Source organism: Cyclopterus lumpus, chromosome 21, assembly GCF_009769545.1.
Source record: "Cyclopterus lumpus isolate fCycLum1 chromosome 21, fCycLum1.pri, whole genome shotgun sequence".
Taxonomy (NCBI): Eukaryota; Metazoa; Chordata; class Actinopteri; order Perciformes; family Cyclopteridae; genus Cyclopterus; species Cyclopterus lumpus.
In genome coordinates, this window is record NC_046986.1 from 20,163,684 (window position 1) to 20,285,579 (window position 121,896).

Below are 121,896 nucleotides of genomic sequence, written 5' to 3' on the forward strand. Positions count from 1 at the left end.
GAGGTGAGACTAAAGACTCTAAGACTTTTAGCCATGAACAATTTCTTGAGCGCGCGGTTGGAAGTTGCAGTCCAGATTAGTGGTGTTCCAGTGAAGTGCCTGTTGGATACAGGGAGTCAGGTCAGCACTATTTCAGAGTCTTTCTTCAGGCAGCACCTACTAAGGAAAGAAGTAAACGTGCTCCCTGCAGCCAAGTGGCTTTGCCGATTCCTTACATGGGTTATGTTGAATTGGATATGGGAGCTATGGGGTTAAACATACAAGAGTGTGGTTTTCAAGTTGTCAAAGATCCAGTCCCAGAAAAGTCAGTTACAGAGAACAAAGAGTTCCACAGACTAAGAGGTTTCAGGATTCAGTGCCAGGTCTCATTGGTATGAACATAATTTAGAGATGCAAGCAGTTGGTTATTGCTGAGTTTGACGCTAGCCTTAAGGGAGAGCTTGATGCAGACTGGAGGGAAGTATTTCAGCACGTACAGGCGTGTGTGGTAACAGGGAACATATCTGCAGCTAGGATAGCAGGCAGAGATACAGTATGCATACCAGCTTGTTCTGTTGCCACGGTCTATGCAAAAGGACTGAAAACATAATCTGATGATAGCACCTGCATGGTGTTGGAACCAGCTAAGACACCCTTGCCAGGTGGTCTTGTGGTAGTGCCCATTTTGATAGATGCTACTAGTCGGGCGTTCCCAGTGTGGTTAGTGAACTTCTCACAGGAGTATGTATGGTTGCAGCCCAGGACCAGGTTGGGCACAGTGTTTCCGGGGGAGTGTGTTGAAAATCCAGCGCATCTCAGTTGAGCAGGAAGAGGTGACTGTTGATCAGAAAAAACAAACAAAAGCAGACAATGACTTTCAGTCGATACTGGACCGGCTGCACATAGGTGGTACGGAGGAGCAGGCTAAGCTTGCTGTGCTTCTAACTCAATATGCAGATGTGTTTGCTTCTCAGGATGAGGACCTATACACAGACCGGGTTAAACATGAGATCCATCTGGTAGATGGCACAACCGAGGTCAAGGAGCACATCACTCAGCTTCTAAAGAAGGGTGTTATCTATGAAAGCACAAGGGCATATGCTTCACCGGTGGTCCTAGTTAGAAAATCAGACGGTAGTCTACGGCTATGTGTAGTCTACAGGAAATTAAACAAAAAAAACAGGTGAGATGCTTAACCTTTGCCTCGCATTGAGTGTTTTGATGCCCTGCATGGTGCAAAGTTCTTTTCGACCATTGACCTTGCTAGCGGGTACCATCAGGTTGTAATACATGAGGATGACAGGCATAAAACGGCCTTTACAACACCATTTGGGTTGTACAAGTATTATCTGTTGCCTTTCAGAGTGTGTAATGGACCAGCAACTCTGGACATCACTCTCATGTCCGCGGGTCAAGTTTGGGGAAAGTATGTCGACCAGTGTGGGAGCTCAAAGGGGAAAGATTAGCTTATTTTTTGAGTTAATCAGGAAAGCTGATGATTTTCCAGAGCTGAGCAATGCAGATTGGCTTTGTGATTTTGCTTTGGACATACTGACACACATGAATGATCTGAACATGAAGCTACATGGGAAAGATCAATTTGTGCATGAAATGTACACAAATGTGAGAGCCTTCAAAGCCAAGTTGAATTTATTCTGAAGACAAATTTCTAATAAATCATTGGCTCATTTCCCCACACTAGCGACACTGAAAGAGGCCCCTCAACATGTGAAGAAATACGGCAAATCACTGGACGACCTGCATGGAGAATTCTGCCGTTGGTTCTCTGATTTTGAAAATATTGACAACTGACTTCTATCACGTCTGTCACAAGGTGTGGAAAGGCAAAAGCTCAGGTGCAGAGGAAGTAGGCAGGAGTCCAGGTAACGTGAAACAAAAAACTTTTTTTACTAAGAAAAAGGTAAAGCACCCCTAAAACAGACTGGGATCCAAACCCATGCCCCTCTTGCTTTGAGGTGACACTGCTAGCCACTACACCACCACTACACCACCGTCATATATCAGATGATTATATATGTTTTGTAAAGTAGACAATTAAATCAGCTACTACTTTTAATTGTGCTGAGATTAAGTAATGCAAATGAAAACATTAATTTCAACATGGAAAAATGACCAACATAAGTGGGTCAAAAGCTTAACATTTCACAAAAAAAAGCAGCTTAGATTTGAAAGGTAGAAATGCTTTTTCCTCTGTTCCTTTATTGTTCCACTCATTAGGACATGAGTTTTAGTGAAGACATTATATATTTAAGATCTGTCAAACAGCTAAGTAACCATCCAAAATGCATTTAATGTAAAGTGCAAATATATTAAATACAAACAGATATCTGATTTTACAAGGATCATCAGATATGCACACAAATAATAGAAAACTATACATTTAACCACTAGCTATCAGCAGATAATGTACTGTGTGTTATCATGCAGCCCAAGTAAGGTACAGGTTACTCCTCTGCCTTTGGCCTTCATGTCATGTACATCTTTTTTTGTTCAAGATAGCAAGTTCACCTGTGTCTTGTTTGAAAGGCTGAATATTATAATCTGTCTACTTTAATATATCTGTCTTTTGACATTTATATCTATACAGTCTCAAAAGCAAAACCACTGTGTGCTTAAAATATTATGAAAAGTTTCAGGTTATATGTTTATATTAATTTCACTCACTGCAATGACACTTGAAGGCAAGTGAACATCCCAAAAGCTTTCAATGCAAAGCAAAATATATTTAAGGCAAACAAATTTCATTTACAAGCATCATCTCAGACAAATCTGTAAATATAACTAGACCATTTTCTAAAGGCAGAACATATAAATATGCACAAATAAGTAAGTTCATTAATACATGCTTTTGAGTTATCTCATCATTTCATTTAAAAAATAATACCACCTAGAATTCTGTTGCGAATTAAGGTCAATTTGAAACCATAAACGAGAGGATTCATAATGGGAGGTATGATGAGAAGTTCTATTGCAATAACATTTTGAATAGTTGGAGGGAGCTTTGAACCAAACCGCGTATTAAAGACATTAAAAAGTACAGTCACAAGAAAAATGAACAAAGAGGTTAAATGTGGCACACATGTCTGCATGAACTTTGCTCTGTTTTCTAAAGAATTGACACAAGTTTTGAGGACATAGACATAGGACCAAACTATGAATAAACCATGAAGCAAGTAAATAATTATTGTAATGTGTGAAACTATGTTGTTAACAATGGTGTCTGCTGGGAAACAAGCAAGTTTCACAATAACCCAATTAACACAAAAAAGTCTTTCAATATATGGGCTGCATAGCTCTAATCTGGATGTAAGAATAATATTTATGGAGGAAATGCAAAAAGGTGTTAACCAGAAAAAAACGACTAACAGTAACACTCTCTGCTTTGACATAATAGAGTGATACTCCAGGGGTCGACATATAGCCACATATCTGTCATATGACATGACTGAAAGAATAGACAGATCACTGCAGATAAATGATAGCATCACAAAAGCCTGAACAAGGCATCCAGAATAAGAGATTACATGAACCGGAGACAGCAGATCCCAGAGAATCTTGGGGTAGAAACCTGTTGTCCCATAAAGTCCATTCATGCAGAAAGTGCACAATAGAATATACATTGGTTCATGCATGTTCTTATCCAAGATGATGGTCACAACGAGAATAACATTTACCAGCACAATGAAACAGTAAGATATAAAAGTTAGAGAGAAAAGAGCAACTTGGTGGTTATTTGTTACATTTAAACCTGTAAGAACAAATGATGTTACTAGAGAGACATTCACCATCGTGTTAACACGTTGTAATTTTCCCTCTGTTGTGTGCCTCCATCCTTACCACAGGGCTTGTTTCTTCATTGCACTGATATTAATATCTTCTGAGTATAGCAACGCATGGACTGGGAATTCAAACCGACCAATCAACATTCAGAAACATTGAACTCTTTTTATTGCGTGCTGCGATGCACTGTATGAGTTTTTTTGGGGGGTAAACTTTGAATAATTATTAAAGTATAAGTTCCTTAGGTTCACGATAAAAAAAGTCCTTTTTCAAGTGGTAGTCAAGAGATAAAATAAACTCACATTTAATAAAAGGAATGATGAAACAACACAAAGTATATTGAGTTTTTGGCAACATATTACTAAGTGAGGATTTCAGAACTATAGAAATGCTTTTCCTTATTTTAAATGAATTGTCAAAAACAACAGCAAGGCCATCCTCTCGACCTATAAATATTTAGGTAAAGATAATCTTTGTTGTTAAGGTCGGATCAGGTCCACAAACAGTCAAAGTGGCTAATAAAATGATGCCCATGCAATGCAATAATTTAGAAGGCAATTTTAGAAAGCATAGTGTGATGAATGGGAGAGAGAAGATAGTGCCCACTAGTCTCAAGGTTTGTCTTCTTCTCTCCTGAAACATGTAGTTAACTTTAAAACAATTTAGAAAACGTATGTACATTGTATACCTCATTTTATCATGCAGCCCAAAAAAGGTTACTACGCTGCCTTTAGCCTTCTTGCCATTCCATTTGTTTGGGGGGCCATAAAGCAAGTTCACCTGTATTGTGTTTGAAAGGCTGAATATTCTAATCTATTTTTACACCCTCTCTACTTCAGCATATCTGTCTTTTGCCCTTTGTACATTCAGTCTCAAAAGCAAGGCAACTGACAAGTCCGCTAAAATTGAAAGTGATATGTTTCAGATTTTATATTCACATTTATCTTCTTCCTAAATGCAATAAGGCAGACACGCACAAACTAAAATGCATTTAAATCAAAGTGCATGGATATTTAGTGCAAACAATTACATGGATTATTGGAGATGTAGACACAAATAATTACAAAAACAGTTTGTTTACAAAGAACCAATAAAGAAAAGCAGATCATGTAAAAATGCCAAAGTATGCCAGATGCAAAGTGCATATTTCAAAGTAGAAGAATTCATATATTAAAATTATTACATAAAGGACAATATAGGCCTTTGCGTCACCTTGTTGTGTAAGACAAATGTCATCTATTTATAATTAATGCATTATTATAGGCCTTTAGAGTTTCCTTATCATCTAAGTAGTTGAATTTTAAAAGAAATACCACCTAGAATTCTGTTCCGAATTTTAGTAAATTTAAAACCATAAATTAAAGGATTTATAATGGGAGTTAGGGCCAGAAATTCTTTATTTCAATCATTTTATTTTAGGTGTTTACAAGTTACACATTACCTCACATTACTAGACAACAAAAAACAACAACAACTAAACATTACATAACAGCATAACAACCAACTATACGAACAATTAAACAAGGACAGAAAAACACAGACATAAATCATCACCCTCCATATTGAACCTACTATAACAATTGTATTTATATGATTATTACCACCATTTTATTTTCAATTCATCCTGGCTACTTGTCGAATGTCCCCCCCAAAGAAGATTATCGCTACAGAGGAAGCCAGACACATCGACAACCAATGCTAAAAAGAAAAAGGGGGTACAACAGAATTGCAGATCAGGAAACCCCCTATTATGTCCGTCAAAACCAGTAAATCATAATAAACAAAATATTGCTGACCCATTCCTTCACAGAGTCACATGGGTCCCAAGGTGGCAAAGCCTCTTCGTATGGTTTCGGCATAGTCCTCGCCAATAAAATTCATAAAAGGGTTCCAGACGGAAAAAAAACTCTTCATGTCTCCTTGGAAAACATGTGTAAGTCTTTCCAATGGCAGTAGTTGTAGGACATTGTGAAGCCAACTGGAGACAGATGGTGTGGTACTGTCTGGCCAATGCTGTAGGATGGATAATTGAGGGCAGTACCATAACAAGACTGAGGATTCTCCTGTCTGTTTAGTTTACGCAGAGGCTCACTTTGATTTTGGCTTAGCACCAGTTTGGTATCTGAGCCTGCAACATCCCAGGTCACAAAAATTGATTGCCAACTCACTATCCCGTTCCTCATACAAGAAATTCAGACTGTGGCCACCAGCATCAGACCCTGTCGACTGTGGTCCCACAGCTTTCAGTAACCATCTTCAACCTGCTTCCTGCCTCCTGTTCCTTAGCCCGGCCTAGGCCTGGCCCCTGCCTCATTGGCTCTGCCTCCTTTGCTGTGTCTCCTGCCCCATGGGCCGGCCTCCTGCCTCCTTGGACCTGCCTCGTACCGTGGCCCTGCTGATGCCCCCTCTCTACCTTCTTCTGTTTACATGGATTGTGGTTATCTGGATCGTGGTCCATGCCTACTACTCATTATTCATTGCATGTGTTGTAACTCTGTAACGTTTTCACTCTGCACACATGACATCTATTGCTTCTGTACATCCGGGGAGAGGGATCCTCCTCTGTTGCTCTCCTGAAGGTTCCTTCCCTTTTTTTCCTGTGAAAGTTTTGTTTCTGTTTAATGGGGCATTTTTCCTGATCAGATGTGAGGTCCTGGGACAGGGATATATGTGTACGGATTGTAAAGCCCTCTGAGGCAAATTTGTAATTTGTGATTCTGGGCTATACAAAATAAACTGAATTGAATTGAACCAACCTCAACCATATCATTAAGCTTCTCGACCGCTGGTCTTACCCCTGCATACCTCAAATGCATCCATTACAACCCAAATAATATCGACAACTTGTTCTTGAAGGCTGACGCTAAGTGAATTCAGATGCTTTCTTATGTTAACCAAAAAAATAAAGTATGCCACCCATTCAGCATCTGACAGTTCCTGCATCAGTTGTCCCTTCAAAGAGAGAAGATTTGCTGCAGTGCGGATCCCCGACTGAGCCACCTCACATTTTTGTGATATATTACATCTCCATATTCAGCCTGGATGTTAAGCAGGAACTGCTGAAACTGGCGGTGGTATAGGGATTTTGAATTCAATTTATTTCAATTCAGTTCATTTTGTATAGCCCAAAATCACAAATTACAAATTTGAGTTAATGGTGATTCAAAAGGCCATGCTAGGGACAGACTTCAGACTTCCACCTGACATCATAGCAACAGTAGTTGCACAAGTTAAAAAACTGGGCTGAATTTCTGATGATATTGTTGTTTACCAACATTGCCGGTCATTACTAAGAGGAGGGATCATTCCCCTCCTCTTACAATTTAATATATTGCTGCAAATAAGAGAGGAAACTACAAATACTATTATGCAATGTTGGGTGGTTAGCAAAGGAAAGATGTATCACTCTTTGAAAGAAATAAAGAGAAATATGTCAGTATCAAGGTTGTGACAACATTATCAAGTTGTACATGTGCCACAAATATGTCACACAAACCTTCTGAGATCGCTGAAAGTTGGAATTTAACAATGTCATACGAACACAAGGAAGGCGTGTACCAGAACCAATTTTGAAAATGTATATATATGTATATGGATATATATTTGAGAGTTATGGTTAATATTCAAGATAAAAGATATAATATAAATATATGCTCATATATGTGTTTTGTAAAGTAGACAAATAAGTTGCCACTTTTACTGAAATTAAGTAATGCAAATTTAAAACATCAACATAAAATTCATCATAAAAAAATATCCAACTTTAGTGAGTCAACAAAGCTTAAAATTTCACAAATAAAAATGCTGCTTGGATTTGAAAGGTAGAAATGCTTTATTGTCCCACTTATTAGGACATAAGTTTCACCGATGAAATGATACATTTCAAACAGGCAAGTAAATATAAAAAATGCAAAGTGCAAAGATATTTAGTGCAAACCAATATCTGATTGTCAAAGGATCATCATATATGCACACATATAATAGAAAACTATACATTTATCCATTAGCTATCAGCAGATAATGTACTGTGCATGTAATCATGCAGCCCAAGTAAGGTACAGGTTACTCCTCTGCCTTTGGCCTTCATGTCATGTACATCTTTTTTTGTTCAAGACAGGAAGTTCACCTGTGTCATGTTTGAAAGGCTGAATATTATAATCTGTATACACATTCTTTCCAATTTGGTATATCTGTCTTTTGACCTTTGTACACTGACAAGTGTCCTTAAAATATAATAAAAAGTCTCAGGTTATATATTTACATACATTTAACTCCTCACTGCAATGACACTTGAAGGCAAGTGAACAATCGAAAAGCGTTCAATCCAAAGCAAAAGATATTTTTGGCAAACAAATTTCATTTACAAGGATCATCCCAGACAAATGTAAATGTGAGGCAGAACATGTAAATATCCAAAAAGAAGTATGCCATATTCAAAGTTCATATTTTAAAGGATACAAAAAAATATATGAGAGCATTATTAAATGCCTTTGAGTTTCCTCATTTCATTTGAAAAGTAATAGCCCCTAGAATTCGGTTGCGAATTAAGGTCAATTTGAAACCATAAACGAGAGGATTCATAATGGGAGATATGATGAGAAGTTCTATTGCAATAACATTTTGAATGGTTGGAGGGAGATTTGAACCAAACCGCGTATTAAAGACACCAAAAAGTGCAGTCACAAGAAAAATGAGCAAGGAGGCTAAATGTGGCACACATGTCTGCATGAACTTTGCTCTGTTTTCTAAAGAATTGACACAAGTTTTGAGGACATAGACGTAGGACCAAACTATGAATAAACCATGAAATAAGTAAATGATTATTGTAATGAATGAAACTATGTTGTTGACGATAGTTTCAGCTGGGAAACAAGCAAGTTTCACAATAACCCAATTCATACAAAAAAGTCTGTCAATATATGGGCTGCATAGCTCTAATCTGGATGTAAGAATAATATTTATGGCAGAAATGCAAAAAGGTGTTAACCAGGAGAAACAGACTAACAGTAACACTCTCTGCTTTGACATAATAGAGTGATACTCCAGGGGTCGACATATAGCCACGTATCTGTCATGCGCCATGACTGAAAGAATAGACAGATCACAGCAAGCAAATGAGTACATCACAAGAGCCTGAACAAGGCATCCAGAATAAGAGATTACATGAACCGGAGACAGCAGATTCCAGAGAATCTTGGGGTAGAAACCTGTTGTCCCATAAAGTCCATTCATGCAGAAAGTGCACAATAGAATATACATTGGTTCATGCATGTTCTTATCAAAGATGATGGTCACAATGAGAATAACATTTACCAGCACAATGAAACAGTAACACAGTAAAGTGAGAGAGAAGAGAGCAACTCTGTAATCCATTGTTTCATTTAAACCTGAAAGAAAAAACAACCTTACATGAGAAACATTTTGCATCATGATTAGAAAATATCTTTTAGCCCTGTGTTATGCACGTCCATCCGAACCCAGTGTTTGCTCCCTCATCTTACCGTTATTAATATCTTGTCTTACTACAGCCACACATGAGCTTTGGGAATTCAAACCAGCCAATCAATGTTCGGAAATAGGTTTCCTCCTGGTTTCAGCGTGCTGCAATCTACTGTGTGAGCAATGCATAAAACCTAAAGGAACATTGCAATTGTAATTCATTTTTGTCGTTGAAATATTCATAATTAATAAAGTTAATCTGGAGTTTGGATGGTGGGTTCCTCAGGTTTTAGCATTCACAATAAAAACAAGACGTCGAGTGAGGCACTTAAGTGTCCACTTGTTTTGTTGCTTGATGTTGCTGGGTCCAAACTAGGGTATTGCAAAAGCCTAAAAACAAGACCAGAATTTGACTGGACTTTCATACCCGACTAAATCTGCTTGAGTTTTAGACCTGAACCTTGAGATTAAGGTTGTATTTTTGTGACCTTTCACAATCAAAATACAGTCTCAAAATGTCATTGAAATTTAGTGGAGAGTGATGATAGCATGGAAATTAGCCACGGTATTGGGAGAAAGGGGGAGAAAAGAGATGTTAAATTTGGCTCGACAAGCACAAAGAAAATCAGAAGTAGTGGGGAAAGTGGTGGAGGACTGGAGCGTCCAGACGGTTTGTAGTTTAAAATTATTCTGAGGTTTGGAGAAGAGAGAGAGGTTTCTGCCACGAGCCCAGTGAAACTAACCACGGTATTGAAAAATCAGATTGGAGATATTCTCATGGCGAAGGTTTTGAGGGATGGAAATTTCTTGATTTTATATAGAAATGAAGAGCAAAAAGAACGAGCGACCAGGATTAAAGAAATAGGGAGGTTTAAAGTAGTGAGCACAAGCAGTATCCAAAAAGGAAATAAGCGGAGTAAGGAAGTGATTTGGGAGGTGCACATTTGAGTCACGATGGAAGAAATTAAAGCAAACCTGCCAAAGCTTTGCTTTAATTTTGGTGTCTGACTACCCGAGATGCCTTAGAGGGAGTGCATGGACAGTTGTCTGCCACCTCTCTAATGACTTATCATTTAATGACCTTTATTTCAAATAACACAGCCCCAGATGGATCTTTCACGTAGGCCTTAGACGGTCTGAGAGCAATGTCCCATGAATTGGCAGACACCCCCCTGAACAATTGGCTAGGAACAGGAGCTCTGTGTGCAAACTGGAAACAATGCCGGCAAACCCATACATTCCATACTAAAAAAAAAAAAACAGCATTGCCAGTTCCTTGTGGTGACTCTATGTCCGGGTGGTGATTTTGCACAATTAAGTGCAAAATCAAACGAAAAGAGCTTACTCCGGGCAGTAGCGCAGAAAGATGGTCTTATGCATGGGGATTCAAGTTTAAAACAATCTGGTTTACTAAAAAGAGTAGATACTCAGATGTATGTACTAACGATTGAACAAGTTTCTAGGTGTGTGGTTCGATGATCATTTTACATAGAATGAGCAGATTCAGAGGATAGTTATGAAATATAAAAATATTTTAAATGTCTTACAGTGTCAGAATGGGGAGCCAGCAAGCCTGCAATGAAAAATATTTATATCGCTCTGATGACATCAGTGTTTAACTGGTTGTGTATTTGGATCAGTCCTGTGTTTGCTCTTCAGGTGGAGGTGGGTGAGATGCCGCTGCATTTGAGGCGTAAGGAATTAACATTGAGCTATTGGGCCAATCTGCAAAGACATTCTGGAGACAAGCATCCAACCACAATGGTACTTCTGCCATGTTGGGAAAGTGAAAGGGCCAAACAGGACTGCTTTGCATGGAGCAGTGGAAAACTCGCAAGAGATATAATGCATTTGAATCAAATAACATTCACTTCTACAGTACCGATATCGGTACCACCAGGTTCAGATCAGAAAGGTCATCATTTGTTCAGATTCCAGTTCAGCATTATTATCATTACAATCATTCGCATCTCATAGCAGGCAGGATTTAATCAATGAAATATACAAAACACTACTCCAACTTAATCATTTTGGTGCGGGCACATAGAGGGGTAAGGGGAAATGAAGCGCCAGACAAATTAGCAAAGCAAGCATTGGAATGTCAGAACAAGACTGACATTGTATTCAGCAAAGCAGAAACTAAATCATTAAGAAATGGGTAAGTAGGAGGCGCAGGAAGACATCTTAATGCTATTCAGAAGGAAGTTGGCAAAGGGGAGGAAGCACGACAGAAGAAACTATATTAACCAGACTGACACAAGGCTGAACAAAACCATGCAACTTAATAAATAAACACCCAACAGGATTATGTGAGCACTGCAATATAGTAGAAACTGTAGAACATATCATTTGCCATTGCCAGAAATTCACAATTGAGAGAGACAGAATGAAGAGGAAGCTAGCAGTAGAGGAAATACAATTAAAAGATGCATTAACCTTGAGGGCAGGAAAGGTACTGCAATATTTGAAAGAAACAGGATTGAGTGGAAGGATATAGGTTAGTTTTTTTAAAGGGAACTAGGTAACTCATGTGGTGGCGGTAATGCACCTTTTGTTGGACGCCATCCGCCATAAAGCATAAAAAGAAGATTATTTTGCCATTTCAGTGTTAGTGTGACTCCCGACCACTCTTAGTCTTTTACGACAGAAAGTATCTTTTGTGATTTGCTTCATCTTGCCGTTGTACTAATTTCTGTTCCTCGTGCCCAGGATTCCGGTACTGACCCTGCAGCCCAGCCACCGCCGCTCACACCACCACATCTCCCTACCTGCATTCGATTCCTGCCCTACAAATCACTAGCAGTCTTCCAAATAAAACCATTCCTACACGTACCCTTCCGCCTCATTGTCCGCTCTTGGGCCTTGCCGAAACCAAACCGTAACAGATTTAAGCTTAAACATTAATGCTCTAGCTTCAGCCTTAAAGAACCATGCAGACGGACAGTTTATTAGCTTCTTCATACAGGTTCCACATACAGCTTTCACTCAGGTTTGCAGGTTATGCCATAATCCTCCGACTCACATACAAATTATCAATCAGTCATCAAGGGGTGAGATTAGCTCATTTTTTGAGTTAATCAGGAAAGCTGATAATTTTCCAGAGCTGAGCAATGCAGATTGGCTTTGTGATTTTGCTTTGGACATACTGACACACATGAATGATCTGAACATGAAGCTACATGGGAAAGATCAATTTGTGCATGAAATGTACACAAATGTGAGAGCCTTCAAAGCCAAGTTGAATTTATTCTGAAGACAAATTTCTAATAAATCATTGGCTCATTTCCCCACACTAGCGACACTGAAAGAGGCCCCTCAACATGTGAAGAAATACGGCAAATCACTGGACGACCTACACGGAGAATTCTGCCGTTGGTTCTCTGATTTTGAAAATATTGACAACTGACTTCTATCACGTCTGTCACAAGGTGTGGAAAGGCAAAAGCTCAGGTGCAGAGGAAGTAGGCAGGAGTCCAGGTAACGTGAAACAAAAAACTTTTTTTACTAAGAAAAAGGTAAAGCACCCCTAAAACAGACTGGGATCCAAACCCATGCCCCTCTTGCTTTGAGGTGACACTGCTAGCCACTACACCACCACTACACCACCGTCATATATCAGATGATTATATATGTTTTGTAAAGTAGACAATTAAATCAGCTGCTACTTTTAATTGTGCTGAGATTAAGTAATGCAAATGAAAACATTAATTTCAACATGGAAAAATGACCAACATAAGTGGGTCAAAAGCTTAACATTTCACACAAAAAAGCAGCTTAGATTTGAAAGGTTCCTTTATTGTTCCACTCATTAGGACATGAGTTTTAGTGAAGACATTATATATTTAAGAACTATCAAACAGCTAAGTAACCATCCAAAATGCATTTAATGTAAAGTGCAAATATATTAAATACAAACAGATATCTGATTTTACAAGGATCATCAGATATGCACACAAATAATAGAAAACTATACATTTAACCACTAGCTATCAGCAGATAATGTACTGTGTGTTATCATGCAGCCCAAGTAAGGTACAGGTTACTCCTCTGCCTTTGGCCTTCATGTCATGTACATCTTTTTTTTGTTCAAGATAGCAAGTTCACCTGTGTCTTGTTTGAAAGGCTGAATATTATAATCTGTCTACTTTAATATATCTGTCTTTTGACATTTATATCTATACAGTCTCAAAAGCAAAACCACTGTGTGCTTAAAATATGATAAGTTTCAGGTTATATGTTTATATTAATTTCACTCACTGCAATGACACTTGAAGGCAAGTGAACATCCCAAAAGCTTCCAATGCAAAGCAAAATATATTTAAGGCAAACAAATTTCATTTACAAGCATCATCTCAGACAAATCTGTAAATATAACTAGACCATTTTCTAAAGGCAGAACATATACAAATGCAAAAATAAGTAAGTTCATTATTACATGCTTTTGAGTTATCTCATCATTTCATTTTAAAAGTAATACCACCTAGAATTCTGTTGCGAATTAAGGTCAATTTGAAACCATAAACGAGAGGATTCATAATGGGAGGTATGATGAGAAGTTCTATTGAAATAACATTTTGAATGGTTGGAGGGAGCTTTGAACCAAACCGCATATTAAAGACATCAAAATGTACAGTCACAAGAAAAATGAGCAAGGAGGCTAAATGTGGCACACATGTCTGCATGAACTTTGCTCTGTTTTCTAAAGAATTGACACAAGTTTTGAGGACATAGACATAGGACCAAACTATGAATAAACCATGAAAAAAGTAAATAATTATTGTAATGTGTGAAACTATGTTGTTGACAATAGTGTCCGCTGGGAAACAAGCAAGTTTCACAATAACCCAATTCATACAAAAAAGTTTGTCAATATATGGGCTGCATAGCTCTAATCTGGATGTAACAATACTATTTATGGAGGAAATGCAAAAAGGTGTTAACCAGAAAAAAACGAGTAAGAGTAACACTCTCTGCTTTGACATAATAGAGTGATACTCCAGGGGTCGACATATAGCCACATATCTGTCATATGACATGACTGAAAGAATAGACAGATCACTGCAGATAAATGATAGCATCACAAAAGCCTGAACAAGGCATCCAGAATAAGAGATTACATGAACCGGAGACAGCAGATCCCAGAGAATCTTGGGGTAGAAACCTGTTGTCCCATAAAGTCCATTCATGCAGAAAGTGCACAATAGAATATACATTGGTTCATGCATGTTCTTATCAAAGATAATGGTCACAACGAGAATAACATTTACCAGCACAATGAAACAGTAACACAGTAAAGTGAGAGAGAAGAGAACAACTCTGTAATCCATTGTTTCATTTAAACCTGAAAGAAAAAACAACCTTACATGAGAAACATTTTGCATCATGATTAGAAAATATCTTTTAGCCCTGTGTTATGCACATCCATCCGAACCCAGTGTTTGCTCCCTCATCTTACCGTTATTAATATCTTGTCTTACTACAGCCACACACGCTTTGGGAATTCAAACCAGCCAATCAATGTTCGGAAATAGGTTTCCTCCTTGTTTTAGCGTTCTGCAATCTACTGTGTGAGCAATGCATAAAACCTAAAGGAACATTGCAGTTTTAATTATTTTTTGTCGTTGAAATATTCATAATTAATAAAGTTAATCTGGAGTTCGGATGGTGGGTTCCTCAGGTTTTAGCATTCACAATAAAAACAAGACATCGAGTGAGGCACTTAAGTGTCCACTTGTTTTGTTGCTTGATGTTGCTGGGTCCAAACTAGAGTATTGCAAAGGCCTAAAAACAAGACCAGAATTTGACTGGACTTTCATACCCGACTAAATCTGCTTGAGTTTTAGACCTGAACCTTGAGATTAAGGTTGTATTTTTGTGACCTTTCACAATCAAAATACAGTCTCAAAATGTCATTGAAATTTAGTGGACAGTGATGATAGCATGGAAATTAGCCACGGTATTGGGAGAAAGGGGGAGAAAAGAGATGTTAAATTTCGCTCGACAAGCACAAAGAAAATCAGGAGTAGTAGGGAAAGTGGTGGAGGACTGGAGCGTCCAGACGGTTTGGAGTTTAAAATTATTCTGAGGTTTGGAGAAGAGAGAGAGGTTTCTGCCACGAGCCCAGTGAAACTAACCACGGTATTGAAAAATCAGATTGGAGATATTCTCATGGCGAAGGTTTTGAGGGATGGAAATTTCTTGATTTTATATAGAAATGAAGAGCAAAAATAACGAGCGGCCAGGATTAAAGAAATAGGGAGGTTTAAAGTAGTGAGCACAAGCAGTATCCAAAAAGGAAATAAGCGGAGTAAGGAAGTGATTTGGGAGGTGCAAATTTGAGTCACGATGGAAGAAATTAAAGCAAACCTGCCAAAGCTTTGCTTTAATTTTGGTGTCTGACTACCCGAGATGCCTTAGAGGGAGTGCATGGACAGTTGTCTGCCACCTCTCTAATGACTTATCATTTAATGACCTTTATTTCAAATAACACAGCCCCAGATGGATCTTTCACGTAGGCCTTAGACGGTCTGAGAGCAATGTCCCATGAATTGGCAGACACCCCCCTGAACAATTGGCTAGGAACAGGAGCTCTGTGTGCAAACTGGAAACAATGCTGGCAAACCCATACATTCCATACTAAAAAAAACAAAACAGCATTGCCAGTTCCTTGTGGTGACTCTATGTCCGGGTGGTGATTTTGCACAATTAAGTGCAAAATCAAACGAAAAGAGCTTACTCCGGTCAGTAGCGCAGAAAGATGGTCTTATGCATGGGGATTCAAGTTTAAAACAATCTGGTTTACTAAAAATAGTAGATACTCAGATGTATGTACTAACGATTGAACAAGTTTCTAGGTGTGTGGTTCGATGATCATTTTACATGGAATGAGCAGATTCAGAGGATAGTTATGAAATATAAAAATATTTTAAATGTCTTACAGTGTCAGAATGGGGAGCCAGCAAGCCTGCAATGAAAAATATTTATATCGCTCTGATGACATCAGTGTTTAACTGGTTGTGTATTTGGATCAGTCCTGTGTTTGCTCTTCAGGTGGAGGTGGGTGAGATGCCGCTGCATTTGAGGCGTAAGGAATTAACATTGAGCTATTGGGCCAATCTGCAAAGACATTCTGGAGACAAGCATCCAACCACAATGGTACTTCTGCCATGTTGGGAAAGTGAAAGGGCCAAACAGGACTGCTTTGCATGGAGCAGTGGAAAACTCGCAAGAGATATAATGCATTTGAATCAAATAACATTCACTTCTACAGTACCGATATCGGTACCACCAGGTTCAGATCAGAAAGGTCATCATTTGTTCAGATTCCAGTTCAGCATTATTATCATTACAATCATTCGCATCTCATAGCAGGCAGGATTTAATCAATGAAATATACAAAACACTACTCCAACTTAATCATTTTGGTGCGGGCACATAGAGGGTTAAGGGGAAATGAAGCGCCAGACAAATTAGCAAAGCAAGCATTGGAATGTCAGAACAAGACTGACATTGTATTCAGCAAAGCAGAAACTAAATCATTAAGAAATGGGTAAGTAGGATGCACAGGAAGACATCTTAATGCTATTCAGAAGGAAGTTGGCAAAGGGGAGGAAGCACGACAGAAGAAACTATATTAACCAGACTGACACAAGGCTGAACAAAACCATGCAACTTAATAAATAAACACCCAACAGGATTATGTGAGCACTGCAATATAGTAGAAACTGTAGAACATATCATTTGCCATTGCCAGAAATTCACAATTGAGAGAGACAGAATGAAGAGGAAGCTAGCAGTAGAGGAAATACAATTAAAAGATGCATTAACCTTGAGGGCAGGAAAGGTACTGCAATATTTGAAAGAAACAGGATTGAGTGGAAGGATATAGGTTAGTTTTTTTAAAGGGATAGATAACTAGGTAACTCATGTGGTGGCGGTAATGCACCTTTTGTTGGACGCCATCCGCCATAAAGCATAAAAAGAAGATTATTTCGCCATTTCAGTGTTAGTGTGACTCCCGACCACTCTTAGTCTTTTACGACAGAAAGTATCTTTTGTGATTTGCTTCATCTTGCCGTTGTACTAATTTCTGTTCCTCGTGCCCAGGATTCCGGTACTGACCCTGCAGCCCAGCCACCGCCGCTCACACCACCACATCTCCCTACCTGCATTCGATTCCTGCCCTACAAATCACTAGCAGTCTTCCAAATAAAACCATTCCTACACGTACCCTTCCGCCTCATTGTCCGCTCTTGGGCCTTGCCGAAACCAAACCGTAACAGATTTAAGCTTAAACATTAATGCTCTAGCTTCAGCCTTAAAGAACCATGCAGACGGACAGTTTATTAGCTTCTTCATATAGGTTCCACATACAGCTTTCACTCAGGTTTGCAGGTTATGCCATAATCCTCCGACACACGTACAAATTATCAATCAGTCATCTCAGAGCCTGACAGAGTCGATAAACTACTGGCCCAGTTAGTCCACGATGCATTCATGATCGGTCCACCCATTAACCCACCTTTCACCTATTCTTAATCAGTTCATTCGGCGTAGGTTCTAGGAAATATTCAGGGGAAAAGAGACTTTCATCCCCCCAGGGTCCACCATCACAAGTATCAATAGCATAAGTCCCAGCCCATACTACTCCATGCCGTACATAACAATCGATCCCACCACATCCAACCCTTCAAAGTCCTTCTCACCCAACCCGACTACCAGTACCTTTTTGGTCTCCTTTGGAAGGGTGCATATTATTCTGTTGTGTGTCTTTCAGGTGCCAGAGCTGCCCAGGTAAGTCTGATTGCTTATTCTAAGCACTCTGCCTGATCCTGACAAACGTCCAAAAACCTGTATATCATCCATTTCTTAGAAGGCTTCCTCACTGTTACGCTACCTTCCTCAACCCCAGCACACGGTCTACACACTCTAACTTCAGCATGACAGAAACTGCTGCTGGGCCACTTAAACTATGCCACCCACACCTCCTTCATTACAAATATCCACAACCACATCACACTTGACAAAGCATGCAAAAGGAGCTAAAACTGTGGCACAAGTTATTTTCCTTTTGGAATGGCATCATCTTCTATTATGACGGCAATATCACCAAGCCAGAAGACATCCAGCTAATCATAGATGGAAAGTGGTTCTCAGCCGAAAGTTTGCTCGAATACTCATGACTTACCCCATCTTCCTCGATTTCCAAAATGTATCCTGTAGTCGTAGCAGCCGTCTTTGGGGGCAATAATGGTCCAAAGACCATCGCAATCTATTCAGGCAACAGCGCCGTCGTAGACATCCTTAACAAAGGACGGTCTCATCGGCTCGCTATAATGCAGTTCACGCAGAGGCTCACTTTGGATTTGGCTTAGCACCAGTTGGGTATCTGAGCCTCCCACATCCCAAAACTTGACTGCCAACTCACTATCCCGTTCCTCATACAAGAAATTCAGACTGTGGCCACTAGCCTCCGACCCTGTCGACTGCTGTCCCATGGCTTTCAGTACCCATCTTCAACCAACCCTGACCATATTATTAAGATTCTGGGTCACTGGTTTCCCCCCTGCATACCTTAAATGCATTTGTTCCAATTCTTGGACTATAAGCATCCTGTCCTTGAAGGCTGACGCTGAGCGCATTCAGATGTATTGTTATGGCAACCATAAAAGCCAAGTCTGCCACCATTCCAGCATCTGACAGTTCCTGCGTCAGTTGTCCCTTTTCTGACGGATATTGTCAAATTTCCCTTCTAAGAGAGAAGTATCTCTGCAGTCACCTCCCATTTTTGTGATGTATTACATCTCCATATTCAGCCTGGATGTCAAGCAGGAACTGCTGAAACTTGCAGTGGTATAGGGTTTTAGAGCAAATTAAATAAATTGCCTTGACCACACGTTTTTCTTAACATGATCAAATCTGAGATGTTTAGCACAGAGAACCTGCTGATGAATGATGCAATGAAGTTTATTAGCAATGCTTTCTTCTCTGCTGACAGTGTTACAGATCAGTGTGGATAACCCACTTCATTCACCAGTCATGGCAGGCGCACCATGGGTAATAATCCCACTAACTTTACTCCACGGTAGCTTCATATCATCAACAGATGAGCAAACAGTAAGGATTAAATCTGTTCTTCTCGTTTGGGCTTCAAGGCTTTTAAGGTCAAGCATCTCTTCTGTTATGTTGATGCCAGCGTTAACACCTCTCCCAGTTGTCTCTAATATCTGATGACAGATCTTTGACTCTTCGTTCCACAATGTTATGAGCCAGTCAAACATTTGCAAACTCTGTCTTCTCGAGGCAAATGTATTCTTCTATTTTTATAACAGTCTTTGATAAACGTACCTTCTGTAAAACGTTTGCCATCGTTAGCAATTAATATGGTCGCTTTGTAGCTTGCTTTGGTGAAGTTTTCATTTGATACATTAAAAGACCGTTGCTATGTGGCAAAGTTATCTTGGAGTTGCTTCACTTTTCGAACACGGTTGCTCTCTGATAGCTTGTTGTATACATTCACATTTTATTTCTCATAGTGTCTCTTTACATTTTTTATTCCTTAAACAAGGCAAAATCTCATGACAAATTTGGCAGACAGTTGTTTTGTTTTTCGGTAAAACATCTTTTAATCATCCACCTCTCCTGGAAGCGGTGGCCCTCCTCATCAACTTTCCTCTTTTAACTTGCTGTATTCATGACAGTTGAAGGGTCAGAGCAAATTTCAAAAACCAGACGGTTAAAGAGTGGTACTGCCATAGGGTTATAAGAATTGCATTTGGAATTTGTATGATTTATTCATGTTGTTTGACTGTGGCGGTCCATAAATAATGCATTAATGTATTAATTTTAGAAATAAATAAAGAGAAATATGTCACTATCAATGTTGTGACAACATTATCAAGTTGTACATGTGCCACAATTATGTCACACAAACCTGGGATCTCTGAAAGTTGGAATTTAACAATGTCTTACGAACACAAGGAAGGCGTGTACCTGAAACAATTTTGAAAATGTATACGTGAAAAGATATTTGGGAGTTATGGTTAATATTCAAGATAACATATATAATATAAATATATGCTCATATATGTATTTTGTAAAGTAGACAAATAAGTTGCTACTTTTACTGAAATTAAGTAATGCGAATTTAAAACATCAACATAAATTTCATCATTACTAAATTACCTTTAGTCAGTCGACAAAGCTTAAAATTTAACAAAGAAAAGGCTGCTTAGATTTGAAAGGTAGAAATGCTCTCCTCCTTTCCTTTATTGTCCCACTTATTAGGACATGAGTTCCACCGATGAAATAATACATTTCAAACAGGCAAGTAAATATAAAGAATGCAAAGTGCAAAGATATTTAGTGCAAACCAATATCTGATTGTCAAAGGATCATCATATATGCACACATAATAGAAAACTATACATTTGGCTATCAGCAGATAATGTACTGTGCATGTTATCATGCAGCCCAAGTAAGGTACAGGTTACTCCTCTGCCTTTGGCCTTCATGTCATGTACATCTTTTTTTGTTCAAGACAGGAAGTTCACCTGTGTCATGTTTGAAAGGCTGAATATTATAATCTATATACACATTCTTTCCAATTTGGTATATCTGTCTTTTGACCTTTGTACACTGACACGTTTCCTTAAAATATAATGAAAAGTTACAGGTTATGTATTTACATACATTTAATGACACTTGAAGGCAAGTGAATATTTGAAAAGCTTTCAATGCAAAGGAAAATATATTTAAGGCAAACAATTTCATTTACAAGGATCATCTCAGACACATCTGTAAATTTAACTAGACCATTAGCTAAAGGCAGAACATGTAAATATCCAAAAAGAAGTATGCCATATTCAAAGATCATATTTCAAAGGATACAAAAATTATATGAGAGCATTATTAAATGCCTTTGAGTTTCCTCATTTCATTTTAAAAGTAATAGCCCCTAGAATTCGGTTGCGAATTAAGGTCAATTTGAAACCATAAACGAGAGGATTCATAATGGGAGATATGATGAGAAGTTCTATTGAAATAACATTTTGAATGGTTGGAGGGAGATTTGAACCAAACCGCGTATTAAAGACACCAAAAAGTCTGGTCACAAGAAAAATGAGCAAGGAGGCTAAATGTGGCACACATGTCTGCATGAACTTTGCTCTGTTTTCTAAAGAATTGACACAAGTTTTGAGGACATAGACATAGGACCAAACTATGAATAAACCATGAAATAAGTAAATGATTATTGTAATGAATGAAACTATGTTGTTGACGATAGTCTCAGCTGGGAAACAAGCAAGTTTCACAATAACCCAATTCATACAAAAAAGTCTGTCAATATATGGGCTGCATAGCTCTAATCTAGATGTAAGAATAACATTCATGGCAGTAATGCAAAAAGGTGTTAACCAGGAGAAACAGACTAACAGTAACACTCTCTGCTTTGACATAATAGAGTGATACTCCAGGGGTCGACATATAGCCACATATCTGTCATATGACATGACTGAAAGAATAGACACATCACAGCAAGCAAATGAGTACATCACTAGAGCCTGAACAAGGCATCCAGAATAAGAGATTACATGAACCGGAGACAGCAGATTCCAGAGAATATTGGGGTAGAAACCTGTTGTCCCATAAAGTCCATTCATGCAGAAAGTGCACAATAGAATATACATTGGTTCATGCATGTTCTTATCCAAGATGATGGTCACAACGAGAGCAACATTTACCAGCACAATGAAACAGTAACACAGTAAAGTGAGAGAGAAGAGAGCAACTCTGTAGTTGATTGTTTCATTTAAACCTGAAAGAAAAAACAACCTTACATGAGAAACATTTTGCATCATGATTAGAAAATATCTTTCAGCCCTGTGTTATGCACGTCCATCCGAACCCAGTGTTTGCTCCCTCATCTTACCGTTATTAATATCTTGTCTTACTACAGCCACACATGAGCTTTGGGAATTCAAACCAGCCAATCAATGTTCGGAAATAGGTTTCCTCCTTGTTTCAGCGTGCTGCAATCTACTGTGTGAGCAATGCATAAAACCTAAAGGAACATTGCAAATGGAATTCATTTTTGTCGTTGAAATATTCATAATTAATAAAGTTAATCTGGAGTTCGGATGGGCTGCACGGTGGTGTAGTGGCTAGCACTGTCGCCGCACAGCAAGAGGGCTGCGGGTTCGATTCCCGGTTGGAGCGGTCCTTCTGTGTGGAGTTTGCATGTTCTCCCCGTGGCAGCGTGGATTCTCTCCGGGCTCTCCGGCTTCCTCCCACAGTCCAAAGACATGCTGCAGGTTAATTGATCTCTAAATTGCCCATAGGTGTGAATGTGAGAGTGAATGGTTGTATGTCCCTACATGTGCCCTCGATGGACTGGCGGCCTGTCCAGGGTGTCCCCTGCCTTCGCCCTATGTCAGCTGGGATAGGCTCCAGTGCCCCCGTGACCCTAATGAAGATAAGCGGTATTGAAAATGGATGGATGGATGGAGTTCGGATGATGGGTTCCTCAGGTTTTAGCATTCACAATAAAAACACTATTTCGATTGGCAGTCAGGAGATAGAACACGTGCTTATAAATAATAGCTTCGACCATGTATGCATATGCATCTGGAAGACGTCGAGCGAGGCACTTAAGTGTCCACTTGTTTTGTTGCTTGATGTTGCTGTGTCCAAACTAGGGTATTGCAAAGGCCTAAAAACAAGACCAGAATTTGACTGGACTTTCATACCCGACTAAATCTGCTTGAGTTTTAGACCTGAACCTTGAGATTAAGGTTGTATTTTTGTGACCTTTCACAATCAAATTACAGTCTCAAAATGTCATTGAAATTTAGTGGACAGTGATGATAGCATGGAAATTAGCCACGGTATTGGGAGAAAAGGGGAGAAAAGAGATGTTAAATTTGGCTCGACAAGCACAAAGAAAATCAGGAGTAGTGGAGAAAGTGGTGGAGGACTGGAGCGTCCAGACGGTTTGGAGTTTAAAATTATTCTGAGGTTTGGAGAAGAGAGAGAGGTTTCTGCCACGAGCCCAGTGAAACTAACCACGGTATTGAAAAATCAGATTGGAGATATTCTCATGGCGAAGGTTTTGAGGGATGGAAATTTCTTGATTTTATATAGAAATGAAGAGCAAAAAGAACGAGCGGCCAGGATTAAAGAAATAGGGAGGTTTAAAGTAGTGAGCACAAGCAGTATCCAAAAAGGAAATAAGTGGAGTAAGGGAGTGATTTGGGGGGTGCCAATTAGGAGTCACGATGGAAGAAATTAAAGCAAACCTGCCAAAGGTTTGCTTTAATAGCAGACCACAGGAGACAGAATCAGGGTAAGGAGTTTTATTCTGTAAGGCAAGGCAAGGCAAGGCAAGTTTATTTATATAGCACAATTCAGACACAAGGCCACTCAAAGTGCTTTACAGGGGCAAGATTAGAATACATAAAACACATTATAAAACATTTAAAAGCGAATAAAAGAAGCGAATAACAAAAAATGAAAACTCGATTTAAGCAAATAAAAGAAGCGAATAAAATGCAAATTGCAGGTTAAAATGGAAACAAAAAAGTCTTCAGACTCGATTTAAAAGAACTGAGAGTTGTAGCAGATCTCAAGTTCTCTGGGAGTTTGTTCCAGATTGTTGGTGCATAATAACTAAAAGCTGCTTCTCCTTGTTTAGTCCTAACTCTAGGGACTGTAAGTAGACCTGTCCCAGACGACCTAAGGGCTCTGGACGGTTCATAACTTATCAGCATATCAGTAATGTATTTTGGCCCTAAACCATTTAGTGCTTTATAAACCAACATCAGTATTTTGAAATCAATTCTTTGAGTGACTGGAAGCCAGTGTAAAGACCTCAGAACTGGGGTAATGTGATCTACTTTTTTGGTCCTAGTGAGGACTCGAGCAGCAGCGTTCTGAATTAGCTGAAGCTGTCTGATAGATTTTTTTGGAAGGCCAGCAAGGACACTGTTACAGTAGTCAGGTCTACTAAAGATAAATGCATGGACAAGTTGTTTTAAATCTTGCTGAGACATAAGCCCTTTAATTCTTGATATGTTTTTTAGGTGGTAGAAGGCTGATTTATTAATTGATTTTATGTGTTTCTTGAAATTCAAGTCGGAGTCTACAACAACACCAATATTTCTGGCTTGGGGTGTAGTCTCTAACATAATGGATGTAAGCTGTGCGCTGACTTTTAATTGTTCATCTTTGTCACCAAAGACAATTACTTCAGTTTTGTCTTTGTTTAATTGAAGGAAATTTTGGCACATCCAATCATTGATTTGTTCAATGCACTTACTCAGTGCCTGTATCGGACTGTAGTCTCCTGGTGATATGGTTATGTACATTTGTGTGTCGTCTGCATAATTACGGTAGCATAATTTATTCTTATTCATAATCTGAGCTAGTGGGAGCATGTAGATGTTAAATAGAAGAGGGCCAAGAATGGAACCTTGGGGGACCCCGCATTCAATATTTGTCCGCTCAGATGTGAAATTGCCTATTGACACATAGTAGTCTCTATCCTTTAAGTAGGATTCAAACCAGCTTAGTACAGTTCCAGAAAGTCCAACCCAGTTTGCTAGTCGATCTAGTAATATGCGGTGGTCAACTGTGTCAAAGGCGGCACTGAGATCCAGTAAAACTAAGACAGAACTTTTGCCACTGTCTGTGTTTAAATGGATGTCATTGAGGACCTTAACCAGAGCAGTCTCAGTACTGTGGTGTTGTCGAAATCCTGACTGGAAGATATCAAAGCAGTTATTCATTGCTAAGTAGTTATTTAGCTGTTGATAAACAGCTTTTTCAATGATTTTACTTAAAAATGGTAGGTTAGATATGGGCCTATAATTTTTCATGAGTGATGTATCTAGATTGTTCTTTTTTAGGAGTGGCTTGATGACTGCTGTTTTCAGGGCCTGTGGGAATACACCTGTCTGAAGGGACATGTTGACAATTTGTAGAACATCTGAGGCCATACAGCTAAAAACAGTTTTAAAGAAGCCTGTGGGCAGAATGTCAAGGCAACAGGATGAGGAGTTCAGGTGTTGTATAATGTCCTCCAGGTTTTTGTGGTTTATAAGATAAAATTCTATCATTGTATTTGAATTGATTTTAAGAGAGAACACATATGTTGAATTTGTTACTGATGCATTGACAGCTTGTCTAATTTTGTGAATTTTCTCAGTAAAGAAGGAGGCAAATTCATTGCAGGCCCTCGTGGAAAGATGCTCAGACGCTACTGGCACAGGAGGGTTTGTTAACCTGTCGACAGTAGCAAACAGGGCACGTGCATTGTTGTTGTTTTTGGTGATGATGTCAGAAAAGAAAGAATGCCTTGCATTTCTCAGTTCTGAGTTAAACGTGCACAGTTTCTCTTTGAAGATGTCATAATGGACCTGGAGATTTGTTTTTCGCCACCTGCGTTCTGCTTTACGGCACTCTCTTCTTTCTATTCTGACCTGCGGGGCATTTCTCCAAGGAGATCTTTTCTTACCAGAGACAACCTTCATCTTAGTGGGCGCAATAGCATCTATAACACTTGTAAGTTTGCCGTTAAAGTTGTCTAAGAGCTCCTTAACTGAGTTACAGGGGAGGGGTGGTATCGAAGAAAATGCTTGAATGAATGTTTCACTGGTATTTTCTGTAATATACCGCTTTTTGATTACTTTTGATTGATCAATTGTGTGCACAGACATTGTACTCTCAAAATATAAACAGGAATGGTCCGTGAGGGGACCCATATCTGCCACTGTTATGTCTGAAATGTTCATTCCTCTGGAAATGATAAGGTCCAGCGTGTGCCCTTTGTTATGAGTTGGTTTGTCAACATGCTGATTTAGTCCAAAGTTGTCAAGGACACAGCACAGTTCTTTCGCACATCTGTCCTCTGGTTTGTCAGTATGAATATTGAAATCTCCGACGATTAATACACAGTCAAACTCAGTACATATTACAGACAGCAGTTCAGTAAGTTCATCAAAAAAGCTTAAGACATCTTTTTGCATTGTAGAGATTCTTTAAACAGAATAGCAACCCCCCCTCCTTTTTTATGCACTCTGGATTCATTCACAAAATTGTAATTTGCGGGGGCGGACTCTATGAGAACAGCTGAGCTGTTATCTTGGTCTAACCAAGTTTCAGTTAAAAACATAAAATTAAGATTGTGCCTAGTAATAAGATCATTAATTAAAAATGTTTTACCTGCCAAGGATCTGATGACAGACACATGAGGTAAGGAGACTTGGGAGAACAGAGGTAAACACACTGGGTCAGACAGGGATCCTGACAAGACAAAGTATTCAGGGTTTGAGAAAAAGGTTTATTAACAACAAGCGTTTGCACCAGGAGTATGCAGGGTGCAGGAACAAACTCATCATACAAAGAGGCATATGAACAGCAAGTACCCTTAGCAGCAACAACTGCATTGTGGGAAAGGGAGGGTGTGGTACATTCCCCACCATGGTGTTTACCATCCGAGGAAGGAATCCCTTCGAGTGGTGTTCGACTGTGGAGCCACATTTCGAGAAGCATCATTGAATAATGAACTCTTGCAGGGTCCTAACCTCACAAGCTCACACACATAGGACATTATGGGGTGGAGTAAGAACAGATGTAAACGGGGAGTTAATGGAAGAGTTACTAGAGGGAAATAATTTGGTTTTCTTAAATGATGGTAGAGGCACAAGGTTAGATGTGCACACGGGGAAGATATCGGCACCAGACTTAACTATTGTATCTAGGAATTTAGCAGGGATATGTGAGTGGGAGGTAGAAGATAAAACATCAGTGGGCAGTGATCATTTTCCAAGAAATTGTAAAATATCAATACAAAGGAGTAAGGAACAAGGAGAGATGGTAGGTAAGTGGGTGTTTAGTGGGGCAAAACCTTTCAAATATATGGATAAAATAGACTTAAATAAAGATATTGACGAGATTTATGTTAAAATGACATTTACAATACTGAAAGCAGCAAATCAAACAATTGCCAAAAGTAAAAGAAGGAGGGAAAGAAAGGTGGTCCCTCGGTGGACAGATGAGTGTGGGAGAGTAGTGAAAGAATGAAACAAAGCTCTTAAAAAGATCACATAACTTCCAGAATGTAATACAATACAAACAAGAGTTCAGGAAAACATTTAGAGAGCAAAAAGGGAAAGCTGGCGGATTTACTGTAGCAGAATTGGGAGATCAACACCTGTGGGAGAGATGTGGGGTATGATTGAAGCATGAGAGGAATTCGAAGAGTATGGCAGTATCCACTATTGAAGAAAAGGGAGATAACAGCAGTGACAGATGGGGAGAGAGCAGAGATGATGGCAAAAGCATTAACAGAAATCCACAGCTCGGACAACCTTACAGCAGAAGGTAAGATAGAAAGGGAAAAGACACGGTCAGCTCATCCTGGTATTCTGGAAAGAAGAGACAATACGAACAGTCCAATGGATACGTTTACCTTGGAAGAGGTTAAAAGAGCGATAGAAAGAGCCAGATTGACATCGCCAGGGAAGGATGAAATATGTTATATAATGCTGAAGCATTTAGGTATGTTAGCAATGACAAAATTGTTATCATTTTATAATAAAGTTTGGGAAGTGGAAAGACTTTCATGGTCCCCAGTTTGTCCTGTGTGTGTGTATATGTGTGTCTGCCTGGGCGTGGCCTTCCTTTCCCCCTCCTGCTGCCAATCAACCCACACACATGAAACCCATTCCCTCATCAAGCCCCACAGCATATATACCTCAGTTCTCCCTCAACTCCTTGCCAGATTGTCAGTTCACATTCCCGGAATGACTACATGACCGCTTGGATTTTCAGTGTGTTCTTGTCTGTAAACTTGTGCTTCCCAGCCACAGCCTCTCTGCTCCCCCGGAAACTCTCCTGGAGAACTGCCTAGCCACCCCAACCGGCTACAAGTCCGCAGAGGACGTCATCACGGGTCCCACACCTCTTCCATTTCTGGCCTTGTAATAAATATAATTGCGTGTTACTCCTATTCCATGTCCTTGCTTTTGGGTCCAGCCCGACACCACCATGACGGAAACTGCCTAGTTCATGGAAAGAGGCTGTGATTATTCCAATTGGGCAACCAGGTAAATATTATTCAAACCCAACAAATTATAGACCCATAGCACTAACATATAATGTGAGTAAAATTATGGAGAGAATGATAACAGATTAACCTTTTATATGGAGACCAGGGGATTGATAACACCTCATCAAAATCGATTTCGGAAAGATAGAGGAACTATGGACCCAGTTATTTGTTTGGAGACAGAAATGAAAAAAGCCCAGGTAAATAAGTCGGTGATGGCTGTGTTTTTTGATGTGGAGAAGGTATAGGATATGGTTTGGAAGGAGGGGTTGTTGATTGCATTAAATATGATGGGAATAGGGGGCAGAGTATACAATTGGATTAAATACTTTTTAGAGTTATCAAGTCAGAATTGGGAAAGAATTATCGAGAAGATACCCGGTGGAGAATGGTACACCTCAGGGTAGTGTAATTAGTCTAATACTCCATCACGAAACATTATGTGTTCCTTGTTTTTTTTTTATTAGGGTCGGAGCGACTGACAAAGTCAGTCCGAGAGGACCCTATTGAAATTGCTAGGATTCTTATTATTATTCCGCTTTTTATTTTTGGAAATTGAGAGCATTTTTGGGGTACTTATCAGGCTGGAAAAGTAATTGATTGAGTTGATTTTTGCTTCACTTTTTTTTTTTTACCTTTTAATTTACATGATGTGGTTTAGACTTCAGTAGAGACACATGAGTCATGTATATGTTCACATTCTCAAAGTGCCACCTACTGGCCAAAACAAATAAGCCTAAAATGCATCAGATTCACATCTAATTTACACAACGTGGTCTACACTTCACGTAGAGACACATGATGCATGTATATGTTCACATTCTCATTGCGCCACCTACTGGCTCAACTGGACTTGCTCAAATCTGCCCCAAACTTGCCGTGTTTGTAACAAGTCACGGCTTGAGGATATCGACAAGCTTATTTTCACTCAGTCGAAGCGCCACCGACTGGCGGAAGAAAATCAGCGTTACGTGACAAACAGTAAAACGTCCGACTGGCGGCCCTGCGTCCTCGGCCGAGCGCCGGTGCCCCCGACAGGCGCATATGAACGAGGACCCGTTCATCGCTGCTCGCAGCTTTCATTTTTTTTAATCTTTATTATCAAATTCACATAATATACATTCTTATGTCATACAAATAAATACATACACACATACACTTAGCTGCTTCCCTCTTCCTAGTCAGCCAAAACATGGAAACAGTATTTACTAAACAAAAACAAACTTACAAAGTTTTACAGTTTCCAGAAAGGGGGCTCCTTTACCCTGAAGGCACCCCCTTCCCAGAGGTATATTCTTCCTCCCTTATCCATTTCCAAATACACAGTCCCCTGGCAAAACACACATCACCCACAGACACCTCTTTTGACCATTCTCCGCCTCTCGACACCAGTCAAACATACAAACGAAAACCAATTAAACAAAAACAGACTTACAAAAATATACATTTCATTCCCATCTGTTTTTCTCTCCAACTCATCAACATGACCCCAACCCCTCACACATACCTCTGCAAGCATCCAGAACTCCATATACTTGTTCACATTATTCAAACCCATCATATACCCTCATCACCATTCCACCAAACCCATACATTCCATACTAAAAAAAAAAAAACAGCATTGCCAGTTCCTTGTGGTGACTCTATGTCCGGGTGGTGATTTTGCACAATTAAGTGCAAAATCAAACGAAAAGAGCTTACTCCGGGCTGTAGCGCAGAAAGATGGTCTTATGCATGGGGATTCAAGTTTAAAACAATCTGGTTTACTAAAAAGAGTAGATACTCAGATGTATGTACTAACGATTGAACAAGTTTCTAGGTGTGTGGTTCGATGAACATTTTACATGGAATGAGCAGATTCAGAGGATAGTTATGAAATATAAAAATATTTTAAATGTCTTACAGTGTCAGAATGGGGAGCCAGCAAGCCTGCAATGAAAAATATTTATATCGCTCTGATGACATCAGTGTTTAACTGGTTGTGTCCTGTGTTTGCTCTTCAGGTGGAGGTGGGTGAGATGCCGCTGCATTTGAGGCGTAAGGAATTAACATTGAGCTATTGGGCCAATCTGCAAAGACATTCTGGAGACAAGCATCCAACCACAATGGTACTTCTGCCATGTTGGGAAAGTGAAAGGACCAAACAGGACTGCTTTGCATGGAGCAGTGGAAAACTCGCAAGAGATATAATGCATTTGAATCAAATAACATTCACTTCTACAGTACCGATATCGGTACCACCAGGTTCAGATCAGAAAGGTCATCATTTGTTCAGATTCCAGTTCAGCATTATTATCAATACAATCATTCGCATCTCATAGCAGGCAGGATTTAATCAATGAAATATACAAAACACTACTCCAACTTAATCATTTTGGTGCGGGCACATAGAGGGGTAAGGGGAAATGAAGCGCCAGACAAATTAGCAAAGCAAGCATTGGAATGTCAGAACAAGACTGACATTGTATTCAGCAAAGCAGAAACTAAATCATTAAGAAATGGGTAAGTAGGAGGCGCAGGAAGACATCTTAATGCTATTCAGAAGGAAGTTGGCAAAGGGGAGGAAGCACGACAGAAGAAACTATATTAACCAGACTGACACAAGGCTGAACAAAACCATGCAACTTAATAAATAAACACCCAACAGGATTATGTGAGCACTGCAATATAGTAGAAACTGTAGAACATATCATTTGCCATTGCCAGAAATTCACAATTGAGAGAGACAGAATGAAGAGGAAGCTAGCAGTAGAGGAAATACAATTAAAAGATGCATTAACCTTGAGGGCAGGAAAGGTACTGCAATATTTGAAAGAAACAGGATTGAGTGGAAGGATATAGGTTAGTTTTTTTAAAGGGAACTAGGTAACTCATGTGGTGGCGGTAATGCACCTTTTGTTGGACGCCATCCGCCATAAAGCATAAAAAGAAGATTATTTCAGTGTTAGTGTGACTCCCGACCACTCTTAGTCTTTTACGACAGAAAGTATCTTTTGTGATTTGCTTCATCTTGCCGTTGTACTAATTTCTGTTCCTCGTGCCCAGGATTCCGGTACTGACCCTGCAGCCCAGCCACCGCCGCTCACACCACCACATCTCCCTACCTGCATTCGATTCCTGCCCTACAAATCACTAGCAGTCTTCCAAATAAAACCATTCCTACACGTACCCTTCCGCCTCATTGTCCGCTCTTGGGCCTTGCCGAAACCAAACCGTAACAGATTTAAGCTTAAACATTAATGCTCTAGCTTCAGCCTTAAAGAACCATGCAGACGGACAGTTTATTAGCTTCTTCATACAGGTTCCACATACAGCTTTCACTCAGGTTTGCAGGTTATGCCATAATCCTCCGACACACGTACAAATTATCAATCAGTCATCAAGGGGTGAGATTAGCTCATTTTTTGAGTTAATCAGGAAAGCTGATAATTTTCCAGAGCTGAGCAATGCAGATTGGCTTTGTGATTTTGCTTTGGACATACTGACACACATGAATGATCTGAACATGAAGCTACATGGGAAAGATCAATTTGTGCATGAAATGTACACAAATGTGAGAGCCTTCAAAGCCAAGTTGAATTTATTCTGAAGACAAATTTCTAATAAATCATTGGCTCATTTCCCCACACTAGCGACACTGAAAGAGGCCCCTCAACATGTGAAGAAATACGGCAAATCACTGGACGACCTGCACGGAGAATTCTGCCGTTGGTTCTCTGATTTTGAAAATATTGACAACTGACTTCTATCACGTCTGTCACAAGGTGTGGAAAGGCAAAAGCTCAGGTGCAGAGGAAGTAGGCAGGAGTCCAGGTAACGTGAAACAAAAAACTTTTTTTACTAAGAAAAAGGTAAAGCACCCCTAAAACAGACTGGGATCCAAACCCATGCCCCTCTTGCTTTGAGGTGACACTGCTAGCCACTACACCACCACTACACCACCGTCATATATCAGATGATTATATATGTTTTGTAAAGTAGACAATTAAATCAGCTGCTACTTTTAATTGTGCTGAGATTAAGTAATGCAAATGAAAACATTAATTTCAACATGGAAAAATGACCAACATAAGTGGGTCAAAAGCTTAACATTTCACACAAAAAAGCAGCTTAGATTTGAAAGGTTCCTTTATTGTTCCACTCATTAGGACATGAGTTTTAGTGAAGACATTATATATTTAAGAACTGTCAAACAGCTAAGTAACCATCCAAAATGCATTTAATGTAAAGTGCAAATATATTAAATACAAACAGATATCTGATTTTACAAGGATCATCAGATATGCACACAAATAATAGAAAACTATACATTTAACCACTAGCTATCAGCAGATAATGTACTGTGTGTTATCATGCAGCCCAAGTAAGGTACAGGTTACTCCTCTGCCTTTGGCCTTCATGTCATGTACATCTTTTTTTTGTTCAAGATAGCAAGTTCACCTGTGTCTTGTTTGAAAGGCTGAATATTATAATCTGTCTACTTTAATATATCTGTCTTTTGACATTTATATCTATACAGTCTCAAAAGCAAAACCACTGTGTGCTTAAAATATGATAAGTTTCAGGTTATATGTTTATATTAATTTCACTCACTGCAATGACACTTGAAGGCAAGTGAACATCCCAAAAGCTTCCAATGCAAAGCAAAATATATTTAAGGCAAACAAATTTCATTTACAAGCATCATCTCAGACAAATCTGTAAATATAACTAGACCATTTTCTAAAGGCAGAACATATACAAATGCAAAAATAAGTAAGTTCATTATTACATGCTTTTGAGTTATCTCATCATTTCATTTTAAAAGTAATACCACCTAGAATTCTGTTGCGAATTAAGGTCAATTTGAAACCATAAACGAGAGGATTCATAATGGGAGGTATGATGAGAAGTTCTATTGAAATAACATTTTGAATGGTTGGAGGGAGCTTTGAACCAAACCGCATATTAAAGACATCAAAATGTACAGTCACAAGAAAAATGAGCAAGGAGGCTAAATGTGGCACACATGTCTGCATGAACTTTGCTCTGTTTTCTAAAGAATTGACACAAGTTTTGAGGACATAGACATAGGACCAAACTATGAATAAACCATGAAAAAAGTAAATAATTATTGTAATGTGTGAAACTATGTTGTTGACAATAGTGTCCGCTGGGAAACAAGCAAGTTTCACAATAACCCAATTCATACAAAAAAGTTTGTCAATATATGGGCTGCATAGCTCTAATCTGGATGTAACAATACTATTTATGGAGGAAATGCAAAAAGGTGTTAACCAGAAAAAAACGAGTAAGAGTAACACTCTCTGCTTTGACATAATAGAGTGATACTCCAGGGGTCGACATATAGCCACATATCTGTCATATGACATGACTGAAAGAATAGACAGATCACTGCAGATAAATGATAGCATCACAAAAGCCTGAACAAGGCATCCAGAATAAGAGATTACATGAACCGGAGACAGCAGATCCCAGAGAATCTTGGGGTAGAAACCTGTTGTCCCATAAAGTCCATTCATGCAGAAAGTGCACAATAGAATATACATTGGTTCATGCATGTTCTTATCAAAGATAATGGTCACAACGAGAATAACATTTACCAGCACAATGAAACAGTAACACAGTAAAGTGAGAGAGAAGAGAACAACTCTGTAATCCATTGTTTCATTTAAACCTGAAAGAAAAAACAACCTTACATGAGAAACATTTTGCATCATGATTAGAAAATATCTTTTAGCCCTGTGTTATGCACATCCATCCGAACCCAGTGTTTGCTCCCTCATCTTACCGTTATTAATATCTTGTCTTACTACAGCCACACACGCTTTGGGAATTCAAACCAGCCAATCAATGTTCGGAAATAGGTTTCCTCCTTGTTTTAGCGTTCTGCAATCTACTGTGTGAGCAATGCATAAAACCTAAAGGAACATTGCAGTTTTAATTATTTTTTGTCGTTGAAATATTCATAATTAATAAAGTTAATCTGGAGTTCGGATGGTGGGTTCCTCAGGTTTTAGCATTCACAATAAAAACAAGACATCGAGTGAGGCACTTAAGTGTCCACTTGTTTTGTTGCTTGATGTTGCTGGGTCCAAACTAGAGTATTGCAAAGGCCTAAAAACAAGACCAGAATTTGACTGGACTTTCATACCCGACTAAATCTGCTTGAGTTTTAGACCTGAACCTTGAGATTAAGGTTGTATTTTTGTGACCTTTCACAATCAAAATACAGTCTCAAAATGTCATTGAAATTTAGTGGACAGTGATGATAGCATGGAAATTAGCCACGGTATTGGGAGAAAGGGGGAGAAAAGAGATGTTAAATTTCGCTCGACAAGCACAAAGAAAATCAGGAGTAGTAGGGAAAGTGGTGGAGGACTGGAGCGTCCAGACGGTTTGGAGTTTAAAATTATTCTGAGGTTTGGAGAAGAGAGAGAGGTTTCTGCCACGAGCCCAGTGAAACTAACCACGGTATTGAAAAATCAGATTGGAGATATTCTCATGGCGAAGGTTTTGAGGGATGGAAATTTCTTGATTTTATATAGAAATGAAGAGCAAAAATAACGAGCGGCCAGGATTAAAGAAATAGGGAGGTTTAAAGTAGTGAGCACAAGCAGTATCCAAAAAGGAAATAAGCGGAGTAAGGAAGTGATTTGGGAGGTGCAAATTTGAGTCACGATGGAAGAAATTAAAGCAAACCTGCCAAAGCTTTGCTTTAATTTTGGTGTCTGACTACCCGAGATGCCTTAGAGGGAGTGCATGGACAGTTGTCTGCCACCTCTCTAATGACTTATCATTTAATGACCTTTATTTCAAATAACACAGCCCCAGATGGATCTTTCACGTAGGCCTTAGACGGTCTGAGAGCAATGTCCCATGAATTGGCAGACACCCCCCTGAACAATTGGCTAGGAACAGGAGCTCTGTGTGCAAACTGGAAACAATGCTGGCAAACCCATACATTCCATACTAAAAAAAACAAAACAGCATTGCCAGTTCCTTGTGGTGACTCTATGTCCGGGTGGTGATTTTGCACAATTAAGTGCAAAATCAAACGAAAAGAGCTTACTCCGGTCAGTAGCGCAGAAAGATGGTCTTATGCATGGGGATTCAAGTTTAAAACAATCTGGTTTACTAAAAATAGTAGATACTCAGATGTATGTACTAACGATTGAACAAGTTTCTAGGTGTGTGGTTCGATGATCATTTTACATGGAATGAGCAGATTCAGAGGATAGTTATGAAATATAAAAATATTTTAAATGTCTTACAGTGTCAGAATGGGGAGCCAGCAAGCCTGCAATGAAAAATATTTATATCGCTCTGATGACATCAGTGTTTAACTGGTTGTGTATTTGGATCAGTCCTGTGTTTGCTCTTCAGGTGGAGGTGGGTGAGATGCCGCTGCATTTGAGGCGTAAGGAATTAACATTGAGCTATTGGGCCAATCTGCAAAGACATTCTGGAGACAAGCATCCAACCACAATGGTACTTCTGCCATGTTGGGAAAGTGAAAGGGCCAAACAGGACTGCTTTGCATGGAGCAGTGGAAAACTCGCAAGAGATATAATGCATTTGAATCAAATAACATTCACTTCTACAGTACCGATATCGGTACCACCAGGTTCAGATCAGAAAGGTCATCATTTGTTCAGATTCCAGTTCAGCATTATTATCATTACAATCATTCGCATCTCATAGCAGGCAGGATTTAATCAATGAAATATACAAAACACTACTCCAACTTAATCATTTTGGTGCGGGCACATAGAGGGTTAAGGGGAAATGAAGCGCCAGACAAATTAGCAAAGCAAGCATTGGAATGTCAGAACAAGACTGACATTGTATTCAGCAAAGCAGAAACTAAATCATTAAGAAATGGGTAAGTAGGATGCACAGGAAGACATCTTAATGCTATTCAGAAGGAAGTTGGCAAAGGGGAGGAAGCACGACAGAAGAAACTATATTAACCAGACTGACACAAGGCTGAACAAAACCATGCAACTTAATAAATAAACACCCAACAGGATTATGTGAGCACTGCAATATAGTAGAAACTGTAGAACATATCATTTGCCATTGCCAGAAATTCACAATTGAGAGAGACAGAATGAAGAGGAAGCTAGCAGTAGAGGAAATACAATTAAAAGATGCATTAACCTTGAGGGCAGGAAAGGTACTGCAATATTTGAAAGAAACAGGATTGAGTGGAAGGATATAGGTTAGTTTTTTTAAAGGGATAGATAACTAGGTAACTCATGTGGTGGCGGTAATGCACCTTTTGTTGGACGCCATCCGCCATAAAGCATAAAAAGAAGATTATTTCGCCATTTCAGTGTTAGTGTGACTCCCGACCACTCTTAGTCTTTTACGACAGAAAGTATCTTTTGTGATTTGCTTCATCTTGCCGTTGTACTAATTTCTGTTCCTCGTGCCCAGGATTCCGGTACTGACCCTGCAGCCCAGCCACCGCCGCTCACACCACCACATCTCCCTACCTGCATTCGATTCCTGCCCTACAAATCACTAGCAGTCTTCCAAATAAAACCATTCCTACACGTACCCTTCCGCCTCATTGTCCGCTCTTGGGCCTTGCCGAAACCAAACCGTAACAGATTTAAGCTTAAACATTAATGCTCTAGCTTCAGCCTTAAAGAACCATGCAGACGGACAGTTTATTAGCTTCTTCATATAGGTTCCACATACAGCTTTCACTCAGGTTTGCAGGTTATGCCATAATCCTCCGACACACGTACAAATTATCAATCAGTCATCTCAGAGCCTGACAGAGTCGATAAACTACTGGCCCAGTTAGTCCACGATGCATTCATGATCGGTCCACCCATTAACCCACCTTTCACCTATTCTTAATCAGTTCATTCGGCGTAGGTTCTAGGAAATATTCAGGGGAAAAGAGACTTTCATCCCCCCAGGGTCCACCATCACAAGTATCAATAGCATAAGTCCCAGCCCATACTACTCCATGCCGTACATAACAATCGATCCCACCACATCCAACCCTTCAAAGTCCTTCTCACCCAACCCGACTACCAGTACCTTTTTGGTCTCCTTTGGAAGGGTGCATATTATTCTGTTGTGTGTCTTTCAGGTGCCAGAGCTGCCCAGGTAAGTCTGATTGCTTATTCTAAGCACTCTGCCTGATCCTGACAAACGTCCAAAAACCTGTATATCATCCATTTCTTAGAAGGCTTCCTCACTGTTACGCTACCTTCCTCAACCCCAGCACACGGTCTACACACTCTAACTTCAGCATGACAGAAACTGCTGCTGGGCCACTTAAACTATGCCACCCACACCTCCTTCATTACAAATATCCACAACCACATCACACTTGACAAAGCATGCAAAAGGAGCTAAAACTGTGGCACAAGTTATTTTCCTTTTGGAATGGCATCATCTTCTATTATGACGGCAATATCACCAAGCCAGAAGACATCCAGCTAATCATAGATGGAAAGTGGTTCTCAGCCGAAAGTTTGCTCGAATACTCATGACTTACCCCATCTTCCTCGATTTCCAAAATGTATCCTGTAGTCGTAGCAGCCGTCTTTGGGGGCAATAATGGTCCAAAGACCATCGCAATCTATTCAGGCAACAGCGCCGTCGTAGACATCCTTAACAAAGGACGGTCTCATCGGCTCGCTATAATGCAGTTCACGCAGAGGCTCACTTTGGATTTGGCTTAGCACCAGTTGGGTATCTGAGCCTCCCACATCCCAAAACTTGACTGCCAACTCACTATCCCGTTCCTCATACAAGAAATTCAGACTGTGGCCACTAGCCTCCGACCCTGTCGACTGCTGTCCCATGGCTTTCAGTACCCATCTTCAACCAACCCTGACCATATTATTAAGATTCTGGGTCACTGGTTTCCCCCCTGCATACCTTAAATGCATTTGTTCCAATTCTTGGACTATAAGCATCCTGTCCTTGAAGGCTGACGCTGAGCGCATTCAGATGTATTGTTATGGCAACCATAAAAGCCAAGTCTGCCACCATTCCAGCATCTGACAGTTCCTGCGTCAGTTGTCCCTTTTCTGACGGATATTGTCAAATTTCCCTTCTAAGAGAGAAGTATCTCTGCAGTCACCTCCCATTTTTGTGATGTATTACATCTCCATATTCAGCCTGGATGTCAAGCAGGAACTGCTGAAACTTGCAGTGGTATAGGGTTTTAGAGCAAATTAAATAAATTGCCTTGACCACACGTTTTTCTTAACATGATCAAATCTGAGATGTTTAGCACAGAGAACCTGCTGATGAATGATGCAATGAAGTTTATTAGCAATGCTTTCTTCTCTGCTGACAGTGTTACAGATCAGTGTGGATAACCCACTTCATTCACCAGTCATGGCAGGCGCACCATGGGTAATAATCCCACTAACTTTACTCCACGGTAGCTTCATATCATCAACAGATGAGCAAACAGTAAGGATTAAATCTGTTCTTCTCGTTTGGGCTTCAAGGCTTTTAAGGTCAAGCATCTCTTCTGTTATGTTGATGCCAGCGTTAACACCTCTCCCAGTTGTCTCTAATATCTGATGACAGATCTTTGACTCTTCGTTCCACAATGTTATGAGCCAGTCAAACATTTGCAAACTCTGTCTTCTCGAGGCAAATGTATTCTTCTATTTTTATAACAGTCTTTGATAAACGTACCTTCTGTAAAACGTTTGCCATCGTTAGCAATTAATATGGTCGCTTTGTAGCTTGCTTTGGTGAAGTTTTCATTTGATACATTAAAAGACCGTTGCTATGTGGCAAAGTTATCTTGGAGTTGCTTCACTTTTCGAACACGGTTGCTCTCTGATAGCTTGTTGTATACATTCACATTTTATTTCTCATAGTGTCTCTTTACATTTTTTATTCCTTAAACAAGGCAAAATCTCATGACAAATTTGGCAGACAGTTGTTTTGTTTTTCGGTAAAACATCTTTTAATCATCCACCTCTCCTGGAAGCGGTGGCCCTCCTCATCAACTTTCCTCTTTTAACTTGCTGTATTCATGACAGTTGAAGGGTCAGAGCAAATTTCAAAAACCAGACGGTTAAAGAGTGGTACTGCCATAGGGTTATAAGAATTGCATTTGGAATTTGTATGATTTATTCATGTTGTTTGACTGTGGCGGTCCATAAATAATGCATTAATGTATTAATTTTAGAAATAAATAAAGAGAAATATGTCACTATCAATGTTGTGACAACATTATCAAGTTGTACATGTGCCACAATTATGTCACACAAACCTGGGATCTCTGAAAGTTGGAATTTAACAATGTCTTACGAACACAAGGAAGGCGTGTACCTGAAACAATTTTGAAAATGTATACGTGAAAAGATATTTGGGAGTTATGGTTAATATTCAAGATAACATATATAATATAAATATATGCTCATATATGTATTTTGTAAAGTAGACAAATAAGTTGCTACTTTTACTGAAATTAAGTAATGCGAATTTAAAACATCAACATAAATTTCATCATTACTAAATTACCTTTAGTCAGTCGACAAAGCTTAAAATTTAACAAAGAAAAGGCTGCTTAGATTTGAAAGGTAGAAATGCTCTCCTCCTTTCCTTTATTGTCCCACTTATTAGGACATGAGTTCCACCGATGAAATAATACATTTCAAACAGGCAAGTAAATATAAAGAATGCAAAGTGCAAAGATATTTAGTGCAAACCAATATCTGATTGTCAAAGGATCATCATATATGCACACATAATAGAAAACTATACATTTGGCTATCAGCAGATAATGTACTGTGCATGTTATCATGCAGCCCAAGTAAGGTACAGGTTACTCCTCTGCCTTTGGCCTTCATGTCATGTACATCTTTTTTTGTTCAAGACAGGAAGTTCACCTGTGTCATGTTTGAAAGGCTGAATATTATAATCTATATACACATTCTTTCCAATTTGGTATATCTGTCTTTTGACCTTTGTACACTGACACGTTTCCTTAAAATATAATGAAAAGTTACAGGTTATGTATTTACATACATTTAATGACACTTGAAGGCAAGTGAATATTTGAAAAGCTTTCAATGCAAAGGAAAATATATTTAAGGCAAACAATTTCATTTACAAGGATCATCTCAGACACATCTGTAAATTTAACTAGACCATTAGCTAAAGGCAGAACATGTAAATATCCAAAAAGAAGTATGCCATATTCAAAGATCATATTTCAAAGGATACAAAAATTATATGAGAGCATTATTAAATGCCTTTGAGTTTCCTCATTTCATTTTAAAAGTAATAGCCCCTAGAATTCGGTTGCGAATTAAGGTCAATTTGAAACCATAAACGAGAGGATTCATAATGGGAGATATGATGAGAAGTTCTATTGAAATAACATTTTGAATGGTTGGAGGGAGATTTGAACCAAACCGCGTATTAAAGACACCAAAAAGTCTGGTCACAAGAAAAATGAGCAAGGAGGCTAAATGTGGCACACATGTCTGCATGAACTTTGCTCTGTTTTCTAAAGAATTGACACAAGTTTTGAGGACATAGACATAGGACCAAACTATGAATAAACCATGAAATAAGTAAATGATTATTGTAATGAATGAAACTATGTTGTTGACGATAGTCTCAGCTGGGAAACAAGCAAGTTTCACAATAACCCAATTCATACAAAAAAGTCTGTCAATATATGGGCTGCATAGCTCTAATCTAGATGTAAGAATAACATTCATGGCAGTAATGCAAAAAGGTGTTAACCAGGAGAAACAGACTAACAGTAACACTCTCTGCTTTGACATAATAGAGTGATACTCCAGGGGTCGACATATAGCCACATATCTGTCATATGACATGACTGAAAGAATAGACACATCACAGCAAGCAAATGAGTACATCACTAGAGCCTGAACAAGGCATCCAGAATAAGAGATTACATGAACCGGAGACAGCAGATTCCAGAGAATATTGGGGTAGAAACCTGTTGTCCCATAAAGTCCATTCATGCAGAAAGTGCACAATAGAATATACATTGGTTCATGCATGTTCTTATCCAAGATGATGGTCACAACGAGAGCAACATTTACCAGCACAATGAAACAGTAACACAGTAAAGTGAGAGAGAAGAGAGCAACTCTGTAGTTGATTGTTTCATTTAAACCTGAAAGAAAAAACAACCTTACATGAGAAACATTTTGCATCATGATTAGAAAATATCTTTCAGCCCTGTGTTATGCACGTCCATCCGAACCCAGTGTTTGCTCCCTCATCTTACCGTTATTAATATCTTGTCTTACTACAGCCACACATGAGCTTTGGGAATTCAAACCAGCCAATCAATGTTCGGAAATAGGTTTCCTCCTTGTTTCAGCGTGCTGCAATCTACTGTGTGAGCAATGCATAAAACCTAAAGGAACATTGCAAATGGAATTCATTTTTGTCGTTGAAATATTCATAATTAATAAAGTTAATCTGGAGTTCGGATGGGCTGCACGGTGGTGTAGTGGCTAGCACTGTCGCCGCACAGCAAGAGGGCTGCGGGTTCGATTCCCGGTTGGAGCGGTCCTTCTGTGTGGAGTTTGCATGTTCTCCCCGTGGCAGCGTGGATTCTCTCCGGGCTCTCCGGCTTCCTCCCACAGTCCAAAGACATGCTGCAGGTTAATTGATCTCTAAATTGCCCATAGGTGTGAATGTGAGAGTGAATGGTTGTATGTCCCTACATGTGCCCTCGATGGACTGGCGGCCTGTCCAGGGTGTCCCCTGCCTTCGCCCTATGTCAGCTGGGATAGGCTCCAGTGCCCCCGTGACCCTAATGAAGATAAGCGGTATTGAAAATGGATGGATGGATGGAGTTCGGATGATGGGTTCCTCAGGTTTTAGCATTCACAATAAAAACACTATTTCGATTGGCAGTCAGGAGATAGAACACGTGCTTATAAATAATAGCTTCGACCATGTATGCATATGCATCTGGAAGACGTCGAGCGAGGCACTTAAGTGTCCACTTGTTTTGTTGCTTGATGTTGCTGTGTCCAAACTAGGGTATTGCAAAGGCCTAAAAACAAGACCAGAATTTGACTGGACTTTCATACCCGACTAAATCTGCTTGAGTTTTAGACCTGAACCTTGAGATTAAGGTTGTATTTTTGTGACCTTTCACAATCAAATTACAGTCTCAAAATGTCATTGAAATTTAGTGGACAGTGATGATAGCATGGAAATTAGCCACGGTATTGGGAGAAAAGGGGAGAAAAGAGATGTTAAATTTGGCTCGACAAGCACAAAGAAAATCAGGAGTAGTGGAGAAAGTGGTGGAGGACTGGAGCGTCCAGACGGTTTGGAGTTTAAAATTATTCTGAGGTTTGGAGAAGAGAGAGAGGTTTCTGCCACGAGCCCAGTGAAACTAACCACGGTATTGAAAAATCAGATTGGAGATATTCTCATGGCGAAGGTTTTGAGGGATGGAAATTTCTTGATTTTATATAGAAATGAAGAGCAAAAAGAACGAGCGGCCAGGATTAAAGAAATAGGGAGGTTTAAAGTAGTGAGCACAAGCAGTATCCAAAAAGGAAATAAGTGGAGTAAGGGAGTGATTTGGGGGGTGCCAATTAGGAGTCACGATGGAAGAAATTAAAGCAAACCTGCCAAAGGTTTGCTTTAATAGCAGACCACAGGAGACAGAATCAGGGTAAGGAGTTTTATTCTGTAAGGCAAGGCAAGGCAAGGCAAGTTTATTTATATAGCACAATTCAGACACAAGGCCACTCAAAGTGCTTTACAGGGGCAAGATTAGAATACATAAAACACATTATAAAACATTTAAAAGCGAATAAAAGAAGCGAATAACAAAAAATGAAAACTCGATTTAAGCAAATAAAAGAAGCGAATAAAATGCAAATTGCAGGTTAAAATGGAAACAAAAAAGTCTTCAGACTCGATTTAAAAGAACTGAGAGTTGTAGCAGATCTCAAGTTCTCTGGGAGTTTGTTCCAGATTGTTGGTGCATAATAACTAAAAGCTGCTTCTCCTTGTTTAGTCCTAACTCTAGGGACTGTAAGTAGACCTGTCCCAGACGACCTAAGGGCTCTGGACGGTTCATAACTTATCAGCATATCAGTAATGTATTTTGGCCCTAAACCATTTAGTGCTTTATAAACCAACATCAGTATTTTGAAATCAATTCTTTGAGTGACTGGAAGCCAGTGTAAAGACCTCAGAACTGGGGTAATGTGATCTACTTTTTTGGTCCTAGTGAGGACTCGAGCAGCAGCGTTCTGAATTAGCTGAAGCTGTCTGATAGATTTTTTTGGAAGGCCAGCAAGGACACTGTTACAGTAGTCAGGTCTACTAAAGATAAATGCATGGACAAGTTGTTTTAAATCTTGCTGAGACATAAGCCCTTTAATTCTTGATATGTTTTTTAGGTGGTAGAAGGCTGATTTATTAATTGATTTTATGTGTTTCTTGAAATTCAAGTCGGAGTCTACAACAACACCAATATTTCTGGCTTGGGGTGTAGTCTCTAACATAATGGATGTAAGCTGTGCGCTGACTTTTAATTGTTCATCTTTGTCACCAAAGACAATTACTTCAGTTTTGTCTTTGTTTAATTGAAGGAAATTTTGGCACATCCAATCATTGATTTGTTCAATGCACTTACTCAGTGCCTGTATCGGACTGTAGTCTCCTGGTGATATGGTTATGTACATTTGTGTGTCGTCTGCATAATTACGGTAGCATAATTTATTCTTATTCATAATCTGAGCTAGTGGGAGCATGTAGATGTTAAATAGAAGAGGGCCAAGAATGGAACCTTGGGGGACCCCGCATTCAATATTTGTCCGCTCAGATGTGAAATTGCCTATTGACACATAGTAGTCTCTATCCTTTAAGTAGGATTCAAACCAGCTTAGTACAGTTCCAGAAAGTCCAACCCAGTTTGCTAGTCGATCTAGTAATATGCGGTGGTCAACTGTGTCAAAGGCGGCACTGAGATCCAGTAAAACTAAGACAGAACTTTTGCCACTGTCTGTGTTTAAATGGATGTCATTGAGGACCTTAACCAGAGCAGTCTCAGTACTGTGGTGTTGTCGAAATCCTGACTGGAAGATATCAAAGCAGTTATTCATTGCTAAGTAGTTATTTAGCTGTTGATAAACAGCTTTTTCAATGATTTTACTTAAAAATGGTAGGTTAGATATGGGCCTATAATTTTTCATGAGTGATGTATCTAGATTGTTCTTTTTTAGGAGTGGCTTGATGACTGCTGTTTTCAGGGCCTGTGGGAATACACCTGTCTGAAGGGACATGTTGACAATTTGTAGAACATCTGAGGCCATACAGCTAAAAACAGTTTTAAAGAAGCCTGTGGGCAGAATGTCAAGGCAACAGGATGAGGAGTTCAGGTGTTGTATAATGTCCTCCAGGTTTTTGTGGTTTATAAGATAAAATTCTATCATTGTATTTGAATTGATTTTAAGAGAGAACACATATGTTGAATTTGTTACTGATGCATTGACAGCTTGTCTAATTTTGTGAATTTTCTCAGTAAAGAAGGAGGCAAATTCATTGCAGGCCCTCGTGGAAAGATGCTCAGACGCTACTGGCACAGGAGGGTTTGTTAACCTGTCGACAGTAGCAAACAGGGCACGTGCATTGTTGTTGTTTTTGGTGATGATGTCAGAAAAGAAAGAATGCCTTGCATTTCTCAGTTCTGAGTTAAACGTGCACAGTTTCTCTTTGAAGATGTCATAATGGACCTGGAGATTTGTTTTTCGCCACCTGCGTTCTGCTTTACGGCACTCTCTTCTTTCTATTCTGACCTGCGGGGCATTTCTCCAAGGAGATCTTTTCTTACCAGAGACAACCTTCATCTTAGTGGGCGCAATAGCATCTATAACACTTGTAAGTTTGCCGTTAAAGTTGTCTAAGAGCTCCTTAACTGAGTTACAGGGGAGGGGTGGTATCGAAGAAAATGCTTGAATGAATGTTTCACTGGTATTTTCTGTAATATACCGCTTTTTGATTACTTTTGATTGATCAATTGTGTGCACAGACATTGTACTCTCAAAATATAAACAGGAATGGTCCGTGAGGGGACCCATATCTGCCACTGTTATGTCTGAAATGTTCATTCCTCTGGAAATGATAAGGTCCAGCGTGTGCCCTTTGTTATGAGTTGGTTTGTCAACATGCTGATTTAGTCCAAAGTTGTCAAGGACACAGCACAGTTCTTTCGCACATCTGTCCTCTGGTTTGTCAGTATGAATATTGAAATCTCCGACGATTAATACACAGTCAAACTCAGTACATATTACAGACAGCAGTTCAGTAAGTTCATCAAAAAAGCTTAAGACATCTTTTTGCATTGTAGAGATTCTTTAAACAGAATAGCAACCCCCCCTCCTTTTTTATGCACTCTGGATTCATTCACAAAATTGTAATTTGCGGGGGCGGACTCTATGAGAACAGCTGAGCTGTTATCTTGGTCTAACCAAGTTTCAGTTAAAAACATAAAATTAAGATTGTGCCTAGTAATAAGATCATTAATTAAAAATGTTTTACCTGCCAAGGATCTGATGACAGACACATGAGGTAAGGAGACTTGGGAGAACAGAGGTAAACACACTGGGTCAGACAGGGATCCTGACAAGACAAAGTATTCAGGGTTTGAGAAAAAGGTTTATTAACAACAAGCGTTTGCACCAGGAGTATGCAGGGTGCAGGAACAAACTCATCATACAAAGAGGCATATGAACAGCAAGTACCCTTAGCAGCAACAACTGCATTGTGGGAAAGGGAGGGTGTGGTACATTCCCCACCATGGTGTTTACCATCCGAGGAAGGAATCCCTTCGAGTGGTGTTCGACTGTGGAGCCACATTTCGAGAAGCATCATTGAATAATGAACTCTTGCAGGGTCCTAACCTCACAAGCTCACACACATAGGACATTATGGGGTGGAGTAAGAACAGATGTAAACGGGGAGTTAATGGAAGAGTTACTAGAGGGAAATAATTTGGTTTTCTTAAATGATGGTAGAGGCACAAGGTTAGATGTGCACACGGGGAAGATATCGGCACCAGACTTAACTATTGTATCTAGGAATTTAGCAGGGATATGTGAGTGGGAGGTAGAAGATAAAACATCAGTGGGCAGTGATCATTTTCCAAGAAATTGTAAAATATCAATACAAAGGAGTAAGGAACAAGGAGAGATGGTAGGTAAGTGGGTGTTTAGTGGGGCAAAACCTTTCAAATATATGGATAAAATAGACTTAAATAAAGATATTGACGAGATTTATGTTAAAATGACATTTACAATACTGAAAGCAGCAAATCAAACAATTGCCAAAAGTAAAAGAAGGAGGGAAAGAAAGGTGGTCCCTCGGTGGACAGATGAGTGTGGGAGAGTAGTGAAAGAATGAAACAAAGCTCTTAAAAAGATCACATAACTTCCAGAATGTAATACAATACAAACAAGAGTTCAGGAAAACATTTAGAGAGCAAAAAGGGAAAGCTGGCGGATTTACTGTAGCAGAATTGGGAGATCAACACCTGTGGGAGAGATGTGGGGTATGATTGAAGCATGAGAGGAATTCGAAGAGTATGGCAGTATCCACTATTGAAGAAAAGGGAGATAACAGCAGTGACAGATGGGGAGAGAGCAGAGATGATGGCAAAAGCATTAACAGAAATCCACAGCTCGGACAACCTTACAGCAGAAGGTAAGATAGAAAGGGAAAAGACACGGTCAGCTCATCCTGGTATTCTGGAAAGAAGAGACAATACGAACAGTCCAATGGATACGTTTACCTTGGAAGAGGTTAAAAGAGCGATAGAAAGAGCCAGATTGACATCGCCAGGGAAGGATGAAATATGTTATATAATGCTGAAGCATTTAGGTATGTTAGCAATGACAAAATTGTTATCATTTTATAATAAAGTTTGGGAAGTGGAAAGACTTTCATGGTCCCCAGTTTGTCCTGTGTGTGTGTATATGTGTGTCTGCCTGGGCGTGGCCTTCCTTTCCCCCTCCTGCTGCCAATCAACCCACACACATGAAACCCATTCCCTCATCAAGCCCCACAGCATATATACCTCAGTTCTCCCTCAACTCCTTGCCAGATTGTCAGTTCACATTCCCGGAATGACTACATGACCGCTTGGATTTTCAGTGTGTTCTTGTCTGTAAACTTGTGCTTCCCAGCCACAGCCTCTCTGCTCCCCCGGAAACTCTCCTGGAGAACTGCCTAGCCACCCCAACCGGCTACAAGTCCGCAGAGGACGTCATCACGGGTCCCACACCTCTTCCATTTCTGGCCTTGTAATAAATATAATTGCGTGTTACTCCTATTCCATGTCCTTGCTTTTGGGTCCAGCCCGACACCACCATGACGGAAACTGCCTAGTTCATGGAAAGAGGCTGTGATTATTCCAATTGGGCAACCAGGTAAATATTATTCAAACCCAACAAATTATAGACCCATAGCACTAACATATAATGTGAGTAAAATTATGGAGAGAATGATAACAGATTAACCTTTTATATGGAGACCAGGGGATTGATAACACCTCATCAAAATCGATTTCGGAAAGATAGAGGAACTATGGACCCAGTTATTTGTTTGGAGACAGAAATGAAAAAAGCCCAGGTAAATAAGTCGGTGATGGCTGTGTTTTTTGATGTGGAGAAGGTATAGGATATGGTTTGGAAGGAGGGGTTGTTGATTGCATTAAATATGATGGGAATAGGGGGCAGAGTATACAATTGGATTAAATACTTTTTAGAGTTATCAAGTCAGAATTGGGAAAGAATTATCGAGAAGATACCCGGTGGAGAATGGTACACCTCAGGGTAGTGTAATTAGTCTAATACTCCATCACGAAACATTATGTGTTCCTTGTTTTTTTTTTATTAGGGTCGGAGCGACTGACAAAGTCAGTCCGAGAGGACCCTATTGAAATTGCTAGGATTCTTATTATTATTCCGCTTTTTATTTTTGGAAATTGAGAGCATTTTTGGGGTACTTATCAGGCTGGAAAAGTAATTGATTGAGTTGATTTTTGCTTCACTTTTTTTTTTTTACCTTTTAATTTACATGATGTGGTTTAGACTTCAGTAGAGACACATGAGTCATGTATATGTTCACATTCTCAAAGTGCCACCTACTGGCCAAAACAAATAAGCCTAAAATGCATCAGATTCACATCTAATTTACACAACGTGGTCTACACTTCACGTAGAGACACATGATGCATGTATATGTTCACATTCTCATTGCGCCACCTACTGGCTCAACTGGACTTGCTCAAATCTGCCCCAAACTTGCCGTGTTTGTAACAAGTCACGGCTTGAGGATATCGACAAGCTTATTTTCACTCAGTCGAAGCGCCACCGACTGGCGGAAGAAAATCAGCGTTACGTGACAAACAGTAAAACGTCCGACTGGCGGCCCTGCGTCCTCGGCCGAGCGCCGGTGCCCCCGACAGGCGCATATGAACGAGGACCCGTTCATCGCTGCTCGCAGCTTTCATTTTTTTTAATCTTTATTATCAAATTCACATAATATACATTCTTATGTCATACAAATAAATACATACACACATACACTTAGCTGCTTCCCTCTTCCTAGTCAGCCAAAACATGGAAACAGTATTTACTAAACAAAAACAAACTTACAAAGTTTTACAGTTTCCAGAAAGGGGGCTCCTTTACCCTGAAGGCACCCCCTTCCCAGAGGTATATTCTTCCTCCCTTATCCATTTCCAAATACACAGTCCCCTGGCAAAACACACATCACCCACAGACACCTCTTTTGACCATTCTCCGCCTCTCGACACCAGTCAAACATACAAACGAAAACCAATTAAACAAAAACAGACTTACAAAAATATACATTTCATTCCCATCTGTTTTTCTCTCCAACTCATCAACATGACCCCAACCCCTCACACATACCTCTGCAAGCATCCAGAACTCCATATACTTGTTCACATTATTCAAACCCATCATATACCCTCATCACCATTCCACCAAACCCATACATTCCATACTAAAAAAAAAAAAACAGCATTGCCAGTTCCTTGTGGTGACTCTATGTCCGGGTGGTGATTTTGCACAATTAAGTGCAAAATCAAACGAAAAGAGCTTACTCCGGGCTGTAGCGCAGAAAGATGGTCTTATGCATGGGGATTCAAGTTTAAAACAATCTGGTTTACTAAAAAGAGTAGATACTCAGATGTATGTACTAACGATTGAACAAGTTTCTAGGTGTGTGGTTCGATGAACATTTTACATGGAATGAGCAGATTCAGAGGATAGTTATGAAATATAAAAATATTTTAAATGTCTTACAGTGTCAGAATGGGGAGCCAGCAAGCCTGCAATGAAAAATATTTATATCGCTCTGATGACATCAGTGTTTAACTGGTTGTGTCCTGTGTTTGCTCTTCAGGTGGAGGTGGGTGAGATGCCGCTGCATTTGAGGCGTAAGGAATTAACATTGAGCTATTGGGCCAATCTGCAAAGACATTCTGGAGACAAGCATCCAACCACAATGGTACTTCTGCCATGTTGGGAAAGTGAAAGGACCAAACAGGACTGCTTTGCATGGAGCAGTGGAAAACTCGCAAGAGATATAATGCATTTGAATCAAATAACATTCACTTCTACAGTACCGATATCGGTACCACCAGGTTCAGATCAGAAAGGTCATCATTTGTTCAGATTCCAGTTCAGCATTATTATCAATACAATCATTCGCATCTCATAGCAGGCAGGATTTAATCAATGAAATATACAAAACACTACTCCAACTTAATCATTTTGGTGCGGGCACATAGAGGGGTAAGGGGAAATGAAGCGCCAGACAAATTAGCAAAGCAAGCATTGGAATGTCAGAACAAGACTGACATTGTATTCAGCAAAGCAGAAACTAAATCATTAAGAAATGGGTAAGTAGGAGGCGCAGGAAGACATCTTAATGCTATTCAGAAGGAAGTTGGCAAAGGGGAGGAAGCACGACAGAAGAAACTATATTAACCAGACTGACACAAGGCTGAACAAAACCATGCAACTTAATAAATAAACACCCAACAGGATTATGTGAGCACTGCAATATAGTAGAAACTGTAGAACATATCATTTGCCATTGCCAGAAATTCACAATTGAGAGAGACAGAATGAAGAGGAAGCTAGCAGTAGAGGAAATACAATTAAAAGATGCATTAACCTTGAGGGCAGGAAAGGTACTGCAATATTTGAAAGAAACAGGATTGAGTGGAAGGATATAGGTTAGTTTTTTTAAAGGGAACTAGGTAACTCATGTGGTGGCGGTAATGCACCTTTTGTTGGACGCCATCCGCCATAAAGCATAAAAAGAAGATTATTTCAGTGTTAGTGTGACTCCCGACCACTCTTAGTCTTTTACGACAGAAAGTATCTTTTGTGATTTGCTTCATCTTGCCGTTGTACTAATTTCTGTTCCTCGTGCCCAGGATTCCGGTACTGACCCTGCAGCCCAGCCACCGCCGCTCACACCACCACATCTCCCTACCTGCATTCGATTCCTGCCCTACAAATCACTAGCAGTCTTCCAAATAAAACCATTCCTACACGTACCCTTCCGCCTCATTGTCCGCTCTTGGGCCTTGCCGAAACCAAACCGTAACAGATTTAAGCTTAAACATTAATGCTCTAGCTTCAGCCTTAAAGAACCATGCAGACGGACAGTTTATTAGCTTCTTCATACAGGTTCCACATACAGCTTTCACTCAGGTTTGCAGGTTATGCCATAATCCTCCGACACACGTACAAATTATCAATCAGTCATCAAGGGGTGAGATTAGCTCATTTTTTGAGTTAATCAGGAAAGCTGATAATTTTCCAGAGCTGAGCAATGCAGATTGGCTTTGTGATTTTGCTTTGGACATACTGACACACATGAATGATCTGAACATGAAGCTACATGGGAAAGATCAATTTGTGCATGAAATGTACACAAATGTGAGAGCCTTCAAAGCCAAGTTGAATTTATTCTGAAGACAAATTTCTAATAAATCATTGGCTCATTTCCCCACACTAGCGACACTGAAAGAGGCCCCTCAACATGTGAAGAAATACGGCAAATCACTGGACGACCTGCACGGAGAATTCTGCCGTTGGTTCTCTGATTTTGAAAATATTGACAACTGACTTCTATCACGTCTGTCACAAGGTGTGGAAAGGCAAAAGCTCAGGTGCAGAGGAAGTAGGCAGGAGTCCAGGTAACGTGAAACAAAAAACTTTTTTTACTAAGAAAAAGGTAAAGCACCCCTAAAACAGACTGGGATCCAAACCCATGCCCCTCTTGCTTTGAGGTGACACTGCTAGCCACTACACCACCACTACACCACCGTCATATATCAGATGATTATATATGTTTTGTAAAGTAGACAATTAAATCAGCTGCTACTTTTAATTGTGCTGAGATTAAGTAATGCAAATGAAAACATTAATTTCAACATGGAAAAATGACCAACATAAGTGGGTCAAAAGCTTAACATTTCACACAAAAAAGCAGCTTAGATTTGAAAGGTTCCTTTATTGTTCCACTCATTAGGACATGAGTTTTAGTGAAGACATTATATATTTAAGAACTGTCAAACAGCTAAGTAACCATCCAAAATGCATTTAATGTAAAGTGCAAATATATTAAATACAAACAGATATCTGATTTTACAAGGATCATCAGATATGCACACAAATAATAGAAAACTATACATTTAACCACTAGCTATCAGCAGATAATGTACTGTGTGTTATCATGCAGCCCAAATAAGGTACAGGTTACTCCTCTGCCTTTGGCCTTCATGTCATGTACATCTTTTTTTGTTCAAGATAGCAAGTTCACCTGTGTCTTGTTTGAAAGGCTGAATATTATAATCTGTCTACTTTAATATATCTGTCTTTTGACATTTATATCTATACAGTCTCAAAAGCAAAACCACTGTGTGCTTAAAATATGATAAGTTTCAGGTTATATGTTTATATTAATTTCACTCACTGCAATGACACTTGAAGGCAAGTGAACATCCCAAAAGCTTCCAATGCAAAGCAAAATATATTTAAGGCAAACAAATTTCATTTAAAAGCATCATCTCAGACAAATCTGTAAATATAACTAGACCATTTTCTAAAGGCAGAACATATAAATATGCAAAAATAAGTAAGTTCATTATTACATGCTTTTGAGTTATCTCATCATTTCATTTTAAAAGTAATACCACCTAGAATTCTGTTGCGAATTAAGGTCAATTTGAAACCATAAACGAGAGGATTCATAATGGGAGGTATGATGAGAAGTTCTATTGAAATAACATTTTGAATGGTTGGAGGGAGCTTTGAACCAAACCGCATATTAAAGACATTAAAAAGTACAGTCACAAGAAAAATGAACAAAGAGGTTAAATGTGGCACACATGTCTGCATGAACTTTGCTCTGTTTTCTAAAGAATTGACACAAGTTTTGAGGACATAGACATAGGACCAAACTATGAATAAACCATGAAATAAGTAAATAATTATTGTAATGTGTGAAACTATGTTGTTGACAATAGTGTCCGCTGGGAAACAAGCAAGTTTCACAATAACCCAATTCATACAAAAAAGTTTGTCAATATATGGGCTGCATATCTCTAATCTGTATGTAACAATACTATTTATGGAGGAAATGCAAAAAGGTGTTAACCAGAAAAAAACGAGTAAGAGTAACACTCTCTGCTTTGACATAATAGAGTGATACTCCAGGGGTCGACATATAGCCACATATCTGTCATATGACATGACTGAAAGAATAGACAGATCACTGCAGATAAATGATAGCATCACAAAAGCCTGAACAAGGCATCCAGAAAAAGAGATTACATGAACCGGAGACAGCAGATCCCAGAGAATCTTGGGGTAGAAACCTGTTGTCCCACAAAGTCCATTCATGCAGAAAGTGCACAATAGAATATACATTGGTTCATGCATGTTCTTATCCAAGATGATGGTCACAACGAGAATAACATTTACCAGCACAATGAAACAGTAATACAGTAAAGTGAGAGAGAAGAGAACAACTCTGTAATCCATTGTTTCATTTAAACCTGAAAGAAAAAACAACCTTACATGAGAAACATTTTGCATCATGATTAGAAAATATCTTTTAGCCCTGTGTTATGCACATCCATCCGAACCCAGTGTTTGCTCCCTCATCTTACTGTTATTAATATCTTGTCTTACTACAGCCACACACGCTTTGGGAATTCAAACCAGCCAATCAATGTTCGGAAATAGGTTTCCTCCTTGTTTCAGCGTGCTGCAATCTACTGTGTGAGCAATGCATAAAACCTAAAGGAACATTGCAATTGTAATTAATTTTTGTCGTTGAAATATTCATAATTAATAAAGTTAATCTGGAGTTCGGATGGTGGGTTCCTCAGGTTTTAGCATTCACAATAAAAACAAGACGTCGAGCGAGGCACTTAAGTGTCCACTTGTTTTGTTGCTTGATGTTGCTGGGTCCAAACTAGAGTATTGCAAAGGCCTAAAAACAAGACCAGAATTTGACTGGACTTTCATACCCGACTAAATCTGCTTGAGTTTTAGACCTGAACCTTGAGATTAAGGTTGTATTTTTGTGACCTAACACAATCAAAATACAGTCTCAAAATGTCATTGAAATTTAGTGGACAGTGATGATAGCATGGAAATTAGCCACGGTATTGGGAGAAAGGGGGAGAAAAGAGATGTTAAATTTGGCTCGACAAGCATGAAGAAAATCAGGAGTAGTAGGGAAAGTGGTGGAGGACTGGAGCGTCCAGACGGTTTGGAGTTTAAAATTATTCTGAGGTTTGGAGAAGAGAGAGAGGTTTCTGCCACGAGCCCAGTGAAACTAACCACGGTATTGAAAAATCAGATTGGAGATATTCTCATGGCGAAGGTTTTGAGGGATGGAAATTTGTTGATTTTATGTAGAAATGAAGAGCAAAAATAACGAGCGGCCAGGATTAAAGAAATAGGGAGGTTTAAAGTAGTGAGCACAAGCAGTATCCAAAAAGGAAATAAGTGGAGTAAGGGAGTGATTTGGGGGGTGCCAATTGGAGTCACGATGGAAGAAATTAAAGCAAACCTGCCAAAGGTTTGGCCATACAGCTAAAGCATGTAAAGGCAGAAGGAGGTGTGCGAGGTGTGGAGAAGATCATGAGTACGGGTAGTGCAAGCAAGGGCCACCAAAGTGCTGTAACTACGGGGGGAGCACAGTGTGGCTTAGTTTGGGTGTGAGATATTGAAAAAGGAGAGAGAAGTACAGCAGGTGAGGGTGCAGAATAAAATCACATGCATAGGCAGTGAAGAGAATAAGCCAGATGGGAGGAACTAATGGAACAACTAAGACAATACAACAATCCACAGCAGTCCTAGAGCAGTCAAAGGAGGGTAAATAGGTTCAATACGCAATGCTTTACATACTACAATGGAATGCTCGGAATTTGTTGACTAATGGACAAGAATTCAATTCAGGATGTGCCACATTTATTAGTGAAGACATCACATTTAGAGAAGTAAAGATAGGGATTGAGCTAGAATATGTAACTGGAGATCTGGACAAGGGAAGGAGATATCATAGTTATACAAAGTACTAGAATGGGCTCCTTTAACATTAGTCAAAGCCTGGTGCTGTTTGGAACTTTCTTTGGAAAACGTTGGCACGTTTGGAACGTAACGGAGGAGAATCCATGACGAGAAGAGCTGCCGCGAGCTGTTTGGAGTTCTGGCAAGTTTGGAGGATGGAGCTATGTTGCTAATGCTACAGCGGCTGTGGAGCATCAGATCCCCGATCAACGCACGGCGCCCAACGCGAGGAGGTATGTGTAGCGCTACACTGTTTCTGGCCATTTTAAATTGTGTGCACACATAACTGGGCATAAACCCAATGTATTGGTTGCCGTAGCGAGCGGACAGAGACAATAGACTTTACATTTGACTGTTTGTTGTCGCGGACTATTGAGAATTTATCATGGAGAAGCGTGACGCGGTGTTGGACGAAACTGTTGACACTCAGGTGCAAACCGATAGTAGACTCAGTGTGGCTGGCGGTGCTGAAACACAACCGCAAAAATGGATTGTTAAGCTCACTGCAAGAGCGCTTGCTGAGAAATTAGAAATGTTGCAAAATGGTAGAAAAGCGAAGTTAAATAAAGCAAGTGCCAGGAGAAAATCAATACAATATTTTATATTTAGGGGTGATAAAACACAGGTACATGTTCTTGGAGAGTTGATTGAGTTGTGTGATGAAGCAAAATACATGCATACATTTCTGTTTGGTATGCTACCATGTGATGAAAGTGAAAAACATGAAACATGGTTTAAAGCAAAAATGATGTTTAATGATGAGTGTATTGGTGATGCAAAAATGTGGGTTTCATCCAATGAAGGTAATATGTATGAAAACGTAGAGGATGGTATTAATCCAGATGACAGTGTTTCTAATGTAGTAAACACTCAAGTCAAAGGAGTAATAAAAGTGGTAAATGAAGTACCACCACCAATAAAGGTGGAGGCAAATAAAGCTGCAGTGGTCGCTCGAGCAGCAGCTTTAAAGGAAAGCCATGCTTTGGAGGAGCAGGAGCAACAGCTGAGGAGGAAAAGACAACAGCTTGATTTGGAAACTGAACTAGCTCCTGCCACTGCTAGTTTGGCAGTATTACAGGCCTCTGATCAGGAAAGTTATTCTCAAGGACACTCAGATGGCATGGCTTCCTATTTCGAACGGGGAAAAAAAAGGCAGGAAGATTAGATTGTTTATATATTTCGAACAATTTACAAGAGGACAGCCACAAGAACTGGTGCGTAGCTGCCAAAATATGGCGCCGGAGTGTGACTATGGAGTGACTAAGGGTCTTCTTACGGAACACTTTGGAAATCAGTATAAAATTGCAGCAGCATACATGGAAAAGGCTCTGTCCCGGCAAACAATAACATCTGAAGATGGTAAAGCACTTCAAGCCTACGCTTTGTTCTTGCGTGGTTGCTGCAATGTTATGGAGGAGCTCCAGTATATGCCTGTAAACATGAGAGCCATTATGTTGAAGTTGCAATTCAAAATGAGGGAGCAATGGAGGACCACAGCTCATGGGATTATAGCTCATTACATGTCATTTAGCTGACGCTTTTATCCAAAGAATTACATTCATACACTGTAGAACAGCTACAGGGAACAATTCAGGGTTAAGTGTCTTGCTCAAGGACACATCGACTAGGACGGGGATTGAACCACCAACCCCCCTGATTGAAAGACAGATCTGCTAACCACTGACCCACAGTCGCCCTACAGCTCACACATTGAACTGGTCACATTCATTGAGCGTTGTGTCGTCATTCTTTTGGACCCTCTGTTTGGTGATATACAGGACACATCAACCGGTGTTACTGGTACAAGGTTTAAATCCCAGCCCATTAACTGAGTGAGGGGAATTATTGTTGCCACCACAGTAACCTCTATGGACTGGCCTGAGGGAGCTAGGAAACCAACATCAGATCCAGGGAAGACTGATACATCTGAATGTCTTTACTGTGCTCAAAATCACTCATTAGAGGAGTGTAAACAGTTCAATGGAAGGAAGCACAAGGAAAAACTTCACTTTCTGAGGGAACAGGGAGGTTGCTTTGCGTGCTTATGTATTGGTCACATGAGCCGAGATTGCGAAAGGGGCTTGGTTTTCAAAGTGTGTGGTAGAACTCATCCCACTGTGCTTCATATCAAAATACAAATACCAGTTCTGGAACAGTTAAAAGAATCATCTAGGGACCAGCCAACTTCACTGAAAACGTGTGGACATATAGGGGCCGGTAAGGATTGTTGTTTTCTATCGATTCTCCCTGTAAAGGTGAAATCTGCAAGAGGAAATCGCATTATCAAAACATATGCCTTCCTGGATCCTGGTAATTCAGCCACATTCTGCTCAGAACATCTAATGCAGAAGCTGAATATTACAGGCAAAAGAACCAATTTCTTGTTGAAGACAATGGGGCAGGAAACTGTAGTAGCAGCTCACACTGAGTGGTTTGGAGGTATCTGGTCTGGATATTAATGACTTTTATACTTTACCAGATGTGCTAACACAGAAGGAAATGCCAGTCACTGATGATAACATGGTGACACCTGAAGACTTGTGCGTTCTGTGAAATTACAGACAAAATCCAGCATCATTGAAAGGCCAGTAACAAAACTGTCTTTTCTACAGGGGGTTTAAATGTATCTGTATGTACTGGACTTGGTCATAACTACGCATTTTGGCTCCTTTTGTTGTATTTTGTTTGAATTGTTATGTCGCCTGCATTAACAATTAGGGGCCGGTGTGTAAGATAAAAATGTAACTATATACTGGGCGGCGCTGTTCTGTGGTCCTGTGCTTGCCTATATAGTCAATCAGATCATGATTGACGGCAGGTGTTGGGAACCCGGAAAGGGCAAACGGTTTTGACCACTGTGGAGTTACAAGTATTATCTGTCTCCACCGATATTTTGGCATATCTCGGCAAAGAGAATAAACACAAGCGAGAGTTCAGGGAACCATTCGCAGAGCAAAAAGGGAAAGCTGGCGGATTTACTGTATCAGAATTGGGAGATCAACACCTGTGGGAGAGATTTGGGGTATGATTAGAAGCATGAGAGGAATTAGAAGAGTATGGCAGTATCCACTATTGAAGAAAAGGGAGGAAACAGCAGCGACAGATGGGGAGAGAGCAGAGATGATGGCAAATGCGTTAACAGAAAACCACAGCTCGGCCAACCTGACAGCAGAATGTAAGATAGGAAGGGAAATGAAACGGTCAGCTCATCCTGGTATTCTGAAAAGAAGAGACAATACGAACAGTCCAATGAATACCCCATGTAGCGGCGTTCCATCGGCGCGGTTCTCATTGAGCCGCTAAAGAGCTGCAGATGCATTGAGTCTCTTCCTTACGTGAATAAGATGATCGTATCCTTCATTTCGTTTTCTGGCTTTATTTTTAAACATGAATCAATTCTACATACACAAAATAAATAAACTCTCTCTCTCTTATGATCTTACGGTCTGTTTTGATCTGTTTCGATCTTACGGTAGAAAAACTATGTTTCCTCGGTGCCTAATGCAGCTCATCTCATTTCACCTGCTGCTGTCATGACGTCATTAAATTGTTCCGTAATTCAGAAAACAAATAACACGCTTGTGGCTCTTACATATCCGACCCCTAATGGTTAAGCTTTAAAGTTAAACCATTATCAAACAACTTAAATTCAAAGAGCCATCAACTGAATCAAATATCAAACAAAACAAATATTCATAAACACTGCTAATCTAAGTCTTGTTTAACAGTCCTTTTTTACATCTCTTCATCATCTGCTCATCTTGTGTTCATGTTGCTTCTTGCAGTAAACACAGCTTATTTACGGGTCTCTCCAGCGTGCTGGTTTTGGTCTGCAGCTTCACTACAGTTCCGCTGGAGTCCGGTATGGTTTGGATTATTCTTCCCATCATCCATGTGTTTCGTGGTGACAAACTGTCAACTACTAGCACCACATCTCCATGCTTGAAGTTCCTCTTCAACCTTGACCACTTTTGACGCTCCTGGAGGAGAGGTAAGTATTCTCGAGTCCATCTGGTCCAAAACAGATCTGCGAGATACTGTACTTACCTCCAGCGTCTCCTTGTGTACTGATCGTCCTTGTTGAATGTTCCCGGTGGCATGTTGGGTTGTACTTTCATCAGCAGCAGATGATTGGGAGTTAGAGGCTCCATGTCGTAGGATGGGCTCGTGAGTGGTCGTCCATTAATGATACTTTCAACCTCACACATTAGCGTTTGGAGGTTGTCGTCAGTGAGGGTCTGTTCTCTCACAAGGGCGTTAAGGATCCTCCGTGCGGTACAAATCTGCCGCTCCAAACTCCTCCTTGGTGGGAAGCAGCTGGGCTGTTGAACATCCATTTTATGTCTTTCTTTTACATACTTTTTTGAATCTTTAATTGGTTCAGGCTCTCAATTGCCACTCGCAACTCTTTTTCTGCGCCGACAAAATTTGTGCCGTTGTTGAGCGCATGATGGAAACCTGGCCCCTTCTACTTAGGAAACGGTGTATAGCGTTGATGCAAGAGCTGGTGTCAAGACTGTCTGCTATCTCTATATGCACTGCTCTAATGGCGAGGCAGGTAAACATTACACCATACCTTTTGACAGTGCTCCGGCCTCGTTTGGCTTCAAAGGGACCAAAATAATCTACGTCTCCATTGGTAAATGGTGGCTGATCTGGTGTAAGGCGATCTTCCGGTAGATTGGTTATTGGATTCTCTCGGAACCTCAGTAATGAACAGATGAGTGCATTGGTGAGGTCAGGTCAACGGCGTAGCCTTTATCCAGTATGCTTTTCATGAAGTAGTCTTCAAGAAAGACATCATTCTTTTTCAGTTTTCTCTTCAGGCTAGCAGCTCGCTGTACTGCCATACAGCGGTTACTTGGCATGTTAGCTGCTTCATGTTTCAAAAGAAGTCCTACGCAGTAATGTCCATCCACAAACTTTGTTGTCTTTTGTACTGAGTGCATAAACTGCTTGTCCTCTTGCGACATCTCCTTGTCATCGTATCGGCGTTCTGGAAAGTCTGTGTTGTACTGCTGAACCATTAGCTGTTCTAGTTCCAACACTGAAATTCGGTTGACACTGTAATGAGCTGACTCCTGCTTTGAATCCGTAGTCTCATTCTTTGTGGGTCCACACACCATCCAGCCCAAGACAGTCTTACTATTAATTATCTGCCATGGCTCCATTGCCTTTGGGTTATTTGCTCCAATGAGAAGGCCTACATCAGTGTCAATGTGTGGTACGGTTACTTCATGCAGATACGGACACTTTTGCAGATGTTGTTGAATCAGAATGTTTTCCTTTTGAACCGGGATACTGCTGTGTGTGAAGACTTTGGGCAGCTGGACGTACCTTGTGTCTTCAAGGCCACACACTTTCAGTTCTGCCAGCATATGACTGTTGATTAGCTTCTGCTCACCAGGTTTATCCTGAGTCATAGTGCTCAATAAGATCTGCGTCGGCTTTCCTTTAAAGTTCAGTCTCTTTCGAAGCTCGTCGGTACAGAACGTGGCTGTACTTACGGGATCCATAAACGCATATGTCTCTATACACCTTCCACCTTCACAGAATCTTACTTTCACTGGCACAATCGATAGCATTCACTCTGTGTTCCCTGTCCCAGCATAGCCAACTATTTCCTGTTTAACAGAGTTCTGGGCTCCTGAGACCTCTTTGTTTGAAGTGCTGTCCTAACTTGCCACTATATATGAAATATCTTTGTTGGCTTCTTTCGCTATGTGAAGGATGTCTGGGTGTTTCTGTGAGCATTGTGTGCACACCATCCTCTTCTGGCACATTTTGCTAACACGTCCTTGTGTTAAACATCCAAAACATATTCCCTTGGTTTTCAGGAATTCTATACGATCTTTATGTGCTAACCCTGTACTCTTGATGCAAGCCTCCAATGTGTGATTCTTTTGACAGAAAAGACATGGTGGTACAAAGGCATTAGCCACTTTAACTGGGTTGGCCAAGGTGTTGTATCCGACCTTTTCCTCTTCATCGACACACTTGTTGCGAAGCTGCTTCCTTTCATTACAGTTTTGAAAAGTTTCTCCTTTTCCTTGCTTTTGCTGACTGTAGATGTGTGTCTGTCCTGGAGGTCTCCAAAGAGTGGGTCCATAGCAATCTTTGCTTGATGGTCAATAAAGTTAACAAGATCAGCAAATCTTGCTCTGTCTTCTACTTTCCTTGATGTCAAATGCTACATTGCGCCATCTCTCTCATTTTATATGGCAATTTGGATAACACAATTCTCATATTTGTGGGGTTATCCATCTCCTCCATGTACTCAACATCTTCCATTGTATTACAACATCCAGTCAGAAAAATAGCATACGTATTCAGGGCTTTCCCATCTTCAGATTTGATTTGTGGCCACCTTAAGGCCTTGTCAATATAAGCGCTTGCTATCATCAGCTCATCTCCATAGTTCTTCTGAAGCAGTCGTTTTGCTTCCTTGAACCCTCTGCTTGATGGCATGTGCTCACAGCTACGTACAAGCTCCTGCGGCTCTCCTGCAGTGTATTGTTGCAAGTAGTACAGTTTGTCTGGAGCACTATGAGCTTTCTGTTTAATAGCTTGCTCAAACGCTCTGATAAATAAGATATGTAGGTAAGTGGATCACCCTTGAAAACTGTAACCTCTTTAACTGGTAGCTGAGCTTGTTTCTGATGGTTAACCAACATTTCTGTCATCTGATTTTGTTTTTGCATTACGTGAAGAATGTCATTACTGCTGTTGTCTGTCAGGGTTGTCTGTCTGCCTTGGCCTAATGTTTTGTGGCTCTGAAGATTGCTGTAGCCGGGTTGGAACTGTACCTCCATGTGCAGCTGTGCTAGTGTGTGAGAAAAGTCTTTGCTCCTCCCCCTTCACTTGAAATTGTTTTAAGTGCGAGTGAAGATAGCTGTTCATGCCATCCTCTGATCTCTCATAGTCTTTAAGTACTTTTACTTGAGCTCTTTTTTCAGTGATTGCTGCTTCCAAAGTCAGTCTTTCCAGCTTGGCTTTAATATGGGCCTCCTCCAACTCAAGCTCTTGCTTCTTCTGTAAAGATGCGGCGCGTTCCACCAGGCCAGCTAACTTTGCTTCTTCAGAAGCACAAACTGATGACCTGCCGGACCGGGCAGATAAACTTGTCACTTGTGAAGCACTATCCTCAGGTTCGACATCCTCTTTAACTTCATCTTGATCCTCTCTGTCCTTATCTTCAGCACCTGTACTTCCTTTGCTTATTTCTTGTTCACTCAAAGCACACATCCATTGTTCAGCTTCTTCTGAAAAATGTCTCAGTCATCATCTTTGGCTCCAACCAATTATTAACATCTGCCTCTACTTCTTCTTCAGGCAGAATATCTGCTACTTGTCCACTGATCCTTTTAAGCTCACTGACAAGAGTGTTGAAATCCTTATCCATTAACGTTTGCACTTTTTGCAGATTGCCAGCATCACTCATTAAACTTTCAATTTCTTTTCTTTTTCCAGTTATCCGAGCTAATACTCCTCTCCTGGTTCCAATGAGCCTGTGCAGCTTCTCCTCCAGTGCTTTCTCAGTTAACGTTCTGGTTCTCTTAGATTCCATTTTTTCAGCATTATTTATCTCCTTATCTTCAGCCATCATATTAATAAATCAACGTGCAAATTGCGTGCAAATGTTCAATAAAGTATTTCCACCTTTCTTATCAGACATGTGCATCACAACTTCTGAAACACACAGAGACTTCAGTGGCTCTTAATGAGGTGCGCTGTCTGGTTTCATGAGAAGTCCTTAACAAAGCGAGCATCCTGGATCATATTAACATCAATATTCATTAACGTCAGAGAAACTGACGGTCCATCTTCATAAGTCCGACACCGTAAATGGTTCTCCGGTCCTTTCTTTACCTTGTCCGGCATTTTTGTCCGGTCCAAAGCACCGCGGCGCTGCGCTCCGGTCTTCTTAGGTTTCGTTCGGCATCCTAAATCCACTTGTTAACTCCTTGGAGCAGTTTTTCTACTAATGTAGCAGCGTTCTGCCGGCGTGGTTCTCGTTGAGCCGCTAAAGAGCTGCAGACGCCTTGAGTCTCTTCCTTACGCAAATAATTATCGTTTTCTGGCTTTATTTAAACATTAATCAATTCTACATACACAAAATAAATAAACTCTCTCTCTCATATGATGTTACGGTCTGTTACGATCTGTTTCGATCTTACGGTAGAAAAACTATGTTTCCTCGGTGGCTAATGCAGCTCATCTCATTTCACCTGCTGCTGTCATGATGTCATTAAATTGTTCCATAATTCAGAAAACAAATAACATCCTTGTGGCTCTTACACCCCATTTACCTTGGAAGTATTGGGCAGAAGTAGTAATGACTTGGGCAGAAGTAGTAATGACTTCATGAACTTCTTCAATGAAAGGATTCTAACTATTAGAGGCAAGATTGATGATCTCTTGCCCTCAGCCAGTGCCGGTCTGTCCTCAAGTGGAGTGGCCTTGGAAAAGGCTGTATGCCCTGGTTTATATTTGGATGGCTTTCCTCCCATCAACCTTGACCAATTGTCTTCAATGGTTTCTACTTCTAAACTGTCTACCTGCCTCTTGGACCCCATCCCGATGAGGCTGCTTAAAGACATATTGCCTTAATTGGCACCTCTCTGTTGGATATTGTTAATGTGTCTTTGCTAATAGGCCATATACCACATTCCTTCAAAGTAGCTATAATTAAACCTCTCCTGAAGAAGCTCACTCTCGATCCAGAGGTCTTTGCTAACTACAGACTAATCTCTAACCTTCCCTTCCTCTCTCAGATCCTTGAGAAAGTAGTCGCAAATCAGTTGTGTGACTTTCTACATCATAATAGTTTATTTGAGGAGTTTCAGTCAGGATTTAGAAAACGCCACAGACCAGAGACCACTGGTGAAAATCACTAACTCTGATTGCATCAGATAAAGGACTCATCTCTGTACTTGTTTTGTTAGACCTTAGTCCTGCGTTCGACACCATTGGCCATGACATCCTATTACAGAGACTAGATCAGTCGATTGGCTTTTCAGCTAAATTGGTTTAAATCCTATTCATCAGATCGATCTCCATATGTATGTAGCCCCCCCTCTCAGTTGCTGTTTTAGTCAGGGGCCTCATACCCTACCCCTGTTGCATGGGAGGTGCACTGAAAAAGGGTCTACTCAAATTCTCACTATACTGTTGGTGTGGGCTCAACTCCCATGCATTTATATAAATATATATATCTCTGGTTAAACCCCTTGTGTACTTTATAAATATAGCAGGTTGCTAACACTGGAATTCCACCCAGACACAGGTGATTAACACACATTAACATCTATTCCAATACTTCAAGGGTAACATGAAACCCACAATAATACCCCGGCGTTAACAGTCCGTGCTAGGGTACCCTATGCTGGCGCGCTGGTTGGAGCTCATGTAAATCCTCCTCATCACTGGGGTCAGTACTGACGGTCCCCCAGATGAGAGCGATGGATGCAGTCCTACTAGAAACCCTGGTGTCCAGCTGCTAGCGTGATGATCACAGGGAACTCCGTCCTGCCTTCCTTCTTCTCGCCGGCTGCGCCATCCTCTGCGAACGACTCGCGGGTTAGCCGCTAGCTGGTCCGCCGCACTCCGACCGTGCTTTCCACCCGTCTCACTGTCCTCCATGTAGCTGCTGCTCGACGCCAATCACAAACCCTCCGTTCACTCTCACCATAACACACCTGTTCCCCGACTCCGAATTTCCGTGAACTTTAGCTCCACCTCTCCCTTTATCTTCACTCGTCTCCCTCCTTCTTCTGATTGGCTCCCCACCCTGTGAACACCTGAACCAGCCCACAAAAGTCTGAACACAACATAACTGATAACAGGAAGGACCACAACCCACGTTACCAAATTAGCAGGGCGCTACATGTATTTGTAAACGATGAAGCCTCGATGACCACCAACGTTAATCATGGAGTTCCACAAGGTTCTGTGCTTGAACCAATTTTATTTACCTTATATACAAATATACTGTATGCTTCCTTTAGGCAATATTATCAGGAAACACTCCATAAACTTTCATTGTTATAGAGATGATACTCAATTATATCTAACGATAAAACCAAAGGAGACCAACCAGATCGGCAATTCCTTATTATCAGGCTGCTCTAATAAGTCTCTTAAGTCCATCCAGTTGATCCAGAATGCTGCAGCTTGTGTACTAACAAAAACTAAGAAAAAATATCACATTTCACCTGTTTTAGCTGCTCTGCACTGGCTCCCTGTAAAATCAAGAATCACATTTAAAATTCTTCTCCTCACCTACAAAACCTTGATTGGTGATCCACCATCATATCTTAAGGAGCTTGTAGTACCACATTGCCCCACTAGAGAGCTGCGCTCACTAAATTTCGGGGCTACTTGTGGTTCCTAGAATCCTAAAAAGTAGGATGGGAGCCAGAGCCTTTAGTTATCAAGCTCCTCTTTTATGAAACCAGCTTCCACTTTCAGTCCGGGAGGCAGACACAGTCACCTCAGTTAAGAGTAGACTTAAGACTTTCCTCTTTAATAGCGCTTATAGTTAGGGCTGGCTTAGGTTTGCCCTGGTCCAGCCCCTAGATATGCTGCTATAGGCTTATGGGGGACACTGCTGGGGGACGTTTTAGGATACACTGAGCTCCTCTCTCCTCTTCTCTCTCTCCTTATGGATGAATGTATGTCTCGTCATTGCACCTTACTAACTCTACTTCTTCCCCGGAGTCTTTGTGCCTGTTACGCCCGGCCTAGGGGAGCCGGAGCGTAGCATACGGACGGGTCTCCCCACCTCCCAAATTAGGACCAATGCTGCAGTTTGTAATGAACAATTGTTGTTTATTGTGCACTCTGTGTCATACATTCTTCAAGGTCAGCCTGGCCCAAAATAACAAACAAAACAATCTGAGCAAGTCACCTAACTTCCCTAGCCCACAAAAGAAAGTACAGACGTCTTACCTATCTTCCTGCCCGAAAACAGGAGAAAACACGGTTAAACAAAAAGGGCTTCTCACCCCTACCGACACCCTTTCTAACTCCACCACCCAAGAATCAGTGCTGTGCAGCATGGCCCGGTTGGAAGCTGGAGAGTGAGAGCCAGCCCCCACAGGTTCCCTCTTAATAATAATAATACATCGAATTTAGATTGCGCTTTACAAAACACACAAAGACACTTGATTGACGCTTAAGTACTGCTGTCCAATCACCTGCAATGAAAAGAAGGCAAAACATATAGAACCCCCCTCAGGCAGAGAGGTTAACAGTATTAGGGGAGGCGTAAGAGTCATAACAGTGCCTTCTCGCATCACAAGGTCCATTGGACCTGGCTGTGTCTGAAGCCAGCCGTGGATCCTGGGTCCCCCCCCTTCCTCCTTGCCTCTGCTTCCTGCATCCAGCCCCTGGCCTGGGCCTGGCTTTGTGCCTCCTGCCTCAAGGGCCTGGCCTCATTGGTCCAGCCTCTTTCACGATGCATTCTGCCTGGTGGGCCGGCCTCCTGCCTCCGTGGCCCTATCTCCTGCCAACACAGTTCACAAGGGAAAACAAATTGTTTCAGGATATAGCTGATCGTCCGGGAGGGTTGAGAAAGTTTTGTCGACCAGCGGTTTATGATTTTTCTTTTAGTCTTTTTTTTTTTTGTATTTCAGTTAAGAATCCCAAGCAGGCCAATAACATTTATGTTAAAAAATATTCATATTTCTGATTATATTCCTCAATACAAAAAAGACAAACAGTGAAGTGGCTGCTGGATCTTGTCAATACATCTGTGCATACACATGTTCAACAATATGACACACGGAACAACTGACAAGACTTGGCTAAATGAGATTAATGTAGATAAACAAAAGAAAGTCCATATTTTACTTTATCATCATCCTTTCTAAAATTACAACACGGTAAAAACAGGCTTAAGATGCAGCACCCTCAATCCTGAGAAATAAGAACATTCTATACAGGTGAATGCAATCAAATGTAATAAAATGCATATTTCATTAAAAAGGACAGCTTTAAAAGGCATACTGAGCTAATATTTGCTAACTGTGCAAAACACACAGTCTAATAGTATTACATTTAAGGCTGGTTAGGCAGTGCACGTTTAATTTATAATTAGTTTAGATAAATAAATAAGATTAAAAACACACAGAATTCTGATCCACATTTTGGTCATGTTAAAACAATTCATGAGAGGAATCGTAAGAGGAGGAATGACAAGAAGTTCTATTGCAACAACATTTTGAACATTTTATGGGAAATCCTTTGAGCCAAAATATGCATCTTCATGAAATCGAAACTATTGTCACAAGGAAAGTAAGTAGTCCGGTTAGAATTAACAAATGTTTGCATGAATGTTGCATGAATAGAAGTCATGACAACAAATTTTTTTTAAACTGCACATTAACTGTACAGATAATGTGACAAAGTACAATAATTTATATATCAATAACATAGGCCTTTGAGTTTCATTAACATCAAAGAAATTACATTTTTACAGTAATACGACCAAGAATTCTCTTTCGAATTTTGGTCAATTTAAAACCATAAACGAGAGGATTCATAATTGGAGGTATGACAAGGAATTGTATTGCAATAAAGTTGTTTAAAGCTTGAGGTAAGTCTGTTGACCCGTATCGTATATGCATGATGTCAAAAAGTATCGTCACAAGAAAAATGAGCAAGGAGGTTAAATGTGGCACACATGTCTGCATGAACTTTGCTCTGTTTTCTAAAGAATTGACACATGTTTTGATTACATACATGTAGGACCAAACTATGAAAAGACCGTGAAATACATAAATGATTATTGTAATGTATCCAACTATGTTGTTAACAATAGTGTCATCTGAGAAACAAGCAAGTTTCACAATAACCCAATTAACACAAAAAAGTCTTTCAATATATGGGCTGCATAGCTTCAATCTAGATGTTAGAATCACATTTGTGCCTATAATGCAAAAAGGTGTTAACAAGGAGAAACAGACTAAGAGTAACACTCTCTGCTTTGACATAATAGAGTGATACTCTAGGGGTCGACATATAGCCACATATCTGTCATATGACATGACTGCAAGAATAGACAGATCACTGGAGGCAAATGAGTACATCACAAAAGCCTGAACAAGGCATCCAGAATAAGAGATTACATGAACCGGAGACAGCAGATCCCAGAGAATCTTGGGGTAGAAACCTGTTGTCCCACAAAGTCCATTCATGCAGAAAGTGCACAATAGAATATACATTGGTTCATGCATGTTCTTATCCAAGATTATGGTCACAATAAGAGCAACATTTACCAGCACAATGAAACAGTAACACAGTAAAGTGAGAGAGAAGAGAGCAACTCTGTAGTTCATTGTTCCATTCAAACCTGAAAGAAAGAAAAACCTTACATAAGAAGAATTATGCGCCATGGTTAGAAAATCAGCTTTTAGCCATGTGTTACATTTGTCCGTCCTTAACACACTGTTTGGTCCTTCATCTTACAGTTATTAATATCTTGTCTTACTACAGCCACACATGAACTTTGGGAATTCAAACCAGCCAATCAACGCCCGGAGGAGTCTCAATCTGGTCCATGATAAGGTTTGTGTGTCCTGGCAGGAGCGAGAACATGTCAGAAAACTGCTCTTGCAACTGGCCAATGTCTGTTCTCTGGGTCACGGAGAGATGGTCTTCACAAAGGAGCGAGGCCGGATTGGTGGATTTTGGGACCTCAGGGCCCAGCTCCTCTCTCTCAGATTCCGCGGACACCAGAGAAACAGACTCCACCTCCCTCCATGCTTTCAGAAGGTTGAGGTGGTAGAGCTGTGTAGCTCCGCCCCTGTCAGAACGCACAACCTCATAGTCAACATCCCCCACTCGCCATGTGACCACAAAGGGCGCTTGCCACTTGGCGAGGAGTTTGGAGCTGGAAGGAGGAAGCAATACAAGTACCTTGTCTCCCGGTGCGATTTGCCTCAGCCTGGCCCCTCTGTTGTACAGCCGTTGTTGACGCTCCTGGGCTTGGAGCAAATTCTCACGTGACATCCTACCCAGTGTGTGGAGCTTTGCTCGCAGGCCCAGGACGTACTGGATCTCGTTTTTGCTGGTGCTCGGCCCCTCCTCCCAGTTTTCCTTAATCAGGTTGAGCACCCCCCACGGAGTCCTGCCGAAAAAAAGTTCAAAGGGAGAAAATCCCGTGGAGGCCTGGGGGACCTCCCGCACTGCAAACAACAGAGAGTCAAGCCATTTATCCCAATTACGTTCATCTTCATTAATAAATTTACGGATCATGGACTATAGCTAGCTACAAAGTTTTATTCAGACGCTCCACCAGACCGTCTGTCTGTGGGTAGTACACACTGGTCCGAATAGACTTAACGCCCAGTAACCTGTAAAGTTCTCAGTGTTCTTGACATGAACTGGGTGCCCTGGTCAGTCAGAATCTCTTTCGGGATTTCGACTTGGGTGATGACCTGAAACCGCCTGCGCGACACTCTTTGCAGAAATGTTGCACAATGGCACTGCCTCCGGATATCGTGTTGCGTAATCCACCAGGACTAACACAAAGCGATATCCACGTGCACTTCGGTGAAATGGCCTGATGAGGTCCATAGCGATTCGCTCGAAGGGAACCTTCATTAATGCCAGAGGACGCAAAGGCGCCCTCGGAATGGCCGGGTGGTTTACTAATTGACACTCTGGGCAGGACGCACACCAACGGCGCACATCCGCCCGGATGCCCGGCCAATAAAATCGGGCCATTATCCGGTCCAGTGTTTTATCATATCCCAACGTGTTATAGTGAGCCGCGAACGCACCCCCGCAGCCTGTCCAATTAACTTATTAAACCCCGGCCAATCTGTTCCCAAGATTAGGGGGTGCGTATGGTGGGAGCTAATCCCCCCGTGTCTAATTTCCGCTGACACTATAGGATACTCGTGAAACGTCCCCATGCACACACCTTATCTTCACCCACAATGCCTCCATCAATGCCCCGGGCCGAACCAGGTTCTGGTGGATCATAGACTGCGTACAGCCGGAATCCATCATCGCCTGATGTGTACCCGCCTGGATTCTTACCGGAACGTCACTCCTGGACCTGGGGAGGGTGTTGGAGAGCCGGCAACACAGATCACCTGGCCCACTTCCATCAGCGGACACTCCCCCCGGACGTGTCCGGGCTGCCTGCACCTCCAACACTCCTGCCTTGATGTTTGAGGTACCCCCTGTGGGTCTGGAAGGGTGCCGGCGTTTGCTTGGGTCAGAGGATTAGGGAACCGAGGGAGGGGTGTTGAACGTGGGGCCGCGTCAGGAACAGCGTTGGTCGGGCTGGAGCCCATGCACCGCCACTGTCCCCCTGACCGCAGGTAAGAACTGCCAGGTGATCCTCCGCCAGCGTGATCCTCCGCCAACGAAGTGGGGCCGTGACAGGGGACCCTCCATGAACTGCTCCAACACGACCTTCTCCACCGTCGCCTGTGACCCCGGGCTGTAGCCATCTGGGGGCGGCATCTTTCAGCTGGTGCGCGTAGGTAAAGGGTCCTCGGGCCCCAGCATTGCCTCGCGGAACCTCTTGCGGTGGTCCTGCGGGGTCAGTCCCAGCCGATCCATGACGGCTTTACGCACATCCGCGCAATTGTGTCAAGCTGTCGGAGGCAGCCCCAGGGCTTCTGTCTGCGCCTCCCCGGTGAGAAGAGGCAGGAGACGGACCGCCCACTCCGCCACTGGCCAGCCGCACGCCTCCACTGTCACCTCAAACGTCTCCAGAAAAGACTGCCCGTCGTCGGCTGCCGTCATTTTGTGCAAAGTTACCCCCTGCACAGGTGGTAGGGTTCTGCGTCGACGGCGCTGCAGCTGTCCGGGCGGCAAGCTGCTCGAGGGCGTAGGTCTGCCTCTCCGTCTGGACCTTGAGCTCCCCCAGGAACTGGCGGTTTGCCTCCGCCTGTTCCCACTGCATCGCTGCAATCACGCCCAGCATTTGCCCCAACGCGATTATCGGCTGGTCCGGCAGATTCGGGTGTTGCTTATCTCCTTCCATTTGCTTTACTTCAGGGGGCCCCACGTTTGGCTCCAGTGTAACAAGTCCTGTCACAATCCCCGGGTTTCCCTCCCAGCACCAAGCAATGAGCACACGTCATGTAAAGTTTGCCAATATTCTTTATTTTGAGCCCTTTTTGGGTTTGCCAATTTCTATAGGAGGTTTATTAGGAACTTCAGTTCTGTTGCTGCCCCCCTGCATACACTAACCTCCTCTGCTGTTAGGTTCCAGTGGAACCCCGCCGCCGATGCTGCCTTCCGGCGGCTCAAGGGAGCGTTCACCACTGCCCCGCTGCTTACTCTCCTGGACTCCCGTCAGCAGTTCGTGGTGGAGGTGGACGCCTCGGATTTGGGGGTTGGAGCCATACTTTCCCAAAGGTCCGCGGGGGATAACAAGCTGCACCCCTGTGCTTTCCTTTCCCGGAGACTTTCCTCTGCGGAGAGGAATTATGACATTGTAGACCGGGAGCTTCTCGCCGTCAAGATAGCCCTGGAGGAGTGGCGGCACTGGCTGGAAGGGGCGGAGCACCCATTCCTGGTCTGGACGGATCATAAAAATCTTGAGTATCTGCGGACAGCCAAAAGACTGAACCCTCGTCAAGCCAGGTGGGCGCTATTCTTTAGTAGGTTTAACTTTTCTTTGTCTTATCGCCCAGGCTCTAAGAATGTGAAACCTGACTCTCTGTCTCGGCTGATTGACCCCCCAACCCTCCCTCATGCATTCTGCCCCCTTCCTGCCTGGTTGGGGCCGTCACGTGGGACATTGAGGAGAGGGTGAGACCAGCTGCCGCAAGTGTTTCTGCCCCTGATGGTTGCCCCCCCCAGTAGGATGTTTGTTCCCTCTTCTCTCCAATCTCAGGTCATCCAGTGGGGCCACTCTTCTCGAGTTTCCTGCCACCCCGGCGTTCGGAGGACGATGTTTGTCATTAAGCAGCGGTTCTGGTGGCCCGCAATGGAGAGGGAGGTTGGGGAGTATGTATCAGCCTGCCAGGTGTGTGCACGGTGTAAGGTTCCCCGACTTTCTCCACCTGGCCCCTGGTCGGACATTTCATTCCGACCAGTTCATTTCCAAGTTCTGGAAGGAGTTCTGCAGTCTCCTAGGGGCCACGGTCAGTCTGTCTTCTGGTTACCATCCCCAGTCCAATGGTCAGAGAGAGAGACTAAACCAGGAGCTGGAGACTGGCCTTCGCTGTCTGGTGTCCCAGAACCCCACTTCCTGGTGCAGACACCTCATTTGGGTTGAGTATGCGCACAACACTCTCCCCTCCTCATCTTCTGGTCTCTCCCCTTTCCAGTGCGCCTATGGCTACCAGCCACCCCTGTTTCCTGCTCTGGAGAAGGAGTCTAGAGTACCCTCTGCTCTGGCCATGGTCCGCCGTTGCCGCCGCACCTGGGACTGAGCCCGCCAGACCCTACTCAAGAACTCTGCCCGTTACAAGAATACGGCAGATTAACGGCGGTCCCAGGCCCCTGACTATTGGGTCGGCGAGAAGGTGTGGCTATCTACACAGGACCTTCCCCTTCATGTGGAGTCCCGTAAGCTGGCTCCTCGTTTTGTGGGACCCTTCCCAATTTCAAGAGTGATTAACCCTGTGGCCATGAGACTCAAACTCCCTAGACCCATGAGGGTCCACCCCACTTTTCATGTGGCCCGGCTATGGCCAGCAAAGGAGAGCCCTTTGGTTCCGGCCACCAGACCTCCACCACCACCCCAACTCATTGATGGCGGTCCGACCTATGCTGTCAAGCGTCTCTTGGCGGTTCGGTGCCGCGGCCGCGGTCGGCAGTACCTCGTGGATTGGGAGGGGTATGGTCCTGAAGAGAGATCTTGTGAGAGGGCCAGCAACATTCTGGGACCAGACCTCATCAGAGACTTCCACCGGAGGTTTCCTGATGAGCCTGGGCCGTCAGGTGCCGGCCTTAGAGTGTGTGGGGGGGGGGGGGGGGGGGGGTACTGTTACACCCAGACCTTCTGGGTAGCTCTGTGTTCACTGTCTGCCCCGTTGTGTTGTCTGTCACTCACCTTGTCTCTCGTTCCAGACGCCTCCCTCCTCGTGTGCCGCCCTCCTCTGTGATTGCAAGTCCCGCCCTCATTGTTTCCACCTGTGTCTCGTTCCCCTGTGTATTTAGTCTGTGTCAACCCCCTGTCCTGTGTCGGTTTGTCTTTTGATGTCGTTGAGTGTCGTCACAAGTAAAGCTTGCCCTTTTGAAACTACCTTGCCTCGCCATGTGTCTGCTTATTGGGTCCTGCCTCCGTGTAACCAGTTCCTGATAAAGGCGGGATACATGCACCATCATGTGCCAAATGAACATGGAACAACAGAACATGTGTAATGACCAGACAATTTAACCGGTTCAAGTATTGGATTGCATGTTATGTTGAAAACAAAGGCCTCATCAGATGTTGGTGTTTAGGGAATGGTGAAACAAACAGCATTGCATTGGCAAAAACATGCTCGGCAGTGTTGTGGTTGATGCCTTGTCCGTTCATATGGTTCTGGCTCTTGGATATGTTGAACAAAAAACATCACGTATAGAGCATCAACTGAAATCAGATGATGTAAGTATTCTTATGCCATACATTAAACCACTTCCTTAGTGGACAAGAAGAGAAAACCAACCAAGCAGGCCAATAACATTTATGTTAAAAAATATTAATATTTCTGATTTTATGTGGTTGCTGGATCTTGTCAATAAACCTGTGCATTCACATGTTCAACAATATGACACACGGAACAACTGACAAGACTTGGAATTAATTAGATAAATGTAGATAAACAAATAATGGTCCATATTTTACTTTATCATCTTTTCTAAAATGGTAAAAACAGGCTTAAGATCCAGCACCCTCAATCATGAGAAATAAGAACATTCTATACAGGTGAATGCAATCAAATGTAATAAAATGCATATTTCATTAAAAAGGACAGCTTTAAAGGCATACTGAGCTTATATTTGCTAACTGTGCAAAACATGCAGTCTAATAGTATTACAATTAACTCCAGATTAAACTTCCAGCCCATAGCTGGTTAGGCAGTGCACGTTTAATTTATATTTAGTTTAGATAAATCATAAATAAAATTAAAAAAACATTTTGGTCATGTTAAAACAATTCATGAGAGGAATCGTAAGCGGAGGAATGACAAGAAGTTCTATTGCAACAACATTTTGAAAGGTTTATGGGAAATCCTTTGAGCCAAAATATGCATATTCATGAAATCAAAACTATTATCACAAGAAAATGTAAGTAGGTTAGAATACAGGACAAGGTAAGTACGTTAGAATTAACAAATGTTTACATGCATGTTGTCCTGTTTTCTATAGAATAGAAGTCATGACAAATTATTTTAAGAAACTGTACATTAACTGTACAGATAATGTGACAAAGTACAATAATATATATATCAATAATATAGGCCTTTGAGTGTCATTATCATCGAAGAAATAAAATTTTTACAGTAATACGACTAAGAATGCTCTTCCGAATTTTGGTCAATTTAAAACCATAAACGAGAGGATTCATAATTGGAGCTATGACAAGGAATTGTATTGCAATAAAGTTGTTTAAAGCTTGAGGTAAGTCTGTTGACCCGTATCGTATATGCATCATGTCAAAAAGTATCGTCACAAGAAAAATGAGCAAGGAGGTTAAATGTGGCACACATGTCTGCATGAACTTTGCTCTGTTTTCTAAAGAATTGACACATGTTTTGATTACATACATGTAGGACCAAACTATGAAAAAACCGTGAAATACATAAATGATTATTGTAATGTATCCAACTATGTTGTTAACAATAGTGTCATCTGAGAAACAAGCAAGTTTCACAATAACCCAATTAACACAAAAAAGTCTTTCAATATATGGGCTGCATAGCTCTAATCTAGATGTTAGAAAGACATTTGTGCCTATACTGCAAAAAGGTGTTAACAAGGAGAAACAGACTAAGAGTAACACTCTTTGCTTTGACATAATAGAGTGATACTCCAGGGGTCGACATATAGCCACATATCTGTCATATGACATGACTGCAAGAATAGACAGATCACTGCAGGCAAATGAGTACATCACTAAAGCCTGAATAAGGCATCCAGAATAAGAGATTACATGAACTGGAGACAGCAGATCCCAGAGAATCTTGGGGTAGAAACCTGTTGTCCCACAAAGTCCATTCATGCAGAAAGTGCACAATAGAATATACATTGGTTCATGCATGTTCTTATCCAAGATTATGGTCACAATAAGAGCAACATTTACCAGCACAATGAAACAGTAACACAGTAAAGTGAGAGAGAAGAGAGCAACTCTGTAGTTCATTGTTCCATTCAAACCTGAAAGAAAGAAAAACCTTACATAAGAAGAATTATGCGCCATGGTTAGAAAATCAGCTTTTAGCCATGTGTTACGTTTGTCCGTCCTTAACACACTGTTTGGTCCTTCATCTTACAGTTATTAATATCTTGTCTTACTACAGCCACACATGCACTTTGGGAATTCAAACCAGCCAATCAACGTTCAGAAATAGGTTTCCTCCTTGTTTCAGCTTGCTGCGATCTACATTATAAGAATACAGAAAACCTGAAGATGGCGGCTTCCTAAGGTTTTAACATTCATATGAAAACAACTATTTCGATTGGCAGTCAGGAGCTAGAACATGCGCATATTAACAATAGCTTCGCCCATGTATGCATATGCATCTTGTATGCAATCTATTCCAAGAGCGATGGACAGCTAAAGTGTCCACCTTTATTTGTAGCTAGCTGTTGCTGTGTCCAAACTAGGGTATTGCAAAGGCCTAAAAATGAGACCAGAATTTGGACCCTGCAACTTTTAGACCCGACCTGACTAAATTTGAGACCTTGTCCCTGAGACTGAGACAATATTTGTGTTCCCTTTTACTTAATACACTCAATACAACAAAAGCCCAGACAAGTTACAGACAAGTTTGCAATTCTTTTATTTAAGTGACAATTTACAAGAATTTATGAGCTACGTTTTGTTCTTAACATCTGATCTGTTGGGATTCTTGTAAAAAATACATTACATGCATCAGAATGCTATCATGTGACAAGTGAACACAGAATAAGTGAATATTTGCAAAGAAACAATGTTTTTGAAGCAGATACATATTGAATGTGAGGTGAAGATACTTTCAGTGTCAACATGAAGGTTGACACTCTTAAAATGTCAGCAATTTTCAACTCAAAGTTCTGTCCCTGTCAGGGAGGGGGGAATGTTAACCAAGCCTCAATCGTGCTCTCTAACATCCACCTCTGCAGCTACCACAACCCCAGTGCCTGCATGACGGTCAACGGCGTCACACTTTTACCCCGTGGAAGTTGCAGAATGCCTGCAGGAGGGGGGTCATCCATCTGTGGTCTGACAGTAGCGTTCACATGTATTTGGGCGGGAAAGTTCCGATTAGCCGTAGCGGCTAATCAGAACTTTCCCATGGAAATATTTGGTGGCCGAACTCGTACTTGTGATTGGAGGAGAGTAGAAGCGATAGAGTCTAGGAGTGGCGGAGCCTGTGTTAATTGGGACATTAACTAATCATGGCCGTGGTTAAATCGTTGGTAGCATTGGTGACAGTTGGAATGCCTGAGCCCTAAGGTTTACTTAAAATAATTGTTAAAAATCTCCTTATGAAAATCTAAATATAATGATAATAATATATATATATATTTGTTATAATTATGAAGGGCAATCATATATACGTCAGTGTAACAAGTCCTGTCACAATCCCTGGGTTTCCCCTCACCAGCACCAAGGAATTAGCACACGTCATGTAATGTTTGGCAATATTATTTATTTTGATCCTGCTCTGCCGGTCCCATGCTCCATCTGCAACACACCTGATACAAGGGCAAGATACATTACCCCTGATCTAACGCAGCTGAGGCTAATTAAGCCTCTTCCCGGCACCTGTTCCCTGAGCAACTCCCCCGGTCCCCCCCTGAAGCTGAGCCTAACCACGCCCCAGCCACCACATACCTCCACCCCCCGACTAAGGCCAGGGTACCATCCGGCCTAACTTATTCCCTCTGAACCACTTTTCTTTTGTGCTCAGGTAACCTGTAGGGCCGTAAGTGCACCGTCACGCCCGGAGGAGTCTCAATCTGGTCCATGATGATGTTTGTGTGTCCTGGCAAGCGAGAACATGTCAGAAAACTGCTCTTGCAACTGGCCAATGTCTGTTCTCTGGGTCCCGGAGAGATGGTCTTCACAAAGGAGCGAGGCCGGATTGGTGGATTTTGGGACCTCAGGGCCCAGCTCCTCTCTCTCAGATTCCGCGGACACCAGAGAAACAGACTCCACCTCCCTCCATGCTTTCAGAAGGTTGAGGTGGTAGAGCTGTGTACCTCCGCCCCTGTCAGAACGCACAACCTCATAGTCAACATCCCCCACTCGCCATGTGACCACAAAGGGCGCTTGCCACTTGGCGAGGAGTTTGGAGCTGGAAGGAGGAAGCAATACAAGTACCATCTCTCCCGGTGCGAATTGTCTCAGCCTGGCCCCTCTGTTGTACAGCCGTTGTTGACGCTCCTGGGCTTGGAGCAAATTCTCACGTGACATCCTACCCAGTGTGTGGAGCTTTGCTCGCAGGTCCAGGACGTACTGGATCTCGTTTTTGCTGGTGCTCGGCCCCTCCTCCCAGTTTTCCTTAATCAGGTTGAGCACCCCCCACGGAGTCCTGCCGAAAAAAAGTTCAAAGCGAGAAAATCCCGTGGAGGCCTGGGGGACCTCCCGCACTGCAAACAACAGAGAGTCAAGCCATTTATCCCAATTACGTTCATCTTCATTAATAAATTTACGGATCATGGACTATAGCTAGCTACAAAGTTTTATTCAGACGCTCCACCAGACCGTCTGTCTGTGGGTGGTACACACTGGTCCGAATAGACTTAACGCCCAGTAACCTGTAAAGTTCTCAGTGTTCTTGACATGAACTGGGTGCCCTGGTCAGTCAGAATCTCTCTCGGGATTTCGACTTGGGAGATGACCTGAAACCGCCTGCGCGACACTCTTTGCAGAAATGTTGCACAATGGCACTGCCTCCGGATATCGTGTTGCGTAATCCACCAGGACTAACACAAAGCGATATCCACGTGCACTCCGGTGAAATGGCCTGATGAGGTCCATAGCGATTCGCTCGAAGGGAACCTTCATTAATGCCAGAGGACGCAAAGGCGCCCTCGGAATGGCCGGGTGGTTTACTAATTGACACTCTGGGCAGGACGCACACCAACGGCGCACATCCGCCCGGATGCCCGGCCAATAAAATCGGGTCATTATCCGGTCCAGTGTTTTATCATATCCCAACGTGTTATAGTGAGCCGCCTGGAAAATCATTTCCCGGCGGATTTTCGGCACCAGCAACTGGGTGTTTTCCTGCCCTGTCTAAGCGTCACGGCTCACCCTGTACAGTCTGTCCCAAATCAATGAAAAGTGCGGATATGACTGCGCTGCGTCAGGGCGCACCAGCTGACCATCAATTCGTATCACTTGATCCAAGGCTGAGTGTAGAGTATCGTCCCGAGACTGCTTGAGTAGAAAATCTTCCATGGAGTGAAACTCGGGAGCCGGTGGAGTCTCCATGGGAGGCTCCGCCCGTTCCCTGTCTGCAGTGTCGGACAAACTCGCGCCACCGCTGAGCACAGCACAGATATCGCATGACCCTGTCTGCCGTGAACGCACCCCCGCAGCCTGTCCAATTAACTTATTAAACCCCGGCCAATCTGTTCCCAAGATTAGGGGGTGCATATGGTGGGAGCTAATCCCCTGTGTCTAATTTCCGCTGACACTATAGGATACTCGTGAACGTCCCCATGCACAAACCTTATCTTCACCCACAATGCCTCCATCAATGCCCCGGGCCGAACCAGGTTCTGGTGGATCATAGACTGCGTACAGCCGGAATCCATCATCGCCTGATGTGTACCCGCCTGGATTCTTACCGGAACGTCACTCCTGGACCTGGGGAGGGTGTTGGAGAGCCGGCAACACAGATCACCTGGCCCACTTCCATCAGCAGACACTCCCTCCGGACGTGTCCGGGCTGCCTGCACCTCCAACACTCCTGCCCTGATGTTTGAGGGACCCCCTGTGGGTCTGGAAGGGTGCCGGCGTTTGCTTGGGTCAGAGGATTGGGGAACCGAGGGAGGGGTGTTGAACGTGGGGCCGCGTCAGGAACAGCGTTGGTCGGGCTGGAGCCCATGCACCGCGACTGTCCCCCTGACCGCAGGGATGAACTGCCAGGTGATCCTCTGCCAGCGTGATCCTCCGCCAACGAAGTGGGGCCGTGACAGCGGACCCTCCATGAACTGCTCCAACACGACCTTCTCCACCGTCGCCTGTGCCCCCGGGCTGTAGCCATCTGGTGGCGGCATCTTTCAGCTGGTGCGCGTAGCCTTGCCTCGCGGAACCTCTTGCGGTGGTCCTGCGTGGTCAGTCCCAGCCGATCTATGACGGCTTTACGCACAACCGCGCAATTGTGTCGAGCTGTCGGAGGCAGCCCCAGGGCCGCTGTCTGCGCCTCCCCGGTGAGAAGAGGCAGGAGACGGACCGCCCACTCCGCCGCTGGCCAGCCGCACGCCTCCACTGTCACCTCAAACGTCTCCAGAAAAGACTGCCCGTCGTCGGCTGCTGTCATTTTGTGCAAAGTTACCCCCTGCACAGGTGGTAGGGTTCTGCGTCGACGGCGCTGCAGCTGTCCGGGCGGCAAGCTGCTCGAGGGCGTAGGTCTGCCTCTCCGTCTGGACCTTGAGCTCCCCCAGGAACTGGCGGTTTGCCTCCGCCTGTTCCCACTGCATCGCTGCGATCACGCCCAGCATTTGCCCCAACGCAATTATCGGCTGGTCCGGCAGATTCGGGTGTTGCTTATCTCCTTCCATTTGCTTTACTTCAGGGGGCCCCACGTTTGGCTCCAGTGCAACAAGTCCTGTCACAATCCCCGGGTTTCCCCCCCAGCACCAAGCAATGAGCACACGTCATGTAATGTTTGCCAATATTCTTTATTTTGAGCCCTTTTTGGGTTTGCCAATTTCTATAGGAGATTTATTAGGAACTTCAGTTCTGTTGCTGCCCCCCTGCATACACTAACCTCCTCTGCTGTTAGGTTCCAGTGGATCCCCGCCGCCGATGCTGCCTTCCGGCGGCTCAAGGGAGCGTTCACCACTGCCCCGCTGCTTACTCTCCTGGACTCCCGTCAGCAGTTCGTGGTGGAGGTGGACGCCTCGGATTTGGGGGTTGGAGCCATACTTTCCCAAAGGTCCGCGGCGGATAACAAGCTGCACCCCTGTGCTTTCCTCCCGGAGACTTTCCTCTGCGGAGAGGAATTATGACATTGTAGACCGAGAGCTTCTCGCCGTCAAGATAGCCCTGGAGGATTGGCGGCACTGGCTGGAAGGGGCGGAGCACCCATTACTGGTCTGGACGGATCATAAAAATCTTGAGTATCTGCGGACAGCCAAAAGACTGAACCCTCATCAAGCCAGGTGGGCAATATTCTTTAGTAGGTTTAACTTTTCTTTGTCTTATCGCCCAGGCTCTAAGAATGTGAAACCCGACTCTCTGTCTCGGCTGATTGACCCCCCAACCCTCCCTCATGCATTCTGCCCCCTTCCTGCCTGGTTGGGGCCGTCACGTGGGACATTGAGGAGAGGGTGAGACCAGCTGCCGCAAGTGTTTCTGCCCCTGATGGTTGCCCCCCCCAGTAGGATGTTTGTTCCCTCTTCTCTCCAATCTCAGGTCATCCAGTGGGGCCACTCTTCTCGAGTTTCCTGCCACCCCGGCGTTCGGAGGACGATGTTTGTCATTAAGCAGCGGTTCTGGTGGCCCGCAATGGAGAGGGAGGTTGGGGAGTATGTATCAGCCTGCCAGGTGTGTGCATGGTGTAAGGTTCCCCGACTTTCTCCACCTGGCCCCTGGTCGGACATTTCATTCCGACCAGTTCATTTCCAAGTTCTGGAAGGAGTTCTGCAGTCTCCTAGTGGCCACGGTCAGTCTGTCTTCTGGTTACCATCCCCAGTCCAATGGTCAGAGAGAGAGACTAAACCAGGAGCTGGAGACTGGCCTTCGCTGTCTGGTGTCCCAGAACCCCACTTCCTGGTGCAGACACCTCATTTGGGTTGAGTATGCGCACAACACTCTCCCCTCCTCATCTTCTGGTCTCTCCCCTTTCCAGTACGCCTATGGCTACCAGCCACCCGTTTCCTGCTCTGGAGAAGGAGTCTAGAGTACCCTCTGCTCTGGCCATGGTCCGCCAATGCCGCCGCACCTGGGACTGAGCCCGCCAGACCCTACTCAAGAACTCTGCCCGTTACAAGAATACGGCAGATTAACGGCGGTCCCAGGCCCCTGACTATCGGGTCGGCGAGAAGGTGTGGCTATCTACACAGGACCTTCCCCTTCATGTGGAGTCCCATAAGCTGGCTCCTCGTTTTGTGGGACCCTTCCCAATTTCAAGAGTGATTAACCGTGTGGCCATGAGACTCAAACTCCCTAGACCCATGAGGGTCCACCCCACTTTTCATGTGGCCCGGCTATGGCCAGCAAAGGAGAGCCCTTTGGTTCCGGCCACCAGACCTCCACCACCACCCCAACTCATTGATGGCGGTCCGACCTATGCTGTCAAGCGTCTCTTGGCAGGTCGGTGCCGCGGCCGCGGTCGGCAGTACCTCGTGGATTGGGAGGGGTATGGTCCTGAAGAGAGATCTTGTGAGAGGGCCAGCAACATTCTGGGACCAGACCTCATCAGAGACTTCCACTGGAGGTTTCCTGATGAGCCTGGGCCGTCAGGTGCCGGCCTTAGAGTGGGGGGGGGGGGTACTGTTACACCCAGACCTGGGTAGCTCTGTGTTCACTGTCTGCTCTGTTGTGTTGTCTGTCACTCACCTTGTCTCTCGTTCCAGACGCCTCCCTCCTCGTGTGCCGCCCTCCTCTGTGATTGCAAGTCCCGCCCTCATTGTTTCCACCTGTGTCTCGTTCCCCTGTGTATTTAGTCTGTGTCAACTCCCTGTCCTGTGTCGGTTTGTCTTTTGATGTCGTTGAGTGTCGTCACAAGTAAAGCTTGCCCTTTTGAAACTACCTTGCCTCGCCTTGTGTCTGCTTATTGGGTCCTGCCTCCGTGTAACCAGTTCCTGATAAAGGGGGGATACATGCACCATCATGTGCCAAATGAACATGGAACAACAGAACATGTGTAATGACCAGACAATTTAACCCGTTCAAGTATTGGATTCCATGTTATGTTGAAAACAAAGGCCTCATCAGATGTTGGTGTTTAGGGGATGGTGAAACAAACAACATTGCATTGGCAAAAACATGCTCGGCAGTGTTGTGGTTGATGCCTTGTCCGTTCATATGGTTCTGGCTCTTGGATATGTTGAACAAAAAACATCACGTATAGAGCATCACCTGAAATCAGATGATGTAAGTATTCTTATGCCATACATTAAACCACTTCCTTAGTGGACAAGAAGAGAAAACCAACCAAGCAGGCCAATAACATTTATGTTAAAAAATATTAATATTTCTGATTTTATGTGGCTGCTGGATCTTGTCAATACACCTGTGCATACACATGTTCAACAATATGACACATGGAACAACTGACAAGACTTGGAATTAATTAGATAAATGTAGATAAACAAATAATGGTCCATATTTTACTTTATCATCTTTTCTAAAATGGTAAAAACAGGCTTAAGATGCAGCACCCTCAATCATGAGAAATAAGAACATTCTATACAGGTGAATGCAATCAAATGTAATAAAATGCATATTTCATTAAAAAGGACAGCTTTAAAGGCATACTGAGCTTATATTTGCTAACTGTGCAAAACATGCAGTCTAATAGTATTACAATTAACTCCAGATTAAACTTCCAGCCCATAGCTGGTTAGGCAGTGCACGTTTAATTTATATTTAGTTTAGATAAATCATAAATAAAATTAAAAAAACATTTTGGTCATGTTAAAACAATTCAAGAGAGGAATCGTAAGCGGAGGAATGACAAGAAGTTCTATTGCAACAACATTTTGAAAGGTTTATGGGAAATCCTTTGAGCCAAAATATGCATCTTCATGAAATCAAAACTATTATTACAAGAAAATGTAAGTAGGTTAGAATACAGGACAAGGTAAGTAGGTTAGAATTAACAAATGTTTACATGCATGTTGTCCTGTTTTCTATAGAATAGAAGTCATGACAAATTATTTTAAGAAACTGTACAATAACTGTACAGATAATGTGACAAAGTACAATAATTTATAGATCAATAATATAGGCCTTTGAGTGTCATTATCATCGAAGAAATAAAAATTTTACAGTAATACGACTAAGAATGCTCTTCCGAATCTTGGTCAATTTAAAACCATAAACGAGAGGATTCATAATTGGAGCTATGACAAGGAATTGTATTGCAATAAAGTTGTTTAAAGCTTGAGGTAAGTCTGTTGACCCGTATCGTATAATACGGTTCAATAACCCAATTAACACAAAAAAGTCTTTCAATATATGGGCTGCATAGCTTCAATCTAGATGTTAGAAACACATTTGTGCCTATACTGCAAAAAGGTGTTAACAAGGAGAAACAGACAATGTTTTTGAAGCAGATAAATATTGAATGTGAGGTGAAGATACTTTCAGTGTCAACATGAAGGTTGACACTCTCTTAAAATGTCAAAAATGTTCAACTCAAAGTTCTGTCTCTGACAGGAAGGGGAGAATGTTAACCAAGCCTCAATCGTGCTCTCTAACATCCACCTCTGCAGCTACCACAACCCCAGTGCCTGCATGACGGTCAACGGCGTCACACTTTTACCCCGTGGAAGTTGCAGAATGCCTGCAGGAGGGGGGTCATCCATCTGTGGTCTGACAGTAGCGTTTGCATGTATTTGGGTGGGAAAGTTAATATAATATAATTATAATAATGTATATATTTATATATATTTGTTATAATAATGAAGGGCAATCATATATACGTCAGTTATTTGGAAAAGTGCTCCTCAGATTAAATAACGTACTTGCTGACAGTGAAACTGACCAGCAAATATCATTCATACTACATAGAAAGTAATTGCAGTTGGTGTTTGTTGTGCTTCACATGGTTTATTGGATAATATGTAATTGTTACAGTAGAAAGCTAATGCACGTGACAATAAAGTGTGCAATATGTTTCAGTAAGTGACAATTTATGGTAATTTAACAGCTAGGTTTTTTCAACACATTTGACCTGTTGGTATTATAAAAAGAAAGGGGGATACATGCACCATCATGTGCCAAATGAACATAGAATAACAGAACATGTGTAATGAACAAACAATTTAACCGGTTCAAGTATTGGATTGCATGTTATATTGAAAACAAAAGGCCTCATCAGATGCTGGTGTTTAGGGGATGGTGATACAAGCAGCATTGCATTGGCAAGAAATGTAGTTTTACAGAACTTAATTCGGGAACAATAACCATGCCCCGAACGCAGCTTACTTCCGGTGTACTTAAGTACTTAAGTCCAGCACACCTGTTCATCCCACCTTGACTCTGTCTCCACATACCGAGCAGAATGGAATTGGAGCTTTCGCTTACCACTTCCGACAACGACCTGTTCGCAGACGAGCAGATCACGCCCAAAGTCCCGGAGACCCCACCGGCATCCTTCGCCGCCGGCAACATCGGCAGCGAACACAGACCCGCGATCCTCGCGAGTCCCGTCACCGATCCCCGGGCAACCCCGACACAACGGAGTTCCCTTACGCTTTTTCCCTTTACCGCGACGTCATCTGCTCGGCCCTCCCCGACCGCAGGCCCGAGCTCGACAATTACTTAACCTTAATCCTCAACCTAGCCTTGCGGTTCGGCAACAATGGATTTTACACTTATCACCTCCTGTTTGCTTCCGAGGCCGCCGGCCGGGTGCAGCAGTTCAACCAGGGCACGTACTGGGGAACCCTCAACCCAGAACTGTACTGCAGAGTCTTCGCTTCCCGCCCTTCCCTTAACTGCGAGCTCTGCGATGCTCCATCCCATCCAGCCTCCACATGCTTCGCCTCAACACCTCGGCCACACCCCCCAGCTCCACGTAACCAAAGCCCCACCTTCCACCGCAGCTGGACTCCCGCAGCCCCCTCCCATCCCACCACCCCTAAACCAGCCATCCGCCAGCCGACCACCTCCCGCCCTCACCCCAAGGACGCAGACCGGAGAGGAAGACCAATCCTCTACCAGGGCGGGAGGATGGTATGCAACAACTTCAACGACTTAGGATGCAGCGCCTCCAGCTGTCGATTCCTCCACACCTGCTCCTTCTGCGGAGGGGCCCACACAAAATCAACCTGTCCCCACAACCCGATAAAACACAGCCTTTGTAAGTTCCTCAGTACACCCATTAACACCCACACCCTAGCCTCCGCCCTGGAGGGCCACCCAGACCTCCAATTCACAAGGTACCTATTGCAGGGTCTCACACATGGCTTCCACCCAGGCGTGCAGGTAGTACTAGAGTCTTCTTTTACATGCAAAAACCTGCAATCAGCCATCGTCGAGCCCGACACCGTCGACAAGCTCCTAGCCCAGGAAGTTAAAAACTCATTCATGATCGGCCCACTCACCAGCCCACCGTTCCCCATAAGTAGAATAAGTCCAATCGGCATAGCTACCAGGAAGTATTCAGGGAAACAGAGGCTAATCATAGACCTCTCAGCCCCCCGCGGCTCTTCCACCCCAAGCATCAACAGCCTCATCCCTAGCCCAGACTACTCCATGCAGTACACGTCAATTAGCCACGCCATATCCCTCATCCGCCTCGCAGTCCAAGGAGCCTGGCTGTCCAAGGCAGACATCACCACCTAAAACACAGCAAGACCAACCAGCACGGTCCACCTCAGCACATTTATCTCTTCCGCCTAGACTCATTCTTGAGCCCCTACGAGCCCATCCGCGACTACATAAGCTCGAGATCGTCTAGCCGCCCAAGACCCCGTTCATCACGGAGACAGGAAAAGGGGCCACGCGGTCCTTGTTCCTCCACAACTTCCGCCAGATTTTAGCAAGATCCGGCATACCTCCCGAGTCTTTCTCAGGCCATTCGTTCCGCATTGGCGCCGCCTCCGCTCCCGCAAGCCAAGGAATCCCTGACCACGTAATAAAGATGCTCGGCCGATGGTCCTCCTCCGCGTACCTCTCCTACATCCACTCTAACCCGAACACCATCAGGAACGCTCACCGGTGCTTGTCCACATGAAGCTATTTCTTGGGGACTCCGATCTCCGAAGCTTCAGACAAGACTACCCCCATCCACGAGTTTCCATTCCCCCGTTCCCACCAGTCACAGGGACACTGCCGACCCCGCCGACCTTCCCTCTCTTTCTTCCCTCTGCCCCCTCTTCTTCCCTTACCTCTTACCCCTCGAACTCCATCCCTTCCCCCTCGACCCCATCCCTACATCCCATCATCCCTCACCCCTCGACCCCTTTTCCGTTACACAACTTTCGAATAAACCATTCAAACTCATATTGCTACTAGCGTGATCATTGTTAGTGAAATGTAGTTTTACAGAACTTAGTTCGGGAACAATGATCACTCCCCGAACGCAGCTCACTTCCGGTGCACTTAAGTACTTAAGTCCAGCACACCTGTTCATCCCACCTTGACTCTGTCTCCACATCCCTCCCCCCCAACCCCTTTTTTTCCTAACATATTGTTCTCTCCCTCTCACAGGAATAACGGGGGACTCCGATCTCCGAAGCTTCAGACAAAACTACCCCCATCCACGAGTCTCCATTCCCCCGTTCCCACCAGTCACGGGGACACTGCCGACCCCGCCGACCTTCCCTCTCTTTCTTCCCTCTGCCCCCTCTTCTTCCCTTACCTCTTACCCCTCGACCTCCATCCCTTCCCCCTCGACCCCATCCCTACATCCCATCATCCCTCACCCCTCGACCCCTTTTCCGTTTCATAACTTTCGAATAAACCATTCAAACTCATATTGCTACTAGCGTGATCATTGTTAGTGAACATACAGTATGAACAAAAAACATCACGTATAGAGCATCACCTGAAAGCAGATGATGTAAGTATTCTATGCCATACATTGAAACACGAGGTGCAGAAGAGTCACATTTAAACCACTTCCTTAGTGGACAAGAAGAGAAAACCAACCAGGTAGAACCACAATCATGGCAAGCAAAAGCAGAATTATTCACATCTTGCTCATGATTTGCTCTGTTAGTTCAACAGGTAATTGGGCTGCTCATTACTAACATAGTTACGTGCTATTTAAATACAAAATAATAATAATTCATATTCCCTGTCAATCTTGGTCTTACTTAGACCAGTTCAGCTTTAATTTGTTGCTTAAAAGTTCAGTTTTTGAAATATTTTCCTCTTTTAGTCTTTTTTTTCCTTTGTATTTCAGCTAAGAATCCCAAGCAGGCCAATAACATTTATGTTAAAAATATTCATATTTCTGATTATATTCCTCAATACAAAAAAGACAAACAGTGAAGTGGCTGCTGGATCTTGTCAATACATCTGTGCATACACATGTTCAACAATATGACACACGGAACAACTGACAAGACTTGGCTTAATGAGATTAATGTAGATAAACAAAAGAAAGTCCATATTTTACTTTATCATCATCCTTTCTAAAATTACAACACGGTAAAAACAGGCTTAAGATGCAGCACCCTCAATCCTGAGAAATAAGAACATTCTATACAGGTGAATGCAATCAAATGTAATAAAATGCATATTTCATTAAAAATGACAGCTTTAAAAGGCATACTGAGCTAATATTTGCTAACTGTGCAAAACATGCAGTCTAATAGTATTACATTTAACTCTAGATAAAACTTCCAGCCCATAGCTGGTTAGGTGGTGCACGTTTAATTTATATTTAGTTTAGATGAATCATAAATCAAATTTAAAACACACAGAATTCTGTCCTTTGAGACAAAATATGCATCTTCCTAAAATCAAAACTATTGATTAAGTAAGTAGGTAGGTTAGAATTAACAGATGTTTGCATGAATGTTGTCCTGTTTTCTATAGAATAGAAGTCATGACAAATTATCATTTAAAAACTGTACATTAACTGTACAGATAATGTGACAAAGTACAATAATTTATATATCAATAATATAGGCCTTTGAGTGTCACTGACATCGAAGAAATTCAATTGTTACAGTAATACGACCAAGAATGCTCTTTCGAATTTTGGTGAATTTAAAACCATAAACGAGAGGATTCATAATTGGAGGTAAGACAAGGAATTGTATTGCAATAAAGTTGTTTAAAGCTTGAGGTAAGTCTGTTGACCCATATCGTATATGCATGATGTCAAAAAGTATCGCCACAAGAAAAATAAGCAAGGAAGTTAAATGTGGCACACATGTCTGCATGAACTTTGCTCTGTTTTCTAAAGAATTGACACATGTTTTGATGACATACATGTAGGACCAAACTGTGAAAAAACCGTGAAATACATAAATGATTATTGTAATGTATGCTACTATGTTGTTAACAATAGTGTCATCAGGGAAACAAGCAAGTTTCACAATAACCCAATTAACACAAAAAAGTCTTTCAATAAATGGGCTGCATAGCTTCAATCTAGATGTTAGAAACAAATTTGTGCTTACAATGCAAAAAGGTGTTAACCAGGAGAAACAGACTAACAGTAACACTCTCTGCTTTGACATAATAGAGTGATACTCCAGGGGTCGACATATAGCCACATATCTGTCATATGACATGACTGCGAGAATAGACATATCACTGCAGGCAAATGAGTACATCACAAAAGCCTGAACAAGGCATCCAGAATAAGAGATTACATGAACTGGAGACAGCAGATCCCAGAGAATCTTGGGGTAGAAACCTGTTGTCCCACAAAGGCCATTCATGCAGAAAGTGCACAATAGAATATACATTGGTTCATGCATGTTCTTATCAAAGATGATGGTCACAATGAGAGCAACATTTACCAGCACAATGAAACAGTAACACAGTAAAGTGAGAGAGAAGAGAACAACTCTGTAGTTCACTGTTTCATTTAAACCTGAAAGGAAGAAAAACCTTACATGAGAAACATTTTGCATCATGGTTAGAAAATCAGCTTTTAGCCCTGTGTTATGTTGGTCCGTCCTTAACACACTGTTTGCTCCTTCATCTTACAGTTATTAATATCTTGTCTTACTACAGCCACACATGAGCTTTAGGAAGTCAAACTAGCCAATCAACGTTCAGAAATAGGTTTCCTCGTTTCAACGGGCTGCGATCTACATTATGAGAATACAGAAAATCTGAAGATGGCGGGTTCCTAAGGTTTTAACATTCATATGAAAACAACTATTTCGATTGGCAGTCAGGAAATAGAACATGCACATATTACCAATAGCTTTGCCCATGTATGCATATGCATCTCGTATGCAATCTATTGCAAGAGCGAGGCACTTGGTCAGCTATGGTGTCTACCTTTATTTGTAGCTAGCTGTTGCTGTGTCCAAACTAGGGTCTTGCAAAGGCCTAAAAAAGAGACCAGAATTTGGATCTACTCCGCAACTTTTAGAACCGACCTGACTAAATTTGAGACTGTATTTGTGTTCCCTTTTACTCAATACAGTCGATACAACAAAAGCCCAGACAAGTTTGCAATTCTTTTATTTAAGTGACAATTCATAAGAATTTATGAGCTACATTTTGTTCTTAACATCTGATCTGTTGGGATTCTTGTAAAAAAAATACATTACATGCATCACAATGCTATCATGTGACAAGTGAACACAGAATAAGTGAATATTTGCAAAGAAACAATGTTTTGAAGCAGATAAATATTGAATGTGAGGTGAAGATACTTTCAGTGTCAATATGAAGGTTGACACTCTTAAAATGTGAACAATTTTCAACTCAAAGTTCTGTCCCTGTCAGGGAGGGGGGAATGTTAACCAAGCCTCAATCGTGCTCCCTAACATCCACCTCTGCAGCTACCACAACCCCAGTGCCTGCATGACGGTCAACGGCGTCACACTTTTACCCCGTGGAAGTTGCAGAATGCCTGCAGGAGGGGGGTCATCCATCTTTGGTCAGACAGTAGCGTTCGCATGTATTTGGGTGGGAAAGTTATGACTTTGTACTTATGAAAATCTAAATCTAATTATAATAATGTATATATTTATATATATTTGTTATAATTATGAAGGGCAATCATATATACGTCAGTCTAAACATGAGTGTTTATTTTATGTTTCATGTACTGCTATTTCACGTTTGTATAATTTTTTGTTATTTGGAAAAGTGCTCCTCAGATTAATTAACGTACTTGCTGACATTGAAACTGACCAGCAAATATCATTCATAATACATAGAAAGTAATTGCAGTTGGTGTTTGTTGTAAATTGTAAGTGACAATTTATGGTAATTTAACAGCTAGGTTTTTTTAACACATTTGACCTGTTGGTATTATAAAAAGAAAGGGGGATACATGCACCATCATGTGCCAAATGAACATAGAATAACAGAACATGTATAATGAACAAACAATTAAACCAGTTCAAGTATTGGATTGAATGTTATATTGAAAACAAAGGCCTTATCAGATGCTGGTGTTTAGGGGATGGTGATACAAGCAGCATTGCATTGGCAAGAAATGTAGTTTTACAGAACTTAGTTCGGGAACAATGACCATGCCCCGAACGCAGCTCACTTCCGGTGCACTTAAGTACTTAAGTCCTGCACACCTGTTCATCCCACCTTGACTCTGTCTCCACATACCGAGCAGAATGGAATTGGAGCTTTCGCTTCCGACAACGACCTGTTCGCAGACGAGCAGATCACGCCCGAAGTCCCGGAGACCCCACCGGCATCCTTCACCGCCGGCAACATCGGCAGCGAACACAGACCCGCGATCCTCGAGAGTCCCGTCACCGATCCCCGGGCAACCCCGACACAACGGAGTTCGCTTACGCTTTTTCCCTTTACCGCGACGTCATCTGCTCGGCCCTCCCCGACCGCAGGCCCGAGCTCGACAATTACTTAACCTTAATCCTCAACCTAGCCTTGCGGTTCGGCAACAACGGATTTTACACTTATCACCTCCTGTTTGCTTCCGAGGCCGCCGTCCGGGTGCAGCAGTTCAACCAGGGCACGTACTGGGGAACCCTCAACCCAGAACTGTATTGCAGAGTCTTCGCTTCCCGCCCTTCCCTTAACTGCGAGCTCTGCGACGCTCCATCCCATCCAGCCTCCACATGCTTCGCCTCAACACCTAGGCCACCCCCCCCAGCTCCACGTAACCAAAGCCCCACCTTCCACCGCAGCTGGACTCCTGCAGCCCCCTCCCATCCCACCACCCCTAAACCAGCCATCCGCCAGCCGACCACCTCCCGCCCTCACCCCAAGGACGCAGACCGGAGAGGAAGACCAATCCTCTACCAGGGCGGGAGGATGGTATGCAACAACTTCAATGACTTAGGATGCAGTGCCTCCAGCTGTCGATTCCTCCACACCTGCTCCTTCTGCGGAGGGGCCCACACAAAATCAACCTGTCCCCACAACCCGATAAAACACAGCCTTTGTAAGTTCCTCAGTACACCCATTAACACCCACACCCTAGCCTCCGCCCTGGAGGGCCACCCAGACCTCCAGTTCACAAGGTACCTATTGCAGGGTCTCACACATGGCTTCCACCCAGGCGTGCAGGTAGTACCAGAGTCTTCCTTTACATGCAAAAACTTGCAATCAGCCACCGTTGAGCCCGACACCGTCGACAAGCTCCTAGCCCAGGAAGTTAAAAACTCATTCATGATCGGCCCACTCACCAGCCCACCGTTCCCCATAATTAGAATAAGTCCAATCGGCATAGCTACCAGGAAGTATTCAGGGAAACAGAGGCTAATCATAGACCTCTCAGCCCCCCGCGGCTCTTCCACCCCAAGCATCAACAGCCTCATCCCTAGCCCAGACTACTCCATGCAGTACACGTCAATTAGCCACGCCATATCCCTCATCCGCCTCGCAGTCCAAGGAGCCTGGCTGTCCAAGGCAGACATCACCAATGCTTTTAAAATAATGCCCATCCACCCTAATTACTGGCACCTCTTCGGCGTCTCCTGGAAATGCGCATACTACTTCGCCGTACGCCTGACCTGACCTGACTGCTTATCCAAGGCACTCTGCTGGATCCTAGTTAATGTCCATAAACTCCCGTATGTCATCCACCTCCTGGACGACTTCCTCACAGTTACACCACCTTCCTCCCCCCGGCACACGGCCTCCACGCCCTGACCTCCCTGTTCCAGGAACTCGGTGTCCCCCTTTCCGCAGAAAAAACCGCAGGTCCCAGCATGTCCCTGGAATTTCTCGGCATCACCCTAGACTCCGTCTTATTCCAAGCGTCCCTACCCTCTGAAAATATCAACCGCATTTCACTTCTCATCTCCAATTTCCTCCTGACCCCCAAATGCACAAAGCGCCAACTGCTTTCACTGTTAGGCCACCTTAACTACGCCATCCGCATCATCCCCCAAGGTTGATCCTTTTTGTCCCACCTCCTTTCAGTCGCCGCTTCCGCCGAAAATCTCCACACACAAGTCACACTCGACAAAGTATGCCAATCAGAGCTTAGATTATGGCACCAGTTCCTCTCCTCTTGGAATGGCATCTCCTTCTTCTACGACGACCACATCACCAAGCCAGAAGACATCCAGCTCTTCACAGACGCAGCGCCCTCTATAGGCTTCGGCGGCTTCTACAGCAACAAGTGGTTCTCAGCCGAATGGCCGCCGGAATTCGCATCCCTCACTCCCTCCTCCGCAATCTCCGAGATGTACCCCATTGTCATCGCAGCCATTCTTTGGGGGCAGGAATGGTCCAAAAAGACCATCGCCATCTACTCGGACAACAGCGCAGTAGTCAATATCATTAATAAGGGACGGTCGCGCTGCCTAGACATAATGCAGTTCATGCGTAGACTAACCCTAGTCCCAGCTCGGCATCAGTTCATCATCCGAGCCGCCCACATCCCAGGTCACAAAAACCCATGCCCATTCCCACAAAATCAGGTCCGCTACAATAAGAGTCTACTTAAGCGGAATTAACTTCCTCACGAAACTGTCCTCAGGGGCTCCGTGTCCCGCCACGACCCATTCGCAAATAGCCATAAAGGCCTTCGTAAAACCGAACCACTTTCCGCTCCTAAACGCCTGCCCCTCACACCAGACCTCCTCGCTCGATGCATCCACACACTCCGTTCAGGCTACCTGTCTCGCTTCACGGACAAAACTCTAGAGTCCATGTTCCTGCTGGCTTTTTTCAGCTTCTTGCGATGCTCAGAGTTCACCGCCCCAAGCTCCGACCACCGGCCGTCACTACACGCCACCACTTCCGACATCTCCATCCATCCTCCCGACACCATCGTATACCACCTAAAACACAGCAAGACCAACCAGCACGGTCCACCTCAGCACATTTATCTCTTCCGCCTAGACTCATTCTTGAGCCCCTACGAGCCCATCCGCGACTACATAAGCTCGAGATCGTCTAGCCGAACCCCCGCCCAAGACCCCCTGTTCATCACGGAGACAGGAAAAGGGGCCACACGGTCCTTGTTCCTCCACAACTTCCGACAGATTTTAGCAAGATCCGGCATACCTCCCGAGTCATTCTCAGGCCATTCGTTCCGCATTGGCGCCGCCTCCGCTGCCGCCAGCCAAGAAATCCCTGACCACGTAATAAAGATGCTCGGCCGATGGTCCTCCTCCGCGTACCTCTCCTACATCCACTCTAACGCAAATACCATCAGGAACGCTCACCGGTGCTTGTCCACATGAAGCTATTTCTTCAGACAAGACTACCCCCATCCACGAGTTTCCATTCCCCCGTTCCCACCAGTCACGGGGACACTGCCGACCCCGCCGACCTTCCCTCTCTTTCTTCCCTCTGCCCCCTCTTCTTCCCTTACCTCTTACCCCTCGAACTCCATCCCTTCCCCCTCGACCCCATCCCTACATCCCATCATCCCTCACCCCTCGACCCCTTTTCCGTTTCATAACTTTCGAATAAACCATTCAAACTCATATTGCTACTAGCGTGATCATTGTTAGTGAACATACAGTATGAACAAAAAACATCACGTATAGAGCATCACCTGAAAGCAGATGATGTAAGTATTCTTATGCCATACATTGAAACACGAGGTGCAGAAGAGTCACCTTTAAACCACTTCCTTAGTGGACAAGAAGAGAAAACCAACCAGGTAGAACCACAATCATGGCAGGCAAAAGCAGAAATGTTCACATCTTGCTCATGATTTGCTCTGTTAGTTCAACAGGTAATTTGGCTGCTCAATACTAACGTAGTTACGTGCTATTTAAATACAAAATAATAATGAATCACATTCCCTGCCAATCTGGGTCTTAGTTTTAATTTGTTGCTTAAAAGTTCAGTTTTTGAAATATTTTCCTCTTTTAGTCTTTTTTTTCTTTGTATTTCAGTTAAGAATCCCAAGCAGGCCAATAACATTTATGTTAAAAATATTAATATTTCTGATTTTATTCCTGAATACAAAAAAGACAAACAGTGAAGTGGCTGCTGGATCTTGTCAATACATCTGTGCATACACATGTTCAACAATATGACACACGGAACAACTGACAAGACTTGGCTTAATGAGATTAATGTAGATAAACAAAAGAAAGTCCATATTTTACTTTATCATCATCCTTTCTAAAATTACAACACGGTAAAAACAGGCTTAAGATGCAGCACCCTCAATCCTGAGAAATAAGAACATTCTATACAGGTGAATGCAATCAAATGTAATAAAATGCATATTTCATTAAAAATGACAGCTTTAAAAGGCATACTGAGCTAATATTTGCTAACTGTGCAAAACATGCAGTCTAATAGTATTACATTTAACTCTAGATAAAACTTCCAGCCCATAGCTGGTTAGGTGGTGCACGTTTAATTTATATTTAGTTTAGATGAATCATAAATCAAATTTAAAACACACAGAATTCTGTCCTTTGAGACAAAATATGCATCTTCCTAAAATCAAAACTATTGATTAAGTAAGTAGGTAGGTTAGAATTAACAGATGTTTGCATGAATGTTGTCCTGTTTTCTATAGAATAGAAGTCATGACAAATTATCATTTAAAAACTGTACATTAACTGTACAGATAATGTGACAAAGTACAATAATTTATATATCAATAATATAGGCCTTTGAGTGTCACTGACATCGAAGAAATTCAATTGTTACAGTAATACGACCAAGAATGCTCTTTCGAATTTTGGTGAATTTAAAACCATAAACGAGAGGATTCATAATTGGAGGTAAGACAAGGAATTGTATTGCAATAAAGTTGTTTAAAGCTTGAGGTAAGTCTGTTGACCCAGCTTTAATTTGTTGCTTAAAAGTTCAGTTTTTGAAATATTTTCCTCTTTTAGTCTTTTTTTTCCTTTGTATTTCAGCTAAGAATCCCAAGCAGGCCAATAACATTTATGTTAAAAATATTCATATTTCTGATTATATTCCTCAATACAAAAAAGACAAACAGTGAAGTGGCTGCTGGATCTTGTCAATACATCTGTGCATACACATGTTCAACAATATGACACACGGAACAACTGACAAGACTTGGCTTAATGAGATTAATGTAGATAAACAAAAGAAAGTCCATATTTTACTTTATCATCATCCTTTCTAAAATTACAACACGGTAAAAACAGGCTTAAGATGCAGCACCCTCAATCCTGAGAAATAAGAACATTCTATACAGGTGAATGCAATCAAATGTAATAAAATGCATATTTCATTAAAAAGGACAGCTTTAAAGGCCTACTGAGCTAATATTTGCTAACTGTACAAAAGATGCAGTCTAATAGTATTACATTTAACTCCAGATAAAACTTCCAGCCCATAGCTGGTTAGGCAGTGCACGTTTAATTTATATTTAGTTTAGATGAATCATAAATAAAATGAAAAACACACAGAATTCTGTTCCACATTTTGATCACGTTAAAACAATTCATGAGAGGAATTGTAAGCGGAGGAATGACAAGAAGTTCTATTGCGACAACATTTTGAAAGATTTGTGGGAAATCCTTTGAGCCAAAATATGCATCTTCATGAAATCAAAACTATTGTCACAGGGAAAGTAAGTAGGTAGCTCAGAATTAAAAGATGTTTGCATGAATGTTGTCCTGTTTTCTATAGAATAGAAGTCATGACAAATCATTTTTTAAAAACTGTACATTAACTGTACAGATAATGTGACAAGGTACAATAATATATATATATATATATATATATATATATATATATATATAATATAGGCCTTTGAGTGTCATTATCATCGAAGAAATTAAATTGTTACAGTAATACGACCGAGAATGCTCTTCCGAATTTTGGTCAATTTAAAACCATAAACGAGAGGATTCATAATTGGAGCTATGACAAGGAATTGTATTGCAATAAAGTTGTTTAAAGCTTGAGGTAAGTCTGTTGACCCATATCGTATTTGCATGATGTCAAACAGTATCGTCACAAGAAAAATGAGCAAGGAGGTTAAATGTGGCACACATGTCTGCATGAACTTTGCTCTGTTTTCTAAAGAATTGATACATGTTTTGATGACATACATGTAGGACCAAACTAAGAAAAGCCCGTGAATTACATAAAAGATTATTGTAATGTATGCAACTATGTTGTTAACAATAGTGTCATCTGAGAAACAAGCAAGTTTCACAATAACCCAATTAACACAAAAAAGTCTTTCAATATATGGGCTGCATAGCTTCAATCTAGATGTTATAATAATATTTGTGCCTATAATGCAAAAAGGTGATAACAAGGAGAAACAGATTAAGAGTAACACTCTCTGCTTTGACATAATAGAGTGATACTCCAGGGGTCGACATATAGCCACATATCTGTCATATGACATGACTGCAAGAATAGACAGATCACTGCAGGCAAATGAGTACATCACAAAAGCCTGAACAAGGCATCCAGAATAAGAGATTACATGAACTGGAGACAGCAGATCCCAGAGAATCTTGGGGTAGAAACCTGTTGTCCCATAAAGTCCATTCATGCAGAAAATGCACAATAGAATATACATTGGTTCATGCATGTTCTTATCCAAGATGATGGTCACAACGAGAGCAACATTTACCAGCACAATGAAACAGTAACACAGTAAAGTGAGAGAGAAGAGAACAACTCTGTAGTTCATTGTTTCATTTAAACCTGAAAGGAAGAAAAACCTTACATGAGTAGAGTTATGCATCATGGTTAGAAAATCAGCTTTTAGCCCTGTGTTATGTTTGTCCGTCCTTAACACACTGTTTGGTCCTTCATCTTAAAGTTATTAATATCTTGTCTTACTACAGCCACACATGAGCTTTGGGAATTCAAACCAGCCAATCAACGTTCAGAAATAGGTTTCCTCCTTGTTTCAGCGGGCTGCGATCTACATTATAAGAATACAGAAAACCTTAAGATGGCGGCTTCCTAAGGTTTTAACATTCATATGAAAACAACTATTTCGATTGGCAGTCAGGAAATAGAACATGCACATATTAACAATAGCTTTGCCCATGTATGCATATGCATCTCGTATGCAATCTATTGCAAGAGCGAGGCACTTGGACAGCTATAGTGTCCACCTTTATTTGTAGCTAGCTGTTGCTATGTCCAAACTAGCATCTTGCAAAGGCCTAAAAATGAGACCAGAATTTGGACCTACCCCGCAACCTTTAGACCCGACCTGACTAAATTTGAGACCTTGTCCCTGAGACAGAGGCTATATTTGTGTTCCCTTTTACTCAATACACTAGATACAACAAAAGCCCAGACAAGTTTTCAATTCTTTTATTTAAATTCATGAGCTACATCTGATCTGTTGGGATTCTTGTAAAAAAATACATTACATGCATTACAATGCTATCATGTGACAATTGAACACAGAATGAGTGAATATTTGCAAAGAACAAATGTTTTTGAAGCAGATAAATATTGAATGTGAGGTGAAGATACTTTCAGTGTCAACATGAAGGTTGAATTAATGGCACTGTTGTGATATCCTGTCATCACTTGTTTCAACCAAAAATAATTTTAAAAAACAGTTTATCGCATTAATCCATATTTTACATTTCTAAATCTGAAAAATCCATTTAATTAATTTCCCCCTGTCTGTCTCAGTTTGAGTGCTTGACTCTCATATGGAAAGTCATTGGATGACACTTTGCATCTTTCTCTTTAATATGAAGTAAATAAAAAAATTTACAGCGAACTTTGGTAAGGCTGAATCCATAAACAATTGGATTCACCATCGGAGGCATGAGCAGAAATTGTATTGCCATAAAATTAAAGAGGTTTTGGGAAAAATTAATTGACCCAAATCTCATGTACAATAAATCTAAAAGCACAGCTGTCGAAAAAATAATCAGGGAGATCAAATGTGGCAAGCATGTCTGCATGAACTTTCCCCACTTCTCTTTTGAGGCTCTGCATGTTCTTATCAGATAAACGTAAGACCAAAGAATAAACAAAAAATGTCCGAAATAAAACATTATGTTAAAATATGCGATCGCAGCATTTGCTTTGGGTGGTGAGCAAGCTAGAGTAACTATCATCCAGTTCACACAGTAGATTCTCTTTATGTGTAAGCCACATAACCTCACTCCCAATAATGATGCCGTGTTCATAAACATACAATACAGAGGTAAAAACCAGGTTAAAAGTACAAAGAGGAAGATTCTCTGTTTCGTCATAACTGAATGGTAAACAAGAGGGCGACATATTGCCACGTATCTGTCGTATGCCATCAGAGCTAAAATGGATAAATCACAGCAAGTTGATGAGTGTATTACATAACCTTGTAGCATGCATCCGGCATAAGAAATGACATGCGATGACAGAAGATCCAAAAGAAATTTAGGGTAAAAACCAACAGTTCCATACAGCCCACTGATGCATAGATTACACAAGAAGATATACATTGGCTGATGGAGTTGTTTATCTATAATAATGGCTACAATAAGAGCAATATTTCCCCAAAGCATCATTAAGTACCACAGTAGAGTTAGAAAGAAGAGGGTAATTCTTTGTTCTAATTTAAAATCCAAACCTGAAAGAGTAAACAGTGTGAGACCTGTAACATTTTTCATCATCTGCAAATTTCACAAATTTCTCAAAGATTAAGTTTCTGTTTCACTGCATGAAATTACGCATGACACCGGTCACCAAAGAATAAGAGGAGAAATGCAGAGTGTATGCTCATGCTGTGCATCAGTGACAGTTCCTCACTGTGACCGCAGTGGCTGCACCCTGCATTAAATACTTTTTCTGAAAACAACAGCGGGGCCTTGGAAACTAAACAGGCCAATACCATTGTGGGACCAAATAATCAACAAACTTGTTTGTCTGGATTTCCAGCTGGGATCAACAATGTAATGTAAACTGGCTTATAATGTATAATAACATAATAATATAAAGTTGTGAACAACAATTCTGGCAAGTTGCAAATATGATGTCAGTACAATGCTCACTGACAAGATATTTCTTTTTTTTTTTTTTTTTCATAAATGTTTTTCATAAAATGTCTGATATAGTAATGATAGTGACTGGAGCATTACGACATGTTTTTACATGTTATGTCTAGGTACTGGCTGCACAAGGTTAGAGAAAGGCTGTGGTCTGTTTTAATACACAAAAAGTCCATAGCGACCCGAAACTCAATGTGTTTTCTTATCGTTCCATCCAAAATCACCATATTTCCGAACCTGAACCAAAGTGCTGCGAACACTGTACTCTAGTGCAGTGATTCTTAACCACCTAGAGCAGGGGTTCCTAACCTTTTTGACCTCGGGGCCCAACTTTTCAAGTTCAAAGTGGCCCGGGGCCCATTCAAATATTAGTGGGGTGTTCGCACCAAACGCGTCGCGTGTTTTCCGCCCGAGTGGATCCCATGCGGGGTCGGTGCACAGGCGCGAATGGTTGCGAGTTTCGCCGGGCGGCGCAATAGATGCGAGTCACGCCCAGGCAGAACACAGGACACAGATGCAAGGTTTTCCAGGTATAGTAGTCTTTATTGATAAGACTGACACTCCAAGGCAGAGAAATAAATATGAGCTATCAAACTTATCTAGAACACACTTCTTCCAATAAATAAATAGGAAGAAGCATGGCTATAAAAGATTATCAAAACAAAAGATCACTCCACTCTTGGAGGAAAACAAAAATACTTTTAACTTTATCCAACCAAAAGGGAAGGACTCTTTTGAACGTCACATAAACAAAAACACTCCTTAAAAACTGGAGGCACAATGAAAGATTATCAAAACCCAAATCACTCTTTACGGAGGAAACAAAAGACTATGAAAACTTCAACAATTAAACTAAATCTATGACACAAAACTTACGAAATCAAAATCACTCTCTTGGAGGAATCCAATGGAACAGAACACGATGGCTTGGTATTCAAGGCTTAGTAACTATGGCCGGGCTAGAGGGACCGCACGGACACAAGGGCAGAAACGAACACACTGGCACAGGACAAGGAGAGACGCCGACTATGAGTACACATGAGGGAAGTGGAGAAACAGCTGGACACAATCAGGAATCAGGGAAGACAATCAGGCTGGTGACACATGAGGAAGGGTAAGTGACCTGAAACGAGAGGAGAGTTACTATTTCAAAATAAAACAGGAAATGACAAGACAAAAAGACCCAACAAAATAAAACAAACCCAACAACTTCACCGCGGTGCGACACTGCGTTACAACATTTTCGCCAGAGTTGAAATATTTCGGCTTTGGCGAGGCTTTCGCAACTCGCGGGGTTGCGGGGGCCAATCGGCGTTGTCGAGACGTGGTCGGTGGGGTTCGCTCAGCTGTGTGGGCCTGCAGCGATGTTGTGGGCCCGGACGCGTGGGTGTTGGATGTGGCCACAGGTTCTGCTTTGGACTGGTTGTGGGCATCCCACGGGCGTCGGAGCGTCCGGCACCCTCGTGTCTAGCACCCTCGTGTCTGGCACCCTCGTGTCTGGGTTCATGGCATCGGCCGTGGTCTTGCGGTCTTCTCGGTGACTTTCGCCGACTGCGTCTCGGTGGCTTCTGCTTCCAGCGCATTCGGGGGCCGCGGCCCTATGGTTAAGAACCCCTGACCTAGAGGGCCGCAAACAACTTTCATTTTTGCACCTGTGGGCCGCGAGACACCAGAGGTATTACTGTTATCCATGAGACGCTCAGTTACAATATAGCTTCCCACCACTTGGTGGCGGTAATGCGTCAGTCAGTTGTTTTACAAGCTCCAATAGGCAGAAGAAGACACTGGGCCAGACGCTAGCCAGTAGCGAAAGTTATGGAGAAGTATTTAAAACGAAAAAATGAAGAAAGAAAGAAAAAAAAGTCTAAATCTTTTTGCAAGTACAATCCCGACTTCACTAATTAGGGCTTTATTAACGGAGGTGACGAGGCAGAGCCCAGTGTGTGTGTAGGTGTGTGTAGGTGTGTGTGGAGTTTGGGCTAACGCTACCAACACAGCACTGAAGCCTTCAAAGCTAAAGCGGCATCTCGAGACCAAACATCAGCGCTCGTGGGAAAGTCGTGGGATTTTTCAAGAGAAAGTAAAATGGGCTCCAGAAGCACAAAAGGTTTGTCGTGTCACTGACTGGCAAACACGAAGATTCGCAGATTATAAGGCTATATTTTCATTTGCACATTATTTTATTTTATTAGTTTATTTAATTTGAAACGTATTATTTTGAATGTAATTTATTACCACATATTATTTATTTATCCAATTTCAATTTTTCTTTATTTTTAGTCCCTCCTTTTTTCTCTCTTGTAAAATCTATTTATTAATAATTTGTGTGTTTTAATAAGCCTGACTTGAGCCTTTACATTTGTTCTTGTATTAGCTTGATTTGTTCAATGAATTGTTCGCCTGTTGGGCGTCTTGTTGTTTGTGCAGGTGTACATACACATGATGAACACATGTCTTTGTGATGATCACATTCCGTCATGTTTTTGCTTGTTTAACTGTAAGTGGATTTGATTCATGAATGTATCTCAGCATGCCCTATGGGGCCCTTAACCCATTCCTGGGAACCCGCATGGCCTTAGGAGGTACCAACCAACGATAATGACCTCTAAAGGGGTTCTGCCTTCGTCGCTGGCCTCCAGACTTCTCCCGCCTTCTCAACCGGCCTCCAGACTGGTAACACTTTTATCATCGGCCTCTAGACTGGTTCTGTCTCCTGGCTGTACACCAGAGTGGACCAGCCTCCGTCGCCAACCTCTGGCATCTACTTCAGATGTGCTCAGCCCGTCCGGTTCTCCTCGGGCCCATCCTCCGGAGCGGCTCCACCCATCTGCCCAGCCCCCAGGCCATCAGTCTGAGGTTTCCTGCTTCAACGCTGTCCAGCCCTCCATTCTTCAGTTCCCTGCCCACTTTGAGATATCCCTCAACCCTGAATCGCTCGCAAAAGTCTGATCTTCATTGACACATTATTGGAGGGCCTGCCCCCAACCCATGCTCCTCATTGCAACTGCTCTGCCTGCACTGTATACCTGATTCCAACTACTACTTACTGGCAGCTTATAGAATCATTGCCAGTTTATACTAATGATGATTAAAAGAGTGTCCCTTGTGACTGTTACACTATGATATGTTATATCATTAGATTATTATTACTCATAGATTATATTACACATTACTGATGTTACTGTACTTTTAGTTGTTGTGGTGGAGCTATTACTTCATATCGGACTGCAACTAATGATTTTCATTATAGAAGCAGGGAGGAAATGGGGTAGGACGCAGGAGCCAAGACCGGCTTCAGACACAGCCAGGTCCAATGGACCCTGTGAGGCGAGAAGGCACAAAGACTGCGGGGCAGAAGTAGAGTTAGTAATGTACAATGAAGAGACGTAAATTCGTCCATAAGGAATAGCTTCTGAAATAAATTATGAATACATGGAATATATTTAATATAACCCTTAACCTGTTAGAAAATCTTAAACAACTTTAAAACTCTCAAAGCTAATAATTTTTTTATGTTGTGCTGACAATGCCAGTTTTCCCAGTGACACTGTTATGTCATACAATAAGCCCACACATTACGACAAACTCAATAGTAACACTAAATACAGTGAACGTGATTATGTTTTTTTAATGATCAACAGAAAACAATATAAACATATCTCTACATATTGATTTAAAACAAAGTAATTTATATGAAACACATCATTGTTGCAGTCCATTTAAAAGTAATGATAAGATCAAACCACTTACTTATAGAAACGGCATATGTACCACTTTTATTTTTCTTCGCTTGTTCTCTCTGAGCATGACAACATATTTAACACACATTTTCTAATTTTTGGTAGCTTCAGGCCATACACAAGAGGATTCACAATGGGAGGAATCACAACAAACTCGAGTGACAGAATTATTGCTAGAAATGGATTCAGCGCTTCAAGATTAATTCTGCTGAGAGCAACATCACAAAACACAGTAATGGCGTAATTGACGAATGTAACAATGTGTGGCAGACAGTTTTGTATGACTTTGCTCTTGAACCCTGCCGAGCGTTTCCTACAAAGGAGAAGTATTCGTATATATGTATACATGACAAATGCCAGGGGCAGAAAAACGGTGCTTGTGGACACAAACATCCCAACAAGGTTATTAATCACAGTACTGACACATGACAATTTTACAACAGGCCAGTTGGCACAAAATACCTTCGGTATCTTATTGCCACACAAAGGAAGGCTGGAGGCCAGATGAACACAAGCTGCAACAGAAAAGCCTGGATAAATCCATGCAAAGGCAATCAACTTGGAGACCATCTTGGATGTTATTTTGTTGTGGTAATTTAAAGGTTGACATATAGCAACATAACGATCATAGGCCATAATGCCTAACAGCGTGAGCTCATAGGATGCATAGGTGTAAATGACATAGATCTGAGTGAAACAAGCTGTGCGTGGGATCAAATGAGTATCAGACAGAAGGTCTCTCAGAAACCTAAAGAAGAAGCCAGCAGAGCCGTACAGAGAGTTAATAGAAAGACACATGATAAAAATATACATGGGCTCATGTAAGGTTTTCTCTCGTGATATCAACACTATTACCACAAGATTAGCTAAGACGATGAAAGCGTACAACAGGAGACACAGGACAAATGCTGGGTAGCGGTAGTTGCCAATGTTCACAAACATGGTGAGGTTGAAATACGGGGGGAAAGTACTGTTTTCCATTTAGCCCATAGAGAGTAGCACAGATGGTGTGATGAAAAAAGACTACAGATGGATCCTGTTAGTTAAGGGTTGGTTTTGACAACTAAGGCAGTGACAGGTATCTGGTAGGCACTGAGTCAAACCACATAACACAGTGAAAAATAAGAAGAACCATGTAATAACAATCAACAACAAGTGAAAGGTAAGTACGTTAAATCAGAATAGCTTGAGAAATCCAACTCCCAAGTAAATCACCAAGTCCTGAATGCTGACTGTGTGTCCTCTGTGTGGCTCGGCAGGTATACCTGCTGTGGCTTCGCAGGAGCAGCGGAGAGCCTGTATATCTTGTCACACATGATTATGTCACTGCAGTCATCACTCAATGGGGAATCCATAAATCAACCAATTATTGATATTCCCTTCGTAATGGCATGGGGATTCGATGGTGAAGATGCCAAAACATTTGCTGATGGTGATGAAGATTGCTTAGTAGATGAATAGCTCTTAGCGTACGTGTACATTTACCCTACATGTTGATATACATACTGACGGTTTTCCGTCTGCAGGTTAAGATTTGAATGAAGAATGATCAATTGCATCAGCTACAACTTGACAGAACAAATCACTTCAAAGGCCAAATTCTGGATTAAAACTTTAAATTCCAGTTGCCAAACCAGTGGTGTAAGGTATATAAGGGACCCCACTGCACACTATTATGATTGGCCTCAGTGAACGCTGATAACCAGTTATGGAGTACGCAGACACACATAAACACATCTTCTTTAATTTTTGAGTTATATATATTCTTTCTACATCATTTGTAAAACTCATTTACTTTCACATTATTCAATTTGGAACTAAATGTATCGTGCTATCATTTTGAAGTCTCTTACGCCCCATTTGGTTGCTCTTGTGTGATTGAGTCTCACAACACCGGCAAAGGAAGCAGCAAGCACGGACATGTTAATGCTCCAGCAAAAGGTTTATCCTGGTTACGCTTATGCGGAAGTGCTTCAGTTACTTCAGTTCACTGGTTGCAAAAAGCCAAAATGGCAATGGTCGAAATCCAAGATGGTTATAGCCAAACTGGAGGCTTCAAAACCACAGTTCACAACCCAATGGATGATGTGACAACAACTATGTTCACTTCTTACATACAGTCTATGGTCATAACAGACTTTCGTTCTGTTATAAGGACACCAGAAGACTTCCCATGTCTTCATGAAATCCCCACCAGCCTTAGCTTTAATTTGTGCTGATGACATGATGAACATGGTAAAAATTATACCTGCCTAACATCAACATTTTAGCATTGTCGTCGTGAGCTTATTAGCGCGAAGCATCGCTTTGCCCATGAAGTACAGCCTCACAAAGCTGCTAGCATGGCTGTAGTCGAGGCTGAAATGTATTTGTATTCTTTCATTTCACTCACTTTTCATGACTACATGCACTTCATTGAAGATGCAAGGTCATAAATATATTACCTGACTCACATATTCATTAAAGGGGGCTTGGTTTGCTGTCACATCCAGCACGGTCTCACTTAGGGTGACCATATCCATAACACCAAAAAGGAGGACACTATGAGGTTTGTGAGGCTGTGAATAATTGCATAGGACTCTGGCGTGCTCCCCTCTACAATACATGTTTGCTTGTATGTGTAACAGAATAGGAAAACATAGTCTTGAATAGTCAAAAAGTGTTTTGTTCACAGTTAATGTAATCTGTATGTACCTGTACAGAGTAGGGCGCTAGGACATCCGTACACAAAGCCTGGGCTTTAGTTCGGCCACACATCATCCCCTGAGCTATGGGCGAATCACTAAATAGCTCTCGGTCCACCTTCATGCTGCAGTCTCCACCCCGGTACGACTGGTGGTGCTTTACAGCACGGTAAACCTTACACAGCTCAGCAGCGGAGATGTTGTCATCCAACGGCGACGTACCTTCTTAGAAAAATAAATCTGAGCGAAGAGATACGTCTGTTACCTTTCTGCTTCCTTGTTCCCGCATGTCTTTCAATGGCAGCTTTACTCTGACTGCTTATGTCAACATCACAGCGACAGAGAGTAGAAGCCACGAAAGGAGTCTCGACTGCTTTTTGAAATAAAATCATGTTCTTTTGTCCATTCTGGGTTGAACGCCGTCCGACATGTTGACATGTTTTCTTCTCTGTGTTAAGTTTCTGTCAATGTAGCCAGCAGCGTAGCTATGACGTAGCCAGCACACAGACCGTTGTTTACGTTTTTAACCAATGCTATAGGGTTAGAACCTAACCCAAGCCTATCAGATATGTATTTGACAACGCTTTTAACCAATCATTTGTTAGACTGCATTCCAGCTAAATATTATATCGCGGCTCTTTAGTCCCAGTGCAACTCCATACGCGTATTTGTCCTCCTCCATACGCGTATTTGTCCTCCTCCATACGCGTATTTGTCCTCCTTTTTGGAGAGCCGGACAAGGCATTGAAAATCCGGACTGTCCGGCCTAAATCCGGACGTCTGGTCACCCTAGTCTCACTCCCAAAAATACCGACATTTTGTCAGTGGCCGTTAGCCTCAAACTGTGACACTCTAGGTTCCCCTGTAGCATCAGTTCTGGAGGTGACAGGGACGGTGGGCCAGTTTCCATTCATTACACGCATAGTGTCTTTTGAAAGAAAAACCTCTGTCTTTAAGGAAGTTAGGTACAGGCAACAAGACAACTCAGTAAGGTTTCGGAAAAGAGTGTGGTTGATGTTAACTTGACTGACTCACTACTCTTGTGTTTACCGAGTGACAAACAACTCACAAGACAGATGAGGCCAGGGCAATATCTTGCTCATTATACCAGGTCAGTTGCTCTGGCTGTCTAATAAGTTGAGACCGTTTTGTTCCACTTCACAGAACTTCGTGAATGAACTAAGCTGAAATGACTAATGCTGTCGTTTGTCGGACTCCACACTGGAAGGCCCGGCGAAAAGTCTGCAGCCTGTCAATCACTGTGAAAAGTGGGTAAATCAATTGACGTACACAGCCGCACATTCTTTTTGCTGTCATAAAGGGGGTTTCAGAGGCTGCGATATGATGAGATATGATATGATATGGTATTTGCAGCAGCAGGCTTGAATATGTATCACTGGACCAAAATAAACATTCATTGTGATGAAGGAACATGTCCCCCAGTCCAACGATTCTGGTCATTGATGTGTTGAGTAATAGTTTTGGGCAACAGTGTATCAGACCTTGTTAACACAGACAACAAACTACTGTCAGGATCAAATCACTCCTTTTCATGGGATTTGTTGACGGTAGGAACAATATCACATCTATTTCTTTCTTTTTTTAAGGTTGTTTCTTTAGTAAAGCAAATAAATAAGTAAACAAACGCACAAGTCCAGTGCGGAGACAGACTCGATCGCCGGTTCGAGAGTAATCTCTGATACTTAGAGGCTTTAAACACAGATTAACATTTTTAAAGACGCCTCACTGAGGCAAACCAGCTTTAAGGGTTTTAGCAAAGTACTTTGAACATACTGAACATGTGTTTTTTGTTCATGTAGTAGTATGCAAGGATTGTATTTCGAAAGATTCAGCTCTAGAAAGGTTTGATTATCAAATAATTGCTTTAGTCTGAACACAAACAAGTATCCAACAATAACTTCTGTACACCCACGTGTACCAATCGGAGTTGGTACACATTAAGGAATCCGAAGAAAATAAATGATAATGGAAGATGTGATGTATTCTTTTGCTTATTTTTTGTGCAATACAACAACTGGTCACAGACATACATGCAAGTCATGAGGCATGAGGGTTTCTGTACTTGTATTGGTCCCTCGGGCCTCCTCAATACCCACAACTGCCCTGACATCCCCAGTGTATCTTCAGCAGGTGTTGAAACGGTGCTTGAGGGATAGTTACGGTGTGTACTGGCTTGAGATTCCTTTCAGTGATGGAAAATCTGAAAGGACATAAGATGTGATAAATAATGGGTTTCGCTCAACGCCTCTGATGCAACGTTTGCTGCAGTCAACACTAATGAGAGCCCATGGGAGGGCATACTGTTTGCTTTATTTTCAAAGGTCCTTAATGTAGTTAGCTAAGTTGGAAATGGTCAACAGGCCATTATCTCCATTATCCCTGGAGAGCAATTAAACAGGCCTCGCTCCCCCTGAGCGCCAACCCGGGTAAACAAAACCAAAACAAAGATGTTTTTCAGATGAGCAAATGGTCAAGAGAATGAACAAACAAACACACAAGTGCAACTTGCAAAAAGTTAGTCGTTGGTTTGGATAAACAGAGACGGCTGACCTTTTGTCCTTGCACATGCTTGACTGTGACGACCAGCTTGATCACACAGAAGTACATGAAGTGACCACGACCTCCTGACAGCGCGTTACATGGTGGTGGCAAAAGCAATGAAAGCGATGAAAGCAAATCAGGATTCTTTTTCGTGGTGGACACACAAATGAAACACATCCACGTGAATGTACAAGGCTCAGAGCCAGTGACTTTGTATAAACAGCGAGAAAGATTATGTCAGGTGGGAGAGGAGGCACAGGGCATTCGACCCGGAGACCAGTGTCCAAGACCAGTGTTCTCAAAGTGTGGTTGAGTTAATGTGAAGCAATGTTGATCATGTGGGTTATGACAGTAGAAGTCACAAACGTTTTATGTCACGTTCATTCAATGTACTTTGTACTAAAAGTGACATGATTTCTTGAAACACTGCCGGCCACAATGTGGCAATTGTGTTGTGTTGTTGGGGCAGGCCGTGCAAGATTATGTCAGCAATTTTCTCATTCCTTAGCCCTCTTTAAAACGCATTCTCAAGTGTCCTTGGGGGAGACACTGAACCCCAAGTGGCTCCCTCGGCGCTTCGCTGCAGCCCACTTCTTCTGAGAGCTTAGGATGGGTTAAATGCAGGAGCAACATTTCAAGTACGTACCTATATGTATGTGATGATCAAAATAAAGTCCAAGTTTAAATAGTTAGATAAGGATGTATCTTGAGGAGCGCACATCAGAGATGTTGTGCGTGAATGCAACTATATAGACACCAGTCTATTGCCTAAAATGCACGCACTTAGATGAGAAACCAAGCTGTGTCATAAAAGTGTGTGTAGGCAGGTACCAGACGCAACACTATCTTCAGGGATCTTTATTCCTTGACTACTCTTAAAGAAATAGAGAAGTATTACATTAATTTGGAATGTTCAATTTGTATTAGATTCCAGTACATTGACAGTTACACTGTGAACACAGAATCTCACTTCAACACGTTTCACAAATCTGCGTCACTAACCTATATAGTACCTTTCCCAATGTGACGAAATGACTTAAAGCCTAAACTAACTCAAAGTGCCTTGAAACTGTGTCACTCAGTACAAATAATCAGTGTATAACTCAAGTGCATGAATTCAGTACATACATAACTGGAGTGGTAGCTCTTCTGTTAACACAGAAAAAAAGACAACAAACAATATGATACAGTTGGCTCTGAACTTGAACATGAAACATTTGGGCCATTAATAAAGAGAAATTATGCAGTATATCACAATATACTCACTATGTTTTATCTTGGTGCTAGCTCGAATGCACATGTGGCGGCTACAGACACTCATCCCATACAGCACTACATAACGAAAATAAACATTATTTTCAGTACAATGGACACGCAATAAATGTTTTCGAACATGAATAATAACAGAATGTATCCCTGTAGGATGGTCTTAAGATGACACACATTATTATCTTTGCAGTCTTCTCATGAACGCTCAGCAATAAAATCTGTAAACATCGGACCAATTAAATCACCATCAGCGCATTTAGCAACATACAATACATTTCCTGACTTCTATACACTCATATTAAGGAACATCTTTCATTTGTTTTGTATAGAAATAACATTTAAAACATATTTACCCAGAGGGAAAACAACTAACACGTCACCAGTTTGTCACTTGACACAGCGGAGTTTACTCTTTATGTCTTGCCGGCTTACTCTAAAGTACAGTGCCCTCTAGTGGCTTTAGTGGTGACAACATCTTTCCCACTAGGTTACATGTGCATCAAGGCAAAAGACTGAGATTGAGACACAGGCATACAGTGCGGCAACTGTGATACAATGTGTTCTCCACTGCTTGACGTTGTGATTTGACAATATAATTAATTGTTGTGTCAATATGCATGCTGTCAAATCTCAATCTGCAGAAATTCTGTGGCTGTTAAAGGGTTAAGCTAAAGGCGCCGTGTGTCAGTTAGGCATTGGTTTTCTAATCTGCAGCTGAAGTGAGTGCAAAGTGTGTGGAAGTGCAGACAGAGAGCAGCAGCAGGGAAAAGAGGGAAGAGGCCAGGTTAAACAGGCTCAAAGCAAAGGAAACCAAACAAAGGAGACTGCTTTCAGAGAGGGTCCGATAGGGAGACAATTGGCAGCAGCACAGAGAGAGAGAAGAGTAGAAGGAAAACACCACCATGACACACCGGCTGTTTGAGGGGAAGGATCATGCCTCAATCTACCAAAAGTATCGCTTCACACCTCCAGAGGAGCTCAAGAACATCATTCTGCAATACCTCGATAAAAAGGTATGCCGTGGCCAAATAAACTGCCCATTTGATGCACAGAACAATGTTGCGCTATTCAACATATATTTTGCACAATTACTGCATGTCTGTTAACGCACTCAGAAGGGACAGCCACACGGGCTGGCAGTGGACCTGGGCTGCGGGACGGGCCAGAACTCGCGTCTCCTGGCGCCGCACTTCCAGGAAGTGGTGGGCATCGACGTCAGTGAGTGTCAACTGGAGGAGGCCAGGGCCGTGCCGGGGTTGTCCAACATCACGTACAGGTAGGAGTGACGTGGTTACTCTGTGACAAAAAGATTATTTATTACATTATTTAATAAATAAAGAATGATGAATGAAGTGTCACTAAGCTCGACCCGTCTGCCACACTTTACTGCAGAAAGGGGACCGCTGAGGAGCTTTCTTTTCCGGACTGCTCCGTGGACTTGCTGACAGCGGCGTCGGCGGCCCACTGGTTCGACCAGTCGCGGTTCCTGGCCGAGGCAAGTCGGGTCTTGAAGCCCCGGGGTTGCGTGGCCCTGCTGGGCTTCAGGGACACTTGCACCCGCCTTCGCTACCAGGGCTGCGGAGACAGACTCGATCGCCGGTTCGAAGAGGTGGGTGTGGATCTCTACTGACCTGTTAAACCGGATCCTAGGAGGATTCAAAGATAGGGGGGGGCTAAGCCCCAAGGGGAGTGTCACTTTTGGTAATGTGTGCGTGCTAATATCCATTGTTTCATATCCATAGTTCATAGAGTGGTTCAATCAGAGTGAGATTTTGCTCTGTAGCTTTGCTTGCATTCAGTATATGATAACACAAGAGACAGAATTTCAGTGGCATAGTGATATTTTATGCTCATTTGGACACTATCACTATCACTGAAAGGGAATAGCTAGCTAGCTAGCTATTCCCTTTCATTTGCCTCAAGTAAACCTGAATGTAAGCAGGTAAGCAAGCTAAAGCCCCCTAAAATAGGCCTAATGACGCCCCTGCGCAGTGCAGGGTTTTTGACATTAATGTGCAAACATTTCTGTGGGAAAGTATGCCACTAATAGTGTTAGTTATGGGTACTAGCACACTTTCAATACTCTTTCAAAAGGACGTTCTGGTCTTCTTTTTTGTATTATTTTTTTTACAAATGAATGAATGAACAGGTGCAACTATTACGATTGTGATTATAACCTTCTACCACCAGTTTTCCATCATATTCTTAAATGTATTATTATCATCACCTACTCTGTCCCCTCATCAATCATTCACACATGCCACAAGCGCATTTATTTAAATATATATTTATTGATTATTCATACGGGCGAACCGAAGCAGGCAATCATGGCAAACAAACTCAATACGAAATGGGATGGGTTTAAACATGTATATGCAATTCACTTCCAGGTGAGGCAGGAGCTGTTGCCATACACTAGCACTCGAGTAACCGTATCCGACGGGAAGCTGGAGGAGCTCTACTCTGCCATCCCTTTCCCCGACAAAGAGAGGTGAGCGCCACACAAACCTAAATGCACCTCTGCCACAGCTAAGTACAATACCAAACATACATGTTATTAGGCCACAGTATTGTTTGATTGTCTTTACATGTCGTACTACATCAATATAATGATACAACAGGATTGAGAGGGTTCCGGTGAAGTCGTCAATCTCGGTGAGGAACCTGGTGGGTTTCATTGAGAGCATGTCCATGTTCCAAGGTTATAAGAAGAAAGATCCCAAGGCGGCTGGGGAACTGCTGCTCAAGACTCAGAAGAGGTCTATCCACAGACACACACACATACACACATGAATTGTACATGTCCGCTATCATAATGATCCTTTTTTTTTTGGTAAACATTAACTGTCCAAAGGTTTTTCTGTGGTGCTCCACTGAGTACTGAGCTGAATAATCAATCACCGCATTGCTTCACAGGTTCCTGGAGGAGATGGGAGTCATGTCTCCTGACACTGAAGTAGAGCTGGAACTGGAATATTTCTGCGTCCTGGCGTCAAAACCAGGATAATCAATAGCGTGGCATTTGGGTGGGTGTGTTTTGAGAGAGAGTTTGAGGGTCTTAGATGCTGCAATCTGCAATGTATTAACTTGAAAACAATCAAGTTATTGATGCACAAAGGAGTGTGTTTGTTGAATGTAGACATTTCTAAATAAACCTTTTCTTCTGAGTAGAACTCTTTTTTTCCCAGTGTCTTGTGTAACGCACCTTTAAAACAGACTTATATCATCTTTAACACACTGCTTATTGTCTTAATGAAGAACTTTGAGACCATGACCAACTGTATTTAACTTGTCTTAAAGTTTCATTGTGCACCTCTCAAACCGTATCCCAATGAATCAGCTCATCCATTGAAGCAAAGAGAGGTTACACAACTGGAGATTATTTTCAAACATAACATACCTATCCTTGTTGTTTCACAGAAGGGTTGCTTCGATGCTTTAGTTTAAACGAGAAGTCACGTTTTTTTTTGCCATGCTCTTAAAAACATGGCACGGTTGGTGGCCCATTTATTTGTTTTTACTGCTTCGGTGCACTTTCTTTATTCTCTGTTCTTTCGCAGAGGGATAGAAGGCAGCTTGGCGCTTCGGAGAGGTTGTACGAGCTTTGTGCACTGCAAATGAAGCTTCAGTAACTTGGGTTAACGCTACAGCTTCTCACTAAGAAACAGAATGCAAACAAATCTGTCCTGTTTTAAATAACAAGTAACACATGCATGGATATATACAGAAATATAGCAATAGTTTTTCTTGGAAAACCAATGGCTCTCACTTAATCCATTTAACCAATTATGACAAACTTGACACTCAATTAATATGTATTTTCCATTAAACTCCCAAAGAGTTGTGGTGTTAAACAAAACAGCAAGACTCCAACTGATTATCAACATCATTGGTTAGGCCGGGTGTATACTGGAGTGTATAAATTAGCATAACGTGCTATAGTAAAGTGTCAAAAAGTGACCTAAAAAGGCAATGGTAACGAATACCATCTATAAAGGCTTGTGCATGAACCCCTTGCTCCTCACACCATAAAGGGTGAGTTATGTTAAGTTAGGAATTTTATAGACAAAAGATGACACTCTTTCTTTTCCAAATAAGGTAGCAATAAGCCGCAATATTGTTCAAACCAATGAACTGCAGGGTTTGATGTTAGCTTACCTTAGGTAAACATTGCTGAAGAACTACATTGAGTTGTTTGGCCAACTTTAATACTCTTCTCTTCTCTCATGAAGCATGTCACAGGTAAACATTTCAATGGTTTTATCACACAAGTAAAAAAGATAAACATAGACAGCGTACCTCATTGTGAGGCATTCCTAGTAGAAGCTGTTTGTGGTCCAGTTCCACTTGCTTTCAGCCAGATGTTCTAATGATGTCTTTAAAGAAATTAACAAAATGATATTGGAAAGGTAATGTGCCTTTATTTTGCAATTTGCCAAGTATTGCTGAGAATTACATATTCTCACTCACTCAACTTGAAATAAAAAAAAATAGATATAATTAAAGCTGCAAGCAGCGATGTATAGGCTCTCGGACCTTTGCGTGGGTCAGGGTTACTGGAAGGATGCCGGCCGCCAGACCGTCGGTCAACGTGTCCATGAGTTAGACGATTTTTCCTGCATTGAGTGAAGCTGGAAATTATGCTTTGCAAACAGTCCAACACGTCCTGTATTCACTGTGTGGCACGAGACAACATGCATCAACATGCTTTATACTGCTCTATAACAAGTGTAGACAACATCATGTAGATGTCATGTAAAATTAGATGGTGTTTGTCACATAACACTGACTTCCTGTTGCTAGTAATTGGCACTATGACTGAGTGAAAATAGGCTTGTCGACATACTCAGGCCGTGAATTGTATTAAGCATGGCCAGTTTGGGGGAGATTCAAGTCCACTGGAGTTACATGAACTTGTTCAATAGAAATTCACGTAAAATGGCTGGCATACCACGGCTATGCCATTCCGTCGAACGTAAAGCTACTCCTACAACATTTTGACAAACATTCAACAAAGTAGCCCTCGCACTACGTTTAACATAGGTGTACAAAATGTGGTAGGCATATGTATTACATGTAGTCTCTTGGTACTATGCTCTAAAATCAGCCATTTTGATTTGTGTGTGATTTTTTTGGTTAATTTTAGCCTATTTCTAAGCGCTATATTCTAACAGATTCCTCCTAGGAATTTAATCACATCCACTTACAATTTGGTGAGTGCAATCTAAAGACCTTAGTGATTAAAGTTATCAAAAGCTTTACGTTTGAAGGAACGGCACAGCCGTGGCGTGGTAGCCATTTTAAGTGAATTTCTATTGAACAAGCACATAACTCCACTGGACTTGCTCAAATCTGCCGCAAACTTGCCATGTTTAATATAATTCACAGTCCGAGTATGTCGTGGAGCCAATTTCCAATCAGATTTATAGCCCCACCTACAGGCAACAGGAAGTCAGTGTTATGGGACAAACAGCATCTGATTTAAATGTCTACACTTGTTAGCCTATAGAGCAGTATATAGCATGTTGATGCATGTTGTCTAGTGCCATACAATGGACGCAGAAAGTGGTGGACTGTTTGCAAACTGTCACTCTATGCAGGAAAAAAAACATCTAACTCGTGGACGCTTTGTCCGACGGTCGTGTGAGTCGGTGTCCAGCCATCACCCCGACGTGCTCAAAATTGCGAGGGCCCGTACATCGTTGTTTGCAGCTTTAATTAAAAGTGTGTTGTGCTTGATGTCATTTTGACCAGATTGAGATAGGGAGTCTAACTGAAACAATATGGAAACTAACTAACCTTTAAGTTATTTGGGATTTGGGATCACAATTGACCTTTTGCTAAGTCCCACCCATCGACTGCAGACCAATCAAAGGGGCCGACATCTATCTGGCTCGGCTGGTTTTGTGTATTTGGAGCTAGTTATGGTAACACGTTGGATAATAGTGATACCGCTTACCCGGAGAGGATGGAAGGAGATATACGTTTCTAATACATTACATTTCTATGACAAAATCTGTAGAGCTAACATTAGCGGAGCGTTAGCATATCTTTAACTAGCATTAGCCCATCTATGCTATGCTATCTACTGAAGATATTTTCATTGTATGCACATGCTGCTTTTGCTTTTTCATGATTGAAACAGTAAATAAAGACCTATCTGGCTTTTACACAGAGATCTGTAGGCTTTGGCTTGTATCTTTATCTTTTTAACCAATTTTTTTGGCCAAATCAGTTTGACATCCTCGATACATCCTTCAAACTCATTTTGCATTTCATTTTTCGTTTTAACATAAATTAGATATTTTGAATATTTCTTCAGGGAGTGCAGTTAGTGACAGTGTGGGCTCCATGGTAGCTCTGATAGAAAGCCAGAGTCGGAGTTGGTGATGTGGCTTCTGAGACTTATTTTCATATGGTTGAACAGTAAAACCATTGTTGCAATGTCTTTGCGTGTACTGCTTTTTACAACTAAGAAACAGGCTGAATTGAACTCTGCTTACCACGAAATCAGGTCACAATTCTACAACACAGACAAAGAATAACGAACAGCTCTTAGTAAAGAGTACCTTGAGATTTTGAAATACAATAATAAAGTCCCCATTAGTCCCTCGGCCTCTTGTACACGTTTTTTTGTTTTTAATTGTCTTTAGTTATTGTTATGCCTTAATCCCAGAGTCAAATTCTTTTTTTGTGGAAACATACTTGTCAATAATTGGTTTCTGATTCTGAGAGACAGAGGAGAGTTGCACACAGGATGTTATTGTAATACTCTTCCACATACCATTCGTAGATGACCCTCATCATCTCCAAGGGGTTTCGATTGCTTCTGACAGAAATGCATACCATCACATGAGCTGACCTTTGCTCACACAGACCTTTGTGCTCGACTTTGATTTCTGTTCAACATAATTATCATGGATTACATTCAAAAGCATTGTCGAAGGAACATGCACATAAAAAAATTAAAAATACCAATACCACATCCTAAAAAATAAAAAATAAAGCCTTGGAGCTGTCCCTTTAATGGAGTTCATTGTCAAACATGCCACGTTGCAGTGAAAGTAGGGGGTCCTCCCTTTCCCATGCACCCGTGTTGCCCTCTTTTGTGTGGGTGTGTGGGTGTTTGTGTGTGTGTGTGCGTGTGTGTGTGTGTGTGTGTGTGTGTGTGTGTGTGTGAGAGACTGCCAGCAGAGGGGAATAAACTGAATTTTCAATGTGGAAGTTACTTCCTCTAATCCAATACCAAACACAAGATACAAAACATTGCTTTATTTTCTTTTACTAGACGTATACTGGATTAGCTGTTGAGAGAGGGGATCAGCTATGTCTTACCGTCTGTACGAAGGAAAGGAACATGCTTCATCCTACTGGAAGTACAGGATCTCTCCATCAGATCATCTAATACAACAAGTGCTCAACTTCCTGGAAAAACAGGTAGTTGCATTTTGAAAAATTGTGGTATTTGGTTGCGTAACACATACTTTTTTTTTAAAAACAGGTATCTATTACCATTGTCATTAGATAATAGCAAAACTAACATGACAGGAATTTCATATAACATGCAAAGTCTTTTGTCAGATGGATCAACCCTTTGAGCTGGCAGTGGATGTTGGTTGCGGCTCAGGTCAGGGCACACTGCTGCTGGCCAAACATTTTGCTTCTGTGGTGGGGACAGATGTTAGTCCTGCTCAGCTGGAAATGGCTTCGCAGCATGCCAAAGAGCCAAACATCACTTATAGGTGAGCATGGACCAAATCATCTTTTCTTATGACTCAAGTTTTTAGCACAAGATTTTACAAAGGCAATACATTATATTACATTACATGTCATTTAGCTGACGCTTTTATCCAAAGCGACTTACAATAAGTGCATTAAACCATCAGTCCAAACTCATGGTTTAATGAGTGTCTCCTATTAGACAATATATCTTTGCCATAATTCCTAACTAAAGAATACTTTTAATAATGTTAAAATCAACAACAACAGCATTAACATCACATCATTAGTTGCAGCTCTGAAAATCTGGTTGGCTACTTTATTGGATCTCGGCCAAAGCAAGAACAATGTGACGCTTGTCTAGTGAAAGTCGGTCATGCAGTAAAGCCCACACAATGGAAGAAATGTACTGCCACCACAGGACAGGGAAATCCTCATAAAATATGGGGCATGTCACACAGGGTTGGTGGGTACAGAAAATAAATAAATCTATTTCAGTGCTTTACATTGTGTTGCTGGGAATTGTATTGCTGCCACACATGCTCACGAGGTGGAGTGGATCCTTTGTGCAAATTATAATATGAAGGCAGCAACAGTAAACACAGTTGACACACCATCTTAATAAGTACGTGAACTGTGAACTGTGAAGGCTTGCAAAGAAATCAAAGTGCTAATAAAAACTTTTAACAATAAATTGTGTCAAATATAGAAAAAAACTTGACTCATTCTTATAAATTATATTTTATCATTACATTTTTATTTTTATTTTTTACAGAAACCCTGAGCGCCAACGTATTATTCATTCAGAATAACCAGCATTGTAAGATAGATGAAGAAATGTAGGGATTCCCTTCCTTTGAAGCGGTCATAAAGTCCTTGATTATTGCTTTTGTCCGTATGGTCCACTGACCCTAAGTTTTGGATCACGTGAAGTCCATTGCTCACTGTCTTACTTCGTTCATCAAAGAAATACCAATCCTCAACTGACATGCACAATATGTGTTCTTCTCCCTGCGCCATGTTGTTGGGCATGCTTATTGTTGTTGCCTTGCGGGCTACATAATAGTGTCACCAGATTTCATTATTTTGTCTTTTACCCCTGTTCCTTTTCAGGTGTGACAAATATAGGAACATCACAGACATTCAGGAGGGTTTTAAAAAGGATTTTTTTAAAAAGGTGTCGTAATGGTATGCCATAAAATTAGCTTTGTTAGCTGACTTAGAGCCATAGATCAATTGATATGTCATTTGATACAAGAGTTTTGTTGGATAGGAACTAAAAGCCCACGTGTCACAAAAAGATCAGTTATTGATGCAAATAAAAGTCGGAGATATTTACTGCAGTTGGGATACAGGCTGTCTGGAAACTTTTTTTTGTTACACTGGTTGACAATTCAAGAACTGGTACCTGAAAGCCTCCCTCATTTCACCCTGCTGTCGGCGGTGACTCGGCTGTTGTGTTCTATCTTTAGACAGTGTGTGGCCGAAGAGCTGCCGTTCGCTGACAGCTCAGTGGACTTGGTGACGGCCATGTCGGCCTTCCACTGGTTCGACCGACCTCGCTTTCTTCAGGAGGCCCACAGAATCCTGAAGCCCCGTGGCTGCTTGGCTCTGCTCAACTACACCATTGACATGCAGCTGAGCTACCCTGACTGCTGCTCACACACACTCACCCAAGTCTGCAAAGAGGTGCTCGCAGGAATATTCACCCGAGAGAAGTTATTGTGAATGTGCTCACATCTGTATTTGTAATTTAAGCACAGGTGTCGCTAATAGTTCCAGAGTGTCCCAGTAATCCATGGAAGTGTGAATAATACCAGGACCCTGAAACTGCCATCATTAATTTAATTATTTAAACCTGTTGTTCTTACTGTGACATGGCTTCTGCAATTGAGATGTATTATTATAGAAAATAAGGTACTGTATGGAAAAAAACCACGACATATTATATTTGTATATATGTAATAGAAATATAACAGTACACTTTGTTATTGCAGTAGAAAACACAGAGACAAAGGCATATTTATACCATTATTTTATCTCTCCTTTGCCTCTGCTGGGGTTTGGTACCAGCATCACCACCTTTCTTCACCTCATGTTGGCCTTTATTGGACAATCAACGGGAGGGCAAAAACCAGAAACACGCACTCGTCAATTTGGAGCTTTTTGGTTATTTTGCTTCTAGGATACGTCTTCTTTCAGACCTGTGGGAAGAAGACATCCAAAATACACATTAAGCTGTTTTATTTAAATACGTTGTCTGTTTGCGTATGTAGATTTAATTTATTAACATTAGATGATGCATCATTGGCATATTTAGACATAGAATTTCACAAAACTTGTAGGACAAAAAAGTGATTGTCTTAATATCAGTAATTTAGTGGGGAAGATTATTGTAGTTGTTCACCCTATTTACAGTATCTGTAGATTCTTCAAAATGCATGTAATCTTACAAAACATATCTTATTCCTCAAAATCTCAAATCTCCACTTCAGTGGCATTTATATTCGCCGAACTTTCCAGTTTGAAAAGATTATTAGAAGTAATCAACAAGTTTAATGATCATGATTAAACATCTCAGATGGGTTCCATCAATCCAAAAATGAACAACAGCAACATCTTGTGGAGGTGTTTAGTACATGAATAGCTTTGCTGAGGGGCACAGTTATCTTAGTAGCAGTCAATTGCAATGTGGATTATGAGTTGGTGTCAGACACCATTAAAATATTTATGAAATTAAATACACTAACTAACAAACACATATAGCTATGTACTAAATGTATTGTGTATATATATATATATATATATATATATATATATATATATATATATATGTGTGTGTGTATATATATATATATATATACGTGGGTGTGTGTGTGTAATGTCATCATTATTACAGTGGCGAACAATCCCATGACTCCCTGTCTCTTGGTTTCACCAGTTCTATGCAGCCTTGCAGCCTTACCGCAGTGCCCACCTTGGTCCCAGCTCTATTGAGTTCTACCGCGAGGCCCATGGATCCATCCCTTACCCTGACAAGGAGTGGTGAGAGCATGTTTTTTTGTTTGGTCGATTTCAGCAAATTCCATTCTTGGTTTAAAAAAAGAAAGAAAATAGAACTGTAAATGAGTGTTTGATATGTACTTGAATGTTCAGTGGGTACACACACATTGACTGCGTGTTGTATGTGTTCCAGGCACGAGTGTGTGTGGGTGGAAAGGCCCATGCCTCTGTCCAGTTACATGGGGTTGGTGGAGTCCTTCTCCAGCTATCAGGCGCTGCTGAAGGAGGACCCGCAGAAAGCCACGGCACTCTCTCAAGACGTCTGTCAAAGGTGAAACGCATAATGGTAGCATCCGTGCAGTGCAGTACACACATGCGTGCATATCACGCACACTTAATGCTCTGTAAAAATGATTAGAAGCAGTGCCAACGTTTTTTTACATTTATCTATACGTTCTGGATTAAAACATACTTTCAAGGTCATGACACAAGATGCATTATTACATGGATGCTTAATTTATCTGTAAAAAACGGTCATATTGGAGAGGAAAGTGATACTATACACCGTCCGACTGAATGATGACACGCTGTCTCCCCAGGTTGATGTCCATAATGAGGGTGACCTCTGTGGAGACGGAGGTGGTGGTGGCTGTGAAGTATTTTTACCTCCTGGCCTGCAAACCGCAGGAAGCTTGACTCCTGCCATCGCTCGGCATTTCAACGAAGTCCTTGAGAACCTTGCCCTACCCCCCAGTCTTTTGGCCCAAAAGTTTTCTCCTCTAAAATATCTCCAAATACAGGACGAGTTAGCTTGGTACATGGTGTAAATGCTCTGTTTCGTTCTGTTTGACATTTTGGGAAATACTACTATTTACTTTCATGAGAGTAGACTACATTTTGCCATCTAACTATTGCTTTTAAGTTACCCTGAGGTAAGTTGTCCAGATGATCAACTGTTTCTTTAAAACAAAAACACATTTTACGTTAACATTGAGTGATTTGCTAAAGTACACAGAACATCTTTGAGTGAGGCCTCCTCATGCATTAGCTACACTTGAATATTGTAAATGATCAACTTAGTGTGTAATTGGTCACTTGTAATGGCTCACTCACTGTGAACAAAGTTTACAAGAGTAGTATTTGAGAGGTACCACTAGAGGGAGACATGTGTTTAAAAGTGATGATTGGCATTGTCTTCTTAAATGTGTACAATTTTAATACAATACAATACATATAGATATATATTGTATTGTATTGTATATATACATACATACAATACAATACAATATATATCTATATGTCTTTGTTAGTTAGTGTATTTAATTTCATAAATATTTTAATGGTGTCTGACACCAACTCATAATCCACATTGCACTAATGTA

The 121,896-nt window shown here is 41.8% G+C and overlaps 15 protein-coding genes across 15 annotated transcripts; 2 read left to right on the forward strand and 13 right to left on the reverse strand.

Moving 5' to 3' along the window:
* Positions 1-2,870: 2,870 nt before the first annotated feature.
* Positions 2,871-3,788, reverse strand: LOC117750631 (olfactory receptor 4E1-like). Its single transcript, XM_034561899.1, has one exon. The coding sequence runs from the start codon at positions 3,786-3,788 to the stop codon at positions 2,871-2,873; it is 918 nt and encodes a 305-aa protein (XP_034417790.1).
* Positions 3,789-8,280: 4,492 nt separating this feature from the next.
* Positions 8,281-9,210, reverse strand: LOC117750699 (olfactory receptor 142-like). The gene has a single exon (XM_034561986.1). The coding sequence runs from the start codon at positions 9,208-9,210 to the stop codon at positions 8,281-8,283; it is 930 nt and encodes a 309-aa protein (XP_034417877.1).
* A 4,463-nt stretch (positions 9,211-13,673) lies between these two features.
* LOC117750739 (olfactory receptor 142-like) lies at positions 13,674-14,603 on the reverse strand. Its single transcript, XM_034562066.1, has one exon. It carries the CDS (start codon positions 14,601-14,603, stop codon positions 13,674-13,676), a length of 930 nt encoding a protein of 309 aa, XP_034417957.1.
* A 6,546-nt stretch (positions 14,604-21,149) lies between these two features.
* LOC117750632 (olfactory receptor 11H6-like) lies at positions 21,150-22,429 on the reverse strand (the record flags this gene model as incomplete). The annotated part of the gene is made up of 2 exons (XM_034561902.1): positions 21,150-22,053; positions 22,401-22,429. Coding segments are annotated over 2 exons (933 nt in total), but the record flags the coding sequence as incomplete, so codon positions are not given.
* Positions 22,430-33,117: 10,688 nt separating this feature from the next.
* LOC117750738 (olfactory receptor 142-like) lies at positions 33,118-34,047 on the reverse strand. Its single transcript, XM_034562065.1, has one exon. It carries the CDS (start codon positions 34,045-34,047, stop codon positions 33,118-33,120), a length of 930 nt encoding a protein of 309 aa, XP_034417956.1.
* Positions 34,048-40,593: 6,546 nt separating this feature from the next.
* On the reverse strand, positions 40,594-41,873 carry LOC117750637 (olfactory receptor 11H6-like; the record flags this gene model as incomplete). Its single annotated transcript, XM_034561909.1, has 2 exons — positions 40,594-41,497; positions 41,845-41,873. Coding segments are annotated over 2 exons (933 nt in total), but the record flags the coding sequence as incomplete, so codon positions are not given.
* A 10,687-nt stretch (positions 41,874-52,560) lies between these two features.
* Positions 52,561-53,490, reverse strand: LOC117750718 (olfactory receptor 142-like). The gene has a single exon (XM_034562031.1). The coding sequence runs from the start codon at positions 53,488-53,490 to the stop codon at positions 52,561-52,563; it is 930 nt and encodes a 309-aa protein (XP_034417922.1).
* A 13,949-nt stretch (positions 53,491-67,439) lies between these two features.
* On the reverse strand, positions 67,440-68,369 carry LOC117750639 (olfactory receptor 13C4-like). The gene has a single exon (XM_034561910.1). The coding sequence runs from the start codon at positions 68,367-68,369 to the stop codon at positions 67,440-67,442; it is 930 nt and encodes a 309-aa protein (XP_034417801.1).
* A 6,041-nt stretch (positions 68,370-74,410) lies between these two features.
* On the reverse strand, positions 74,411-75,352 carry LOC117750640 (olfactory receptor 4E1-like). Its single transcript, XM_034561911.1, has one exon. It carries the CDS (start codon positions 75,350-75,352, stop codon positions 74,411-74,413), a length of 942 nt encoding a protein of 313 aa, XP_034417802.1.
* A 12,785-nt stretch (positions 75,353-88,137) lies between these two features.
* LOC117750642 (olfactory receptor 142-like) lies at positions 88,138-89,085 on the reverse strand. Its single transcript, XM_034561914.1, has one exon. It carries the CDS (start codon positions 89,083-89,085, stop codon positions 88,138-88,140), a length of 948 nt encoding a protein of 315 aa, XP_034417805.1.
* Positions 89,086-96,350: 7,265 nt separating this feature from the next.
* On the reverse strand, positions 96,351-97,280 carry LOC117750643 (olfactory receptor 142-like). The gene has a single exon (XM_034561915.1). It carries the CDS (start codon positions 97,278-97,280, stop codon positions 96,351-96,353), a length of 930 nt encoding a protein of 309 aa, XP_034417806.1.
* Positions 97,281-98,187: 907 nt separating this feature from the next.
* On the reverse strand, positions 98,188-99,162 carry LOC117750645 (olfactory receptor 5F1-like). Its single transcript, XM_034561918.1, has one exon. It carries the CDS (start codon positions 99,160-99,162, stop codon positions 98,188-98,190), a length of 975 nt encoding a protein of 324 aa, XP_034417809.1.
* Positions 99,163-103,313: 4,151 nt separating this feature from the next.
* Positions 103,314-104,258, reverse strand: LOC117750647 (olfactory receptor 6N2-like). Its single transcript, XM_034561920.1, has one exon. The coding sequence runs from the start codon at positions 104,256-104,258 to the stop codon at positions 103,314-103,316; it is 945 nt and encodes a 314-aa protein (XP_034417811.1).
* Positions 104,259-110,436: 6,178 nt separating this feature from the next.
* zgc:162396 (uncharacterized protein LOC555292 homolog) lies at positions 110,437-112,959 on the forward strand. The gene is made up of 6 exons (XM_034561874.1): positions 110,437-110,805; positions 110,908-111,068; positions 111,185-111,401; positions 112,183-112,283; positions 112,414-112,551; positions 112,709-112,959. Exons 1-6 carry the CDS (start codon positions 110,695-110,697, stop codon positions 112,797-112,799), a joined length of 819 nt encoding a protein of 272 aa, XP_034417765.1. The 5' UTR covers positions 110,437-110,694; the 3' UTR covers positions 112,800-112,959.
* Positions 112,960-117,118: 4,159 nt separating this feature from the next.
* Positions 117,119-121,210, forward strand: zgc:162780 (uncharacterized protein LOC555377 homolog). The gene is made up of 6 exons (XM_034562205.1): positions 117,119-117,229; positions 117,374-117,534; positions 118,984-119,200; positions 120,453-120,556; positions 120,708-120,845; positions 121,114-121,210. Exons 1-6 carry the CDS (start codon positions 117,119-117,121, stop codon positions 121,208-121,210), a joined length of 828 nt encoding a protein of 275 aa, XP_034418096.1.
* Positions 121,211-121,896: the final 686 nt, after the last annotated feature.

Excerpts from the sequence above, each read along its gene's own strand:
- LOC117750631 (XM_034561899.1), bottom strand. The coding sequence starts at position 3,788 with ATGGTGAATGTCTCTCTAGTAACATCATTTGTTCTTACAGGTTTAAAT.
- LOC117750699 (XM_034561986.1), bottom strand. The coding sequence starts at position 9,210 with ATGATGCAAAATGTTTCTCATGTAAGGTTGTTTTTTCTTTCAGGTTTA.
- LOC117750739 (XM_034562066.1), bottom strand. The coding sequence starts at position 14,603 with ATGATGCAAAATGTTTCTCATGTAAGGTTGTTTTTTCTTTCAGGTTTA.
- LOC117750738 (XM_034562065.1), bottom strand. The coding sequence starts at position 34,047 with ATGATGCAAAATGTTTCTCATGTAAGGTTGTTTTTTCTTTCAGGTTTA.
- LOC117750718 (XM_034562031.1), bottom strand. The coding sequence starts at position 53,490 with ATGATGCAAAATGTTTCTCATGTAAGGTTGTTTTTTCTTTCAGGTTTA.
- LOC117750639 (XM_034561910.1), bottom strand. The coding sequence starts at position 68,369 with ATGGCGCATAATTCTTCTTATGTAAGGTTTTTCTTTCTTTCAGGTTTG.
- LOC117750640 (XM_034561911.1), bottom strand. The coding sequence starts at position 75,352 with ATGGCGCATAATTCTTCTTATGTAAGGTTTTTCTTTCTTTCAGGTTTG.
- LOC117750642 (XM_034561914.1), bottom strand. The coding sequence starts at position 89,085 with ATGATGCAAAATGTTTCTCATGTAAGGTTTTTCTTCCTTTCAGGTTTA.
- LOC117750643 (XM_034561915.1), bottom strand. The coding sequence starts at position 97,280 with ATGATGCATAACTCTACTCATGTAAGGTTTTTCTTCCTTTCAGGTTTA.
- LOC117750645 (XM_034561918.1), bottom strand. The coding sequence starts at position 99,162 with ATGATGAAAAATGTTACAGGTCTCACACTGTTTACTCTTTCAGGTTTG.
- LOC117750647 (XM_034561920.1), bottom strand. The coding sequence starts at position 104,258 with ATGGAAAACAGTACTTTCCCCCCGTATTTCAACCTCACCATGTTTGTG.
- zgc:162396 (XM_034561874.1), top strand. The coding sequence starts at position 110,695 with ATGACACACCGGCTGTTTGAGGGGAAGGATCATGCCTCAATCTACCAA. Across the intron at positions 111,069-111,184 it reads TTGTCCAACATCACGTACAG|AAAGGGGACCGCTGAGGAGC; the intron begins GTAGGAGTGACG and ends ACTTTACTGCAG. Across the intron at positions 112,552-112,708 it reads CTGCTCAAGACTCAGAAGAG|GTTCCTGGAGGAGATGGGAG; the intron begins GTCTATCCACAG and ends ATTGCTTCACAG.
- zgc:162780 (XM_034562205.1), top strand. The coding sequence starts at position 117,119 with ATGTCTTACCGTCTGTACGAAGGAAAGGAACATGCTTCATCCTACTGG. Across the intron at positions 117,535-118,983 it reads GAGCCAAACATCACTTATAG|ACAGTGTGTGGCCGAAGAGC; the intron begins GTGAGCATGGAC and ends TTCTATCTTTAG. Across the intron at positions 119,201-120,452 it reads TCACCCAAGTCTGCAAAGAG|TTCTATGCAGCCTTGCAGCC; the intron begins GTGCTCGCAGGA and ends TGGTTTCACCAG.